Raw genomic sequence first — 123,038 nt, forward strand, 5'->3', positions numbered from 1 at the left:
AATAGCCAGGACATGGAAGCAACCTAAGTGTCCATCATCGGATGAATGGATAAAGAAGATGTGGCACATATATACAATGGAATATTACTCAGCCATAAAAAGAAATGAAATGGAGGTATTTGTAGTGAGGTGGATGGAGTTAGAGTCTGTCATACAGAGTGAAGTAAGTCAGAAAGAGAAAAACAAATACAGTATGCTAACACATATATATGGAATCTAAGGGGGAAAAAAAGGTCATGAGGAACCTAGTGGTAAGACGGGAATAAAGACACAGACCTACTAGAACTTGATTTACTGATAGTAGGAAGTGATGAATCACTACCACACCATTCAAATATAAGCATCTTCACCCCATCCACAATTGATTTACTCAGACCCTTTCATTCTCCAAGTCTCTAAATAAACTTCTATCAGCTGTGCTGACTTTTAAGGTGCCTAATTCCTGGCATTAACCCTTTTGCAATTCCTTCAGCAACCAGGTTGTCCAAGATCCCAGAACTCTTCCTGATCTCTGGAAAACTAAACCACCTCCCGCCTTTAACTACCTTAGCTTTCGATCTCAGAATTTCCTCAAAAAGATTAAGCAGAGGGGCTTCCCTGGTGGCGCAGTGGTTGGGAGTCCGCCTGCCAGTGCAGGGAACACGGGTTCGAGCCCTGGTCCGGGAGGATCCCACGTGCCGTGGAGCGGCTGGGCCCGTGCGCCACGGCTACGGAGGCTGCGCTCTGGAGCCCGCGGGCCACAGCTGCTGAGGCCCGTGCACCTAGAGCCCGTGCTCCGCAACAGGAGAAGCCCCCGCTCGCCACAGCTGGAGAGAGCCCACGCGCGGCAACGAGGACCCAACGCAGCCAAAAATAAATAAATAAATAAATAAAATTTATTTAAAAAAAAGATTAAGCAGAAAAATCTGCTCTTCTCAATTCTGCTCGTACTCCCATACGCAGTGCGGTCTATGACCGTGCTCCATATACAGTCCGTAACAGTTACTGAGCGAAAGAAAGAGAAGCTAAAACATGGAGGTGACTTACCAAGAACCTTTAGAAGGTATTCGGGAAGAGGAATCAGAGGCAGAGTGTGGAAGCCGAAGTCTGTGAGGTTCCAGAGCACAGACACGTACACACCTCCCGCCTCCTTCACCAGCATTTGCACCTCTGCCTCTTGCTCCCCTCTGAGGCTGCGAATCTCTGCAGAGCGCGCCCGGTTCCTTATTCAGGCCCGTGCCCGCTGTGGGCGGAGGTCACGGGAAGGAAGCGACTGCCGGCTGACCTGGAGCTGAACCTGAGCGCTCGGAGGCTCCGCAGCCCCTCCCTGTCCTTGGATTGTACGTTCCGCCCACGGTTCCCACAGCTGGAGCCGGTTTCAGAGGCACAGGCTTGAGAGAGCGCTATGGTGTTGAGACCATCTTGACGGTGTAAGTGACTGAACCCAGTTAAGGCCTCTGCAGAAACTTTTAAAATTTGGCAGGCGGGTGGGGTGGTCTACCCGCAGCCGCGCGAGACCAGTCTCCTAGTAAGTTTCCTTGCTTGTTAAACCTGCCACCTACCAACTGGAGTGGTCTCCTCTTTCTGTAGTCTCTCCCTGCCCTCCGTGTACGGGGCCAGTTTCAAATTTCACCGGGGAAATTTCAAGGTCGTGAACCAACAATTGGTGAGGCAGCCAGGGGACCGAAGAAATGGGCCTTGGGAAGGAGACATCCTGGGGGCGGGGAAGCCGACTTGGCCAGTGCCTTCTATGTGGGGAAGGGTGGCCCGCATGTTAGATGCTTGTGGGCCATCGAGTGAGTCAGGGGAGAGACCCCAAAACGCTGGCTGCTGTAATGCGTTTGTTTGAGGAACTGCGCAGGGCGAACCGCCGCAAACAAGGGAAATAAACGGCTGCCCCGGTGGGCAAGCCTCTAACTGTGGGCAGACGGGCTGCACCCCGACGCCCAACTGGAGGGGGAAGCTCAGGTTAGACAATTGGAAGAAGAGCTGAGGATAGAGAAGGACGTGCAGTGTCCACGGCTCTGCTAGCTTCAGGGCTGGCAGGCGAGGTGGAAGAGCCGGGTGGTAATTTGGAGGCCTTAGCGTGCGGGTCCTGTGAAGTGAGGAGGGCGCAAGCTGCCAGGAATTAAGGTCTGAGTGTTTGTAGCAAAGCGGATTGGGACGGTAAGAGGTAGAATCCCTGGAATAGTGAGGAGAGCCAAAGCAGGATGTTGCGGTGATTGACAGTGAAACGCACAAAACGCCTCGAGCGTTATAACCCCTAAAACAAAGGAAACCGAAAGCACAGCAACAGCAACGCCAGCCAGCATCCCCCAGTTCAGGAAATGTTCATGATGAGAGAATGTCCGCCCACTGAGCTTATTGATCTAGCTACCAAGTTCCAGCAAAAGGCCAGGGAAAGTATCCAGGCATGGTTCGTGGGGCTGTGCTATACAGGGGACGGTGACATTTCTCTAATGTCACTGGGCAGCAGGCAGAAAAAATGAGCAACATCACCAAACACCCTGCCTTCCGGCAGCGCCTGCTGGGTGTTAAGGTTGGGGGAGGAGGGTATTCTAGGAACTCACCCCCTCCTAGATTGGATTATTCTACCCTACAGGGAGGCTTGGCCCAATGATTGGGGGCCGGTGGGGGGGAACCTCCCTGGGCCTGTGCAACCCTGGAAATCTATAGAGGAGGTACAACAAATTCTTAGGGGTTTGGGAATGAGACAGGCCATCTACACCCCTGTCTTTGAAGGTCCTGAATTGGCCACATTCACTGCAGGAATTTAAGTCAAGATACTCCAATCCCATCCCAGTACCTGCTTTGGGATGCTGATATCCATGCCGAGCGCAGTCGTGGGAGAAGACATTTATGGTGTTGGGCAATTCATCGCTGGTCTGGGGGGAAACTGACAAATCCCCGGAACAGGTCCGGGCTGTGGGCAAGACCCAAGACGGAGGGAACTCAAAAAGCCAAAAGGCTATGCCAATCACCTGGAAAGGGTTGGGTAAAAGTAACCCGGAAGCAAAAGTGGTTTGACCTCACTGCTGCAGGGACCCCACCTGAAAAGATAGAGAGAGGCAACCCAATGTTGTTTGGTCAGCCTATGGAAAGCTTTAAAACCTGAACAACAATTCAGATCTGCCTCACCTGCCCCTGCTATCCCTGATGCCCTGCCTGCTCCCGCAGAGGCTTCGGGGATTCACGCTCTGGATATATGATACAAGCCAAGATTGCCTCCAGGTGAGGGCCCTTGGGGGCCTCATGTTGAGCTCACATTCACTGTTCCCCAGAAATAAACAAAAGGTGATGGCTCTGGTTGACATTGGAACCAAATGTACTCTAATATCATGGTAACCCTCAGAAGCAGCCATTGATGGTTATGGAGGGCAAATGGTTATGGTCAGAAAGGTCCTTTTGGCACTGCAAATCAGGTGTTCTCTTGCACTAGAATATGAGGTTTTTTTCTCTTCAGTACCAGAGAACATATTGGGCATTGTTATCCTACAAGGTCGAATTTTGCAAACCTCTATCAGTGAATTCCACATCCAGGTTAAAGTAATCAAACCAGTGTTGAGGGGAAATGCCAGCTGAGAACCAGTTAGTCTACTGCCTCCTTGAAGAGTAATAACTGTCAAACAATATAAATTGCCTAGGACACAGCATAAGGAAATAGGAGAAACTATCCAAGAACTGCACTGAGTGGGTATTGTGCGCCCTGCCCCTAGTGCTTTCAACAGCCCAGTATGGCCAGTAAAAAAGCCAGATGGCTCATGGAGGATGACCATGGACTACCAAGAATTCAGCAAGCCCCCCAAGAATTGAAGAAGTCATCCATGTGGCTGTACCCAACACTGCACCATCTTAGATACCTGGCCGCCACCTTAGGAGTGGACCATGCTGCACTAGACTTAGCAAATGCTTTTCTTGGTGTGCCCCTGGCCGCTGAGTCACCAGATCAATTTGCCTTCACATGGGAGGGGCAGCAAGGGACTTTAAGGAACTTCCCCAAGATTACCAACACAGCCCCACCAAATGGCATGGGACGGTAGCTTGAGATCTGTCCCTGTTCTCTTTCCCCACATCAGTAAAATGAGCCCATTACATTGATGCTAAAATGTTAACATGAAGACTTGCCTGTACTGCAGAACACTGCAGACTTCACTGGAACATCTGTGAGGGAGAAGATGGGCAGTGAACCCACATAAAATTCAAGGCACAGACACCACTGCAAAGTTTTTGGGAGTCATTTGTGTCAGGTAAGATGTGTCTTGTCCCAGAAGCTGTGATTGATAAGGTGCAAGCCTAAATGGCCCCTAAGAACACAAGAAGTGCAAGCTTTTGTAGGAGTTTAGGGGTTTGGGGGGACTTTTATTTCCCACCTGGCACAGTGCCTCTATCCCTTCTACTACCTGGTAAAGGAAGGGCATGGGTGAGACTGAGGATCAGAGCAGCAAGCTGCCTTTGAGAAGAGAAAAATACTTGTGAAACAGATCTGGGCATCATCTCCCAAGCAAGGCCACCATTTGGGGTAGATGTGTCTGTGAATCTGGAAGGTATGGGTTGGGCACTATGGCAGAGACAACAAAGGAGAGGGTCCCAGCTCTGGAAGGGGGCAGGAGCCTGACAAACCACCACAGGGCACCAGCTCCTGACAGCGTACACAGTGCTCCTTCAAGTAGAGCCTCTCACACAGGAACAGCGTATCATGTGTAAGGATGTCCCTTCCTAGCAAGGGGAAAGTTGAGAATATCTTCCAATGACCCACCTCTGCCATGGCTCAGACTCCCAGTTTGACTAAGAGGCATGCCTATTTGCAACAGAGGAACCTCCTGTCTGCCAGCCCACTCTCTCTAGAAATATGGGGGCTACTTGACCCTGTAGAGTATGTAGATCCTGCAAATGCCTCCACCCCTATTCCGGTGGCAGCCCCTGCGGCCTGTAGGGAGGGACTGGGGGAAATTCCCACTGATGCCCGGTATACAGATGGGTCTAGTAGGGCAAACAACTTCTGCACATGGACTGCAGTCACTATTCAGCCCAACACTGACGCCATCTGGCTGAAACAGGAATAAACTGGTGATCACTTGCGAGCCCTGACTGTTAATTCTTTGCACTGATGGCTGGGCTGTTCTAAAGGGATTAACGCTATGGTTTGCACAATGGGAAAATAAGGGGTGGATAACCATGAAGAAGCCCTTGGGGGCTGGGATATGTGGGAAGACATTTGGGTTCGCCTCCAAGGGCCTAAACTGTCCTCACTGTCTTCCACGTCCCCGTTCATAAGGTACTGACACCCACTGGCAGTCAGGAAGCTGATGTCCTAGCTTGGGTACAAGCCCTAGCAACTGACCCTTCGGTAGATACAGCAGATTGGGTGGGATGACATACTGCCAAGGATGCTGTGTTGCCCTTGAAATACATTGACTTGATTAATGCAGTAATGGCATGTCCTATGTGTTCTAAACAAGGCCCAAGGCCACTGCCAAAGGAGTCTAGGGCCGTCCACTGGAGTTCCCAACTGGTGAGGGATTGGCCAGTTGATTATATTGGCCCCCTCCCTCTGGGTGAGGGTTCTAAATATGCCTGGATCTGTGTGGACACTGTGTCTAGCCTAACCCAAGCTTTCCCCTGCCGCCGCACAATCCAGGCTGCCACTATAAGGGGTTTAGAGAAACTGAGTACAATGTATGGATACCATTATCGAATCAACAATGATTGGGGGGTCATGTTTCAAAGGTCATGATATGCAAAGGGCAAAGAACATGACATTAGATGGAGGTTTCATCCCCTCTATAACCTACAAGCAGCAGGGTTAGTAGAAAGGAAGAACAGAATATTAAAGCAGCAGATTAAATTACAGGTAAAACCACTTTGGCCAGCTGGACTAAAGCTTTAATACATTTTTTTTTTTTAATACATTTTTGAATGATCAACCAGGAGGACCTGCTGCCTCATACACCAGACTGGGGACCCCTGCTGAGGCACTCAACACTGTAAAGGTGTGGAAGTTGCTGGAAACAGCCATTGCCCTGATTCTCACCTTGGATGTGCTATGCTGCTGAGAATACCAAGCCCCATCATGACTGGGAAAGGCGCTATCTACTGGAATTTGCAATGGGATGGGTGAGTTATTAGGCACCACTGGGTGAGAGACCTACTCAGCCTCCGCTGGGATCCCGTTGTCCTGGTGCAGGCCAGACCTGTTGAAATGCACTATACCTAGAACTGAACACATACTACTGGGGGTCCTGGTCTGGCGTATCGCATCCCCATCCATCTCCTCAAGCCTGACAGTGTTGCTTCCCCTGGCCAATACGCATGGTGTGCGCAACCAGGTCAAATTCCTAAAGCCACAGCCACATTTACATCCAAGGATCAGGCCAGAGTGTAATTCTTATGGAAAGGAAAGAGGCTCCCATCCAAGTTCCTACTAACTATCTGTCTTTTTTTTTGGTTTTCAGGGAACAGTTTTTATTTATTTATAATTATTTAATTAATTACATTATTTATTTATTTGTTTGTTTATTTTTGGCTGCATTCAGTCTTCATTGCCCCGTGCAGGCTTTCTCTAGTTGCGGCAAGCAGGGGCTACTCTTCGTTGCAGTGCGCGGGCTTCTCATTGCGGTGGCTTCTCTTGTTGCAGAGCATGGGCTCTAGGCACACAGGCTTCAGTAGTTGTGGCTCACGGGCTCTAGAGCACACGCTCAGTAGCTGTGGCGCAAGGGCTTAGTTGCTCCGTGGCATGTGGGATCTTCCCGGACCAGGGCTTGAACCCGTGTCCCCTGCATTGGCAGGCGGATTGTTAACCACTGCACTACCAGGGAAGCCCCTAACTATCTGTCTTTTTGACCTTAGACTTCTGCTTCTCCTGTGGTGTTGGGTAATGGAATGGGCACCTGATGACTGGTTTGGCACTGACTGGTCATGCTGCCCAGGTATTTATTAGGTAGCCCCAGATGGGGCCCAATGGGTGTGTGGCACAAATCTTTGGCCATGGCTTCCACCTGGCTGGTTGCACTGTTGCACCCTGGGTTTTCCCTGGGCACAGGGGAGAATCCACCCCATGGTAACAGAAACTGCCCACCTCCCTCTCCTCAGGGTCAGATGGGCATGCTCTGTTTTCCACTGGTACAATCATTTGGCCACCACCTTTATTCCTTCCCTTGGCCTGGAGGGCATTATAGCACACATAGAAGCCCTTATTAATTCACCCAGTAACACTTCATTAATAGCCAGCAAAGCTTGTCCTTACTGAACACTGAAATGTCTCTAATGAGAAAAACTGTCCTCCAAAACAGAAGGGCCTTGAACATTATTACTTCGCTGCAAGGAGGCACCTGTGCCATTGTCCAAGCAGAATGTTTCGTGTTTATACCTGATGAGTCTGCCCAGGGATCATCTTTATTAAATATGAGGACACAGGTGAAGGCCCAGAGTGATCCGACCCCCAGCCTAGGGTACTTAGTAAATCAGCGGTTCCCATCATGGGGCTCTAGGTGGGAAGAACTGTTACTGGGGAATTATTATCTTAATCTGTGTTTTCTCTTGCATGTGCCTGTATCGTCACTGTGGTATCTGCCTCCAGTGCAGCCAGACCTCTGCCAAATGTGCCACCTCCATGCTAGTGAAACCCCTTGCTGATCGCTCAGGGCGCCTTGCACAAGAGGGCAGCATGTGAGATTGTAAGAGCCGGGCACAAGGGGAGGAGTGTTGAAAGAGGGCATCGAGAGGACACGACCACCAGTTGACCTGTAAGCTGAACCCAGGCAATCAAAGGCTCCTCACCCCCTCCCCTGTCCTTGGGATGTATGTCTGTCCCCCTTTTTCACAACCAGAGCCATTTTCAGGGATGCAGCCTTGAGAGAGCAATGTAGTGTTGAAACCACCTGGACAGTGTACGTGACTGAACCCAGGTAAAGCCACTGTATAAACTTTTAAGATGCTGGCGAGTGGGTGTGGAGATCTGCTCGTCCAGGGGCAGCCCAAGCCTGCTTATTAAACCTGCCACCTACCAGTCTGCAGTGGGAGGCTGCTTCCTTCTTCAGTCTTTCCTTGCCCTCCTTGTACTGGGGCCAGTTTCAGATTTCACCCGGCGAAGTTTCCAGCGTCGCAAAGCAACACCCCAGCACCTGGCCTTGGGCCTGACACAAATAGGCAGCGAATGGTGGCTGAAGGCAGGGATGGAGGGAAGGAGAAAAGGGAGGGAGAAGAGGGGCAGCAGGATGGCAGGGCACAGAACTTTGGCACTAAGACCTGCCAGGCTCCATTACTTGGGTGCAAGTTTGCCTCCACTCTAGATTTTGAGCTTAAGAACAAAGATCATTATCTAGAATCCTCTGTATACTCTTCCAGCCAAAAGGCCTAATATGGAATCAAACACAATAAAGCTTCACTAAATTGAATTTCCTCAGTGCAGCGACTCTGCTCTTTTCTTTCACTTTAGGGAGGCTGATGGGTAGGCTAGCCATAATTTTTAAAATCCACAGATTTTTGTAGATAGGTAGCTGCTAAATTCAAAATTATAATGGGTTCAGTAGCAGGAGGAGCAGCATTACTATTACTACTATTACTGTTACTACTGCTGCTATTCCTATCTCTTGTGCCCAGGAGTATTTAAAGATTCCCATGGGTAGGGCTTCCCTGGTGGCGCAGTGGTTGGGAGTCTGCCTGCCAATGCAGGGGACACGGGTTCGGGCCCTGGTCTGGGAGGATCCCACATGCCGCGGAGCAACTAGGCCCGTGAGCCACAACTACTGAGCCTGCGCGTCTGGAGCCTGTGCTCCGCAACAAGAGAGGCCGCGATAGTGAGAGGCCCGTGCACCGCGATGAAGAGTGGTCCCCGCTTGCCACAACTAGAGAAAGCCCTCACAGAAACGAAGACCCAACACAGCCAAAAATAAATAAATAAATAATAAAAATAAAGGAATTCCTTTAAAAAAAAAAAAGATTCCCATGGGTAAAGGAGACTGGAGTCTTTTAAAGGCTCAAAACTAAAGCACCAGCCTTCACCTTCTCTCTAGCACACCAGCAAGAATTGATTACCTACCTGGGGGGAATTAACAGAAGCATTATCCCATCTAGAATGGGAAAACCAGGGCCTCAGGATTCAGAGGGCTTCAAAGCTAAGCCTGCTAAGCTGCATCAGTTTAAGGAAGATTTAAATGCTCTACCCGGCTTTCTCTCTGTCAGAAATGAATCACATTGCCATGAGAAGGAAGCCCAGCAATGACAGCAAGCCCTGGCTTGAGGTCTGTTGGCATAGTCTCTCCTAGATACTTGAAATGTGAAGATGGCAACTGGGTCTCTGCAGTCAGTGCACCTTTGAGTAATTAGGAACAGGGATTAGAAAGAAGCCTTGCATTTAAAAACAGGTGGGTTTCTCTTAATTTCTAGGAAAGTTAGGAGTGCCCAGATGCTGCTGCTGATAGAATTGACTTCTATTCGCGTACTGCAGGTTGATGCTGTGTCATTTGTGCTTTATAAAAATCCAGAATCCTTAAGTGCTCTGATCAGTAACAGCCTTAGTAAACTGGAGCTGAAGGAGCTCCTCTGTCCACATATCTCACCATCTTCCACTTCCCTTCTTCTGCTCTGCACCGAGCACTCTCTGATTAAAAGGCAGTCACCTATAAAAAGCATGCAGAAGCCCAACACAGGTAATGTGTTCTTTCCCTTTGCACAATGAATGAAATCTCAAGCTTTTAACCAATCTAGCAGCAACCAGTTTTAAAGATCTTCAGCAAGCTTCCTTGGTGGTAATCAGTGCAAAAGAATTCACTGATTAGTTCAACAGACTTTTCTTGAGCATCTATGTTATGTCAGGGATTGAGCTTTCAGAGGTGCTGGACAGAGTCCATTACTAAGAGTTTACGGCAAAACGCCTCAGGCCCAAAACTCACATGCACTAAGGCCAATGTAGTCCAGACAAATGTGGGCTGTGGGGCTTCCCTGGTGGTGCAGTGGTTGAGAATCTGCCTGCCAATGCAGGGGACACGGGTTCGAGCCCTGGTCTGGGAAGATCCCACATGCCACGGAGCAACTAGACCCGTGAGCCACAACTACTGAGCCTGCGCATCTGGAGCCTGTGCTCCGCAACAAGAGAGGCCGCGATAGTGAGAGGCCCGCGCACCACGATGAAGAGTGGCCCCCGCTCGCCGCAACTAGAGAAAGCCCTTGCACAGAAACAAAGACCCAACACAGCCAAAAATAAATATAAAAAAAATTAATTAATTAAAATAAGATTTAAAAAAAACAAAAATGAGGGCTGTGGTATCTTCCCAAGGATACACTGGCAAGATTGAAAGATGTTCTTCATAGTACCTGTAATGGACTTTGAAATAAGTTTTGATAAATCTTGTGAGTATCTTGTGAAAACCCTATTTATATTGCACTATATTTTTGTCTTAACAGAATTAATTGATCATAGATAAATAGATATACATATATTTTAAATACTCTACAGTTTTTAGCCCTATTTTAGCATTTCTCCATTTGTAAACATACTGGCTACCTCAAAATGTGGAAGTAGCTCAGGCGTCTCAGAGTATAAAATAATAAAGATAGCATGAAACCAAAATGACATCATTGTTTTCTAGCCCTTAAATCATCTCAAAGTAACTACTCTTTCCTTTTAAATCTTCACTAAAGGTTTCTTATTGACTCTCTTTATAATGGCATTTCACTGTGGTTTGAAATTGTATTCTGCTGCACTTTAATCTAAATCCCTCCTGCATCAATTTCACTCCATTCTTTCTTGACCTATTGGTGTAAATAGAAACAAAGAGTCATTTACCATCTTTTATACTGGCCCTGCCTTACCTTTTTGCAGTGTATGTGGACAGAGTACTTTGCTTATCATAGATGCTGAACAAATGTTGTTCAAATTTAACCAGTCAAGTCAAGTGGATTTATACACGCACGCGCGCACACACACACATATACATATATATATAGGCTACTGAGCAAACTACTTCTTCCAAAACACTTAACGCATATTATTTTACAACATTCCTGTAAAACTTGTTTTTATTATCCCTGATTATGCAGCTGAGGAAACTGAGTCTCAGAGAGGCTAAGTAACTTGCCCTAGGTCACACAGCTAATGAATTTTAGAGTTGGAACTTATGCCCAAGTCTATCTGACCTCAAAGCCCTGTTTTTGGCTCCAGACTAGTAGGTAGCATCTCATCTTTGGTCCCGGGGCTAGATTTGGCTGCTTTTAATTGCCAGTAGACTCTACATGCACTTTCTAATGAAAACAATTCTCAACTATGAACAACTCTACAGAGAATTTGAAAAAATGAAGAGGAAATTTGAAGAGGTCAGAGCTTTGAAATTTTTCCCATCATATTTCTTGAAAGTAATTGCTCAGAAAGATAAGGTGGTACTTACTTCCGGTAAAACTGGGACAGTCCCAGAAATGCTGACTCACTTGTAATGGAACATCATTCCTGGAACCATGTTCCATGTAAAGTGGCCTGTCAGAGCTCTAGCAGACACAAGAGGGCCTCTGTGATCACAGCACCTCTTCCCCTTCACACCAGCCAGAGAGTTCATGGGACACCTTCTGTCTGCTTGATGCTCACGCGTTAGGTTTGTGTTAGAGAACCCAGCACTTCTCAGGTTGTATCCTAAACTATGTAGCTACCAGGGCATTTGTTTTCTTCAAAACAAACAAAGTTTGCTCATTTTTAATAATTTATTTTGTCTCCTTTACTATTTTTAGCATTTCATTTTTGGGGTTATTTTACCCTACTTCACTTATGTGCACGTTTCTGTTTTGTTTTGTTTTGTTTTACCAAGCCACTTGTGGAATCTTAGTTCCCCCACCAGGGGTCGAACCCAGGCCCCCAGCAGTGAAAGCGTGGAGTCTTAACCACTGGACCACCAGGGAATTCCCATTTGTGTAAGTCATTTTTATAGAGTTCTGTCCTATATCAGACAGAGCAGGAAGCAGAGCTCTGGCCACTTTCTCTGTCCAAGACCCCCTGCCCCAAAATTTCTAGTACCCCTCCCTGGCCAAGCTTTTTAAAGATTCTTTTCTACTCTATCACTTCTCATTCTTTCTTCAGTACTCAGCCTTCAATCCACTATTCCCCTTACTACAGGAAAATGATCTCACACTTGCACCTCCAAAGAGTCACGTAGCATGGATATTTCCATTCCTTATTTGTTAGATTTCTGCAGTATGGGATTCTGTTCACCATTCCCTCCTTGAAACTTTTATATCCCTTGACTTCCTTGGTATAATTTTCTTCTCTTCTCATTTTCCTCCTGTTTGGCCAATCCTCCTCATTTTTATTCATATAAAATCTTTCATATCATTCATCCTTCTTTCTCCTGCATCTTAAATATTAATCATTCCTGGGATTCTGTTTCTGCACTTTTAACCACACTCTTCCTAGGTAACCTCATCCCCAATACTTCAAATAGGTCAATTATACTGTGTCTACCAAATACTGTAATCATAATGAAAGCAAGGATCCCACTAATCTTAGCCTGAAGTACAGAAAATAATTAATAGATGTTTGTTGAATGCATTAAATACCCATCTCCAGCCCAGGTCTTCCTCCTGAGCCCCAGACAATAAATACGTATATATGTATATGTGGGCATACATATTATATACCTGCCTATTGGGCTACTCCACCTGAATGTCTTACAAGCATCTCACTTTATCTTTTTCAAAAATAGCTATTCTCTACTGGCCCCCAACCTCTTCCTTACCTTTGATTCTCTATTTTAGTAAATGGCACCATGCAAATCAGACACACTGGAGGTTGTCTTTATGACCACCTCTTCACCTACATGCCCTCCCCCCATATCTAATTATTCATTAAATCCATTTATTTTTCTCTTATAAATCGTTCAAGTCTATCTTCTCTATTCCACTTACTCACACGGCCGCAACCTTAGTTGAGGCCTTCATCCTTCTACAACTACCAGGGCCTCCCTCTCTCGCTCTCTCTCCAGTCCCAGATCACCCCAATGCACCCTCTACACTGCTGTCAGAATGTTCTGTTTCTGAAAACAAACCCAATCACGTACAGTTATACATCCAGGATCAAAAGTCCATGAATTTCCCTTTTCTCTGTCCTTAAAAGCACTGCAACAGGCACCTTTCATGAAAGATTCACTCAAGGCAAATGCAACCATACCCCATAACAGGATTCAGCCAACCTTCTCTAATAGGAATCAGAGCCCTAGGTCAAGAGCACCCTAGATTCCTATGCTTCGTTCATGCAAGGGCAGTGGTGCCTGTGCCACATTCCTAGCCAATATATTTATCTTGAATAGTACTTATTTCACTCCTTTAAAATTATTGCTAGCATCCCTCAGGCTACCTAATAAACCCTCTAGTGCTAATTGAAATGGCAGAGAGTTAAACATTTACAGTAGCTACCTGAGTAGAGTCTTTCAGATGCTAACTAACCTCCCTTGGAGTGTGTATTTCTGATTAAGGTACTTCACACATCAGTAATCTGCCCGTAGAGGTACGTTAAACTAACTAAACACACATATATGTATTACACTTTCTATGTTGAATAATTTTAAACTAAATTACAAACTATATAACATCCTGTTTTGCAGGGCCTTACAGGCGTGCCTAATTTGCCTACTGGGTAATTAAGCAGAGCTAGTACATACCCAAACCTTGGCATTCTTGTCTCAATGCTCAAGACAAGAAAAGATAGGCAACAGATGTTTTGTTAATGAATAGACCAGTGACTTTACTAATCCATTAGGTATAAGGGCAAAAGTTCTGGATGGGAACTCAGAATTCATTTCATCTATCCGGGCTTCAATCTTGCATTTCTCCGACAGAAGCTAATATTAAGCTGAACCATATGAAAATGCCGTCTTCAAAGTGGAAAAACACACAGATTTTGGCAATTTTATATGGTTCAGTCTCCCATGATGCTTCTAAACCACCTTCAGATAAACAGAGAGAAACTATTTTAAAGCATTTATAAGAATCAAATTCTATTCAAATGCTTAGTGATGAGGTCCCAGGAGGAGAAGCAGATCCTTACCTCTCAGTGTTGCTAGTGCGTCCAAACTCCTTAATATTCTTAATCATTCAATATGGGGCTGTGGTTGCCACGAAGTTGTCACAGATCAATTAAATCCTGGGCATTTCTGAGGTGACATTCAGATTAGTGGGAGGATAAAAGGAAATCAATTCTTCCTTTTCAGCCTCCACGTGCCCACTGATTTCCTGGTGTGAATCGTGAACTCTCATTTCAAACACAAAGGCAAAGATGGCCTCTCCTTTCAGGGCCACTAGTTGATTGCTGAGGTGATGCTGGAAGAATAGAAACCCCAGGGGTCTTGCCTTGCCATTAAGGGCACTGACACAAAAAGACCTCTTTATACCAGGACTTAGAAAGAGGAGAGGACAGAATTCCTATTTCACCAATCCTTGAAGTAAAATTACCTTGAGAATTTGGGCTTCAAACAGGGATAAGAGCACCAGCCTTCATTTTCTGGCCTACACGTGAAGAGAAGTAATGCTTTTTGAGGAAGCGTGTCACTGCAGAGTGGTGAGGGGGAAGAAAGATGAGTCAAGGTGAGGCAAAGTGAATTCCACCATTTAATTAGCAATCTCCCCTGACCTGCCAGACACTGCTAGTGTAATTCCTGAATGGCTGAGTCAAAGCAAAAGAGCAGGTAATTAGATAGCACGCACTAGATCACTAGAAGCATCACATTTTCAGGGTTTGCACTGAGAGCAAACTGGATATATGTGCTATGCTTTTAATATGTTTTGCTTTCCAGTTAGCAATCAGACCTGATTTGTCAGTCATCCCACCTATAATGCATAAAGCACTGGAACATGGAAAAAAAGCAAGTTCAGAAAATCAATCATGCTTATATTTATATTCACTCAAGGCTGAGTCGTTGCAAAAACTGCCGAAATATTATCTTTCTCTTTACAAAGGAACAGAAAGGAAGGGTGAGATTGCAATTCAATATAATGAATAAAACTCTGGCTGTTTGGGGAAAAGTACAATAGCTGAATATTTATGAGATTGATGATGGGAAATGCATTTCATATAGTCAGCAATTGTGGAAATATTCTACCAGTTTTAAAGAGCATAGGAACAAGTACATGTTCAAGAAATATAGAGTCATCTTTTACATATAAGGAGTTAACAGAAAATGTTTTAAAATATAGCCTTTTAATTGGATGGTAATTGGCAGAATGGGAATTTCTCATCTATCTCAAATAACCGCTTGAGTGTAACAGACTCACACAAGAGTGAAACTGAGTCCCCCCCAAAACCAAGGCCCTCTAAAACTGAGTTCCCCTGCTGAGTTTATGGTAGCCTCTTTATCCAAAACTTTATTCCCTTTCAGTCCCACTCCTGTCCCCCTCAGGATTGAAGAGTATCAAAGAAAAGGGGGGATCGATACCGAGCAGGATGCTACAGGGACCTCCCAGCTATAAAAACCCCTCTACGTCCCCCATTTTCTTTTTGTAGAAAAAGGCTTTAGTCTCCTAGGCCTTCCCCGATTTCCAAAGAGTGGACTGAAGAGGTTACTAAAGGTTAGGGAAATGAGGGAACACAGAAACAAAGGTAAAGCAGTCAAGCAAGAAAAGTAATGATAGCTTAAATAAGAGTTCAGGTATAAAACAGTCCTAGTTCATCCTCAAGGGATATGCATAACAATCTGATGCATAACTTTGAGTTATTTTGCAGAAACTGAGACCCACCGCCCACCAATACCCAGGTGACTACTTGCTGACCACAAGCAGGTAGACCCCAGACTGGCTGGAACCAGAATGTTGATGATCAAGATTTCTAAAACATCACTTCTGTTACATCACCACCAACCAATCAGAAGAAAGTCCACGAGCTGCAACCCTCACCCCAAATCTTGCCTTTTAAAAACACTTTCCAGAAAGCCATCAGGGAGTTCAGGTCTTTTGAGCACCAGCTGCCCAATCTCCTTGCTTGGCACCCTGCAATAAATGCTATACTTTCCTTCACCATAGCCCAGTGTCAGTAGATTGGCTTTGCTGCACAGTGGGCGAGGGGACCCAAGTTTGGTTCAGTAACAGAGGTAGTATATAACTTCCTTCTAGCCTTTTAAAGAGAGTAGTCTAAACTCATTCAGTTTCCTTACTTCCTCAGCTCATATTCAGTTCTCAACCAAAGAATCTGTCTTCCATTACCACCATTCCATCAAAACTAGCCTTACCAAGGCCTCCAGTGACCTCTTAATTTCCAATTCAGTGAATACTTCCTGGTAGTCATCTTAACAGACGGCCCTGTGGCTGTTGCCACTGATGACTTCTCACCTCTTCTTCAAAAGCTCTCATCCTTGGTTTCTGTGGTGCCTAGCTCTTGATTCTCCTTCTGCCTCTCTGATCATCCTGTTTCTATCTCTTTTGTGAGCTTCTCTTTATCTGCATGTGTCTTAAATATTGGTGCTCCCCACTTCAGCCTGGACATTTTCGCTGAGTGTTACTTGCTTCTAGCCTCTGGTTTTAATTGCCACTGGCAGGCTGAAGATACCTAAATCTTTACCTCTTGTTCTGATCCTATACCTGAGCCTCAGGCACAACATCTCATTTCCAGATGGACCTCTTCACCTAAATATTCACCAACACTTTATACTCAATGTGTCCAAAATGGAACTGCTTATTCTTCCAGTTTCCAACCCTGCTCTTCCTCTTGCCCTCCATGTTGCTATTCGTTGTTTGTGGGAGAGGCAGCCCCAACCATGGGCCCCAATGACTTCCACTTCCTGTTCAGGCCCTAGTGTCATCCCCTTGCCTTGAGAGTGGGCTAGTGACTTGCTTCTAACAAATGGAATATGGCGAAAAGTACTTCCACGATTAGGTGGCCAAAAAAGATAGTGACTTCCTTCTTGCTTCCTCTCTCTTCCTCTCTCCCTTATTCACTCAGAGGGAAGCCAGCCACCATGTTATGTGTTGGCCTACAGAGAAGCTCACATGATAAAGAACTGATGTCACCAACCAAGGAGTACCAGAGTCCTGCCAACAGCCATGTGACTGAGCTTGTTAGCAGATTCTCCCCAAGTTGAGCCTTGAGATGGCTCAGCTCCAAACACCTTGACTGTAACTTTGCAGAGCTGGATCCAGCTAATATACCATATACCATATGAATTCACTGTTTACTAGATGAAACAGTACATTATTTAGGAAAAAAATATATACATGTGGTAAAACCATAAAAAAAGAAGAGGGAAATTATTAACACACTATTGAGAGAAGGGGTTACATTTGGTAGAAGAATATGGAGGATAAAATTGAGGAAGGGATCATAGGAACCTCTGAGGTGTTGGTACTATTTAAGCTTAATGGTAAGAAGTGAATATTTGTTTTATTATCCTTTAATCTGTGCTTCATATGTGTGTCTGTGTATATATATAATGTACTCTTTGAATACATGATACATTTCACAGGTGCTCAATTTGGTTGTTTTCTCATGTTTTCTCATAATTAGATTGACCTTAAGCCTTTTGGGCAAGAATACTACATGAAGTAATGTTTTGTCCTTCTCAGCACATAACAGAGGGTCATGCCTTATTACTGGTGATATTAACCTTGATCAAGGTGGTGTCTGTGAAGTTTTTCCTCTCTGAAGTTACTATTATTCCCTTTGTAATTAATGGAGATGGTTTGAGACTGTGCTAAAACCCTGTTTCTCCTCAAACTTTTGCCCAATGATTTTAGCATCTATCTTACTTTGTGGCTCTTTCTATTGGGTTTGCCCAGTAATGATTTTATATTTCCTTCATTCCTTCAACATTTTTTAATTGAGATTTTTCTATAGGGAAGAGTTGTCCCTTCTCCTTACATAAAGAGTTTTTCTTTCATAAATAAATGAAATTTATTTATTTCATTATGTATTTATATCCGTATTGACTCAAGGATACTTATTTTACTCTACTGGTCATAATCCAATGTTATTGTTATATATTTTTATTGTTTGAATCATTCCATTCTTGGCCATTGGGAGTTCCACCTTAGCTCCTGTGTCCTTATGACACAATGTCATCCTTTTTTTGAATACTTCTTTTTTCTGACATCACAAGATGTTCCAGTCTCATCTTTTATTTTTTTCCTCCCCAACTTTTCCAAAGAGTTCTGGTTTCTTTCATAGGACAAGCGAATTTATAAACCGAGATTTTGCCACTAGGAGTACTCATGGCTACTAGAGTATCATTACTCCTGGGCTCTCTCAGTGGACAAAGATGGGAAATATACATATGAATACTAATCCACACATACACACATCTACATTTATTTCTACATATATCTGTGTCTATACATATATAAAATCTGTAAATTCATATTCATGAATCATACCTATGATTCCAATCCAACACCATGAGGCTCATTCCACCTTCTTCCCTTGATTTACCTCTAACTTCTTTCTCCAACAGTGAAAGACCCAGCTCTCATTTTCTACAATATATTCACTTGTTTGTTCAATACTAGTATACACATAAAGTAGTTACACAACTGCTCATCTATACCCCTATAAGAAACAGATTTACTAACTAGATAACAGTATTTGCATACAGTTCTTTTTATCTTTAGCCTCACAGCATCCAGCCAAAATATTATTTTCCAAAGCTATTTAGGTTAGTGCTTTTCTGTCCGTTCAACCTCAGTGCAGTAATGTCATCCATTTGTAATACAGTTAGGTTCATTTGTTACTGATTACATTCCATTTTGGATTTTCTCCCAGTTCCTGGTTGATTTTAATTATTAAATGGGGAGAAGGTATGTACGTGAAACATCACTACGGTTCTAAAAGTCAAACCTATAAAAAAAATACTCAGAAAAGTATCTCTACATTTTCATCCCTACTAACCTGTCCCCATTCATTCCTTCTTCCTGCACCTTTCCTACCAACCTCTGTAGATAACCAATCTCTTTAGTTTCTCGTTTATCTTTCCAGTATCTCTTTTGTATACATGTGCAGATACATGTGTATTTTTTTTATTTCCGTTCCTTCTCACATAAAGGGTATCATGCTATATATATTCTTTTGTACTTTTCCTTTTCACTTACTAGTAAATATGTCCTGTAAATCACTGCATGTCAGTTCACAGAGATCTTTCTCATTCTTTTTTTACAGTAACAGAGTACTCCATTGTCTAGGTATACTATAATTTATCCAATCACTCCCCAATGTGTTGGAATTTACTTCTTGTCAATATTTTCTAATTACAAACAATGCTGTCTTAAATAACCTTGGCATATGTATTTTGTACATATTGGAAGTACATCTTCAGGGTAGAGCCCTAGAAGTGGGATTTTCTGGGTCAAAGACCAAGCGCGTATGTAGTTCTGTTAAGTATTACCAACTTTCCCTCTAGAAGAGCTGTACTGGTGCACATTCTCACCACGTACTTACTAGTGAGTGTCTGTGTCCTCACAGCCTCACCAACAAAACATGTTGACATAGTTTTTTATTTTTGCCAGTTTGATAGTGAGAAATTATTCTTCAGTATTGTTGGTTTTTTTTTTTTGTCACGTGTTTCTGCCTGTTGTTGGACAGAGGCAGGTAGACAGAATGAGTTTTTTTTTTTTTTAATTTTATTTATTTATTTATTTATTTATTTTTGGCTGTGTTGGGTCTTCGTTTCTGTGCGAGGGCTTTCTCTAGTTGTGGCAAGCGGGGGCCACTCTTCATCACGGTGCGCGGGCCTCTCACTATCGTGGCCTCTTTTGTAGTGGAGCACAGGCTCCAGACGCGCAGGCTCAGTAATTGTGGCTCACGGGCCTAGTTGCTCCGCGGCATGTGGGATCTTCCCAGACCAGGGCTCGAACCCGTGTCCCCTTCATTGGCAGGCAGATTCTCAACCACTGCACCACCAGGGAAGCCCCTTCAGTATTGTTTTAATGTACATTTCTCTAATTATAAGTGAATCTGAACATCTTTCCATATGTTCGAATGCTCCTTATATATTTTTGTGTCTACTCATGATTTTTTCCCATTTTTCTAATAGGTTTTGGTCCTTTGTTTCTCAATTTCTACAAGTTCTCTCTCTCTCATATATACATATACCACAGACAAAGATTATATATATATGTATTTTTATATATATATAATCTTTGTCTGTGGTATATGTTACAGATATTTTCTCGTAGTTTTTCCTTTGGTTTTGTTTATGATATGTGGTTGTTGTTTTTTTTTTTTGGTCACGAAAGCTTTTTTTATTAAACTTTTATCTAGTCAGATTTCTTAATCTTTGCTTTTATTGACCCTGGATTTTGAGTCACAGTTAGAGCCCCTGTGTCTTTAATAATGTTAAAGAGGAATTTATCCATGTTTTCTTCACATACTTGTATGTTTGTATTTTTTACATTTAGATCCCTCACTCCTTTGGAGTTTCTTCTTGGGTATAATGTGAGATGTGGATCTAATTTTAACTTCTTCCAAATGATTACCCAGTTGTCCAGCACCATTAAAAAGTCCAGCTTTATCCCAATGATTGGAGATGCCATCTGATCATTTCTAAATCTGCAACAATGAAGAGGTTATGAAAACCAGCAGCAGACAAGACATTTCAAAAAATTATTTGTTACAAAAAGCAGATAGAAGAGCACTGACAGAGGAAGCCAAGCTAAGGAAGTTCATACAGGGGAAGGACATTTTATAATGATTTTTTAAAAGCCAATTCATCAAGAATACATAACAATCTTAAATGTGCATAACTGTACTGTGTCTCTTGACTGATTTTCTAATCTAACAGAATGCTGTGCCTCTCATTTAACACAAAAGTTGGGTTGGAAAATCATTTTTTATTTGTTCTTCTGAAATTGTTTTCCATTTCACCCCACAGACCTAGAGGCATAATGAGGAGCTTCCAGCCACATCTACAATAACATCTTGACATCCCCAACATACTCTAGGTCCCTGGAAAACAGCTGGATATAGTAGTCATTCAGTTCTTCCAGCTGTGAGTTTTTATCTTTTGCTTTTGGCTTTTTAAAATTTTACCAATTCACTTCCATTCTCCTAGAAAAGCTTCAGAAAATAAAAACATCAATTTGTTTTAAAGGAAGTGGTTCTGGGACAGCACTTTTTATTCTAAAAGGCCATAAAAAGCCAAGTAAGCAGGTTTGGCTACATTACATAGGCCTTCCAACTCCATGCTAGACCTGAGTACTAATCTGCTTCCCAATCAGCAAAAACATTGAGAGATGAATCATTGAATTTCATAAATACTTGGTGTTAATTACAAACTGTGTGATGAATTTTGCTGTAAGTAGGATCAGTATGACATTTTGGAAACTCTCCAGAATCCACTTTTAAGGTGTTCATGAGGTGGGTAGACTAAGTAGCGAGGGTTCATACCAAAAGATTTATCCATATCTCTGAGCTGTTAGAATTCCTGAGTCAGCCAAGTCTTCACTTCATGTTTATGAAATGTCTTTCCTCCAGGGAGTTCTTCTCACATCCATTATCTCTTTAATCATTCACCTATTCCCTTAGAGTAAGCAAAGTGGGGAAACATGGGTTATATTAGCTCTTTTACTCCCAGGAGAGACTATTGAGGTTCAGAGAGAACAAAAAATTTAGTAATTAAAATCTGTGAAGTTAAAAAAAAAAGCTGTCCTAGGAAATTTGTGGAGTAATCATGTAAATTTTATTTTTTTTAATCCCTTAAATGTATACTGAGAATAAGAGGTGAACTCTGCCTAATGAGCATCATTAGTGTTAATTCATAATTTAATGTGATAAAAGCTTTAGAGCACTGTAGCAAAAATGTTAGTCAAATTTTTCACATAATACACAAGGCTATCAGATTCTCTTCTGGTCAAGCTGCTGAAAGTCCTATTCCCTTGCCCACGTTATGAGGATTTATGAGATCAGTCTCAGTTAGGAATAAATCACTGAATCTCCTCATCTGTAAAATGAGGCCTCTGGCCTAACCCATGCCTTGTGCCCTAGGTACTTGGTGAGAATGAAAGATTTGAAAAGTTCCTTACCCCTTAGAAAAAAAAAAAATTACATATGTCTAGTCAGGCAAATTATTACAGGATGAATGCCTCATGACTTTAAGAGAAACAAGGACTTTATGACACACGATGATCTGAGTGAGAATATTAATAAAAATGAAAATATATTATACAAGTACCTGTTACTGTTTTGTGACTCCCAATATTTATTTCTGGTGGATCATGGTTATGATCTTAACCAATGAAGCTTTCATAAGTTGGTCACCATTTGAAGGTATTGATATGTTTATTATACATATGAGGGAATGGAATTAATTAACGTTTTGGGACTATTGTCTTTGCATGCATAATTTTAATTATTCCTGACAACAGCCAAAAGAAGAAAACATTATTATCCTCATTTTGCAAATTAAATGGGGATACAGATAAAATTACAAAAGATACTTACTCAGGATATCATAGGCAGTAGGTGGTAGAGCTGAGATTTGAATTCTGGTCTTTTGATTTTTAAAAACATGTTCATTCCAATACATGGAACGTTTGCCATCAATGATATGTTTCATATTAATATGAATTATTCCAATATTTTAAATTATGTAATTCACAAAATGGACATGTATCTGTATTCGTTATTTTGGAAATACTGGGCTTCTGCACAAAACGGGAGCAAACTCAACTGTTATAAGTAGAAGATGGATAAATGGCATCTCTCTCTGGAAGAGGCATCCCTGGGGAGTTCGCAACACGTAGGGACTCTCTAAAGGATGCTCCATGATTGCTCTATGACCTGGTATGTCTAGGGAAGGAGGTATTTATAAAATGTCTGACAAAAGAACAATGTTCAAGGCTAAGATTATTACTGCCATACACTATGGCATAAGTTTTCATCTTGTATTTTGTCCCAACATCCCTATGGGATGCAATACACTGATATCAGTAATAGTGGTTTGGTTCTCTGCTCCACCAATTCACACCCTGTCTGAGTACCTTAGGGTAGGGTGGTGAGGCCCCTGCAGAAATCTGGAAAAGTCCCCTTTCTCAGATGACTCAGCTATGGGAGGTGGGAGAGGTAGGGAGAACAGTATTCCCATCCCTAAATAAATTAAGTCATTAGAACAAAACACGCTTTTAAGCAAGTTATTAGAGATACAGCCTAAAAAGTTACAAGCAAGTTCCCCTTCCTCCAGCCTGATGGAGCTCCATGCCAGGGCATGTGCCTTGATAAGTATAAGACTGTTCTTCAGTCTTGACTCGCCTCTCTGGGCCAATTGGAACATAATCTCCTCAACCATCGGCAGTGACCCTTCTCAGGGACTATGAAAGCACAGGTCTCCACATTTCACTAGAAACACAGAATGGCTCTAAGTACCTGTTAGAAGATTAAAATCTCAATCTCTTTGCTCTTCGATAATTATCAACAGCTCAGTTTATTTACTAAAAAAAGAAAAACATACATACCAAAAGAAGTTTAGCCTAACCAGAAATTAAAGAAGCACAAATTTAAATCATTTTTCGCTTCAGGGAATTTCATCTAAAATAGGAATTTTTAGCTTTTCTTGAAAATCTAAAGATCTGGACTATCTTTAGTCTTTATTCCTGGATGACAACGGTTGGCAAAAGCTGAGTATCATCCTCTCCCTGAAGATAGGGCATGCCGTCTCCAGTTCTTTGCTGTCTCCAGTGAACTCTCCCTATTGTCTCACGCATCTGCCTGCTCACTTGCCTGCCCTCTGTTGGCTTTTGAGTTTGCAATCCCTGAGGAAGTACCCTCCTCTGCTCCAATCATTTGTGACCAGAGAGGTGGAGTCAGGTGACAAGAAACAGCTCCCTGTTTGTAAGAAACGATATGGTCCTGCTCCCTCAGCAGGGGCCATGGATATAGAAAACCTTCAGAAGGGAGATATGGGTGTGGCAGACATTCTGAGACTTGGCTTATCCATTACATAAGCAGGGAAAATCGTCTATTTTTATAAATTTCAACATATACCATTAAATTACATAGAGATATGGTCACAATATATTGTGAAAAAGCAGGTTTAAATAAGTAAGATAGTAACCCATTTTTCATAATAAATTTATATACAGGTATTGCTTGTGATTTGAATCTAATCCTTTTCTTGGTTTGATATGTTGGATATCAAATTTGGACAGAGTGGAGAATGGGCCTTATATCTGTTTCAAGCCCATCCCAAAACCCCAACCAATTTTCCAAAATTTAACTAGATATTCTTAAACACCTATATAGGGAGACAAGATGCTGGAGTAGAAAGACCTTGAGTTCAATTCCTCTCGTGAGAACACCAAAATCACAACTAACTGCTGAACAACCATCGACAAAAAAAGACTGGCACCTACCAAAAAAGATATTGTACATCCAAAGACATAAAGAAGAAATCCAACGAGACGGTAGGAGGGGCACACTCATGATATAAACACCTATATAATAATAACCCCAAGGATTTCTGCATAAATCTATTAGGTAAAAAGTCAACCACATAATTATTTAATGGGCTGTTTAGTGGATATATTTTCATGTAATAGGCAACAATACAGTAGAAATTAGTTTTTCTTCTGTACAACAAGCATATACTATAATGTAAACTAAAAACTACTATATATTTAAAGTTATGAAATGATTATAGATAGAACTTAAATAAGCAAACATGAAACATTTTAAAAATGATTACTTACCAAATAAGGAGGGATTTTTGGAGAGGAAGATGGAGCCACAGTTAGGTAGATAGTGATGCTACTCAGGGGTGGGTGTGGGGAGGGAGTGAGCTAGCGGAGAGCAGGTGAAACAGCACACACCTGCGGTGCACCTACGTTCAAGCCCAAGGATCTTGTGGACAGCCATCTCTTTTTGGCACTTGAGTCTCTAGAAGTGGGTGGCTATAAACCATTATCTGAAATAGCAGATAGCCAAGAACCAAAACTAGCAAACAAACAAAAACTTGCAAAAACAAATATTTTCTCTGCATAATTCCAAGTTTTCTAAAGATCCAGCCACAGGTATTTATGGCTCCCCTTCTTTCTCTTCCTTTGACCTAGAATGAACATCAGGTTGAACGAGTTTCTTGGTTGTAAGTTCTTGGTACCATCCACTTCACTAAAGCTAGCCTCCCGCACAAGATTTAGGAGTTTTGCTTTGCGTTAATCACTTCCTTGAAACCTTGGAAGTCAGCAACAATTGCGGGACCAGTTTTTTCCATACTCCATTCGTTGTTTGTGACGATACATGCCAAACCCGGTTGATAAACTTGAAGACCTTCTGAATGTCAAGACTCTTCCATACATCCTTAATCGAAGCAGTGTTGCCTGCATCACCAGACCATATATCAGCACATAAGCGCCACATAATGCATCACCATCTGTAAACAATACGCCTTGAAGGCTGCAGGGCTCTCAGAGGCTACAATAAGACATAATGCTGGGAAGCATAAAGACCACTGTGATATTATCTCTGTAATTGTCAACACTAGAAGGACATCTGGGAGCATTGTCTATTATCAAAAAAGCATTGTTTGCAAGTTTTCCATCTTTGTGTACCCTTTGATGAATAGAGACAGTTAGATCCTCATGTAATGACTGAATACTGCCTTGGTCACCCAATCTTTATGAGTTGATTATCACATAACAGACAATTCACTCAATAGTCCCTAAAAGGTACTGGGGTTTTTAAAGTGATATGCCAACGGAGGTTTTAGCTTAGAAACAAATTCACTTTAAAACAGTGTTAGCCTATTTGGGATGGTTTATGTTCTAGGACTTTTGTCTCCATTTTCTGAAATGAACGTACAAGATAGCATTTGTTTTCAAAATAGCCCAATTTCATCAACATTAAAAATTTGCTTTGCAATTCAATCACCTTTGTCAATAGTTTTCTGCCATTCATGGGCTCATCTACTTTCTTCATAGGCTTTCCAGCATTCTTAGAAGACATTTTCCTGTAATAATGTGGGGAGTCTGATGAGATAATGCACAACATGTTTAAACTGTGTAAGACAAGATTCAGTATTGCCAAAAGAAGAGCTGAGAATCTACTGCAACATTCTATTTTCTCTCCTGAATTTGTGCACAAATCAAACAGTTTTGCTGCTGTACTAATGTGGATTTGTTATAACAAGTCTTCCTTTCAGATGGTGAATTTTGGGAAAAAAATGTTATAAGTCATTTAAACAATGATTTGGATAGTGAGATTCAGATGGCAAGAATTATCCATTATAAGAAGAATATAAAAGGATAGTAACCAAGATTAATAGTAACTATCCCTGAAAGATGGGACAGAGTAATTTTAACAATTTTTGTTTATCAATGCTTCTGATCTATTGAAAATGAATATCTATCAATTTTATAGTTAAATGCGGAAAATAGATAATAGAATAAAATGCCATCTACCTGGATTAGCAGAGTACCTCACACCTGAAACACACTGTTTTGGTCCTCTAAGCAGAAAAGCACTTTAACAATATTTCCCATCCACTTTTCCTGCAAAGCTTTATTAAAAATGTAGCAAGATATTAAAATGGGACTCTGTTTTGAATCAGTTTCAGCAGAGACCACCAAGAAGCTGAGAGCCAAACAATAGATGACAAAGGAGACTCACAAAGGAGGTGTCAGAAAGCAGTTGTTTCAACCTTTAGTTGAACCCCATATATCATGGGTATTCAAAGGTTTTGTAGAAGAGGTGAGAAAGAAAACTTGCAGTGCTGTGACATTTTTCACTTGCCCCTCCCTTGGGAGGAAGAAGGATATTTCCTTCAGCTTTACCTCTCAGCTTGGAGAAAGGGGCTTTAAGGAGAACATTTCAAGAACTGGATATGTGTTTTCTGGAATGTGGAGGGCACAGGAGACTGGTGTCTGGCACCCCCTAAAGGATCCACCACCTGAGGGAGAAGACCTGGAAAGAGCCCAGGCGGCAGGGGGCTCTGGCTACTCTTGTCCCACTAGTGAGGGTACAGCACAACCTGCTAAGTATTGATAAGATGCTTCCTGATGCTGGCTTCCCCACTCTTCCCCAAAGCAGAGGAATCCGGGACAACTTAGTCACAGTGGCAGGAAGGGAGGGCGTAGTAAGGAAAGAGGGAAAGAACATTTCAAAACCTAGAAAGAAGTAAGACGCAAGACCTTGCCCTCCTTTCTCACCACAGACTTCCAGCCCAGCCTGGAAGGAGAAGAAAAGTTCAACTTCAAATGAAGTTCAGAGTTTTTATTATTTTCATGGCCTGAACATAATAAAAACTAAAAGGAGACTATTCTGGTGACCAGAAGTGAGCAGAAACATTTCATCTTCTGAGAATGATAAGAAAACCTGAGGGACCTGTCCTAAATTTCACACAAGGAGTGGGGGAAATCAACAGGCATTAAATGATGGTAGCATGGGAGCGGGAGAATAAAGTTGCTTATAATTGTACCCTATTGAGTTCCATTTGTCGCATTTACTAAAGCTCCCATATGTGTCATACTGCTACCGTTACTGTGAAGAAGTTATGGGGTACCTCACACTCTACACCAGGCATAACTTCTTAACCACAGCCCACAGGAAGTAATTTGCCCCAGCGCTGTTCCCGCAGTAGCTGTCCTCCACAGCGAAGTGTTTGTTTTTGTATTATGCTCACTGGAAATCAAGGAACTGGTCCTGCTGCCAGTGGAAGTGGTTTTCGTTCAGCCGTTCGAGCATCCTGAACAAAACGTGTGGTGCTCTTCTAACAATACGCCAGACACTCTGCAGGCACTTTGAGTACCAACCTCAATCCTAGCTTCCACTTACCATTCCTACTCTTTTCCCCATGGTTTTCTTTTATCTTTTTGTGTAGCATGCTTTTATGCAAACCACCTCAAGTTCTTTCTGTAATCTGGTAGAGCAATAAATATATTTATCACAAATAATAAAAATAATTTGCACTAAAATTAATCTTGAACATAATTTAACTTTGTTCTGGTAATTATGAAGGTGCTTTGGCATCTTGCATTGCCTGGAGGCCATCAATATGAACATCAATTATTATTGTGCTATACATGTGATTAAGCTGATAAGGAGTCTAATTAATGGTTGATCCAATGACAAAGTTTTCTCTGTATTACTAGCCTGGGGTAGGTGGGAGGTGAAGAATAATATTCTGAAATCATCTTTAATTCTTAGGTATTTCTAAGTAAACGTTCATCTATATCAAAGGCATTTAGTTTTAAAGAAACAATGCTGTTTTTGTCTAACAGTGCTATTTGTACACATGCAAGATTTTACATACAGATATAGAATATATAGATATATACGTCACTTTGACTATTACATTTATAATGTGGGCCAAGTAGGATTTCTAGTTAAAAACGCAGCTTAGGGCTTGCCTGGTGGCGCAGTGGTTGAGAATCTGCCTGCCAATGCAGGGGACACGGGTTCGAGCCCTGGTCTGGGAGGATCCCACATGCTGCGGAGCAACTGGGCCCGTGAGCCACAACTACTGAGCCTGCACGTCTGGAGCCTGTGCTCCGCAACGAGAGAGGCCGCGATGGTGAGAGGCCCACGCACCGCGATGAAGAGTGGCCCCCGCTTGCCACAACTAGAGAAGGCCCTCACGCAGAAACGAAGACCCAACACAGCCATAAATAAATAAATAAAAATTAAAAAAAAAAATGCAGCTTAATCACAAATGATTACCCAATAAAGACTTCAACAAGAAAGAGTGAAGAAATAATGTAATAAAAGTGGACAGACAGAAGGGAAAACATCAATAGAGGAGAGGTTTGAACACATTTCTAAAAGACGGAAAGAGAATAAAAGCCTGTTGAAGGATAAAATCAACGGAGGAAGCAGAGACTTAGAATTCATAGAAGGAAGAAAAGCAGCAAAAAAAACTGTTAATCTTGATGCAGAACCCCAGAGAGACAACAAATTCATGGTCAGAGGTAAGGATGAGGACCAGAAGATAGGGGGCTGAAAAGAGATTAAAATTCCTCTATCAACAACACTCTGGGAGGTGGCAGCGGGTGAGGGGAAGGGACCTTACAAGAAAGTCATGTCCCATCGGAAAGGTCGGGGAGAAAGAGCAACAGGAGGGGAACAAGTCTGCAGAGGGAGGCAGGACCGGCGCGTAAGGCAGAGAGAGAGAGAGAGAGAGAGAGAGAGAGAGAGAGAGAGAGAGAGAAATAGGTATACAGAATGAGAGGCGGAGACACAGGGTAGTGAAGGGAGTGGGGGGGATCCAGACAAGCGGTGAGTTGTTCGGATATGGATGATTAAGTTGTGATGTATTGATTTGTGGTTTTATAATCCTGTAAATTCTAAATTTGTTTATATTATACAGATGAGAACGAGAACTGCAAAATTCCTGTCTAGAAGGCATGTGCATTTTGTAACTATTTGTATCAGAAGATAACTTCCATTTGCAATCCCTATTCAGCCAGGGGGCAGTGTCTTGACTCAGTCAGCTGTGGGTGACCCTCTTCCCTTTTCCTGGGGTAGGGTAGGGGATGGGGGGAGAAGTGGGGCAAGAAATGACTCTGTCACTATATGGTGCCTTTTTAAAGGAACATTAAGGGGCTTCCCTGCTGGCGCAGTGGTTTAGAATCCGCCTGCCAATGCAGGGGACATGGGTTCGAGCCCTGGTCTGGGAAGATCCCACATGCCGCGGAGCAACTAAGCCCGTGAGCCACAATTACTGAGCCTGCGCGTCTGGAGCCTGTGCTCCGCAACAAGAGAGGCCGCGATAGTGAGAGGCCCGCGCACCGCGATGAAGAGTGGCCCCCCGCTTGCCACAACTGGAGAAAGCCCTCGCGCAGAAACAAAGACCCAACACAGCCAATAAATAAATAAATAAATAAATAATTAAAAAAAAAAAAAAAGGAACATTAAAAGTGTTTTTGTTTTGTTTTGTTTTTTGTAAGAAAGAAAGAGAGGAAGGAAGGGAGGGAGGGAGAGAGGAAGGAAGGAAAGAAGGTCCTCAGAACCATGTAAACTAAAATGTGACATGACTTGACATGAGCATCTGGAAGAGGGCTTGCTGATAAGAAATGGAAATCCATTTGCACTGGATACAAGGATCATTTGGCTTTGATTGGTACCAAAGTTGAAACATCGAGTTTTTAATCCTAACATATGACTTACTTGTCTCTACACTGGACGGTATTCACTTGGTCATAATAATGTGAATGCTGCTTGTTAATGTTTAACCTTTGAATTAATCTATAAACTGAACCTGGAAAACTTTAAAATGTTACATAACAGAAGAAAATGTTAACAATTTGACAACATAAAATTAAAAACTTTTTGCAGAGCAGACAGTTTAATGCTCTCCACCCACATGGCCATCCCGCACTGGCCTCCATGAGGCCCCCTGCCCCAGGACACCCCTTGCACTGGAGCCTGGAAAGTGCACATGAGAGCACGCCCACCATCAGCACCACCTCTCCCACCCCCAGTGCCTAGGACTCGAAGGGGCTGCCTTTCGCTTCAGGGACCTACAGGCTGACAGAAGAGAGGGTGTGCTCTGAGGGAGAAGAGACCGAGAGCGAAAAGAAGGAAGAATGATACTCCCACTCTAGAAGGTGAACAGGATGTCTGTGGAGAGTGAAAAGGGAAAAAGAGCTGTTAGATGCAGAGGGGTCAGTAGACACATGGTTCTAATAGTTTCCTCCAAGGGAAACTGTAGAGCATAATAATTAATAGCACAGTTAATAGAGCCATCCCATCCCATCTATCACTTATTAACTGGCAACCTTTCACAAGTTATGCAAGAAACTGCTCTGTGCCTCAGTTTCCATGTCTGAAAAATGGGGATAATAATCTCTATTTCATAGGTCCAGTTTAGGATAAATGACTTAATATATATTAAGTGTTTAGAACAGATCCTGGCATACAGTAAGCACTAAATAAATGTTTAATGTTATCTAACATCATTGGGAGTTATGAGATGCTGTCTTGGTAAAATTAAAAATAAAACAAAAATAACAGCTGTTTTAAATTGGAGGTGGAAGAGGAGGAGAGAAAGTATAGCTTAAGTAGACACAATACCTTTCAGCTTCTCAGAAGTTCAGGTAATAAATAATGCCTGAAGTTTACAGCTGAAGAAACAGCACCGTTTTGTATTATTTAAAGTTAGAAAGGCAACCATTAGAAACACTAAAACCAGAAATAGTTATAAGCATTTTATTATTTGTCTAATCAAGTAAAGAATTTTTCATTTAAAAAATAGAGTTATAATATATTTGGCCCAAATTAATTCTACGAAAGCTGAACTACAAAAGCCAAACAAATCAAGCTGAATCTATTCTTTTGCAAATGAATTCAGCCTGGCAGATTTATTGGGAAGTGAAAAATAATCTCTCAGCCTATGATATTTTCCTGAGTCTTTGCCACACTTTCCAGGGTTATAGCAATTCCACACCTCTTGACGGCAAGACTCAGTTCTTGGGGAGGTACAGTATTAGTGCCTTATGTCACATTTTTGAACTCTACAAAAATTATCCTGGCCCACAGCCCAATTTCATCCAGACTCATGTGACAGCTTTGCCAGATCCAGCGTGTGGGTGCAACGTATCTGCAGGGCTGAACTACTTCCTCTAGCAAATTGTTACACCGGTTATCAGTTTTCACATTTCTTGCAGGCAGGTGAGCCACGAAGTGGTGTTTCCATCAGTAATAACAAGACTGCTCCTTGGACCATTCCAGCATATCAGAGCTGCCACCTCTCTCATCTCTTCACCTACTACTCCTTCATGCAATGCTTAAAATCTGCATTCTCACTAAGGCACATCTAACAGACACATGTTAGATTAACACCTTCTGAGAGGAACTAAAACACCAAAGGTATTTAGACATACATGAATGTGGTTATTCTTCATTTCAGTAATGCAGTTGGTTCACTTTCCCTGATATGCAGCTTTCCCATAGATTTTGGAACAATTTTAACAGTTATTTAGCACTTATTATGTGCTAGGAATTGACAATCTAGTTTAACAGATAAATTAGACCCCCCAAAATGTAACAGAATATAAGTTCTATGATGAAGGTAAACACAGGGTGCTGCTGGAACAGTTAGGAGGGGGACTAACCCAGCCTGGGAAGTATAGTAGAGTGACAAGTAAGGTTTCTTGAAGGAGAGAATAGTTAAGCAAAAAAGGAGAGGAAGGGCATTCTCAGGAGAAGGTACAGGATATTATAGATAAGGAGCTGGAATAAGAGTCAGACATGTTCTGGGAAGGGTTTATTTGGGGAAGTGGGAGGTAAGAAGGAGCCAGGTCATAAAGAGAGGGCCTTTACGATATGCTAAGGAACATATATTTTTCTGGAATTCTCCAGGAGAGACATTGAAACATTTTAAGCAGGACAATAACATAATCATTTTGTTTTAGGGAGGTTACTCTGCTCTAAAGGATGGATTTCAAAAGGAGGACAGGAATATCAGTTAGAAGGTAAATCAGACACTTCCTCTGGGCCACTTCAAACCCTCTCAGTCCCACCGCTTCTTCCGGAAGCCACTGCTGGAGTATGGAGTATGTGCTACTTACCTCTCACTTTCTGCACCAGGGATTCCTGAGGCTTTGGGGTGTCAAAATCGCTACTGAGCATTCATGCCAAGTGCAGCCTGGAATTGCTGGGGACTTGATGACCATGAGACCACCCTATGTCCATGGCACCACCCTTGAAAACTGGAATGGAAGCTGAGAAATCAATGCTCAGCTTCCTCCTTTCACATAACAGATGGAAAATTTCTACACGACTGAGCAAGGGTGGTTTGTGGTGGTGGCCAGCTTGGTAAAGCAGACTGTGTTGGCTTTCCCTCCTTCTCCGTTTCTTCATTCCTACTCCCCAGGATGAACTACCCAAGTAAACCTTAACACAAGCCTTTTTTTTCAGATTCTGCTTTTGTGGAACCCAGGCTAAGACTAAAGACTACTACATAAATTCTGGAGAAAGTCATGTGTGCCTGAAATACAGCCTGGCAGTGGGAATGGAGACGAGGAAATGGACTCATTCATAAGATCTTAAGGATGTGGAATCAGCAGCATGGCTATGAGGAATGAGGAGAAGAGACAAGACTAGGCCTAGGATGATCCCAGGTGTCTGATTCAGATGGTAGGGTGGCCTTTCACAGAAAGCTGTAGAGAAAAAAGAGAAACAGTACTGGAGGGGTAAAGGAGGAAGAGACTTCAGATGTGAATATACGAAATGGGAGATGGTTTTAAATCATCCAGGGGATGATGTCCTGTGAGCAGTTTCATAAATAGATATAGATATATATATGATATAGATATAGAGATATACATAAAACAGTACAGTATGAGTCGTAAAATACAAAGAAATGAGGAACAAAGATGAACATTTGGGGAACATCTACATATAAGGGCTGGACAATGATTCTCTATATATTCAATGAAATATACTGAGATTTAGTTCAATAAGTAAGAAGAAACAAAAACCCAGATGACACAGAATCCAAAGGAGGAAAAGGTTTTTAAAAGGAGGGGATGGTTTACAAGAACAGAACCAGAGGTCCAACTGATAAGAACTGAAACGTATACATCAGATTTGACACATGGAAAGTCACAGGTGACCTTGGCAAACAAGTTTCAGCAGCAAAGTAAGTGCAAAAGCCAAATAGCAGTGGGTTACAGGGTGATAGGAAGAGCAATAAGAGAGTCAGAAAAAATAACAACATAGAATTTGCTCCTTCCCCCACCAGAGATATATAGAAAGATGACAGATAGTTGCATAGATGGATGATCTGTTCTACCTATGTGATAGACAGATCATCTGTTCATTATTTTAAAATTTAGACAATAGAGAAGAAATAACTTTTAAAAATCACTTTGTTTCATTCATAGATACTAACTACTATTATTTTGCTATGTCTCTTTCTAGACATTTTCCTAATCATATGTAATACTTCTAGCAAAAACGTGATCATATTCTATATACCATTTTATAATCTTTTTTTCATATAATAGGTCATAAACATCTTTCCATGTCCATAAATCTATATCTAAAACATCATTTTTAATGACTGTGTAGTATTCCATTGCATGAATGTATCACAATTTACATAAACAATTCCCAATTAAAGGACATAAAACATTGTTGTACTGACAATCTTGTAATACAGCTATGCATGCCTATTTACTTATGATCAATTTCTGGAAGGAGTCTGACTCTATCAAAAGATACGTTTGGTTTGTTTAAAGATTCTGATAGAACTATGCACCAAAAGTTTATAGCACAAGTGCTCCATAAAAGCACTGTTTCCACATACCTTTGAAAATAGTGCATCATTAGTTGTTTTTTTTAACATCTTTATTGGAGTATAATTGCTTTACAGTGTTGTGTTAGTTTCTGCTGTATAACAAAGTGAATCAGCTGTATGCATACGTATATCCCCATATCCCATTCCTCTAGTGTTTCCCTCCCACCCTCCTAATCCCACCCCTCTAGATGGTTGCAAAGCACTGAGCTGATCTCCCTGTGCCATGCAGCTGCTTCCCACTAGCTATCTATTTTACATTTGGTAGTGTATATATGTCAATGCTACTCTGACTTCATCCCAGCTTACACTTCCCCCTCCCTGTGTCCTCAAGTCCATTCTCTATGTCTGTGTCTTTATTCCTGTCCTGCCCCTAGGTTCATCAGAACCTTTTTTTTTTTTTAGATTCCATATATATGTTAGCATACGGTATTTGTTTTTCTCTTTCTGACTTACTTCACTCTGTATGACAGACTCTAGGTCCATCCACCTCACTACAAATAACTCAATTTCATTTCTTTTTATGGCTGAGTAGTATTCCATTGTATATATGTGCCACATCTTGTTTCTCCATTCATCTGTCTATGGACACTTAGGTTACTTCCATGTCCTGGCTATTGTAAATAGTGCTGCAAAGAACACTGTGGTACATGACTCTTTTTGAACTATGGTTTTCTCAGGGTATATGCCCAGTAGTAGGATTGCTGGGTCATATAGTAGTTCTAATTTTAGCTTTTTAAGGAACCTCCATACTGTTCTCCATAGTGGCTGTGCCAGTTTACATTCCCACTAACAATGCAAGAGGGTTCCCTTTTCTCCACACTCTCTCCAGCATTTATTGTTTGTAGATTTTTTGATGATGGCCATTCTGACTGGTGTGAGGTGATACCTCATTGTAGTTATGATTTGCATTTCTCTAATGATTAGTGATGGTGAGAATCTTTTCATGTGTTTGTTGGCAATCTATATACCTTCTTTGGAAGATATTTAGGTCTTCTATTTAGGTCTTCTGCCCGTTTTTGGAATGGGTTGTTTGCTTTTTTGATATTGAGCTGCATGAGCTGCTTGTATATTTTGGAAATTAATCCTTTGTCAGTTGCTTCATTTGCAAATATCTTCTCCCATTCTGAGGGTTGTCTTTTCGTCTTGTTTATGGTTTCTGTTGCTGTGAAAAAGGTTTTAAGCTTCATTAGCTCCCATCTGTTTATTTTTGTTTTTATTTCCATTTCTCTAGGAGGTGGGTCAAAAAGGTTCTTGCTGTGATTTATGTCATAGAGTGGTCTGCCTATGTTTTCCTCTAATAGTTTTATAGTCTCTGGCCTTACATTTGGTCTTTAATCCATTTTGAGTTTATTTTTGTGTATGGTGTTATGGAGTGTTCTAATTTCATTCTTTTCCACGTAGCTGTACAGTTTTCCCAGCACCATTTATTGAAGAGGTTGTCTTTACTCCATTGTATATTTTTGCTTCCTTTATCAAAGATAAGGTGACCGTATATGTTTGGATTTATCTCTGGGCTTTCTATCCTGTTCCATTCATATATATTTCTGTTTTTGTGCCAGTACCATACTGTCTTGACTACTGTAGCTTTGTAGTATCGTCTGAAGTCAGGAGCCTGATTCCTCCAGCTCTGTTTATCTTTCTCAAGATTGCTTTGGCTATTCGGGGTCTTTTGTGTTTCCATACAAATTGTGACATTTTTTTGTTCTAGTTCTGTGAAAAATGCCATTGGTAGTTTGATAGGGATTGCATTGAATCTGTAGATTGCTTTGGGTAGTACAGTCATTTTCACAATGTTGATTCTTCCAATCCAAGAACATGGTATATCTCTCCATCTGTTGGTATCATCTTTAATTTCTTTCATCAGTGTCTTACAGTTTTCTGCACACAGGTCTTTTGTCTCCTTAGGTAGGTTTATTCCTAGGTATTTTATTCTTTTTGTTGCAATGGTAAATGGGAGTGTTTCCTTAATTTCTCTTTCAGACTTTTCATCATTAGTGTATAGGAATGCAAGAGATTTCTGTGCATTAATTTTGTATCCTGCTACTCTATCAAATTCACTGATTAGCTCTAGTAGTTTTCTGGTAGCATCTTTAGGATCCTCTATGTATAGTATCATGTCATTTGCAAACAGTGACAATTTTACTTCTTTTCCAATTTGGATTCCTTTTATGTCTTTTTCTTCTCTGATTGCTGTGGCTAAAACTTCCAAAACTATGTTGAATAATAGCAGTGAGAGTGGGCAGCCTTGTCTTGTTCCTGATCTTAGAGGAAATGCTTTCAGTTTTTCACCATTGAGAATGATGTTGGCTGTGGGTTTGTCATATATGGCCTTTATTATGTTGCGGTAGGTTCCCTCTATGTCTACTTTCTGGACGGTTTTTGTCATAAATGGTTGTTGAATTTTGTCAAAAGCTTTTTCTGCATCTATTATCATATGGTTTTTATCCTTCAATTTGTTAATATGGTGTATCACATTGATTGATTTGCATATATTGAAGGATCCTTTCATTCCTGGGATAAACACCACTTGATCATGGTGTATGATCCTTTTAATGTGCTGTTGGATTCTGTTTGATAGTACTTTGTTGAGGATTTTCGCATCTATATTCATCAGTGATAGTGGCCTGTAGTTTTTTTTTTGTGACATCTTTGTCTGGTTTTGTATCAGGGTGATGGTGGCCTCATAGAATGAGTTTGGGAGTGCTCCTCCCTCTGATATATTTTGGAAGAGTTTGAGAAGGATAGGTGTTAGCTCTTCTCTAAATGTTTGATAGAATTTGCCTGTGAAGCCATCTGGTCCTGGGCTTTTGTTTGTTGGAAGATTTTTAATCAGTTTCAATTTCAGTGCTTGTGATTGGTCTGTTTATATTTTCTATTTCTTCCTGGTTCAGTCTCAGAAGGTTGTGCTTTTCTAAGAACTTGTCCATTTCTTCCAGGTTGTCCATTTTATTGGCATATAGTTGCTTGTAGTAATCTCTCATGATCCTTTGTATTTCTGCAGTGTCAGTTGTTACTTCTCCTTTTTCATTTCTAATTCTGTTGATTTCAGTCTTCTTTTTTTCTTGATGAGTCTAATAGTTTATCAATTTTGTTTATCTTCTCAAAGAACCAGCTTTTAGTTTTGATCTTTGCTATTGTTTCCTTCATTTCTTTTTCATTTATTTCTGATCTGATCTTTATGATTTCTTTCCTTCTGCTCACTTTGGGTATTTTTTGTTCTTCTTTCTCTAATTGCTTTAGGTGTAAGTTTAGGTTGTTTATTTGAGATGCTTCTTGTTTCTTGAGGTAGGATTGTATTGCTACGAAGTTCCCTCTTAGAACTGCTTTTGCTGCATCCCATAGGTTTTGGGTCGTCTTGTTTTCATTGTCATTTGTTTCTAGGTATTTTTAAATTTCTTTAGTGATCTCTTGGTTATTTAGTAGCGTATTGTTTAGCCTCCATGTGTTTGTATTTTTTACAGTTTTTTTTCCTGTAATTGATATCTAGTCTTAAGATGTTGTGGTTGGAAAAGATACTTGATATGATTTCAATTTTCTTTAATTTACCAAGGCTTGATTTGTGACCCAAGGTATGATCTATCCAGGAGAATGTTCCATGAGCACTTGAGAAGAAAGTGTATTCTCCTGTTTTTGGATAGAATGTCCTATAAATATCAGTTAAGTCTATCTTGTTTAATGTGTCATTTAAAGCTTGTTTTTCGTGCTTCCCTAGTGGCGCAGTGGTTAAGAATCCACCTGCCAATGCAGGGGACATGTGTTTGAGCCCTGGTCTGGGAAGATCCCACATGCCATGGAGCAACTAAGTCCATGCACCACAACTACTGAGCCTGCGCTCTACAGCCCAAGAGCCACAACTACTGAGCCCACATGCCACAACTACTGAAGCCCATACACCTAGAGCCCATGCTCTGCAACAAGAGAAGCCACTGCAGTGAGAAGCCTGCACAATGCAATGAAGAGTCGCCCCCACTCGTCGCAACTAGAGAAAGCCCGTGCGCAGCAATGAAGACCCAATGCAGCCAAAAATAAATAAATAAAATAAAAAAAGAAAAGAAATTTAAAAGAACAAAAAGCTTGTGTTTCCTTATTTATTTACATTTTGGATTATCTGTCCATTGGTGAATGTGGGGTGTTAAAGTCCCCTACTATTATTGTGTTACTGTCAATTTCCCCTTTTATGGCTGTTAGCATTTGCCTTATGTATTGAGGTGCTCCTATGTTGGATGCATAAATATTTACAACTGTTGTATCTTCTTCTTGGATTGATCCATTGGATCATTATGTAGTGTCCTTCTTTGTCTCTTGTAACAGTCTTTTTTTAAAGTCCATTTTGTCTGCTATGAGAATTGCTACTCCAGCTTTCTTTTTTTTTTTTTATAAGCTTATTTTATTTATTTTTGGCTGCACTGGGTCTACGTTGCTGTGTGCAGCCTTTCTCTAGTTGCGGCGAGCGGGGGCTACTCTTTGTTGTGGTGCGTGGGCTTCTCATTGCGGTGGCTTCTCTTGTTGCAGAGCATGGGCTCTAGGAGCATGGGCTTCAGTTGTTGTGGGTCGTAGGCTCTAGAATGCAGGCTCAGTAGTAGTGGTGCACGGGCTTAGTTGATCTGCGCATTTGGGATCTTCCCAGTCCAGGGCTTGAACCCATGTCCCCTGCATTGGCAGGCGGATTCTTAACCACTGTGCCACCAGGGATGCCCCTCCAGCTTTCTTTTGATTTCCATTTGCATGGAATATCTTTTTCCATCCCCTCACTTTCATGTGTCCCTAGGTCTGGAGTGGGTCTCTTGTTGACAGCATGTATATGGGTCTTGTTTCTGTATCCATTCAGCCAGTCTATGTCTTTTGGTTGGAGCATTTAATCCATTTACATTTAAGGTAATTATTGATATGTATGTTCCTATTACCATTTTCTTAATTGTTTTGGTTTTATTTTTGTAGGTCTTTTCCTTCTCTTATTTTTCCTACCTAGAGAAGTTTCTTTAGCATTTGTTGTAAAGCTGGTTTGGTGGTGCCGTATCCTCTTAACTTTTGCTTGTCTGTAAAGGTTTTAATTTCTCCGTCGAATCTGAATGAGATCCTTGCTGGGTAGAGGAATCTTGGTTGTAGGTTTTTCCCTTTCATCACTTTAAATATGTCCTGCCACTCCCTTCTGGCTTGCAGAGTTTCTGCTGAATTTGTTGCTTTTCCCTTGATGCTTTTAATATTTTTTCTTCGTATTTAATATTTGATAGTTTGATTAATATGTGTCTCGGCTTGTTTCTCTTTGGGTTTATCCTGTTTGGGACTCTCTGTGCTTACTGGACTTGATTGACTATTTCCTTTCCTCTGTTAGGGAAGTTTTTGACTATAATCTCTTATTTTCTCAGACCCTTTCTTTTTCTCTTCTTCTTCTGGTACCCCTACAATTCGACTGTTGGTGCGTTTAATGTTGTCCCAGAGGTCTCTGGGACTATCCTCAATTCTTTTCATTCTTTTTCTTTATTCTGCTCCCTGGCAGTTATTTCCACCATTTTATCTTCCAGCTCACTTATCCATTCTTCTGCCTCAGTTGTTCTGTTATTGGTTCCTTCTAGAGTTTTTAATTTCAGTAATTGTGTTGTTCATTATTGTTTGTTTGCTCTTTAGTTCTTCTAGTCCTTGTTAAATGTTTCTTGTATTTTCTCCATTCTGCTTCTGAGATTTTGGATCATCTTTACTATCATTACTCTGAGTTCTTTTTCAGGTAGGTTGCCTACTGCATCCTCATTTATTTGGTCTTGTAGATTTTTACCTTGCTCCTTTGTCTGTAACATATTTTTTTTGTCGTTTCATTTTTTTTGATGGGTGGTGCTGTATTCCAGTCTTACTGGTTGTTTGGCCTTAGACGTCCAGCACTGGAGTTTGCAGGCAGTTGGATAGACCTGGGTCTTGGTGCTGAGATGAGGACCTCTGGGAGGCCTCACTCTCATTGATATTCCCTGTGGTCTGAGGTTCTCTGTTGGTCCAGCGGTTTGGATTCGGAGCTCACACCACAGGAGCTCGGGCCCGACCTCCGGCCTGGGAACCAAGATCCCACAAGCTTTGTGGGGTAGTTTAAAAAAAAAAAAAAAAAGGAAGAAAGAAAGAAAAAAAAAGGAGAAGTACAATATCAAAGAATACAAAACAAAATAAAATTAGAAAGATAAAAAATATATTAGGAAGGGAAGAGATATGGGGACATATGTATAACTGATTCACTTTGTTATAAAGCAGAAACTAAAACACCATTGTAAAGCAATTATACTCTAATAAAGATGTTAAAAAAAAGAAAAAAGAATAAAAAGAAAAAATAATATATTAGGAAAAATAAAAGTATAATTGAAACAACTGCAACAAGGTAAATTAAAACCACAACAGAAAACAAAGAAAAAGAGAAAAAGGGGGGGGGGGAACAAGCCAAAAGGAGTGATCACTAACAAAGTATAAAGAATAAAATTAGAAATATAAAAGATTTATTAGGAAAAATAAAAATATAAAAGAATCAACAACAATGAATCAACAAGGTAAAACAGAACCCCATCTAAAAGAGGTAAAAAAAAAAAAAGGCTTGGCTATGGGGGCAGAGTTTAGGTGGGGGGGTGGAACTTAGGCAGGGGTGGGGTTTACGGTGGGGCGGGACCTAGGTGGGGGGAGTGGTGACGTTCAAGCATGGGGCAGGGCCTCTGCTTAGGACCTGTGTGGAAGGGAGAGGCAGCACGTGGAAAGGAGGGCCTCTGGAGTGTGGCGTTCTGGAGTTGGGAGGTAGGGCCCTGAGTGAGGGCATGTGGGTGGAGTTTAGGTCCAGAGCGTTGGAGGGGTTCTCTGAGGGTAGAGGTGGGGCCCTGGGTGGGGGTGTAGGGGTGGGGCTTGGGTTCTGCATAGCAGGAGGGAGGCTCCGAGGGCAGAGGATTAGGCCCGGGAGCCCAACAGGCTCCCTGGTGCCTAAGTGGACAGGGAAGGCACTGGCCCTGTTCTCTTCCATTCCCTCGTGGCCCTCTGCATCTCCCCCAGGGTCTCCCCATCGCCGCTGGACCCCTAACCGTGGGTGGGTCCCACTGCGTGTAAGAACTCCTCCCCTCCCCCAGCCACCCCTCAGGGGTGCTGGTCCCAGAGGTCCAGCCTTTACTTTTGCTTCCCCTTCCCTCTTTCCCTCCCACTCCCTCAGGACCCACGTGGCTGGAGGGGGCCTAGGTGGGCAGAGGATCAGGCCTGGGATCTCAGCAGGTTCCTGGGGGCCCAAGTGGGCAGGGGAAACCTGGCCATGCTCCCTTTTGATCCTCTGCCCTCCCAGTGGTTCCCCAATTTCCCCCTTTGGGCGTGGGATCCCTTCCCCTCCCCCAGCCGCCCCTCAGGGGCACCAGTCCCGTCCCACCTCCACTTCTCCTCCCCCTTCACTCCTCCCACACCCCATGTCCTACCTGGTCACTGGGGGTTCCTCCTGTCCCCTTAGGTGTCCGTGGTCCACCACCGGTGCCCAGTAGGTGCCCTAGTTGTGAGGAGGCGCGAATTCCACATCCTCATAGTACGCCATCTTGACTCCATTCCCCTCATTAGTTTTAATACAGACCTACCTTGTTATATTACACTTGGCTTTATTGTGCTTCGCAGACACTGCAGTTTTTACAAATTGAATGGTTGTGACAACCTTGCGTCCAGCAAGTCTATTTTCGCCATTTTTCCAACAGCATTTGCTCAGTTTGTGTCTCTGCGTCACATTTTGGTAATTCTTGCAACATTTCAAACATTCTCATTATTATTATTATATTTGTTATGGTGATCTGTGATCAGTGATCTTCGATGTTACTACTGTAATTGTTTTGGGGGCACCACAGTCCATGTTCATAGTGAACTTAGTCTATAAATGTTGTATGAGTTCAGACTGCTGCACTGAACAGCTGTTCCCCCACCTCTCTCCCTCTCCTCAGGCCATTATTCTCTGAAACACAAGAACATTGACATTAGGCCAGTTAATAACCCTACAATGGCCTCTAAGTATTCAAGTGAAAGGAAGAGTTGCATGTCTCTCACTTAAATCAAAAGCTAGACATGATTAAGATAAGTGAGGAAGGCATGTCAAAAACTGAGATAGGCCAAAAGCTAGGCCTCTTGAGCCAAACAGTAAAGTTGTGAATGCAAAGGAAAAATTCTTGACAGAAATTAAAAGTGCTACTCCAGTGAAAAATGGTAAGAAAGTGAAACAGCCTCACTGCTCATATGGAGAAAGCTTTAATGGTCTGGATATTACATCAAACCAGCTGCAACGTTACCCTAAGCCAAAGCCTAATCCAGAGCTGGGCCCTAACTCTCTTCAGTTCTGTGACGGCTGAGAGAAGTAAGGAAGCTGCAGAAGAATGGTCTGAAACTAGCAGAGGTTGGTTAATGAGGTTTAAGGAAAGAAGTCATCTCCACAACATAGAAGTGCAAGGTGAAGCAGCAAGTCCTGATGTAGAAGCTGCAGCAAGTTGTTCAGAAGATCTAGATAATTAGTGAAGGTGGCTCCACTAAACAACAGATTTTCAATGTAGATAAAACAGCCTTATATTGGAAGATGCCATCTAGGACTTTCATAGCTAGAGAGAAGTCAATGGCTGGCTTCCAAGCATCAAAGGACAGGCTGACTCTCTTGTTAGGGGCTAATATACCTGAAGACTTTAAGTTGAAGGCAGTGCTCATTTACCATTCCAAGAATCCTAGGGCCCTTAAGAATTATGCTGAATCAACTCTGCCTGTGCTCTATAAATGGAACAACAAAGTCTTGATGACAGCATATCTGTTTACAACATGGTTTACTGAGACCTGCTCCTCAGAAAAAAAAGATTTCTTTCAAAATATGACTGCTGGGGCTTCCTTGGTGGCTCAGTGGTTGAGAGTCTGCCTGCCAATGCAGGGGACACAGGTTCGAGCCCTGGTCCGGGAAGATCCCACATGCCACGGAGTGGCTGGGCCCGTAAACCATAATTACTGAGCCTGTGCATCTGGAGCCCGTGCTCTGCAACAAGAGAGGCCGTGATAGTGAGAGGCCCACGCACCGCGATGAAGAGTGGCCCCCGCTTGCCGCAACTAGAGAAAGCCCTCGCACAGAAACGAAGACCCAACACAGCCAAAAATAAATAAATAAATAAAAATTAAAAAAAAATATGACTGCTCATTGACGATGCACCTCGTCACCCAAGAGCTCTGATGGAGATGTACAATGAGATGAATGATGTTTTCATGCCTGCTAACACAACATCCATTCTGCAGCCCATGGATCAAGGAGTAATTTTGACTTTCAAGTCTTATTATTTAAGAAATACATTTTGTGGGCTTCCCTGGTGGCGCAGTGGTTGAGAATCTGCCTGCCAATGCAGGGGACACGGGTTCAAGCCCTGGTCTGGGAAGATCTCACATGCCGCGGAGTAACTGGGCCCGTGAGCCACAGCTACTGAGCCTGCGCGTCTGGAGACTGTGCTCCGCAACAAGAGAGGCCGCGATAGAGAGAGGCCGGTGCACCGCGATGAAGAGTGGCCCCCACTTGCCACAACTAGAGAAAGCCCTCGCACAGAAACGAAGACCCAACACAGCCATAAATAAATAAATAAATAAATAAAAATTAAATTTAAAAAAAAAGAATTTGGTCAACAACCTTTAAAAAAAAAAAAAAAGGAAATACATTTTGTAAGGCTATAGTTGCCATAGATAGTGATTCCTCTGATGGATCTGGGCAAAGTCAGTTGAAAACCTCTGGAAAGGATTCCCCATTCTAGATGCCATTAAGAACATTCATGAGTCATGGGAAGAGGACAAAATAGCAAAGTTAACAGGAGTTTGGAAAAAGCTGACTCCAACCCTCATGGATGACTTTAAAGGGTTTAAGACTTCAGTGGAGGAAATAACTGCAGATGTAGTAGAAAAAGCAAGAGAAGTAGAATTAGAAGGGGAACCATAAGATGTGACTGAATTGCTGCAATCTCATGATAAAACTTTAACGGATGAAGAGTTGCTTCTCATGGATGAGCAAAGAGAAGTGTTTTTTTGTGAGGGAATCTACTCCTGGTAAAGATGCTGTGAAGACTGTTGAAATGACAACAGAGGATTTACACAAACTTAGTTGATAAAGCAGCACAGGGTTTGAGAGGATTGACTCCAATTTTGAAACTTCTGAAGTAAAATGCCATCAAACAACATTGCATGCTGCAAAGAAATTGTTCCTTAAAGAAAGAGTCGATCGAAGGGGCAAACTTCATTGTCTTATTTTAAGAAATTGCCAGCTACCCCAGCCCTCAGCAAACAACACCCTGGATCAGTCAGCAGCCATCAACTCGAGGCAAGACTCTCCTCCAGCACAAAGATTCACTGAAGGCTCAGATGATGGTTAGCATTTTTTAGCAATAAAGTATTATTTAACTAAGGTATATACATTGTCTTTTTGTTTTAGACATAATGCTATTGCACACTTAATAGACTACAGTATAGTGTAAACCAACTTTTACACGCACTGGGAAACCAAAAAATTTATGGGACTTGCCTTATTTCAATACTCAGTTTATTGCAGTGGTCTGGAACCGAACTTGCAATATCTCCAAGGTAGACCTGTATATGTAATTTCTCACCATATACAAACAACTTATCTTTATGAAGTAAAACATGTCTATCTTGACGTTTTTGTCTTGTTTCTTTTCCCCACAGAGGTTCTGACAATATTTTCCTATATTTTATTGCTTTTATATTTCAAAACGGAACTTATTTTCAAAATGATATAAGCTGTAAATATAACTTTGTTTTCTTCCAAACGGATAGCCCATTATGCCAGTATATTCATAAATAAACCATCCTTTACATCCAAACTGAAATGACACTCTTATCATTTATTAGTTTCTCATATATATTCTGATCTTTTTTTTTCTGGATCTTCTATATTATTTATCTAATCTAGTTGTCTATACCATTCCAGTACTAAGTGGGTTTAATTATAGAAACTTTGGGAGGCAAGTCCTCCCTAACTTGCAAAAGAATTTTGGCTTGTCTCAGATGTCTACTCTCCCCTACAGACAATTAGTATTAGAATCATTTTGTAGTATTCCAAAAAAAAAAAAAAAGCAAACAAAAATAAACAAAAACCTACTTAAAAAAAACAAGTGGGACTACATCAAATTCAAAGGCTTCTGCACAGCAAAAGAAACTAACAACAAAATGAAAAGGCAACTTACTGAATGAGAGAAAATATTTGCAATCATATAGATGATAAGGGGCTAATATCCAAATATATAAAGAACTCATTCAACTCAAAGAGCCAAAACAAAAAATCCAATTTAAAAATGGGCAGAGGGCTTCCCTGGTGGCGCAGTGGTTGGGAGTCTGCCTGCCGATGCAGGGGACACGGGTTCGAGCCCTGGCCTGGGAGGATCCCACATGCCGCGGAGCGACAAAGCCCGTGAGCCACAATTACTGAGCCTGCGCGTCTGGAGCCTGTGCTCCGCAACAAGAGGCCGCGATAATGAGAGGCCCGCGCACCGCGATGAGGAGTGGCCCCCACTTGCCGCAACTGGGGGGGGGGGCCCTCGCACGGAGACGAAGACCCAACACAGCCATAAATAATAAATAAATAAATTTAAAAAAAAATAAAATAAAAAAAATAAAAATGGGCAGAAGATCTGAATAGACATTTTTAGACATACAGATGTCCAACAGGCACATGAAAAGGTGCTCGATATCACTAATCATCAGGGAATTGCAAATCTAAACCACAATGAAATACCACCTCATACCTGTTAGTATGGCTATTATCAGAAAGATAAAAGGAGACCTGGTGAGGTTGTAGAAAAGGGAATGCTTGTACACTGTTGCTGGAAATGTAAATTGGGGCTGCTGTTGTGGAAAACAGCATGAAGGTTCCTCAAAACATTAAACATAGAACTACATATGATCCATTCTGGGTATTTACCCAAAGACAGAGAAAACACTAACTTGAAAAGATATATGACCCCCATGTTCACTGCAGCATTATTTACAAAAGCCAAGACATGGAAACAAGTGTCCAGTGATTGGACGAATGGATTAAAATATGTGACACAAACACACACACACAAAATGGACTATTTATTCAGCCATTTTATTAAAAAAAGGAAATCTTGCCATTTCTGACAACATGGAGGGAACTACTTAAGGGCATTATGCTAACTTAAGTCACACAAAGACAAATACTTTATGGTCTCACTTATATGTGGTATCTTAAAAAAAACACAACACACAAACACCCCCAAAACACGAGTTCATGGACACAGAGAACAGATTGGTGGTTGCCAGAGGTGGGGAGTGTGGGGTGGAGGGTGGGCGAAATGGGTCAAAAGGTACAAACTTCCAGTATTAAATAAGTCATGGGGATGTAATGTACAGCTTGGTGACTGTAATTAGTAATACTGTATAGTATATTTGAAAGTTGCTAAGAGACTAGATCTTAAAAGTTCTTATCACAAGAAAACAAATGGGTAACAATGTGTGGTGATGAATGTTAACTAGACATATGGTAGTGATCATCTTGCAGTATATACAAATATTGAATCATATTCATAACTGAAACTAATATGTTATATGCCAATTATATCTCAATAAAAAATTTATAAATAAACAAGATTTTAAATGGAAATGCAGTGAATTTAGATATTAGAGTTATTTTAAATATTAGGTATTCCCATCTAGGAAAAAGAAGTCTCTATGATCATTCAAGATTGCTTTATGCCCTTTAATAAGGGTCTGTATTTACACAGGGTCTGTTCCTTTCTTATTAAATTTATTCCAAGGGATTTTATAAAGTCTGTCACTATTTTAAGGAGAATTTATCTGTTGCTTCAAATGCTAACTGGATATTGCCAACTTGAAGAAAAGCTTTTGATTTCTGTATTACCTATCATGTAACCAGCCAAATATTAATTCTAAGATTTTTAGGGAAGTCTTTGGAGTATACAGTCACATCATTAATAATTTCCCTATTCTTTTTTTTTGATGTATACCAATTACTTAATTTTTTTGTATTTTGAATTAGCTAAAGCTTTAAAAACCCAATAAACAGTTGTGGGGGAGGGTAAATCTATCTTTTCTAATTTAATGCAATGGTATGTGTATTTCATGTAACATGATATTTGCTGTTCTTACAAAGTATTACATTTAGATGATTTCCCTCTATTGCTATTTTATTTTGAGGATTTTTTTTCCTCTTTAAAAACTTTTATTGTGAAATATATAATACAACTTAAAATTTAAAATGAATATTATGAGAATAACAAAATAAACGCCCATGTATACACCATGCCGTATTAAGTTACCAGTACCTTAGAGTCTCCCTTTGTGCTCCTCTCTGACCACATCTCTCTCTCTAAACCCACCCTTCCAAGAGGTAACTGTTATCCAGAATTTTGTGCTAGTTATTATGCCCTTGCTTTTCCTTAAAATGTTACCAGCTATCTATCCCTAAATAACTGTCCTTCTTGTTTTTGAACTTTATATTGTTTTTGAACTTTATATAGACAGAATAATGCTGTATCTATTTTTCTGACTTGCTTTTTCACTCAGTATGTTCCTGAAATTAATGTTTTTGGACATAGATAAAATGCATTCATGTCATCACTGTATGTCATTAAATTGTATGACTATCCTGTAATTTACATATCCATTCTACTGTTGACACTGGGTTGTTTCCAATTTGGGAATACTACTATAAGCAATGCTGCTGTAGGCATTCTCACACCTGTACACCAGCAGACACACGTGTGCAATGGCTTCCCTAAGTAAGAATGGATATAGGTTTGGTCATGTACAACTTTACTACGTAATGACAAACTGACTTCTGTGCAATAAATCAATTCATCAATACGTCAATTTACCTATTCTTGCACCAAATACCATTTCGTTTATAAGTCTTGGTATCTTGGAAATCAAATGCTCTCACCTTGTGCCTCCTCACGAGTATCTTAACTTTACTGGCTATTTGCTCTACCAAGTCTATTTTATAATTAGCCAGTTTAATAAATTAAAAATTCTTATCGAGGATGGACAATCAATTTGGGGAATTTCTATCTAAGAATATACTCTGTACTGTTAGATTAATGACTTCTAATAAAGTTTTAACTTTCTGCATAAAACTCTTGCAAATCTTCTGTTGGAATTAATTCTAGTATCTTATATTTTTTGTTGCCATTGTAACTGTTACCTTTTTTTTTTTACTATAGCTTTTGATTTTTGCTGGTACATAGAAATAAAATTGATTTTTACTTGTTTCCAGAACCTTACTAAACTCTTATTAATTCTACCAATTTATCTGCATATTCTTTGTGGAGGTGGGGAGGGAAGATGGGCCTATGCAGACAATAACTCCCCTGTGAATAAGAATAAATTTTTTCCTCTTGAATTCTTTTTATTATTATTTTTTAAATATTTATTTATTTATTTGGTTGCACCAGGTCTTAGTTGCCCCATGTGGGCTCCTTTTGTTGCAGCAGACAGGTTCCTTAGTTGCGGCTCCAGGGCTACTTAGTTGTGGCATGCGAACTCTTAGTTGTGGCATGCATGTGCGATCTAGTTCCCTGACAAGGGATCGAACCTGGGCCCCATGCATTGGGAGAGCGGAGTCTTATCCACTGCGCCACCAGAGAAATCCCTCCTCTTGAATTCTTAGACTTTTTTTTTTTTTTTAAATTGTCAGTGCACTGGCTAGGACCTCCAATATAATGACATCCTTGTATTCTGATCTTGAAGGAAATGCTTTTAAAGTTTCATCATTAAGTAAGATGTGTGCTGTAGTTTTTCTTGGTGAAAGTCCTTTACTACCTTAAGGAAGTGCTTTTTTATGCATTAAATTTTTCAGATGTTTTTTATTTATTATTGAGATGATCCTATGATTTTTCCCCTTTATCTGTAAATGTGGTGAATTACATTTTGTATTTAAAAACTGATTTTGCATTGTTAAAGCAACCTTGCATTCCAGAGATAAACTCAACTTAGTAATGATGCATAATCTTATTTATGCAATGCTGAATTCACATTGCTAAGAGTATTAGCAATTTTAGAATTTTTCCATTGATAGTCTTAAATGAGATTAGACTATAATTTTCCTTTCCTTTTCTCTTTGTTCTGATATCAAGGTTATATTAAAAACTCATTAGAAAATGGAAAATGTTGGGATTTCCCTGGTGGTTCAAGTGGTTAAGAATCCACCTTACAATGCTGGGGACGTGGGTTCAATCCCTTGTCAGGGAACTAAGATCCCACATGCCACATGGCAACTAAGCCCACACTACAACTACTAGGCCCACGTGCCACAACTAGCGAGCCCGTGTGCTGCAACTACTGAGCCCGCGCACTCTGGAGCCCGCTCGCTCATCACAACTAGAGAGAAGCCCATGCGCTGCAATGAAGAGCCTGTGTGCCAGAACGAAAAATCCCGCGTGCCGCAACTAAGACCCAACGCAGCCAAAAACAAATAGGTAAATAAATATTTAAAAATAAATAAATATACGGAAAATGTTCTCTTTTCAATCTGTTCCTTGAATTTGGGGTGTACTTACCCTGAAACTATCTAGGCCAAGCATTTTCTTTGTAAGAAAGAATTTTAACTTTGGAATCTATTCTTTAATAATTATAGAACCAACCAGGATTTTTTTTTCTTACTGAGTCATTTTTTTTGTATTTTCTTCAGAATTTATCAATTTCAACTAAGTCTGCAATTTGACTGGCATAAAGTTGTTCATAATATAATATGCATGTGTCAGTGTATTATATCACATCTAACATTTTATATTTGCTCTCTCAACCTTGAAAGATGTCAACATTATTGGTCTTCTTAAAAAGCTAAATAAAACAATAAATTACTATGAAGTGAACAAGTGTATAACATAAAGGTTAAGAAATAGAATGCTGCCAGAGTACATAAGTTCCCATGTGCCCCTTCCTCATTTTCCCCCATGGAGGTTATACTATGTTGGCTTTTAGAGTAACAATTTTCTTGTTTGTCTTTAAACTTTTACCAGATAACTCTACCACCTTACACAATAAAGTATCACTTTGTCAATTTTTAAACTTTATATAAATAGAATTTTAAAAATAGTTATTTTTATATCTGTTTTCTTTCACTCAATACTCTCAAGATTTATCCAGGTCATTGCATGTTCAGGAGTTCATTCAATGCATGACTATAATACAGTATATTCATCCATTATAATGTTGATATAAATTCCTGATTTTTCATTTTCAGGCTATTATGTATAATGTAGCTATGAACATTCTTTTGTACATGGATTCTGATATTCACGTGCCTATTTTTCCTGAAATAAATATCTGGGATTGCAACTGTTTGGTTTTAAGGTATGCATATCTTAAACCTTACTGCTTAATGCCCAAGCGTTTTGTAAAATGATTATACAATTTACACTCCTACAAGCAGTGGAAGAGACTTCTCTGCTTCCCATTTGTGCTAAGCAAATATGGTGCATGTACAATTGTATCTTACTTGCATTTTCTGCATTATGAATGAGGAACATTTCTTAATAAGCTTATTAGCCATTTGGGTTTCTCACTTGTAAAATGCCTTTTTTTCTATAGAGATGTCTGCTTTTTCAGATTTTTAAGTTATTTACATATTCTGGATATGAGTCGTTTGTCAGTTGCATAAATTGCAAACATCTACTCTGTGACTTTCACTCTCTTAATGATGTCTTTTCATGATTAGAAGTTCTTAATTTAATGTAGATTTATCAATCTTTCCCACTATAATTAGCTTAAACAAAGTAACATGTTTAAGTAATCTTTTCCAACCCAACAGATTAAAAATACTCTCCTATATTACCTAGTAAAATCTTTATAGTTTTATCTTTCATATTTAGGTCTACAATTCCCTTAAAATTCATTTTTGTACAGTATGTGAAGAAATTAATTTCCTTCTCTTCTTTTTTTAATAAAGATACCCATTTTTCTCTGCACCATTTATTGAACAGACTGGCTTTTCCCCAATGTTTTAAAGTGCTACTTTTGTCTGTTTATGTATTTTCAATTATAATTCATTAATCTATTTGTGTTCAGTACACCAAAACTTCCAACACCTCAACGTCTTGATTGCTACGACTTTATAATAAACCTTGTCTCTAATAAAGCTTTGTATTTTGACTGGCTTTGTTTGAATCTATAATTCAATTTGGGGGAAACATTTTTCAAAAGTAAAGTAACCAATCCATGACTATGGTATAATATCTCTATTAAGGTCTTTAATTAACGTAAATAAAGTCCCATGGTCTTCTCTGTAAGATCTTGTACATCTTTTATTAGATTTATTCTTAAGTACTTCAGTGGTTTTTATGCTATTGTAACAGGTATCTTTTAAGAAAAAGCATTTTCAACCTGTTTGTGGCTAGTGTTAATATAATTGACATTTGTATACTGATTTTGTATCAGAATTTAACTTAGTAACTTATCTGTAGATTCTTTAGGATTTCCTATCTACACAATCATATCATCTGTGAATAACAGCAGTATTGGTTTTTCCTTTGTAATTTTTATACCATTTCTTTTTCTTACAATACTGCACTGGGAGGGACTATATTAAAATGTTGATTAAAGGTGCAGTAGGCACCCCTCTCCTTTCTGATCACAAAGAATATGTTGCCGGGCTTCCCTGGTGGCACAGTGGTTGAGAATCTGCCTGCCAATGCAGGGCACATGGGTTCGAGCCCTGGTCTGGGAAGATCCCACATGCCACGGAGCAACTAGACCCGTGAGCCACAGCTACTGAGCCTGCGCGTCTGGAGCCTGTGCTCCGCAACAAGAGAGGCCGCGACAGTGAGAGGCCCGCGCACCGCGATGAAGAGTGGCCCCCACTTGCCGCAACTAGAGAAAGCCCTCGCACAGAAACAAAGACCCAACACAGCCAAAAATAATAAATAAATAAATAAAAATTAAAAAAAAAAAAAGAATATGTTGCCAAGGTTTCATCATTAAGTATGATGTTTGTTATAGTTTTTTTGGTAGATAATCTTTTATCAGTTTAAGGATGTTCCATTCTACTCCTAATCTGCAAAAAGTTTGATCACAAGAGACAAATTTATTGGATGTTTTCCCTGCAACTACAGAGGTAATATAATTTTTCTCCCTTAACCTATTAGGAAAATATACTGATAAATTATCTAAAATTAGAATAACCTTGTGTGCCTGGCATAAACCCAACTTGGTTATGATATACTATTCTTCTTATATATTACAATATTTCATTTGTTAACATTTTGAAATATTGAATGTATTTTCACAAATAGGATTAACATTTCTTAAAATGTCCAAAGTTATCTGGAACTCATAAAATGAGATGGGAAGTTTCCTTCCTCTATTCTCTTTAAGTATTTGTGTAAGATTGGTATTAATTCTTCATTAAATATTGAATAGCATTATCCAGTGAAGCCATATGGGCCTGGTGATTTTTTTCTAGGAATAATTTAAAATGTGGATTCCATTTCTACAGTGTTTATAGGAACATTTATACGTGTTCTATTTCTTCCTATATCAGTATTAATAAGTTACATTTTTCTAGAAATATGTCTATGAGAATTGTGGTATTCTGTTGCAGTAATGAGTTCCAATTTGCTCACATCTTCCTGCATCCACACTCCTGGGTAATAGTACCTTCCCACACTGACTTTAAAGCTCCCTTTAAAGTTAAAATTAACTACCTGCTACACTTTGCCAGTGAACATCCAATACATTTCCAACTTCATGCCTTTTCTCACATCACTTCCTCTCCTTGGAAAACCCACATCTTTGGAGGCAACCATAGCTCCCTCCATCCCAATACAATGATAAAAGTTGTGTATTTTCTGCCAGAAAAACTGCATACATGCACATAAACACAAACTCTTATATAAACTATCATAGGATTCACTACCTCCATTCTGCAAAGTAGATTCCAGATTAAAGACTCCTAACTTACACATTGCCAAGTATATATAATGCTTACAAATACTAATAGAGGGAGAAATAAGCAATAAATATGCAAGCAAATATACAACAGAGCAAAGGCTGATATAAGCATTCATACTGGCCTATGAAAATTTGTCTAAAAGAACTGTTTAAAACATGAAACATAAAATATACTTGGGTTTTAAGTATTTATTTACAAAGTTCTTCCTAATACAACTGCTTTTAAAATATAGCAATAAAGGATCATTTACTATTTAAAAGTGGTACATATGTGGCATAGAAAAAAATTTATATAGTCAGTTAAACTATTATAACTGATAACTGAAAATTGTTAGGTGACAATTAAACATTTGCAGTACTCCCTAAACAGGTAGGAAATAAAAATGCATTTATTCATAGGAACTTGATTAATTTGTATTACTGACTTAAAAAAAAAAAAAAGACTACTGTGAAAGATGACATCAGGGTTTGAAAAATATTTTACAAAAGCAAATAAATGTATTTCAGTTTTACACTTAATTATGAGGCCATGATAAAAATTTGACCATACACATATCTATGTATTTTACAGCAGGTTAGCCAACTTTAGAATTATTTCATAAAGAATATAAACAATCTTTACCACAATTTCCCCATGGTCTTATCCTTCAAAATAAAATTCCACACACTATCAAACTAAATCAAGATTTGCTAGTGGCTAAAATCACCATAAGTATATTGTCCCTTAAACAGCTACAAGTATACACCAGTATCAAGTTTGTGCAAAATATACATTATTTTCTAATCTTTCTGCCCTTATCTCAATTTGCAAGCGTATTTTGAAACCATCTCCTTTAACTGTTATTCTTGTTAATAGGGGAAAATCTTTTAAAATCCACATGCTGTATCTTTATTTATTAAATAAACTGCAAAAGGAGCAGTTAAAAATAGCACATGTGGACCAAGAACCCACTATTCAGAGATCTATGCAGGTTTTTATCTAGTAAGTACTGTGGTATCACTTAATTTCTGAACAAATTGAGATACACAGATATTTATTTCCAAAAATTCATTCATGGACACTATACAAAGAGATTCACAGCAGTATTTGGCGTCAGCCAATAAAATTTATTTACTGTATCACGTGGCAAAGTTACTAATATCATGAATAACTTAAATGACTGGTCTTCAATTGGATTCAACAAAGAGAAAAATTACATCAAAATCAATATAATTTTTTACATGAATTAACAAAAAATGTAAGAGGTTAACCTTACTCTTTCAAGAAGAAAATAAAATGGCATAGTTTAGTGTTACCTTCTTTCCAGCGTTCACCAAGTGCTAACGACAAGTACCATTTAAGTCAGTTTCTTATTTGAATATGAGGTTGTTTAAAAGTTTCTACAAATTAAGATTTTTTTAAGCTTCATATCAAATGAGTTGTAGATCTACTTAAAGTATGACTTCTCCTTTCAAAGAAGGAAGGAAGGCTGACAAGGGAAGGAGATGGGATGCCCTGTAAAGACAAAATATTTTGTACTTAAAATTTTTTCTTTTAAAAATTGTAATATACAGTTTAGTATCATACATGTCATTTTTACATTTTACAAGTTATCATAATAATTAAGACATCTGAAAAATTTAACTCTTTAAATAAACAGAAACTTAAAATTAGGGGGAAGGGTGGGGAGAACACATAATTAAAACTATTTTAGCATTCTGAAAACAAGAAACAAATGGATAGACTACTACATATGAACTCAGCTGAAACAGATATATGCTTAGTGTTTCAGGTTTTTTTTAAATTATAAATTAGAAGATAAGTTTTGAGGTTAAAAAGACAAACCCTAGTGGCTTCTTCTTAACTTAATCATAAAGCAGAATTAAGAGGAGTAAAATTACTTCATGGGAAATAATTTTCTAAATTAAAAGTCATAAACTCTGAAAGAGTTTTTATATTATGTATGCAACCCATATTTATATGTCTGTATGTGTCTGTGTGTATGTATGATTTTGTTCCATATAAAAATTGAGCAAAACAGCAGTGCTTCTGATAATAGAGATTATTAATATATTAAGCTGTCTAAACTTATTGTTTCAGAGTGTCAAAGTTAAATATCATCAGATTTTTAATAACAAAGAAACACAGACATGAATACCAAACACTCAAGAGGGGGTGTAAATCAAAACAAATTATAAAGGTACTGTTTTATTTTAGCAGATATTAATGGCTAACTGTAACTAAACTTAGAGCCAGCAAGGTAGCTAGCTATAAGTTCTCATCAACTAGGTAGTAAATAAAATGAAGTGTTTAAAGAGCTAGGTTGGTAAAGTATTACCATTCAAGTGATAGCAAAGCAATGATTTAAGTAGATAGTATGATAGTTTACATTTTCCTCAGGTAAAACCTTTACGATTTGCCATATTAAAAGCATAAATTTTACATAAATGTCATAAATCTAAGATTAAGAATCAGATCGGTAATATAAATCTACTTCACAGGACAATTACTACTATTTTTTAAATAATCATTTTCATAAGTAAGAAAATCTCTAATGGGACTGATTTTTTCTGGACTTATGAGTAAATTATCTTGCAAACATATCTTTATGTGCCAATAAGCAAATAAACTCTATTAAGCCTATGTTGTTGTGAATTCAAAGCAGTTATAAAGTTGTGAATTCAAAAGTCCCCACCCACCTAATAAGTAATTCAGTGGAGAAAAATACTTTCTTTTTTCACAAACGCAAACTTCAAATAGCTAATAAGCTCACATTAAACTTCACGAGGCTTGTTTCCATTACTGGTTGGCATATCTCCTAATTCTTCACAAATGTCAAAGGTGACTTGGATAGAACTTTTTTTTGAAATTTGAAAACTCAGTATTTCCTTCTAGCATCTCTGAAAAACTAGCTCGTGAGGCAGAATGACGTATAGATCGAAACCAGGAGTTTTGAGAGCGCCCACCAGTAGAGTTTGAGCGCTGAACATAACCATGCTTAGTAAATCCAATTATAGTGCTTGTGGAAACAGAATGGGTAATCTGTTAGAACAGAAATAGGCAATTGAGAAGAGGACATGAATGTCTTAAAGATCTTTTAGGTACTTCTTATTTATGTTGTCTACATAAAATTGACAAAACCATAAATAATATATATTAATTTTCCAAAATTCTTCTATAAAATCCAATTATCTTCGTTTGAAAAGCAATAATGTTTATAATAGTTACTATAAATGCAGGAAATAAACAAGGGATAGTACTTTGGCCTTCAGAAAGCTTACAATCCGATTTTAGTAAATGAATGCTAAATTTTGTCAATTCAGTATATTTTTCATTAATCAAATTTCTTTGCAAAAATTTATATCATCAACTAAGTACAACTTCTCTCTCACTGGAAGGTTAATCTTGATTAAAAGTCTGTATAAACATACTCATATTTAGCTGTAACCTTTGATGTATATTAACTAACGACTTAACTAGCTTTATAAAAAAATAAGTTATTAAGCATTATGTGCCTTTTCTGTATAAATTTTAACAATTAAAGGTAACCATTTAAAAAACACCAAAGCACTCCCTTTGTGCACTTTGTGTATATTAACTTATTTAATCCTTACAACTACTATTTTAGATTCACTTTACAGACAGTGAAATTGAAACAGGAAGATCTCTAATAAGCTGACAAAAGTCACACAGCTAGCAAACAGCAGAACCGGGATTTGAACATGTGAGTTCCAGAGTTCCCGTTCTTAACCACTACTCAAACTGCCTTTGAGTACATAACCACATTATACGTGAGTGAGTGTGTGTGTGTGTGTGTGTGTGTATTTACTCTCTACAATAACACCATAGGTAAGTACTATTAACCTCTTTTCTCTCATCTGCAAAAATGGGGATAAGAGAGAACAGGAAACTTGCTGAAGGACATACAGCTAAGAAGTGACAGTCACTTGCTTTTCTTAACCTTAGTAGATAAGGTTAATAATTTTTACAAAGGACAGATACATCACTATTTAGTGACAGTAATAAATGTTAGAAATGCCCTTAATATTAATTAAATGACTAAAATTCTGACACTGTTGGGAATTTGGATTGCTCAGGAAACATTTAAAAACATATACATGAATTTAGAACCCATATCATCCTTTGATATTCACGGCTTCAGAGATGATATATTCATCACGGAAATAATAAAAGAAATAAAACTGAGTCTCTGCTATATTACTGGAGCCAATCTATAAATAGAACCATCGCTATTTACATCAGTAAAGTGATAGGCCAGATTGAAACATGTTTCTTTCTTAGAGATCTACATCTCAATCCCAATAAAATTTCATATCAAACTACACATTAAGTAAGTCTCTAATTCATTAAGTGAGGTTTTCTCAGTTACTTAACCCAGTAAAGAGGTCACATGCTTAGATATCTCCAAAAAATTGATGGAGATATTAATATTTCCATCTTTAAAAAGTTAACAAATCCCACACCAACTTCATAAATTTGGAGTCATTTAGCCCATTAAATCAAAATCACTTACTGCTAATGATGATGTGCTAGACAGACGACTCATTACATGTTTATCATTGCTAGAAGGACTTCTTCCCTCCACTGAACTTTGGGATGTCATAAGAGCCCTTCGTAGAGCTCTTTTTGGAGTTTTGGAGAAAGAGAATGCTCTTGTAACCTAGAGTTAAATTACAATTAATTAAAAAACCTAGACAAATCTAACTGATTAGAACAATTATATGTAAACAAAGCCAAATTCACACCAAAAGTTTTTCTATAAAAAGTATATAGCAGAATTAGAATCTCTTTGGACAAAGCAGTGAGAAAATGTAGTACATTGTAGATTACTCCATCTTGGTTTCATAGAGCACTAGTCCAGCAGGAGAAAGTGGGAGGGAAAATTTGGCATGAGAGAAGAAACCTGGGTGTTATCTGATTCTGCTACAATTTAGTTGTGAGATCTTTGATCCAAAGTCACTTAAAGCTCAATTTCTTTAATTGAAAAAGTGTAGGAGTTTATTTGAATCATCACTGCTAACGTGTTTATCTACTATACATCATACATGTTAAATGCAGAGATACAATGATGATTAAAGTATAAAGCCTCCCCTCAAAGGCAAGGAAAACAACAACCAAAAAACTTATAAACCTAGCGAGTAGACTACAGTTGCAAAATTTTACCTGTAAAATTAAAATTCTAGTTCTACTTTTAAAAAGCCCTATTACCAACATTCTTGTATAGTCCTCAACAACTTCAATACTGTAAGGTAAGTAGCAAAGCTATCTTCATCATTAGAAGTCTGAAACACACTTATGGTAAGGAATAGATCCCAGGTTTCCTGACTCTACTGTGTGCCCTTTGCTGAAAAATATCTGAGGCAATTTCTAACATGAATGTGCACATATCTATACCTAAAACACCATCAGAAGTATCATAGTAACTAGAATGGGAAGGATAACAAGTTGTTATAATTACTGTGCCAAAGAATTCACTGAGCTAAACTATTATCTCTGTAGGCCATTTCTTAGAACCAAAAACAGCTTTGTTTTATACACTACCTGATGTCTATGGCAATACTAGTTTAATATACTCTGAAAAATACATTTTGGAGATATGCTGAATAATAATTTCACTAAGACTCACCTTTTTTGAAGTCTTTTTTATTGCTCTCGATGCTCTACTCAATGTACTGTCCATATCTTTCGTATTTACTTCAAAGGATTCTGGATCAGCAGTGTAAATAAGATTCTCCTGTTGAAAATTAATATTTTTATTTTAAAATAAACAAATAAAAATAAAAATACACAACTGTTCCTAAAATCAAACCTTTAAGAACTTCTATGCACACATAGGGAGCATATATAAATGAAGCTACTCAAGATTTCTGATGTGTTTGACATCGTTTCTACTCTGAAATTTATTTAAGGCCTCAAAAAGTATATAACAGAAGGACAAAAACTGATTCAAAGAATCAGATTTTTATATTTTTTACAGTGTGTGTGTGTGTGAGTGTAGAAATATTTTCTCTTCAACATGGCAAAAGTTCTCAAATGATAAGACACTGACTCAGGGCTTTTAAAAAATATACTATGCATAATATTTGAAATGTAGGAAAGAGCTCAACTGAAGTTGCCTAATATCTGAATTTACAAACATTTCTTAGTAACAAACTTTCACAACTGGGAAGAATTTTGTGGTTTAACACAGTATAAATCAGGATATAGTTAAATGTTTGCTGCCATCTTGTGGTTAATTTTACTTTATGAAATATCTTCATTAACTGTTTATATTTCAGTTCTAGAATTAATAGCCATCCTGTGGCTAGTAATTCAATAGATTTTATTTTAAGGAAATTTTTCCATTAACCGTTTACATTTCAGAATCATGGTTATAAATTTAGAAAGGACTACATAAACCATGTAGTCAGACATTGTGATAAATGCAGGAGTAATCTCTATAATAGGCAATCACTATACTGCAGAAATCCATTTTATATATGGATATCTAGAACTATGAGAAAAAATTCTTCCTTATAATGAGCAGTTTTTTGGCTTTACAAAAAGCTGTCTGCATCTCTTTCCTCGTCAGCACTCTGTTGTACGCACTAGCTCTGTATTTCCTTCTATGAACCTTTTTGTGGAACAATCCTTTATTTACAACAACATATTCTTGGCCCACAGAAAAAACAAACAAATCAAGGACCACAGGAGGTGGTGGAATAGAAGGACGTGGAGCTCACCTCCTCCCACAAATATACCACAAATACATCTACATGTGGAATAATTCTCACAGTAAACCTGCTGAATGCCAGCAGAAGATCTCATAAAACCAAAATGCAAGAAAGATCACCACCTAACAGGGTAGGGCGTAAGAAAGAAAACAGGAATCGGGACGGGATCTGTGCCCCTGGGAGGGTGCTGTGAAAGAGGAAAGGTTCCCTCACCCTGGGAAGCCGCTTTACCAGCAGGGAAGATCAGCGGGGTGAGAAAGGGAGCTTCAGAAGTTTGGAGGAGAGTGCTGCAGCCTGTGTGCAACAAGAAGAACATAGAGAGACCTGCACAGAAGGCCCTGTTCATCTCACTGCAATCCCCAGTCTAGGACCCACATCTGCTGGTACACACAGGGGCTGAGTGCCAAAACTTGGGCTTCAGAGGACAGACCTGAGGAGAAGACTGGGATTGGCTGCATGGAGACAGCCTGAAGGGGCTGGAGTGTGGTCCACAGCTGCAAACGGGGGGCATGCGCAAGAAGGAACCCAGATCTGTCATTGACGCCCCATTGTTAATCTGCAAGCTCAAAGAGAGGGGCGGGGCCTGGAACAGCAGCCTCATTCTCAGTGTGCTCACAGAGGGTGAGGCTCTGCTTCTATGTTTTGGGAGCAAGCAAGCTTGGGTGAGCCGCCCACACATGGAGGCAGGGCTGAAACCCCAGCCTATGGCCAGCAGCCGCACAGCTTCAGAAGCAGGGTTGAAATCTGAGTGTTCCAGCAGCTGTGATATCTGCGGATTTGTGCACCTGAGACAGCTTTATAAACCCAGTGCCTGCAGAACATCAGAGTAGATTATTGGCGCTCCTGTGGCTGGGGCAGGTCTGGCGATAGCAGGTTCTGCTGGCACTCACACACAGAGGTGGGGCCGGGGTCTGGGCTGACTCAGTAGCTCCTACGGTGGGTCCAGGTGCTCGACCCAGTCCAGGTGCGCGAACAAGGCGTACCAGTGCTTGACCTCAGTGGTTCCATGTCAAAAGATCTATGCTAGTGGCTTTGTGAGCACAGCAACTGAGGGATACCCAAGCTTACTGCCTGAATTCCCATGGTTGAGGTGGGACTGAGGGGAGTGCCAAAGACTGTATACTTTGGTAAGCCAACACGACAGGTAACAGGCAAAACCAGAGAGCGACTTCCCAGTAGACAGCTTCTGCAGAGGAATAATCAGGGCCTCCTCTCCCAGCAGGGGCATTCAAGCCCCACCTACCTCACACCAGTCCAGAAACAGAGCTGGTGGCATCTACTCCAACAAATGGGGAGCAGACCCTGCCCCTGACAGAGCTGTGACAACCAAAGAGCAAAGAGGAGGCCACTCTCAACATCCAGTGCAGGCTCTGGTCATCACGGTAACAATCATACCCCCTATTAAGGGGATAACGGCTAACACACACTAAAGAAAAATGTGGCAGACATCCATAATAAAAACAGCCCTTGCACAAAAATATTACACTCACGAAGGCTACACAGGGAAACACAAAAAACAGCCCTTCAAGACCACAGCAGATAACTATTTCTCCTTAATTCAGAGTCAGAGATAGAAGTAAAATGAAGCAGAGGAAACACTCCCAATTAAAAGACCAAGAGAATTCCCCTGAAAGAACAATGAAACAGACATCTGCAGTCTAGCAGATCCCGAGTCCAAAAAGGAGGTAATGAAAATACTGAAGTAATTAAGCAAGTCTACCAATAGAAATGCAGATTACTGTAAAAAGGAACTAAAAACTATAAAAAGGAGGCAATTAAATTAGAAAACTCATTTGCCAAAACAAAAGCTGAGCTCCAGGCAATCAATAGCAAACTGGATAATGCAAAAGAACTAATAAGTGATCTGGAAGATAGAATAATGGAATCACCCAATCAGAACAGCAAACAGAAACACAAATGAAAAAAAAAAAAAGGAAAGCAATAAACGAGACCTATGGGATAATATAAAGTATCCAGATCTATGCATAATAGGGATCCCAGAAGGAAAACAAAGAGAAAAGGGGATCAAAAATTTATTTGAAGAAATTATGGCTGATAACTTCCCAAATATAAAGAAGGAAACAGATACCCAGGTACAGGAAGCACAGACGGTCCCAAACAAGATGAACCCAAACAGACCTACACCAAGACATATTATAATTAAAATGGCAAAAGTTAAAGATATAAAAAGGATTCTAAAGGCAGCAAGAGAAAAAACAAAGCGTTAATTACCCGGGAAACCCCATAAGGCTATCAGCTGATTTCTCTACAGAAACAATGAAGACCAGAAGGGAGTGGCAAGATATATTCAAAGTCTTGAAAGGGAAGAAGCTGCAACCCAGGATACTCTACCCAGCAAGATTATCACTTAGAATAGAAGGAGAGATAAAGAATTTCTCAGACAAGCAAAAACTAAAAGAATACAGCAATATTAAACCTATCCTAATAGGCGTATTGAAAGGTCTTCTCTAAATAGAAAAGAAGCAAGAATCTAGAGGAAAGAGAAATATCTCAATTGGAAAGTAAATCACTTAAGCCAGTATACAGATTAAAAAAATAAAGTTTTGTGAAAGCGATGATAACTACAATGAACATCAAAACAATAAACATGAAGATGTAAAAGAGGACATCAAAATCATAAAATGTGGGGGAGGAGAGTATGAAAAATATACAACAGATTCACAAAAACCAAAAAGAACAGAACAAAAGCATAAAACAAAAGAAAACCATCGGGGCTTCCCTGGTGGTGCAGTGGTTGAGAATCTGCCTGCCAGTGCAGGGGACACGGGTTCGAGCCCTGGTCTGGGAGGATCCCACATGCCGCGGAGCAACTGGGCCCGTGAGCCACAACTACTGAGCCTGCGCGTCTGGAGCCTGTGCTCCGCAACAAGAGAGGCCGCGATAGTGAGAGGCCCGCGCACCGCGATGAAGAGTGGGCCCCGCTTGCTGCAACTAGAGAAAGCCCTCGCACAGAAACGAAGAACCAACACAGCCAAAAATAAATAAATAAATAAATTAATAAATTAAAAAAAAAAAGAAAACCATTAAACTACAAAATGAAAAACAAAAAGGAACAAAGAAGAAATACAAAATCAACTGGAAAACAAGATTTAAAATGGCAATAAATACATATCTATCAGTAATTACCTAAAATGTCAATGGACTAAATTCTCTAATAAAAAGACACAGAGGAGGTTCAGAGGGAAATGTGGTTGCAAGAGAGTGGTCAGAGAGATGGAATATTGCTAGCTTTGAAGATAGAGGCAGGGGACCACAAACCAAGGAATGTGGATGACTTCTATGAGCTGAAAGAGGCAAAGAAATGGATTCTCCACTGAGCCTCCAAAGAGAAATGCAGCTCTGACCATACTTAGATTTTATCCTGGTGAGACCTGTGTGGGACTTCTAACCTACAGAACTGTATGGAAGGTGGATAATAGAATTGAAAATCCAAGGACCTACTGGCCATCTCATTCTTAAGATGGATGGGAGAGGATTAACCAAGATGGCGGAGTAGAAGGACGTGCTGTCACTCCCTCTTGCGAGAGCACCAGAATCACAACTGGCTGCTGGACAATCATTGACAGGAAAACCCTGGACTTCACCAAGGAGGATACCCCACGTCCAAGGACAGAGGAGAAGCCACAGTGAGACGGTAGGAGGGGCGCAATCAGAGTAAAATCAAATCCCATAACTGCTGGGTGGGTGACTCACAAACTGGCAAACACTTATACCACAGAAGTCCACCCACTGGAGTGAAGCTTCTGAGCCCCACGTCAGGCTTCCCAACCTGGGGGTCCAGCAACGGGAGGAGGAATTCCTAGAGAATCAGACTTTGAAGCCTAGTGGGAATTGATTGCAGGACTTCGACAGGACTGGGGGAAACAGAGACCCCACTCTTGGAGGGCACACACAAAGTAATGTGTGCATCGGGACCCAGGGGAAGGAGCAGTGACCCTGGGGGAGACTGAACCAGACCTACCTGCTGGTGTTGGGGGGTCTCCTGCAGAGGCAGGTGGTGGCTCTGTTTCACCGTGGGGACAAGGACACTGGCAGCGGAGGTTCTGGGAAGTATTCCTTGGTGTGAGCCCTCCCATAGTCTGCCATTAACCCCACCAAAGAGCCCAGGTAGGCTCCAGTGTTGGGTTGCCTCAGGCAAAACAACCAACAGGGAGGGAACCCAGCCCCACCCATCAACAGTCAAGTGGATTAAAGTTTTACTGAGCTCTGACTGCCACAGCAACAGTCAGCTCTACCCACCACCAGAGCCTCCCATCAAGCCTCTTAGATAGCCTCAACCACCAGAGGGCAGACAGCAGAAGCAAGAAAAACTACAATCCTGCAGCCTGTGGACCAAAAACCACAGTTACAGAAAGACAGACAAGATGAAAAGGCAGAGGGCTATGTACCAGATGAAGGAACAAGAAAAAACCCCAGAAAAACAACTAAATGAAGTGGAGATAGGCAACCTTCCAGAAAAAGAATTCAGAATAATGATAGTGAAGATGATCCAGGACCTCGGAATAAGAATGGAGGCAAAGATTGAGAAGATAAAAGAACTGATTAACAAAGACCTAGAAGAATTAAAGAACAAACAAACAGAGATGACCAATACAATAACTGAAATGAAAACTACACTAGAAGGAATCAATAGCAGAATAACTGAGGCAGAAGAACGGATAAGTGACCTGGAAGACAGAATGGTGGAATTCACTGCTGCGGAACAGACTAAAGAAAAAAGAATGAAAAGAAATGAAGACAGCCTAAGAGACCTCTGGGACAACATTAAATGCAACAACATTCGCATTATAGGGGTCCCAGAAGGAGAAGAGAGAGAGAAAGGACCAGAGAAAATATTTGAAGAGATTATAGTCGAAAGCTTCCCTAACATGGGAAAGGAAATAGCCACCCAAGTCCAGGAAGCGCAGAGAGTCCCATATAGGATAAACCCAAGGAGAAACACGCCGAGACACATAGTAATCAAAGTGGCAAAAATTAAAGACAAAGAAAAATTATTGAAAGCAGCAAGGGAAAAACGACAAATAACATACAAGGGAACTCCCATAAGGTTAACAGCTGATTTCTCAGCAGAAACTCTACAAGCCAGAAGGGAGTAGCATGATATACTTAAAGTGATGAAAGGGAAGAACCTACAACCAAGATTACTCTACCCAGCAAGGATCTCATTTAGATTTGATGGAGAAATCAAAAGCTTTACAGACAAGCAAAAGCTAAGAGAATTCAGCACCACCAAACCAGCTCTACAACAAATGCTAAAGGAACTTCTCTAAGTGGGAAACACAAGAGAAGAAAAGGACCTACAAAAACAAACCCAAAACAACTAAGAAAATGGTCATAGGAACATACATATCAATAATTACCTTAAACGTGAATGGATTAAATGCCCCAACCAAAAGACATAGACTGGCTGAATGGATACAAAAACAAGACCCATATATATGCTGTCTACAAGAGACCCACTTTAGACCTAGGGACACATACAGACTGAAAGTGAGGGGATGGAAAAAGATATTCCATGCAAATGGAAATCAAAAGAAAGCTGGAGTAGCTATACTCATATCAGATAAAATAGACTTTAAAATAAAGAATGTTACACGAGACAAGGAAGGACACTACATAATGATCAAGGGATCAATCCAAGAAGAAGATATAACAATTATAAATATATATGCACCCAACATAGGAGCACCTCAATACATAAGGCAACTGCTAACAGCTATAAAAGAGGAAATCGACAGTAACACAATAATAGTGGGGGACTTTAACACCTCACTTACACCAATGGACAGATCATCCAAAATGAAAATAAATAAGGAAACAGAAGCTTTAAATGACACAATAGACCAGATAGATTTAATTGATATATATAGGACATTCCATCCAAAAACAGCAGATTACACGTTCTTCTCAAGTGTGCACGGAACATTCTCCAGGATAGATCACATCTTGGGTCACAAATCAAGCCTCAGTAAATTTAAGAAAACTGAAAACATATTAAGCATCTTTTCTGACCACAACGCTATGAGATTAGAAATGAATTACAGGGAAAAAAATGTAAAAAAGACAAACACATGGAGGCTAAGCAATACGTTACTAAATAACCAAGAGGTCACTGAAGAAATCAAAGAGGAAATCAAAAAATACCTAGAGACAAATGACAATGAAAACACGACGACCCAAAACCTATGGGATGCAGCAAAAGCAGTTCTAAGAGGGAAGTTTATAGCTATACAAGCCTACCTAAAGAAACAAGAAAAATCTCAAGTAAACAATCTAAACTTACACCTAAAGAAACTAGAGAAAGAAGAACAAACAAAACCCAAAGTTAGCAGAAGGAAAGAAACCATAAAGATCAGAGCAGAAATAAATGAAATAGAAACAAAGAAAACAATAGCAAAGATCAATAAAACTAAAAGTTGGTTCTTTGAAAAGATAAACAAAATTGATAAGCCATTAGCCAGACTCATCAAGAAAAAGAGGGAGAGGACTCAAATCAATAAAATCAGAAATGAAAAAGGAGAAGTTACAACAGACACCGCAGAAATACAAAGCATCCTAAGAGACTACTACAAGCAACTTTATGCCAATAAAATGGACAACCTGGAAGAAATGGACAAATTTTTAGAAAGGTATAACCTTCCAAGACTGAACCAGGAAGAAACAGAAAACATGAACAAACCAATCACAAGTAATGAAATTGAAACTGTGATTAAAAATCTTCCAACAAACAAAAGTCCAGGACCAGATGGCTTCACAGGTGAATTCTATCAAACATTTAGAGAAGAGCTAACACCTATCCTTCTCAAACTCTTCCAAAAAGTTGCAGAGGGAGGAACACTCCCAAACTCATTCTATGAGGCCACCATCACCCTGATACCAAAACCAGACAAAGACACTACAAAAAAAGAAAATTACAGACCAATATCACTGATGAATATAGATGCAAAAATCCTCAACAAAATACTAGCAAACAGAATCCAACAACACATTAAAAGGATGATACACCACGATCAAGTGGGATTTATCCCAGGGATGCAAGGATTCTTCAATATACGCAAATCAATCAATGTGATACACCACATTAACAAATTGAAGAATAAAAACCATATGATCATCTCAATAGATGCAGAAAAAGCTTTTGACAAAATTCAACACCCATTTATGATAAAAACTCTCCAGAAAGTGGGCATAGAGGGAACCTACCTCAACATAATAAAGACCATATATGACAAACCCACAGCAAACATCATTCTCAATGGTGAAAAACTGAAAGCATCTCCTCTAAGATCAGGAACGAGACAAGGATGTCCACTCTCACCACTATTATTCAACATAGTTCTGGAAGTCCTAGCCACGGCAATCAGAGAAGAAAAAGAAATAAAAGGAATACAAATTGGAAAAGAAGAAGTAAAACTGTCACTGTTTGCGGATGACATGATACTATACATAGAGAATCCTAAAACTGCCACCAGAAAACTGCTAGAGCTAATTAATGAACATGGTAAAGTTGCAGGATACAAAATTAATGCACAGAAATTTCTTGCATTCCTATACACTAATGATGAAAAATCTGAAAGAGAAATGAAGGAAACACTCCCATTTACCATTGCAACAAAAAGAATAAAATACCTAGGAATAAACCTACCTAGGGAGACAAAAGACCTGTATGCAGAAAACTATAAGACACTGATGAAAGAAATTAAAGATGATACCAACAGATGGAGAGATATACCATGTTCTTGGATTGGAAGAATCAACATTGTGAAAATGACTCTACTACCCAAAGCAATCTACAGATTCAATGCAATCCCTATCAAATTACCAATGGCATTTTTTACGGAGCTAGAACAAATCATCTTAAAATTTGTATGGAGACACAAAAGACCCCGAATAGCCAAAGCAGTCTTGAGGCAAAAAAATGGAGCTGGAGGAATCAGACTCCCTGACTTCAGACTATACTACAAAGCTACAGTAATCAAGACAATATGGTACTGGCACAAAAACAGAAACATAGATCAATGGAACAAGATAGAAAGCCCAGAGATTAACCCACGCACCTATGGTCAACTAATCTATGACAAAGGAGGCAAAGATATACAATGGAGAAAAGACAGTCTCTTCAATAAGTGGTGCTGGGAAAACTGGACAGCTACATGTAAAAGAATGAAATTAGAATACTCCCTAACACCATACACAAAAATAAACTCAAAATGGATGAAAAACCTAAATTTAAGACCCGACACTATAAAACTCTTAGAGGAAAACATAGGAAGAACACTCTTTGACATAAATCACAGCAAGATCTTTTTTGATCCACCTCCTAGAGTAATGGAAGTAAAAAGAAAAATAAACAAGTGGGACCTAATGAAACTTCAAAGCTTTTGCACAGCAAAGGAAACCATAAACAAGATGAAAAGACAACCCTCAGAATGGGAGAAAATATTTGCAAATGAATCAACGGACAAAGGATTAATCTCCAAAATATATAAACAGTTCATTCAGCTCAATATTAAAGAAACAAACACCCCAATCCAAAAATGGGCAGAAGACCTAAATAGACATTTCTCCAAAGAAGACATACAGACGGCCACGAAGCACATGAAAAGATTCTCAACATCACTACTTATTAGAGAAATGCAAATCAAAACTACAATGAGGTATCACCTCACTCCTGTTAGAATGGGCATCATCAGAAAATCTACAAACAACAAATGCTGGAGAGGGTGTGGAGAAAAGGGAACCCTCTTGCACTGTTGGTGGGAATGTAAATGGATACAGCCACTATGGAGAACAATATGGAGGTTCCTTAAAAAACTAAAAATAGAATTACCATATGACCCAGCAATCCCACTACTGGGTATATACCCAGAGAAAACCGTAATTCAAAAAGACACATGCACCCGAATGTTCATTGCAGCACTATTTACAATAGCCATGTCATGGAAGCAACCTAAATGCCCATCGACAGCCGAATGGATAAAGAAGTTGTGGTACATATATACAATGGAATATTACTCAGCCATAAAAAGGAACGAAATTGAGTCATTTGTTGAGACGTGGATGGATCTAGAGACTGTCATACAGAGTGAAGTAAGTCAGAAAGAGAAAAACAAATATCGTATATTAATGCATGTATGTGGAACCTAGAAAAATGGTACAGATGAGCCGGTTTGCAGGGCAGAAGTTGAGACACAGATGTAGAGAATGGACATATGGACACCAAGGGGGGAAAACTGCGGTGGGGTGGGGATGGTGGTGTGCTGAATTGGGCGATTGGGATTGATAGGTATACACTGATGTGTATAAAATTGATGCCTAATAAGAACCTGCAGTATAAAAAAACAAACAAGACAACTAATACTAAACTTTCATTGGGTTATTTGTATGGAAATATGTTAATATAAATGTTTCAGACATTACATGAAATTTCAAAAAAAAAAAAAAAGACACAGAGTGGAAGATTGAATAAAGAAACAGGAACTTACAATATGCTGCCTACAAGGAACCCACTTTAGGGTGAAGGACACACATAGATTGAAAGTGATGAGATGGAAAAAGATACCTCATGCAAACAGAAATGACAAGAAAGTGGGTCTAGCAATACTCCTATCAGACAAAACAGACTCTAAAACTCATGTAATAAAGATAAAAAAGGACACTCTATAATGATAAAAGGGTCAATACAAAAAGAGGCTATTACACTCGTTAACATAACACTTGTTAACATATGCAATATAGGAGCACCTAAATACAAAAGGCAAATGGTAACAGACATAAAGGGAGAAATTGACAGGAATACAATAGTAAGAGACTTTAACACCTCACTCACACCAATGGACAGATCTTCCAGATATAAAAATCAGTAAGGCAACAGAGATCCTAAATGATACAATAGAACAGTTAGACTTAATTGATATTTTCAGGACATTACATCCAAAAATACCAGAATACACATTATTTTTAAGTGCACATGGAATAATCTCTAGGACGAACCACATACTAGGACAAAAAACAAGCCTGAACAAATTTAAGAGTATAGAAATTATTTCAAGCATCTTTTCTGACCACAAAGGCGTGAAACTAGAAATCAACCACAAAAAGAGAAATGAGAAAAAAATGATTACATGGAGACTAAAAAACATGCTACAAAAACCAATGGGTCGATGATGCAATCAAAGAGGAAATCAGAAGATACCTTGAAACATATGACATAAAAACACAACCATACAAAATCTATGGCATGCAGCAAAAGAAGTTCTTATAAGGAAGGAATAATAAAGATCAGAGAGAAAATAAATAAAATATAGATTAAAAAACCAATAGAAAAGAGCTGGTTCTTTGAAATGGTAAACAAAATAAACAAACCTCTCTTCAGGCTCATCAAGAACAGAGGACCCAAATAACAAAATAAGAAATGAAAGAGGAGAAATAACAACCAGTACCACAGAAATTTAAAAAAACGTAAGACAATATTATGAACAACTATATGCCAACAAATTCAACAACCTGGAAAAAATGTACAATTTTCTAGAAACATACAACCCACCAAAACTGAATGAAGAAGAAAGAAAATTTGAACAGACCATTCACTAGAAGTGAAATACAATATGTAATGAAAAAACTCCCTGCAAACCGAAGTCAGGACCAGATGGCTTCACTGGGGAATTCTACCAAACATACAAAGAAGAACTTATAAAAACCCTCCCCAAACTCTTCCACCAAAAGATTGAAAAGGGAACACTCCCAAAGGCATTCTAGAAAGCCACCATCACCCTGATACCAAAACCAAAAACAATACCACAAAAGAAAATTAAAGGCCAATATCTTTGATGAATATAAATGCAAAAATTCTCAACAAAGTATTAGCAAACCAAATCCAACAACACATAAGAACAAGATCATACACCACAATCAAGTTGGATTCATCCCAGGGTCACAAAGATGGTTCAACATACAAATATCAATCAGTGTGATACACCACGTCCACAAAAGAAAAGACAAAAAACACATGACCATCTCAATAGATGCAGGAAAAGCATCTGATAAAATTCAATGTCCGTTCATGATAAAAACTCTTACCAAAGCGGGTAAAGAGGGAACATATCACAACATAATAAAAGCTGTTTTGACAAACCCCCAGCCAAAATAATACTCAATGGTGAAAAGCTGAAAGCCTTCCCGCTAAAATCTGGAACAAGACAAGGGTGCCCACTCTCACCACTTCTATTCAACATAGGATTGGAAGTCCGAGCCACAGCAATGGACAAGAAAAAGGAATAAAAGGTATCAAAATTGGAAAAGAGGTAAAATTGTCATTACATGCAGATGACATGACACTAAATATAGAAAATCCTATAGACTCCACACAAAAATTATTAGAACTGATAAATTCAGCAAGGTAATGATACAAGATTAACATACAGAAATCTGTTGTATTTCTTTACACTAACAATGAAATATCAGAAAGTTAAAAAAAGAAAAAATCCCTTTTAAAACCATATCACACACACACAAAATATTTAGGAATAAACTTGACCAAGGAGGTGAAAGATTTATATGCTGAGAATGCTAGAAAATTGTTAAAGGAAACTGAAGAATGATTCAAAGAAATGAAATCATGCTCTTGATTGGAAGAATTAATATTGTTAAAACGGCCATACTACCCAAAGCAATCTACAGATTTAATGCAATCCCTATCAAGTTAGTCATGACATTTTTTACAGAACTAAAACAAATAGTCCTAATATTTATATGGAACCTTAAAAAGACCAGAATTACCAAAGCAATCCTGAGGAAAAATAACAAGGCTGGAGGCATAACCCTCTCAGACTTCAGAGAATACTACAAAGCTACAGTAATCAAAACAGTGTTGTACTGGCCCCCAAACAGACATATGGATCAATGGAACAGAATAGAGAGCCCAGAAATAAACCAACATACCTACAGTCAGTCAATCTTTGACAAAGGAGCCCAGAAATAAACCAACATACCTACAGTCAGTCAATCTTTGACAAAGGAGGCAAGAATATACAATGGAGAAAAGACACTCTCTTCAGCAACTGGTGCTGGGAAAGCTGGACAGCTGCATGTAAATCAATGAAGTGAGAACACACCCTCATGCCATACATAAAAATAAACTCAAAATGGTAAAGACTTAAATATAAGATGTGACAGCATAAACTCCTAGAAGAGAACATAGGCAAAACATTCTGACATAAATTGTACCAATGTTTTCTTACGTCAGTCTCGCAAGGCAATAGAAATAAAGGCAAAAATAAACAAATGGGACCTAATCAAACATAAGCTTTTGCACAGGAAAGGAAACCATATAAAGAAAAGACAACCTACGGAATGGGAGAAAATATTTGCAAACGATTCAATCGACAAGGGATTAACTTCCAAAATATACAAATAGTTCATACAACTCTATAACAAGAAAACAACCCAATCAATAACTGGGCAGAAGACCTAAGTAAACATTTCTCCAAAGAAGACATACAGATGGCCAAGAGGGACATGGAAAGATGCTCAACATCACTAATTATTAGAGAAATGAAAATCAAACCTACAATGAGGTACCCCTCACACCAGTCAGAATGGCCATCATTAAAACGTCTACAAATAACAATTCCCAGAGAGGGTGTGGAGAAAAAGGGAACCCTCCTACACTGTTGGTTGGAATGTAAATTGGTGCAGCCACTATGAAAACAGTATGGAGGTTCCTTAAAAAAACTAAAAATAGAGTTGTCGTATGACCTAGGAATCCCACTCCAGGGCATATATCCAGAGAAAACTATAATTCAAAAAGATACATGCACCCCAATGTCCACAGCAGCACAATTTACAATTGCTGAGACATGGAAGCAACCTAAACGTCCACTGACAGATGAATGGATAAAGAAGATGTGGTATATATACAAAATGGAATAGGGACTTCCCTGGTGGCGAGCCACAACTACTGAAGCCCACGCGCCTAGAGCCCGTGCTCTGCAACGAGAAGCCACCACAATGAGAAGCCTGCACACAGCAACGAAGAGTAGCCCCCACTCGCCACAACTAGCAAAAAAGCCTGTGCGCAGCAGCAAAGACCCAATGCAGCCAAAAATAAATAATTAATTAATTTAAAAAAGAAAGAAAAGTTTAAAAAAATGGACTGACTACCCTTCAGTCATGAAAAAGAATGAAAGTGTGCCATGCAGCAACATGCACGGACCTAGAGATTATCATACTAAATGAAGTAAATCACAAAGAGAAAGACAAATACCATATGATATCACTTATATGTGGAATCTAAAATATGACACAAATGAACTTATTTACGAAAAAGAAACAGACTCACAGACATAGAAAATGTAAGAACTTATGGTTACCAAAGGGGAACGGGGTTGGGAGAGGGATAAATTAGGAGTTTGGGATTAGCAGATACAAACCACTATATATAAAATGGATAAACAACAAGGTCCTACTGTATAGCACAGGAAACTATATTCAGTATCCTATAATAAACCATAATGAAAAAGAATATGTGTATATATATGTGTAACTGAATCACTTTGCTGTACACCAGAAACTAACACAACACTGTAAATCAACTATACTTCAATTAAAAAACATAAAATTTAGAAGTCTGTTAATTTTTCTAAACAGTTAGGTAAATACTTTTAATAAAGTATTTACTTTATAAGCAATAATAATTATACCTCAATGTCTTTGAAGATCAGATTTAACTATAATAAACTAAATGTTTTATTCCCACGGGAAATGTCCAAGTACTATACTGAAAAAGGTTATCTGTCTATACATTCTCCTCCATCTATGCCATTTGTGCAAAGATGAAGGGATCTATATCTATCACATGCCTCTCCCATATATATAATGAAGAAATCAAATTATCTTTTAATGGACCTAGATTTCATCCAAGATCTACTACAAGCTACCTGATTTCTGGTGAGTCATTTAACTTCAATAATTTGATTTTCTCATATATCTTCACTTTAATCTGTATAGGATAAAAATGATTATATATTCATAATGGCATTTGATTTTAAGAGATTGGACTAAGAAAACTGCACTGGCAACTTGCCTGACAGGAAAAGCAACTTGCTACAACTCACCTATTGCTCTCAATAAGATAAAAGAACAATAGAACAAAATACTCTCTTACAGATAGCCAAGTCAAAGAGCACTAAAGAAAATACATTATAAGTCCCAAAAGCTTCACTACAGCAGAGCCACAGGAGCTGTAAGGCTATGAGGCCTTATATATGAGGCCCTGTCTATAAGCTAGGGACTCAAAGAAATGTTTCATGTGTCTATATTTTTAAAAATTTCCTCCAAAACAACTTTTAATCAGTTTTCCTCAATAAACACAACACAAACTCTCCTTCATTCATAATTAACAAGTCATTAGAAACGTACATGTTTAGTCTGTACACTACCATGGAGTTTAAACTTTCATTATAATAGCGGTTTAAGAACTTACAGCATCTGCTTTACAAATGGTGTTGGCTACATGTCGACATAGCATCTTTAGCCAGTTTTCTTTTGGAAGTTCCTCTGATGTCATCTGGAAACTGAGCAGCACATTTGCCTGCTCTGTAGGTGGCCTCACAAGCAAGGCAAAAGCATTATGGCAATCTAGGGTTCCAGAATAATCACAAACATTAAATGTTACTCCTTGGAAAATGACAGACTTAACACAAGTTAAGTTCCCTCAGAGCAATGAAATTCCAAAAAATTATCTCTTCTCTACCTTTTCTGTCCCCTCTGTTTTTAAATGGACAAAGAATAGCATCATACTAAGTTGAAACACTGGAAAGAATTATAATAGTACGTACCATGTGAGGAACAAACAATGATATTGTTAAGTAAGCAGTATTTTCCATGACATTTAATATTTTCTTTGATGGAGTTTTTAAAAATTGAATTATATCATTTCTTAGAATTCTAGAATTTAAGTTTTAAATTAAAGTGACACTGTAAGAATAATTCAATAATTCAACCTGTTTAAATCAAGTTCAAATAAATAAAATACTCAAATATTAAAATTGTTACAAAATGTTTTATGATCAAGATGCTAAAACAGAACCTATTTTAAACAATGAAGTCTTCCATAATTATAATCCAAAAATATAGAGATCATTTAAGTGAATGCTCTATGAATGCTTTAATAAATCCAGAATTTGACAACTGAGTAAAGATAGCAATATAAGTTGCCATTCAAGTTTTTTTTTATTGTTTCTCATAAATTAAAAGTTTTCCATATTTGAGGATGGGATCAGTAATGGAACCAGTTTACACTGTAAAAATATATGCCTAAACAAGCAAAATATTGCCAGGCACACACATCACTAGGTACTATTTTAAAAAATGATACTGCGTCAGTAGGTATAAACTTTTCCCAATTTCAGGCCTTCAAAGAATCCTCTCTAACACTCCCAAAGTATAGAGTAAAAGCTTTCCTTAATACACATTTGAGCCCATGTTGAGTCTACCATAGTTACTTTGGGTGTACTTACTCATGCACATCTATTCCTGGTCATATCCTAAGTGTATCCCTAACAATACAGCCATTGGCAACAGGGAAGGTTACAAGCTGTGGGGCACAGGTAATAGACTACAATTGCCTTTGGATTCTGAAGGAATAAAAATAAGTTTTGGTGTGGGAATGGGCACTATTTTGACATGTAACCATTTAAAAGCTCTCTGTCCCTTAAGAGATGAAGATATCCTTCAGATTGAGATAGTATTTTCATTTGAAAAAAATTAAAAATCTCCCAGTTCCTAGAGATGTAGTTGAAGCATAAGAACAATTACTTTGCCAGAACTAACCAACAATATTTAAAGATAATTTACCAGTTTAAAAAATATATATAAGGGAATCAAACTTTCAATGAATATAAACTATTTTTATCTAGCCAATAGTTTATCCAACGACCATACCTTCTGTCTCCCGTATGTCCAGCACCTTCTTAATCTGAGAAAGAGGCATTAGATGAATATGCTTAAGAGAAGCTGGGGGTCGGGTCTGGCCATGAGGACTCCTAAAAGTGCCAATAACCTTGTGTCGTTTTCTTGCTATCTGATTATAGAAAAAAAAAAAAAAGTCACCATCAGTAACATAAAAACAAACACCAAATGCTTAAAAATAAAATGGCACTAATCCCATAAATCTATATGCAGCTTATTTAACTACCAGTCATTCCAAAATTACTATCTGATAAGAAGCATAGTTACTATGTGACAAATTCATACATGTAACTATGTAGCAGAAATGCTCATGTTTATATGAGAAGAGCTCAAAAGTCAGGAAAACAGGATACATGGAAAAGATCCCAGAGGTGTGAAAGAACTTAGAAGCACGGTGAGAAGTAACAGCATCAAAGGATGAAGGAACCTTCAGTAAAAGGCCTTGAATTCGGAAAGGGGAATCATTGCTCTGGGATTGCTGCCTTGGGTTCAAAAGATAATTGATTTCAGTGTAAGAGCAGAATACACAATTATCTCAGATGCTGTGCAAGGCACTGAGGATAAAGGAGTGAATAATACAGAAATGGTTCTGGCCCTCATGATACCTACATACTACTGAAAAATAGGAAAATTAAAGTAACTAAATAATACATTAAAAACTGATACAAATTATAAAGTCAAGGTGCTATGTTAAGATATAACTTTACCTAAACTGGGAACTCATGCAGAGGAAGACATAGGTAAAGTAATGCTGGAGAAGACAGGAGCAAAACCAGAAAGGACCCTGGGACTCACTACGTATTTGAGTTCTGTGAATTTTATAAGGTCTTTAAATTTATTGTTTTCATTTCCATGAAATCCTAGTATATTATTTTGCCTTTTTAAAAGAACATTTCTTTGGGGGTTATAATCATCAACTGAAAGACATTAACACAAAATGATTTAGATTAAGCTACTTAATGAATTGAGATTGACTGGTCATCATCATGAATATGACAAAGTAAGGCTGAAAAATGTACTGTTGATAGCTTGTGTTGGCTAATGAGAAAAGATCAAAAGGCAGTCAGTATCATATTCACATTGATGCAGAAATATGACACAGATCTATGATACATATCAAATATTAAAAGCCCATTTTCATTAATATATGAAAAAAGCAGATTCTTTAAATAATTATTTCCACTGTACTATTTGAATATACTTTTAATTTAGTTAAGCAAAATAAATAATTTTAAGGTTCATTTTTAAAAAGGAAAGACAATGACAAGTGCTAATATTGATGATACAAATGCTAGTCCATCAAGGTAAAAACTCAAAGTACAGATACATCACCTGTCATGTTTAAGTGAAGTCAGTTTAGATCTTATCTATTTTAAATGCTTCTAACTTTTACCATTCTCTTCATTCCAAATTTGCTCAAAGTTTTGTTTTTTTTTAAACAAACAAGCTAAAGAATAAGAGTTTATAAATCTAAAAGTCCAAATTATAAATCTGGAGTCCAAATTTAATGTTAGCAATAGAAATGTTACAGTTAATGTGATTCTGACATGCAGACTAAGAGAGAGTAGAACAAAAAGTCACTGAATTCAGGAAGATGAAGGAAGTGAGAAGCCAGGGTATCAGACAACAGACTTGGAGGCTACAAGGAATGATCAATGGCAGGAATTAAAATGGAAGGTAAGTCAATGAGCCAGTTGTAGAAGACTTCACAAAACTTGAAGGGGATGTAAAATAAAAAAATTTAAAGTAAGCCTCAACTATCTAAGGATTAAGAGGATAAAGACCAGAATGGATTAGCAAAGGAAGTACAGATAACCTCACCTATTAGATGAATGGAGCCAGCTGACCTATGAACAGTCAACAGGAAAAACTTACAAAAGCTTAAATGAAAGCAAATAAACAGACCTACTAAGCAGCTACATGGTACTCAGTGAACATGATACTGCAGATTCAAATAAAATATGATCAAAAATTGACTCTACCTAGCCCCTGTTCTCAAAAGCAGAGCAGGCTAAAGCTCTCATTATGGGGAGACAAGTAGTTCAGAATTATCTGCCTCATGATTTTTTATAACTTTCTCAGTTCAAGGTAAGGTCAATTGTATACAGTATTTTCACTGCCTTTACTTTTGTGTTTTGTGACAGTACTGACCAAATGAAAATACCATTTTTCACTAACCTCATGACAAAACTCTTTAACACAAGTAAATTTTTGGTGAGATTTTATTGCACCTGTAACTGTACTTGGCTTGTTCTCTAAGATTCCCTTGTATTTATACTTTAAAAACTAATGTGCAGGAGACCTTCAAGATGGCGGAGGAGTAAGACCCAGAGATCACCTTCTTCCCCACAAATACATCAGAAATACATCTACGTGTGGAACAACTCCTACAGAACATCTACTGAATGCTGCCAGAAGACCTCAGACTTACCAAAAGGCAAGAAACTCCCCACGTACCTGGGTAGGGCAAAAGAAAAAAGAAAAAACAGAGACAAAAGAATAGGGACGGGACCTGCACCAGTGGGAGGGAGCTGTGAAGGAGGAAAAGTTTCCACACATTAGGAAGCCCGTTCACTGGTGGAGACAGGGGGGTGCGGGGGGGAAGCTTCAGCGCCATGGAGGAGAGTGCAGCAACAGGGGTGCAGAGGGCAAAGCGGAGAGATTCCCACATAGAGGATTGGTGCCAACAAGCACTCACCAGCCCGAGAGGCTTGTCTGCTCACCCGCCAGGGTGGGCGGGGGCTGGGAGCTGAGGCTCGGGCTTCGGAGGTCGGATCCCAGGGAGAGGACTGGGGTTGGCTGCGTGAACACAGCCCAAAGGGGCTAGTGCGCCACAATTAGCCGGGAGGGAGTCCGGGAAAAAGTCTGGAACTGCCGAAGAGGCAAGAGATCATTGTTTTGGGGTGCATGAGGAGAGGGGATTCAGAGCACCGCCTAAATGAGCTCCAGAGACAGGCGCAAGCCGCTGCTATCAGCGCAGACCCCAGAGATGGGCATGAAATGCTAAGGCTACTGCTGCAGCCACCAAGAAGCCTGTGTGCAAGCACAGGTCACTATCCACACCTCCCCTCCCGGGAGCCTGTGCAGCCCGCCACTGCCAGGCTCCCGTGATCCAGGGACAACTTCCCCGGGAGAACACACGGCGCACCTCAGGCTGGTGCAACACCACATGGGCCTCTGCCGCCGCAGGCTCGCCCCACATCCGTACCCCTCCCTCTCTCCGGCCTGAGTGAGCCAGAGCCCGCGAATCAGCTGCTCCTTTAACCCCGTCCTGTCTGGGTGGGAACAGATGTGCTCAGGCAACCTACACGCAGAGGCGGGGCCAAATCCAAAGCTGAACCCCAGGAGCTGTGGGAACACACAAGAGAAAGGAAATCTCTCCCAGCAGCTTCAGGAGCAGCAGACTAAATCTCCACAGTCAACTTGATGTACGCTGCATACATGGAATACCTGAATAGACAACGGATCATCCCAAATTGAGGAGGTAGACTTTGGGAGCAACTGTAGGCTTGGGGTTTGCTTTCTGCATCTCATTTGTGTCTGGTCTTATGTTTATCTTAGTTTAGTATTTATAGAGTTTATTATCATTGGTAGATTTGTTTATTGCTTTGGTTGCTCTCTTTCTTTTCTTTTTTTTTTTAATATATAGATTTTTCTTCCCTTTTCTCTTTTTGTGAATGTGTATGTGTATACTTCTTTGTGTGATTCTGTCTGTATAGCATTGCTTTTACCATTTGTCCTAAGGCTCTGTCTGTCTGCTTTTTTTTTTTTTAGTATAGTTTTTGATGCTTGTTATCATTGGTGGATTTGTTCTTTGCTTTGGTCGCTCTCTTCTTTCTTTCTTTTCTTTTTTTTAATTACTTCCTTTTTTTATTTTTAATAACATTTTTATTTTTTATATTAATAACTTTATTTTATTTATTTTTCTTTCTTTCTTTACGTCTTTTTTTCCTCCCTTTTCTTCTGAGCCATATGGCTAACAGGGTCTTGGTGCTCCAGCCAGGTGTCAGGCCTGTGCCTCTGACGTGGGAGAGCCGAGTTCAGGACACTGGTCCACCAGAGACCTCTCGGCTCCACGTGATATCAAACGGTGAAAGCTCTCCCAGAGATCTCCATCTCAACGCTAAGGTCCAGCTCCACTCAACGACCAGCAAGCTACAGGGCTGGACACCCTATGCCAAACAACTAGCAAGACAGGAACACAACGCTACCCATGAGCAGAGAGGCTGCCTAAAATCATAAGGTCACAGACACCACAAAACACACCACTGGATGTGGTCATCATGTCCACCAGAAAGACAAGATCCAGCCTCATCCACCAGAACACAGGCACCAGTCCCCTCCACCAGGAAGCCTACAAAACCCACTGAACCAACTTTAGCTACTGGGGGCAGACACCAAAAACAATGCGAACTACGACCCTGCAGCCTGTGAAAAGGAAACCCCAAACACAGTAAGTTAAGAAAAATGAGAAGACAGAGAAACACACAGCAGATGAAGGAGCAAGGTAAAAACCCACCAGACCAAACAAATGAAGAGGAAATAGGCAGTGTACCCGAAAAAGAATTCAGAGTAATGATAGTAAAGATGATCCAAAATCTTGGAAATAGAATGGAGGAAATACAAGAAGTGTTTAACATGGAAATAGAAGAACTAAAGAGCAAACAAACAATGATGAATGGTAATAGGAACATACATATCGATAACTACCTTAAATGTAAATGGATTAAATGTTCCAACCAAAAGACACAGACTGGCTGAATGGATACAAAAACAAGACCTGTATATATGCTGTCTACAAGAGACTCACTTCAGACCTAGGGACACATACAGACTGAAAGTGAGGGGAAGGAAAAAGATATTCCATGCAAAAGAAAGCTGGAGTAGCAATTCTCGTATCAGACAAAATAGACTTTAAAACAAAGACTATTACAAGAGACAAAGAAGTACACTACATAATGATCAAGCGATCAATCCAAGAAGATATAACAATTGTAAATATTTATGCACCCAACATAGGAGCACCCCAATGCATAAGGCAAATGCTAACAGTCATAAAAGGAGAAATCGACAGTAACACATTCATAGTAGGGGACTTTAACACCCCACTTTCACCAATGGACAGATCATCCAAAATGAAAATAAATAAGGAAACACATGCTTTAAATGACACATTAAACAAGGTGGACTTAATTGATATTTATAGGACATTCCATCCAAAACAACAGAATACACTTTCTTCTCAAGTGCTTATAGAACATTTCCCAGGATAGATCATATCTTGGGTCACAAATAAAGCCTTGGTAAATTTAAGAAAATTGAAATCGTATCAAGTATCTTTTCCAACCACAACACTATCAGACTAGATATCAATTACAGAAAAAAATCTGTAAAAAATACAAACACATGGAGGCTGAACAGTACACTAGTAAAGAACCAAGAGATCACTGAAGAAATCAAAGAGGAAATCAAAAAATACCTAGAAACAAATGACAGTGAAAACAAGATGACCCAAAACCCATGGGATGCAGCAAAAGCAGTTCTAAGAGGGAACTTTATAGCAATACAATCCTACCTCAAGAAACAAGAAACATCTCAAATAAAGAACCTAACCTTACACCTAAAGCAATTAGAGAAAGAAGAACCAAAAAACCCCTAAGTTAGCAGAAGGAAAGAAATCATAAAGATCAGATCAGAAATAAATGAAAAAGAAATGAAGGAAACAATAGCAAAGATCAATAAAACTAAAAGCTGGTTCTTTGAGAAAATAAACCAAATTGATAAACCATTAGCCAGACTCATCAAGAAAAAAAAGGGAGGGCTTCCCTGGTGGCACAGTGGTTGAGAGTCTGCCTGCCAATGCAGCGGACACAGGTTCGTGCCCCGGTCTGGGAATATCCCACATGCCACGGAGCGGCTAGGCCCGTGAGCCACAACTACTGAGCCTGCGTGTCTGGAGCCTGTGCTCCACAACGGGAGAGGCCGCGACAGTGAGAGGTCCACGCACCGCGATGAAGAGTGGCCCCCGCTCGCCACAACTGGAGCAAGCCCTCGCACAGAAACGAAGACCCAACGCAGCCAAAAATAAATAAATAAATAAATTTTTAATAAAAGGGAGAAGACTCAAATCAATAGAATTAGAAATGAAATAGGAAAAGTAACAACTGACAATGCAGAAAATACAAAGGATTATGAGCGATTACTGCAAGCAACTATATTCCAAGAAAATGGACAACCTGGAAGAAATGGACAAATTCTTAGAAACGCACAACCTTCTGAGACTGAACCAGGAAGAAACAGAAAATATGAACAGACCAATCATAAGCACTGAAATTGAAACTATGATTAAAAATATTCCAACAAACAAAAGCCCAGGATCAGATGGCTTCACAGGTGAATTCTATCAAACATTTAGAGAAGAGCTAACACCTATCCCTCTCAAACTCTTCCAAAATACAGCAGAGGGAGGAACACACCCAAATTCATTTTACGAGGCCACCATCACCATGATACCAAAACTAGACAAAGATGTCACAAAGAAAGAAAACTACAGGCCAATATCACTGATGAACACAGATGCAAAATTTCTTAACAAAATACTAGCAAACAGAATCCAACAGCACATTAAAAGGATCATACACCATGATCAAGTGGGGTTTATCCCAGGAATGCAAGGATTCTTCATTACACACAAATGCCCATTGACAGATGAATGGATGAAGAAGATGGAATATTACTCAGCCATAAAAAGGAACAAAATTGGGTCATTTGTAGAGACGTGGATGGATCTAGAGACTGTCATACAGAGTGAAGTAAGTCAGAAAGAGAGAAATATTGTATATTAATGCATATATGTGGAGCCTAGAAAAATGGTACAGATGAACCAATTTGCAGGGCAGAAATAGAGACACAAATGTAGAGAACAAACGTTATGGACAACAAGGGGGAAAGTGGTGGTGTGATGAACTGGGAGATTGGGATTGACATATATACACTAATATGTATAAAATGGATAACTAATAAGAACCTGCTATATAAAAAAATAAATAAAATTGAAAAATTAAAAATAATAACCCAAAAAACCCAGAAAAACAAAGAGTCGTGTACCACATGTTCATTTCAGCTCTGTTTATAATAGCCAGGACATGGAAGCAACCTAAGTGTCTGTCCATCAACAGATGAATGGATAAAGAAGATGTGGCACATATATACAATGGAATATTACTCAGCCATAAAAAGAAACAAAACTGAGTTATTTGTAGTGAGGTGGATGGACCTAGAGTCTGTCATACAGAGTGAAGTTAAGTCAGAAAGAGAAAAACAAATACCATATGGTAACACATATATATGGAATACAAAAAAAAAAAGGTTCTGAAGAACCTAGGGGCAGGACAGGAATAAAGATGCAGACGTAGAGAATGGACTTGAGGACATGGGGAGGGTGAAGGGTAAACTGGGACGAAGTGAAAGAGTGGCATGGACATATATACACTACCAAATGTAAAACTGACAGCTAGTGGGAAGAAGCCACATAGCATAGGGAGATCAGCTTGGTGCTTTGTGACCACCTAGTGGGGTGGGATAGGGATGGTGGGAGGGAAATGCAAGCGGGAGGAGATATCGGGATATATGTATATGTACGGCTGATTCATTTTGTTATAAAGCAGAAACTAACACACCATTGTAAATCAATTATACTCCAATAAAGATGTTAAAAAAAAAAAAAACTAATGTGCATGATACAAGAGGGTAGCACTAGATAAGAAGTGAAGTAGAAAGGAATAAAAGGAAGAAGTATAAATTTTAAAGAAAAAGGCAACTCATCAAATCACTTCAATGAATGCAACAAAAAGTTACCCAATAACACAAATGTCAAATGAGTCTCCTGGTTAATGACTTTATCGTTAGAAGACAGAATGTGTTCTATCTTCTGAGATGAAGGAAAATACATTCCTTTATATCCCCCAATTAGACTGTTTAGTTGATTAAAAATACACGAATAAAAGAACGAAAGAAAAGGGTTGAAAAAGCACATAAATATAATTCAATCTGCCTGTAGGAGTAATATGGGGAAAAAATTTAATTTGGATAGATAAGAATTTTAGAATTAGAATCATTGCACCGCATCTGATAAACTGACAATTAACTCACTCTAAAACCTGCAGATTTAAGGAAGAAATCAGGGGATTATAAATTCATTATATTAAATAATCAAGTTATCTTCTTCTTCAACAAAATACTGATTTCTTTGCTGGAAAAATCTACTTAAATTTCAAAAAGAACTCATAATTATTTTGTAAATCTTGAAGAAATATACAGAGATACAAGAAGTTCCTAAAATTCTTCACCGAAGCATTTATTTGCATGGAAATAAACTAAATTTTCATTGTGACTTGGATTTGAAGTCATGAAAAATCATCACATTTCTTAATATTAGGCCTTCTCCTAAAAGCATTCAATTAATAGTATTAAATCAACAACCAGTCTCATCAAAAAAATGTGATTAAGTTCACTTTACTTTAAGCTTATTTACTTTAATCACTTAATTAAAGTTATTGTAATTAAATCAAGGTTTGGTTTTAAACATTCAGTGAAGTCACACAAAACAGCAATGTTATTATACTGTATTAAGGACAACTTTACCTCTAGGCAGTCATTGAAGAGGAAGAGGGTTACTTGTTCTCCTCTGTCACAGGGGTGCTCACCTAGAGAAACTGTTTCAACTCGCTGAACTAAGCTTCGGTGAGAAGATAAAAGATTAGCCTGGATAGATTGAAAATATTAATAAAAGAGATTACTTTATAGCAAATAATTTTTAAAAGTTAAAATTTAAAAGAAAGTTGTGTTGAGATTCTGTTTATATTATAACTGCAGAATTGAAATACAGTTGAGCCTTTAACAACACAGGTTTGAACTGTGCTGGTCCACTTATACACAGTTTTTTTTTTCAGTAAATAAGTACTACAGTACTACACGATCCACAGTTGGTTGAATCCATGAATACAGAACCACAGAAACAAAGAGCCAACTATAAAGTTATATGCAGATTTTCTACTGCACTGGTGGGGCAAGTGCCCTTAACTCCCAGTTGTTCAAGGGTCAACTGTTAACAAGAAAAAGAAAATAAGTTGACAATCATCAAAAATGAATACCTACTGGACATCCATCTACTTCATAAACAACATCGAAAATTTGCTTTTGAGCTTCTGTCTTTCTCTTATCCTCATTAATATGGCTGAAAAATTAATAAGGTTACTTTTAGAACAACAGACTATAAAAACTGTACATACATACATCTCGTGTCACAAACAAAAATCCTTCCATGTGAGTCTATCTTAATTTTGATACTTGTATCTGTTAAAATATTCCCTAAAAGTATCCCACTACATTAAAAAACATTTCATACAACCCTTCAGAAAAGTATATTTTGCTTTAGTCCTTACTATATTCTGTCTTTTTTTTAAACTATACTCACTATATACTTCCTAAAATACGTTACACTGGTATAAACTTCAGGTTAACATAATCTAACTGTAAGTTCAGGTAAGGTTTTATGCAAATCATTCCTAAGTCATATGCTAATCATCTCACTGAAATAAAAATTAAGACTACTGGACAAGATGGAATAAGGAGGAAAAAAATATACTCTGCCTGAAACAACTAAAAAAAAAAAACCATCAAAGTATAAAGAAACAGGGTTCTCAAGTCACTGGAAGTCAATTCCTGTGAGACAGGAAACAGTGCAAGGCCAATTATATCTTGTCTACGAAAGATATACTTTACACACAAAGACATAAATAGACTGAAAGTAAAATGATGAAAAAGAGCACAATATATTCTCAAGTGTACATGGAACATTCCCCAGGATAAGCCATAAAATAGGCCTCAAAAAGTTTGAAAGGACTGAAATAATACAAAGTATATTTTCCATAAACAATGAAGTGAAATCAGAAATTGATAACAAAAGGAAACTTTGAAAATTCACAAATATGTGGGAATTAGCCAAAACACTCCTACACAACCAATGGATCAAGAAGTAATCACAAGGGAAATTAGAAAATACTTTCAGATAAACAAAAACACAAAATTTATGGAATATGACTAAAGCAATGGTTAAAGGGAAATTTATAGCTATAAAAGTGTACAATTAGGGGCTTCCCTGGTGGCACAGTGGTTGAGAATCTGCCTGCCAATGCAGGGGACACGGGTTGGAGCCCTGGTCCAGGAAGATCCCACATGCTGCAGAGCAACTAAGCCTGTGCGCCACAACTTCTGAGCCTGTGCTCTAGAGCCCACGTGCCAAGACTACTGAAGCCTGCACGTCTAGAGCCTGTGCTCCACAACAGGAGAAGCTACCACAATGAGAAGCCCGCGCACCGCAATGAAGAGTAGCCCCCGCTCGCCACAACTAGAGAAAGCCCACGCACAGCAACGAAGACCCAGTGCAGCCAAAAATAAATAAATAAATAAATTTAAAGAAGTGGAAAAAAAAGAAGTGTACAATTAAAAAAATGATCTCCAATCAGTATCCTAACCTTCTACTGTAAGACACTGGGGGGCGGGGGGGAAGAGCAAGCTAAATCTAAAGCAAGCAGGAAAAAAGGAAATCATAAAGATCAGAGTGAAAATGAATGAAATAGAGAATATAAAAATAATAGAAAAAAATCAACAAAACTAAAAGCTTTTTTCTTTTATGAAAATATGTTAACACTCACTGCTTAATTCGTAGTTCATAGAAAGGATCAAGGAAAATAATGTGTGAGTATGTTAAACCACAAAGTGTTGAAAAACACTATCATCCTGATCCCAAAATAACAAAGCAAAAGCATGAAGGCTGGCTGATTAACATATAATATATAAACATAAGTAAAAGCCAAAATATGTATAATGCTTTCAGCAGCAACAGAAGCTGGTATTCATTAATTTGAGCATTATACTACTGCTGGATCCTTTCACTAGAGCTAGTAACGTTTCTCTCTAGGAGCTCCTTTGCAAGTATTTTTAAGAAACGCTATTTCACATAGAAGCACCTCATGGAATCTCAGAAATCATTTAAATCTATTGAATATGCTTATATGTAAAGCTCAAAGAGGTGAAATGCCCTCGCCCTTCATGAAGCAAAACAATGAACAGCAACAGAGTTTTCAATTCTGATCATATTAGTCTGGAAAAAATCATTTCTGATCAGTGCTATGTCTCCAAGTTAAACCTACAGTAAACAGCTTAAATTTAACAATCAAGTTCCCTAGTAAATTTCTTTGAGTGTATACTTTTAATACATCTCCAACAAACCGTATCAATTTAATTCCATAGAATTCAAAGTAAGAAACAAAAAGTCAAAGCTAATGTGAAAAAAGTATTATAAACTTCTTCTTTTCATCATGGTCAAATTCCCAATTTCCATTTGGGTAGTTTATAAGAATATGAAGACAAAAACAAGCTAAGACTGGAGGTATATGAAGAAAATGTCTACTACTGTATTTATAACATTTTCAAATTTCTAAACCATTGTTACTCTCTGCATAATAGTTCAATACCAGGCTTCCCTGGTGGCGCAGTGGTTGGGAGTCTGCCTGCCAACACAGGGGACACGGGTTTGAGCCCCAGTCTGGGAGGATCCCACATGCCACAGAGCAACTAGGCCCGTGAGCCACAATTACTGAGCCTGCGCGTCTGGAGCCTGTGCTCCGCAACAAGAGAGGCCGCGATGGTGAGAGGCCCGCGCACCGCGATGAAGGGTGGCCCCCACTTGCCGCAGCTGGAGAAAGCCCTCGCGCAGAAACGAAGACCCAACACAGCCATAAGTAAATAAATAAATAAATAAATAAATAAATAAATAAATAATAGTTCAATACCTTCAGAAATATGTTTTTAATTATTGTATGCTTAACAATACTTCTAACATTTTAATGTGTGACTACACTACTATAAAATAATTTAGATACTATTACAGAATTTTGCTATTGATATTTTTCTCACCATTTATGATTCTAATTGTTCTACCAATTCCATTCTAAATCTAAGGAGCAATAAAAAATTGAAATAATGTACTTACGTCATTACCTCCTTTAGTGATCCAATAGCTTTTTCTAGAGTGCTTTTGTCAGGATTTTCTTCAGCTGTATGCTTCTTAAGATCTGTAATGATAAAATGTTTTCTCTATGATTAAAAAAAATTCAGTGGTTTTCCAACTATGACTTAAAAATGCTGTCCACTTTGATAGATACAGGTTGATTAATTTTTAAAAAATAATATCTAACTTTTACTTTTAAAAATGTTTTATGCAGTGTTTCCTTTTAAGAGCTCTCCTCTTAAATGTATTAAAGTTTCCATGTTTTTTCGTTGACTAAATTTCCAGAATATGTAACAGATTTTCTTACACTATTTCAATTCCCTTCTAGTAAAGCTTGAGGACTCCCATATTCTTCAAACTCTCTCCATAGTGCTGAAGGAAAACACATGATTCTCAATTAGCTAAGAAATCATTATATATGCTATATTTCATAGCGGGGTCCATGGCTCCATCACAGAGAGCAGTTGGTGTCCTCAAGAGATGGTTTTGTTTAGTTTGTAGGTTCATGAGATGCTTACACTTTGACTCTTCTTATCCAAGTTGCTTATAATGTTCCATCTAACCGTTTGTTCCCTAATACCAGGCCCACCTAATCTTTTAAGTGGAATGATAGAAGAAAGGCTTAGAAATCAAGTTCATTTTAGTCATGACAACATTTGATGGGATTCCTATAAGTACTTAATGAAACAATAATGAAGATAAATTAAAAAAATACCCTGCTTTGTAAAGTTAAAAGTTCATGTATTCATATATTCTTCTTATAATCTGTAAAACAGGATAGCTTTTAAAGACTGGGGAAATCATCTCATATGCTAGTAATTCTGAACTACAATAGATAACCTCAAAGAGAATAAAAATGATCAATTTTTGTAGTTACAACCATAACTCATAGCTTAACCAATATACTTTAAAGACAATAATAGATTAAACAGTCACAAATTTAGCCTCCTTATCTGCTACACACACTACTGTAGTTAAGGTTTGGGGACTAAAATGCTTTATTATACTTATTCCTATTTGTAATTTAATTTTCATACTTAAATTTAAAAAATATAAAAATTGACTGTCCTGGGCTTCCCTGGTGGCGCAGTGGTTGAGAATCTGCCTGCCAATGCAGGGGACATGGGTTCGAGCCCTGGTCTGGGAAGATCCCACATGCCACGGAGCAACTAGGCCCATGAGCCACAATTACTGAGCCTGTGCATCTGGAGCCTGTGCTCCGCAACAAGAGAGGCCGCGATAGTGAGAGGCCCGCGCACCGCGATGAAGAGTGACCCCCACTTGCCGCAACTAGAGAAAGCCCTCGCACAGAAACGAAGACCCAACACAGCCATAAATAAATAAATAAACAAATAAATTAAAAAATTAAAAAAAAAAAATTGACTGTCCTAGAACTATTCACTACTTTAGTCAGGCAAATATAAAAGCATATAAATATGCCTTTCTTTTCATGCAGCCATAATTTCTTCATATTTATTCATAAAAATTGACTGCTATAAAAATCTCTTTCATTGATATCTGTAGTTTAAGTTTTAGAATAAATGGATGTATGTTTCAAGAGTGTTCTGCACAATGTAAGAAAAAAAAAGCATAAAATGAAGCATAAAGAACTTTTACTAAGATTCAGAAAAAGACTAAATAACTTGAGACATATTAATCATCTCTGATCTTGTGATTTTGTGGGTGAATTTCGTGTGGATGTAAACTGTGAAATCAGTGATGCACCATGAAATATAAGAAGACTTTTAGTAGAGAGACAAAGAGAACAATACTAGTCAATATAACTGACATCACAACAAATAAAGCATTTTAAGCCAGAGTGAATTTCTGTAGCACCAGTGATTATTCAGATTATCCATAAAGATATTTCCTATGTAAAAGATATAAGCTTTAAAGCTGAAACCTAAGAGCATTTTGAAAATAAGAAATTTTTCAAATTTTTTAGAACAAAACAATTCCATAGAAACATCCAAAATTGTCTGGAAACAGATCAGACAAGTACCATTTAAAAGTAATGCAACACTGGGTAACCTCTGTACTGGTCGGATGAGAAGTTCAACAAGGCTTTGCCGTCCACATTCTGGTTTAGCTTGGTTTATCTGAAAGGAATTAATTTATTCAATAATTACTTAAAAGGTTTTCTCCAAAGATTAGACATTACATTTATTAGATTACACTTTTATCATTTGTGCCCTGATAAGAACTAAGAGGAGAAGTAGGGTGGCAGTTGTTCTCTGGCAGATTACTGTGGCTAAATAATCCCCCAAGGCCTGAAATGGCCTGCTGGCAAGCCAAGGACTAACACCTTAAACAGAGAGTGAATTCTCTAAGCATTCGTATACATTTCATTTGAGTTTCTCTTACCTCTACACCATTCAAAAGAAAAAAAACAAATTTAAAATATTAATTATGCTGATACCATTTGGATAAACAAAGTAAGGCACTGGTAAGAAAATAAAATCATTAAAAGCAAAACAAAACTCATCGGAAAATTTTTAGAGGTGTTTGAGAACTAAAACGTGCATAAATTTAAAAAGAAAAAAAAAACAAAAAACCACAGACAACACTCATATTCATTCAGCTGCCTCTTGGATCCTGCTTGTAGCATGTCAAAACTTGAGAAGCCAAACATCACTGCCACTCTCAGGTAAAGCTAAAGTTAACAGATAACATTAAGGTGTTCTTACATGGATACATTTTTACTAAAAGTATAATTTTAATGAACTCCTTAGATTTTTATTTGAAAGAAATGTACATTACCTTCAGAAAAGCATGAAATCTTGGTTTCTGTTTTTCACATTTAATAATTGTTTCCTTGCTCATTTCAAAGAAGTTCACAAAGGGAGGGTACGTTTTTACCAAATCTTTTGACTAGCAACAATTAAAAAAAAACAACACATTAATTGGTAATGGATGTTACCCTTAGTCAATGAAACTTAAAGTTGAATAATCAATAGTCAAAATCTGACATACTGGACCCAAAATAAAAGTTTAAAATAAGTTTCTTCTCAAGTTAAGTACAGGAATTTATTTTATAAACTTTTCACTAACTACTGAGTTAACTGCTAAACAAAATGCATCAATTGGTACCCAGAGCCTAAAGCCTGAAAAGCAAATAAAGACTCAAAAAGAAAAAGAAGTATATTAAAGCTTATAGTATTGATATAAACATGACAAAGTTTTAAAACTTCTATAAATTCAGAGTATAGTAATTATAGTTGATCTATGCAGAATCCAAGAACATGCTATTATCTACTGAAGGATCCAAACCACCATTAAAAGACCAACTGTACTGGGTAAAATGAAAACAAAAAAAAGGAAAATGTCTTGACTAATTGAGACTAACAGGTATCAAAAAGATATGGGACAATAATTTGCATATTTGGAATTCTCAACCAACCAGAAAAAAAAACATCTAAGGGATATAGGGAAAAGATTAAAGTTAGGAGACCTCGGAAAACAAAAATAAATGGGCAAGAATCCAAGGCAGTGAAACTTATAAGTCATATCCAAAGAGACTGACAGAAATTTATAAATCCTATTCACAGCACCTCATCCAAAATTAATATACTTTATTTGATAAACTATGTTGTTCTTAGAGACGAAACAGTTCATTAGAAACTTTTATGCAGACACAAAGACAGTAAAAACTGCTATCAACTAAGGAAAGAAATGACTAAAACTCGATTACTGAAAAATTTAAAAAAATCATTAATCTGTGGCTATTTATAAGAGGCAAATAACATGATATATAGTAAAATGTTTGTAGCACAATACAACAATTAGTGTTCCTAATGATGACCTTAAGCTATCAAGAAAGTGTTAGACTGTATATAGAAGGCATGTTTCAGAAGACAAGAACACTTCTAATATATTTTACAAACACAACTATGTCAAAGTGTTTAAAAAGCTCTCACATTTAAACAGGTAACTTTCATTCCCTGCCAGTCCTTGTTGAGATGATACTTTAATCTGAAAACTTAAAAAAGAAATAAAATACTTACATATTTAAGAAAGATATCACCAATACTTTTGCTCTCATCCCAATTAACAATAAGGTCTTCAAGATCATCCTGAAAAAACACAAAATGGGACTAGGAGATTGATTTTGACAATCCCTTTAACATCTTTTAATATTTAAGATATTCATTTGAAAGATGCACTTTACAATGTATCTTAATTTGATGTGTATAACAATTAATAACATTCTTTCTCCTCAATAAGAAATTAACTTTTTGACTATGAGGAAAATATCCTTTGAAAAATAATTAGGAAAATATAAAGAATGTCAAGTCAATAAGACTTAAGTCTAGGGACTTCCCTGGGTGGCGCAGTGGTTAAGAATCCACCTGCCAATGCAGGGGACAAGGGCTCAAGCCCTGATCCGGGAAGATCCCACATGCCGTGGAGCAACTAAGCCCGTGAGCCGCAACTACTGAGCCCGCGCACCACAACTACTGAAGCCCACGCACCTAGGGCCCATGCTCCGCAACAAGAGAAGCCACCGCAATGAGAAGCCCGTGCACTGCAACGAAGAGTAGCCCCCACTTGCCGCAACTAGGAAAAAGCCCGTGAGCAGCAGCAAAGACCCAACGCAGGCAAAAACAAAAAAATAAAAATAAATAAATTTATTAAAAAAAAAAAAGACTAAGTCTAACTTCCCAGTATGATGTGGTAGTTCAGTATCTTTTCTAATTATTAACTATAAAGCTGATGGTGTGATTAATTATAGAATTAATTAATTATAGAAAACTACTTTTGATCTTGCTGCTGAAGCATCAGCCATTAGAAACTGTAATCTATAACGGGGTCAGCAAACTTTACTTAAAGGGACAGAAGGTAAGTATTTTAAGGCTTGCAGGCCACAAGGTTTCTGTCACACATCCTCAACTCTGTCCTTGTAGAGTGGAAGGAGCCATAGATAATACATAAATGATTGTGTGTGGCTGTGTATCAATAAAACTTTCCTTATCAAAACAAGCAAAACTTTACCAAAATCCTAAATTGGCTGGATTTGGTCCACTGACTATAGTTTGCTAATCCCTGGCCTATAAAATTTCTCAATCATCATCCTAAAATACTACATATTTGCAAAAATTTAGAAGACACTTAAAAGCTTTCTAGGATAATAAAATAAAACACAAATCAGATGATAAAATGAGATGCCAAGAAATGACACGCCCTAATTGAAATCCTAAAAGTGACTTTAAAGTAGAAATTAATCAATAAACTTATACAAGAGCTTTTCAAAGTGTTACATGCAGACCCCCCCCAAACACACATTTTTAGTGGGATCCATGAGATTAAACTATTTTTATTACAATACTAAGGCATTATTTGACTTTTTTATTCTAATTCTCTCATAAGGATACAACAGAGTTTTCTAGAGGCTATACATATGATGTGTGATACTGCAACAGAATGAATTAAGAAGTAGGCAGGAGAAATAGTCTTCTATTAAGCCAGACAGAAAAAAAAAACCATAAACCAACATCACTCCTCACTATTTCTGTTTTGGAAATTAGTTATTTTTCAAAAAGAACATGTTATTTATGCTATCATATAATGAGTCATTATTACTTTAAATTTATTAATGTATGTTTTTAAAACTGGATATCCACACAAAAAAAGATGAACTTAAACCCTCACCTCAGCCAAAAATGAACTCAAGATCAGTTCTAGACCTAATTGTAAGAGTTAAAACAATACAACCTCTAGAAGAAAATATAGGAGAAAATCTTCAAAACCTTGGGTTAGGAAAAAATTTCTTAGATATGACACCAAAAGCACATTACATTTTAAAAAATGGATAAACAGGACTTCATCAAAATTAAAACTTTTGGTACTTCAAAAGACACCACTAAATAAATGAAATGACAAGCAACAACAGGCTGGGAGGAAATACCTGCAAAACACATAGCTGATAAAGGACTTGTATCTATAGTTTACAGAGAACTCTTACAACTCAGTAAGACAACAAACAACCCAACCAAAAAATGGGCACCAGATCTAAGCACACATTTCACAAAGGTAATATATGAATGGCTAACAAGCACATGAAAAGATGCTCAACATCATTAATCATTAGGGAAATGTAAATCAAAATCACTTCACATCCCAGAATGGCTATAAAAGAAAAAGGATAAGTATTGGCAAGAACGTGTAGAAATCTGAACTCTTATACATTACTGGTGAGAATATAAAATGATGTAAAAACCTGGCAGTTTCTCAAAAATTTTAAATATAAGACTACCAATATGACCTAGCAATTCTACTACTCCTAAGTATCTACGGAAGAGAATGAAAGCATGCTCAAACGAAGATTTGCACATAATGCTCGTATCAGCATTATTCCTAACAGCCAAAAACTGAAAACAACCTAAATTTCCATCAGTTGGTGAATGGATAAAGAAATGTAGCATAGCTGTATAATAGACTATTATCTGGCCACACACAGGAACAAACTACTAACGTACTAAATCATAGATGAAATTCAAGAATATGCTAAGTGAAAGAAGCCAGACATAAGATACCACATATTATATATTCACATTTATATGAAGTGTCTAGAAAAGGCAAATTCATAAGAAAGTAGATTAGTGGTTGCCTGGACCCGGGGCTAGGAATTGGGATTAACTACAAATGGGTATGAAGGATCTTAATGGGGAAGGTGAAATGCTCTAAAATGGATTTATGGTGGTGGTTGCATGACTTGGTAAAGTTATTAAAATCATTGAATCGTATATTTCAAAAAGGTTGAATTTAAAGATGTAAAATGTACCTCAATACAGCTGTTAAAAAAACTGAGGCATTTTTAAAAATACTATTCAATTTTTGTTTTAATTTCAAAAACAGTTAATACCAATAGATAAAACCCATATAAACATAAGTTCCTCAGTCATTTTTAAGAATGAAAAGGGACCCTGAGACCAAATAATTTAAGAACCACTACCCTATATTCTGCAGATTCAGAAACGCCAAAAGGAAAAAAATTTACTTCCAATAGCATAAAGGTGAACTCAAGCAAGAATAATTTAACAGCTCACAGAGTCAAGAACTAAGATTTAACTGTTTAAAATTGCACTTGAAAGAAACAAAAGAAGAAAAAGATTATAAATAAGACTAATCTTGGAACAATATAATGTAGTGAATTCTGGCACTGACCAGTTCGTTTTAAATACTGGTTCTAGAGCCTGTTAGTTTTGTGCTGTTAGGCAAGTTACTTAACCTTAAAGTGCTTCAATTTTCTATTATGAAAACTGAGGATAGTAATGACTATCTCATAAAGGATTAAATTAGTTAATACTTGTATAGCACTTAGAAGAAACCCTAACCCTAACCCTATAGTAGTGCTCAATAAGCTATTAACTATATTTTCCTATGTATTTAATATAAATAAGGGAGATATTTGGAAAACTGTGACGCAAAAAAAAAAAAAAACTTATAGCTCTGCCAATATAATCTAGTGGTACATTTTTAAAGTGTAAAAAATTACAGGATGACTGCATATACTTATATAAGAATATTGTTATCAGAAAGCAAAATAATCTCTAGGGGATCTGAAAAATAGTCTACTGTTTCTGGTTAACCTTTAAATCCTCGTGCTTGTTGATTAAATAAAGATCTCTGCCCTAATCAACTGTTAGCTCAGGGACTAAGTAAAGAAACTAAGGCTTAGAGACATTAATTTGTCCCAAATCACACAGTTGTGAACCAGTATTCATACTCAGGCTTGTCTGACTCCTGATTCTACGTCATTCTACTTGATCTGTACCACAGTTCTCCCCATCAGAAACGGGGAGTCAGGTGGGCAGGCGAGCCCCAAAGAGCATTATTCATAGTGCCACCATTTCTTACAATGTTTCTGTAGGAATATGCTTGACTCAGTTTCGTACAGACCCTGGGACATGTCTCCTCCTTGTCCATTACACAATTCTCCATCGGATGCTCCCAAAGTTACCTCCTGACCATAAGAAAGGGGAACTCTATAGTTCTAAGACATAGAGCATAGCTCCCAAAGCATATTGCAAAAGTAGAGGAAGTTGTAAGCAGATGGGATTAAGAAAGCTAAGTTCCTTCCTTCTCTTCTTCCTCGCTAAGATTTCTTCTGTCCTGTTACCATCTATTTTTATACAAGATGGGTTTCTCTTTTGCTTAGCTCACAATACACCAAATTAACAGATTTCCCGGTATACACCTGTTCCTGAAACAAGTACAAGGTACCTTAGGACTTACACTAAATTAGCAAATAACAAAGCATAAACACAGAAAGAAAACCTTCTCCCTCCAACCCTTTCCTTTCTCTTTTGTTTCATCATAGTTCCATACAAAAGCAGGCATTTGCACATCAAGGACCAATGGTGATTAGCCCTGAAAAGGAAAAATTCACACATAGGAAAAGAGGTGTTCATAACAATCTCAAAAATTCTCAACTTAATCTAAATATTAGCATGCTAAAAGTTGGAGGCAAATTAAGAATAAGGCTAAAGGTATCCACATGATATCTAGGATGACAAAATACACTAAGTTCCAGTCCTGATTTGGACATTTAAAAGTAGCATGACCAATGTTCAGCAAATATTTACTGATAGAAATCTAAGTGCCAGACAATGGTTGTAAACACAGTGGGTAAAAAATGATTCTAGTCCTTCACAAAACATCTAAACATTAGTTTACTTGCCTTCTGAATTTAGTTTATTGGTAATATGAATTGCTATTGTCATTTATTGAATGCTCAGTGTTAGGCACTATGCTTAGTGACTTATAAAAATGTAAAAATTGAGAATAAAAATTTCACAACCACCCATGATTCATATACTATACCCATTTTACAGATAAGAAAACTGAAGCAATTAAAGTTACCTTACTTCAAACCCAAATCTACTTTATTCCACAGTCCATCTCTGAAACCACTATGGAATGCTGTAAAATACAGATACCAGTGCTTCCCAGGAATACCATACCAATAAGATGATATGAAAAACTGTACAAACCTAAGCCACATTTACACGGTTTATTCATTTACATATTAAAAGAATAAATCTACAGCATGATAATCAAGAAGCAATACAGCATTAGTAATAGTCAGGACATGGAAAGAAACTAAGTGTCCATAAATGAATTAATGGATAAAGAAAATGTGGTATATACAATGAAATATTATTCAGCCATGAAAAGAAGGTTATCCTGCCATCTGTGACAACATGGATGGACCCTGAGGGCATTATGCTACGTGAGATAAGTCAGAGAAAACAAATACTATATGATCTCACTTACATGTGGAATCTTTAAAAAAAAAAACGTCATAGATACAGAGAACAGATTGGTAGTTGCCAGAGGCAGGGGGAGGAGGGTGGGTGAAATGCGTAAACGTGGTCAAAAGGTGCAAACTTCCAGTTATAAGAAAAATAAGTCCTTAGGCTGTAATGTAGAGCATGGTGACTATAGTTAACAATACTGTTTTGTATATCTGAAAGTTGCTGAGAGTAGATCTTAAAAGTTCTCATCACAAAGGAAAAAAAAAAAAAAAACTATGTGTGGTGGCAGATGTTAACTAAACTTATTGTGGTGACCATTTTGCAATACATACATATATCAATCCATTATGTTGTACACCTAAAACTAATACAATGTTATATGTCAATTTTATCTCATCAGAAGGGGGAGGCAAGACAACATTAGGGTTTAGGAGAACAGACTTAGAAGTTAGACAAAAAAGGGTTCGAGTTCAGTGTCCAGAATTTATTATATGACTGACTTCAGAAAAGGTATTTAATCTCTGTATGTAGCAGTTTCACATCTGTAAAATGTGGACAATTATAATATCAACTTCTTGGTAATGTTCAATAGATGTGGCAGTACTTGATAAATGGTGGGCTACATTCAAAAGAGAAAAAAAATGTTATGCAACAAAATTTTAGGAGTATTTGGGTTATGGGATTATAGGTTTTTTCTACTCCTTTTTCCTTTTCTCCTTTATTTTACAAATAAATGTTTGACAGCACACATTGGCATCATTGTAGAAAAAAACACAGGTTTTAAAATTTTAAATGTAGGACAAACCTGAAATCAGCTAAAAAACAACTACTAGTTGAAATACTGGTAATCCAAGTTTATAAAAGAAGCTTAAAAAATTATGTTACACATTAGAAAACTAAAGGGTGACCATCGTTTTCAAAGCTCCAGTGACTCACTAGTGAATGAAACAAAAAAGCAGCCTCACAGATATAGAGAACAAACTAGTGGTTACCGGTGGGAAGATGGAAGCGAGGAGGGCAATATAAGGGTAGTGTGGAAAAAGAGGGTTATTATGGGATTATATGAAATTATGTATATGAAACTTTTGAAAGCACTATAGAATTTAGAGACTCTTTCATCTAGTTAAAAAAAAAAATATTTTTTTCTTTTTTAAAAAAAAGCTCCAGTCAATCAGAGAACATGATTTTCTGAATTGAGATTATGATCCTATACACATAAAAAGTATGTCACATTTTATATTGGACGGGAACTTGCACACCCAGACTGGCTAAATGACTAACACAAAGTGATCCACAAATTAGTAGTAAAACACCAAGATGAAAACCTGCTTTCCTTTCCACTCTACCTTTATGCCTCTCAGTGTTTCTTACGGAAAAAAAAAAACCATTCCAAGAAAATTTTACTCTTCAAATATCCAGAATCCTAACTGCAAATAAGGAGAAACTAGCCTGAGATTCTATAGCTTTTTAAGAAAAGAAAGCCTCCTTCAAAATTACTTGTAAATCTAGAAATAAGTGAAATATGGTCAAGGATTTTGATAAAATACAAAATACAAGCATTTGATAAATTGCATTTTTATTAACTTCTAGATCTTTTATATTTTTGTCCACAATGTGCAGTAAAATCAAAAGTAAGTTAATGTATTTGTTTGAAAACATTCTGTAATTCAGATTGATCTTTTTATTATAATATAGAATAAACATTTAGGGAAAAGTTTTCAATCAGCAATAATAGCACGCCTCAGATAAATCTCATTGGCTATGATATTGCCACTGCACAAAGCTGGAATAAACATTAATGTGGGTTGTTTTGAGAGGAAAACTGATAAATTTTGCTCAGGCATCACATAGGAAAAATAAGAGGAAATAATGCTAAACTACTTTTAAGGGTTCAGCTAAACCTGTCCCAAAATTACTTTACTATGAGAGATTGATACCTGGAATTCATGGACCCTTCATCAAGGGAAAATCATTAAAAAGAGGATAGCATTGTCTTACACGGTTTTGGCATGTATCTGACCATACAGATAGAAATGAATGAAATGATCTCGAGTCCCTTCCAACTTCACAGTTTTTCAAACAAACCAAAGCAAACCAAAAACACACAACTTAAGATGAACAACAGCAGGAAAATAAGAAAAATAGTACTAGCAAACACATGTCTCTATAGAAAAGACTTCATAAGGTCTAAATTCCTTATTTTCAAATTAATCAAAATCAAAAAACAGGCAAACAGCAAATATGAATAAGGCACTGGAGCAAAGGGACAAAAGAAATTTTAAATACAAAACTTATTTAGCTGGTCAGAAGTACCTGAAAAATCATAGTAAATATACACAACGTAAAAAGAATTACCACATTAACATATACAAATTTACCTTTATCTTAGTGTGCACATCAAAGATATCTGGAATACTACCAAAAATAGTCTTAATCTCTTCTGGTGCAAGGATAGGCCCACCTCGTTGTCCTTCCTCTTCTAATGGCACTTGAAATAACTAAAAGGTAAAAAAGATTAGTTTAGGTAGATTGTGGAAAAAGAAAAAAAAAATTAAAAATCTAACATACAGACAGTGATAAAGGAGAGCTATGATGTTAATGGAAATTAAAAAAAAGTTGAAAAAAAAATACTTCTCCTTAAATTTGAGACCTTTTCTCATAACATTTTCTAGTCTGTTTTATCCTATTTATTTATTCATCTGTGTGTATATACAATCTTGTAATAAAATTACATTAGAATCTAATAAAAGTTTATTACAGTTCTACAAATCATTAAAATTGTTAGTATGATTCAGAGTAATTTCTACTTTTTTATTCAAGTAACTAAGGAACAAAGCAATAAGCAGTCATACACTTAATATAAGTACTAAATGTTTTTAAATGGTAGCAAAAAAAACTTGGTTTAGGGGGAAAAGACTGGATGTGAAGCTAGAAGACCTGTTTATAACCATGTTGATCTGAGGTGGAGCTGAGGCAGTGATGGGGAGCGGCTGCAAATACAGATCATTGTTAGCAGAGAGGTCTGACTGCACAGAGACCACAATAAATCAATTGCTTGCAGACTCGTATCAAAACCCTATCAGGAGTGGAAAGTGAAAACAAGCTCAGGGCTCCCACTGATTCTGCATTATGGTGCGTTGTATAATTTTTTCATTATATATTACAATGTAATAATAATAGAAATAAAGTGCACAATAATGTAATGCCCTTGAATCATCCAGAAACCATCCCCCGCACCCCCACCATACCTGGAATAATTGTCTTCCACGAAACCGGCCCCTGGTACCAAAAAGGTTGGGGACTACCTGTATTATATGATTCCATTTTACGACATTTTCAAAAACCACAAAATTGTAAAAATGGAGAAGAGATCAGTGGTTACCAGGAGGTGGAAGGAGAAAAGGGTGTGACATAAAGGAATAGTACCAGGAGTTTTTTGGGGGATGGAAATATTCTGTATCCTGATTGTAGTAGTGCTTAAACAAATTTTCACATGTGTTAAAATTCACGGAAATGTACATCAAAGAGTCAATTTTACTATATAATTAATAAAATTTGACTTAAATTTTAAAATGTTCATTGACTATTCAAAGTAAAAATAATAATGTATTATTGTGTTCTTAACATATGTAGAAGTAAAATGAATGACAACAGCACAACGGGCAGGAGGGGATTGAAGGAAGCAAGGAAGGGGGGGAAGAAAGTACATTCTAAATAGTAAGAAACTTCATTAAGATTATGAATTGTTCCTATTTTTAAGAACGACTACAATTCTACAACAGTTTATCCCCCCCTTAAAAAAAAAAATATATACACACACACACACACACACACACACACACACACACATATATATACACACACACACACACACATATATATATATATTCAGGCTTTCCATTTCTGTAAGTATGGTGAAAGCTACCTGCTGAAAACAAAATACTGAAGAAAAACCTCTTTCTAAATACAGCGATAAGTTGACAAGAAAGTGAGTTACCTTCAGAGGCCAAAATCTAAGTGAAAGTAGAAAGTTGAGTACTAAATCAACTTTTGCCCCAAAGACATTTGCCTAAACTGATGAAAGTTGAGCTTCACCTATAAAAGCCTCAGTGGGAACAGAAGACCGACACAAAACCTAGTTTCCAACATACTAACAACTTCCAGTAAAATTAAAAGTGTGTTTAGGGCTTCCCTGGTGGCGCAGTGGTTGGGAATCCACCTGCCAATGCAGGGGACACGGGTTCGTGCCCCGGTCCGGGAAGATCACACATGCCGCGGAGCGGCTAGGCCCGTGAGCCACAACTACTGAGCCTGCGCGTCTGGAGCCTGTGCTCCGCAACAAGAGAGGCCGCGACGGTGACAGGCCCGCGCACCGCGATGAAGAGTGGCCCCCGCTTGCCACAGCTAGAGAAAGCCCTCGCACAGAAACGAAGACCCAACACAGCCATAAATAAATAAATAATTTAAAAAAAAAAAGGTACCTAAGTATTATTTGGAATACATCAACAAGCTTCTGGATAGTCACTTAATTTGGGGGCTAAGTTAAAATTAAGCTATTCCAAATCCAAACTAAAAAAAAAAAAAAAAAGACACATTAGTCCTAAAATAGAAAGCTTAGGGCTTCCCTGGTGGCACAGTGGTTGGGAATCTGCCTGCCAGTGCAGGAGACACGGGTTCGAGCCCTGGTCTGGGAAGATACCACATGCCGCGGAGCAACTAGGCCCGTGAGCCACAACTACTGAGCCTGTGCGTCTGGAGCCTATGCTCCGCAACAAGAGAGGCCGCGATAGTGAGAGGCCTGTGCACCGCGATGAAGAGTGGCCCCCGCTTGCCGCAACTAGAGAAAGCCCTCGCACAGAAACGAAGACCCAACACAGCCAAAAATAAATAAATAATAATTTAAAAAAAAAAAAAAAAAGCTTAAAGAGAACACTATCATGAATTTAGACCACAATCTTTTAAGTAAACTTAGGTGAGTTTATACTAAGCACAGTGGTATAAAAGTCTGTCTACAGTGTAATAATTACAAGTGCTTTTAAAAAAGAAGTTTTAGTGAATTTAATTGATATGCAAATTAAAATTCTGAAACTCCAGTGCCTTTACCATGGCCTGAAAGGATTTACATTTCTAGGTAATAAATGCTACCGAAGTACATGAACAGTATATGCCAAAAGGATTTTCTGCTACTCAACCCCATTTTGGCTGACTATAAAAACTTCAACAAGAAACTCATCTAGGATGATTTCCCTTGAGGAAGAAGAGCAGAGCTGACTTAAAACAAGTGAAGTTTAATATAGCAGAGGGCCTCATAAAACCCTGACTACTGCTAAACAAATTAACTGTGAAGAATAATCTCTCTGTGAATACCAAGAAAGAAGTCTTTTCATTTCTTATTCATGCATTTTATCAATGGTACAAGCAACTAAAGGCCATTATATTGGACCTTAATGAGATATATTAAGATTTCAAATAGAGATGAGTTAAAAATTAAACCCAAATCAGAAACTCCCTATCATTTTTCTATTCAAAGTCAAGCTTGGTGGTATCAACCTTATTTTCCTGACAAACTATCTCCTTCATTACCACAACCAAAGTTATTCCTTCTTTCTACAGATTCCAAATAATGTCCTATTATTGTGTCTTTCAGAACCTTGAATTTTGATTTATTCCTTAATATCTTCTTCAATCTCAACCTACAAGGATTCATTAGAATTGTTTTTCTTCAGAAATAACTTCATAGTACATTTTAATATTAGTAAGCAATGAGTCAACATATGACTACTGCGTAATTTAAGAAAACTCGACACAGTAAAGGATTACTAAAAAAAATTACTGACAGCCATATTGTTATGCTTCATTGCTAATTGCTTTTCCATATATATATAGTACTAAATAAAGCAGTGACTCTAGAATACACATTATCAGAAAAAGCTACCACTTCCAAATATGAATGTAGTACCTTGACATGGAAGCTGCTAAATTCTGAATTAAACTCAGTCCCCTCTAAGATTGTCTATTGAGGATCCTTCTCTCTTTAAAGTCACTATTAAAAAAAGATGCTATTTCTGCATGAATAAAGCGCTAATCTTACAGTTATGCCATTTCCCTAAGAGCAGTTTTTGTCATACATTTTCATTTTTAATATCTATGTTCAAATTCTATGCTTATATAATTTTCTTATAAAAAATAATACCACTTAGATTTTTTTACTTATAAACACTGGAACAGAGATCATTTTTCCAAACTCTTACCTGAATAATTGTGGCCAATATATTTACGTAATTACTTTCAGTCTGATAGAGCTCTCTTGCAACTTGCCACCTGGCTGACTGCTTTGAAGGAACTGGAGTAGAATTTTTAGATGACTTAGTACAAGATTTTGGTGTTTCTAAAAGGTAAAAAGGAGGAAAGATTTAAAATGGAAGTCAGATGTAAGTACCAAACACTGTACAAATTTAACAGAAAAAAAGGGAAAGATATCTACTCTTATAAATATACCACCATACACATTCTCATTAAAGTAGAATTTCCTCCTAGAATAAGGCCAGAAAAAAATAATGGTCATGTACTCTTCAAAAATATCGAGGTCATTAAAAACAAAGATTGATTTAAAAAAAGAACTGTTCCAGATTAAGAAGAGACTAGAGAAAGATAACACAACAACCTGTGATCGTGGATTGGATCCTAAGCCAGAAAAAACTTTTTTCTTTTGCTTAAAAGCACATTAGGACATTAGTGGAATAACTGGTAAAATTTAAAGGTCTATAGAGTAGATCATAGTATTAAATATTAATTTCCTAATTACAATACTTATACTGTACTTATGTAAGAAATGTTCCTGTATTTTGGGAAATACACAATTAAGTATTTAGAGGTAGAGGCACATCATATCTCCAACTTACTCTCAAAACAGCACAGATATAAAAAATACACGTGTATGTAAAAAAAGAGAGAGAGAGAGAGAGAGAATGAATGAATGAATGAATACTAAAGCAAATATGGCAGAATATTTCCATTTAGGAAATCTGAGAGTATAGGAATCTTTACAGCAATATATAAAGATATTTAAGTTAAAAAAGGAGGAAAAGGTTGTTACGATTACACAGTCACAGTAATGGAAAACTTTTCATATATATATATGGAGAAAGACTCCCTTAAAAAAAAAAAAAAAAACCCCCCAACAACATTAACTAAATTCTCTGTTAAAGTATCTTAACATAAGTCTAACCCAAATTGGAGGGAGGATGCATTAGTATATTTTATATGTATCTCAAGAAAAAATTCTTAATGAAATTTCATAAAAGCTTAAAATAAATTTTCTTACTATCAATATGGTTAGAATACTTAAACATTATATACAGAATCTCCTAATAGCAAGTTTCTCAATAGGAAAAGGAATGTATACCACATAATAGAATGACATGAAAGAAGACAATATATAGTCCCAGCATATCAAATTTACTCAATGATAAGTAATCTTAAGCATTAATTTAAACAATCATGCATACTGTGGAGTTCTGAATGTTTTAAAAAAACAAAAAACAAAAAAACAGGCTTCAAAGAATTTCCCACTTGCCATATATTATTTTGGGCTACACTCACCAGACCCAGGAGCCTCTGCCATTACGGTATACTTTAGGGGGAAAAAAACTGACATAACACTGATCTAATTTAATTATTGTGTCTAAGCAGTGATCTACAAACTGGGTATTCTATTATTCAGAATACCTAATATATAGCAGTTGTCATGTCTGTTTTCTTTAGTGGTTCATTTCCTTCTGTCCCCTCAACTTCATATTCAAGCTTCAGTCCTGCATGTTCATCTCTTACCATCTCATGCCCATTATGTCCACCATGATTATAGAACCAGTAAATTCTTAGATCTACATATCTAATCATAATCCCCCGCCCAAGCACCTGGCCCAGCTTTTCCAAATGCCTACTGGACATTTCTACCTCAATTTAACCTGGATTTTCTCTCAAACTACACTCCTTCCTCCAAAATATAAACTTTCTATTTTTGCTAAGGTAGAATTTCTTCCATTTAATACTTTGCCATCTTCTCCTCTTCCTCCCTCTCTATCACTCCATTCTATCAATATTTCCCCAGTGCTTCTTACTTTTCTTTCCAAACATCATCAACCCTGGTTTAGGGCCTTATTACCTTGTGGCCCAAGTCTCTAGAGATTACTTCATGGTCAGGCTCTCTCAAAACTGCCTTACTTCTAGTCATTCTTCAGAATAATCCACTACAAATTACTTACTCAATGAATCACTCTGCTGCTCAAGTTTCTAAAGTTCCTTGCTGATGACAATATACAGATCAGACATGCCAGTCTGATTTCAAAGTTCTCTAATATTAGGCCCCAATTAACCTTTCTAATTTGACTCTTACTCCTCCATACTCCAAGCAAACTGACCTAGTCACTATTCCCTAAAAACTCATTTTGTACGCTGTTACCTGTATTCTTGCTCCTCTTATAATCTCAAATCCACCTCAGTCTTCTGGGCCTACCTTAAATTGACTTTCAATTCCTTCCATGAATATTTAGTGAGTACCTACTCTATACTAGGCACTGGGAATAAAGCAGAGAAGCTAGACAAAGTTCTTGTTCTCTTCCAGCTTACATTCTGGTGAAGCAAGTAAAATAAAGGAGTAAACAAACAATTTCTAACAGTGATAACTACTACTGAAGACAACAACCAGGTAACGGGTTGGTAGGAAGGAGTAGTGGGACAGAGACTTAACTTTAAAGAGAACCCCGATAAGATTTCTTTAAGACAGGGAGAGCAAATATAAAGTTCCTGAGGTATGGTTGTAGTAGAAAAATCCGAAGAATAATAAAGATATTATGACTGACACCCAGAGAGGATTAGTGGAGGACAAAAGCACATGAGGTTAGAAGTAGGTGAAGAAAGATTACATAGGAACCTGAAAGCTACGGTAATACAAAGCCATTGAATGACTTCATGCAGAGGAACGGCATGAACTAATTTATACGTTTTTAGAGACTGGTTAGTCTGCATGTAGAAAGGCAAAAATGAGTACAGGGAGACCACCTTGGGGACCACTGCAATTGTCTAAGAGAGACCATTTTTACAGAAAAGGTTGATAAAGGAAGGGTAACAAAGGAACAGAGTTGGAGTGGCAGAGAGAATCAAGAGTTCTAATTTGATTATGTTAAGTTTAGGATGTGTATTAGACATGAACAAGGAGGTGTCAAGTATATAGTTGGACAGGGAAAACCTCAAATTTGGGAGTCAACAGCATATAGAAAAGCCATGGAATTAAATGAGATCATTTAGGAAGAATTCAATGGAGAAGAAACGACTCAGGAATAATATTCCACATTTAGAGTTGGAGAGAGAATTTAGGTCAAGGAGAACGTGAAACGAGTTATACACAAAAGCCAAAATTTAAAAATGTGCCCAGGAAGAAGTAGCTGCTAATGTGTTGAATGCTGCTGATTACACAAAAACTGTCAGCACCCCCAGCAAGAGCAATGAAATTCAACTGGAATGAATTGAAAGGAAAATAAAAGGCAAGGAAATGAGACAATGGATCAAGGTGATTCCTTCAAGAGTACTTATATGAAAGGGAAGAGGGAGATGGGATAGTAAGTGGAAAGTATTACAGAGTCCAGGGAAGGTTTTCATTGTTTCATAAATTAGAAAACACAACAAATTTGTGTGCACACTAAAAAAAAACAGAGGGGAAAAACTGAAGATCAAGGGAGAAGAGCTAATTATAGGTGGCTTCCTGTATCAGCTGAGAACAAAGTCAATTCACCTTCCTCTGACTTCACTGTACCTATTTTCTCCATTATCTATGTGACATCTTCTATGATTCCTGTGTGTTAAGAGTCTGCTCTTTGAACAGTTCTATCACTTTCTAGCTGTGTGACCCCAGACAAGTTTTACTTCTCTAACCTCAATCTAGTCATCTGTAAAACAGGGACAATAAAACCTATCTTATAAATACACAAAATACATAAACAGTTAGTATATAGCAAGCAACTATTAAATATAAGCATTTTCATGTGCCTTTTCTCCTCAGACAGAACAAAGGTCATTAAAAACAGAGACCTTCTGGGACTTCCCTGGTGGCTAAGTGGTTAAGAATCCGCCTGCCAATGCAGGGGAGACAGGTTCAAGCCCTGGTCCGGGAAGATCCCACATGCCGCGGAGCAACTAAGCCTGTGCGTCACAACTACTGAGCCTGCGCTCTAGAACCCGACAGCCACAACTACTGAAGCCCCCATGCCTAGAGCCCCTGATCCGCAACAAGAGAAGCCACCGCAAGGAGAAGCCTGCACACCGAAACGAACAGTAGCCCCGCTCGCCGCAACTAAAGAAAGCTCGCGTGCAGCAACGAAGACCCAACGCAGCCAAAAATAAATAAATTAATTAATGTAAAACAAAGAGCCTTCCATACTCACTGTAGTAGGGATTTATCTATATTCTAATAATTATTCTATTCCACTAAATTTAGAGACCAATTTTTTTAAATGTGAATTACCTCCGTAGTTAATGCTAGATTCTGGTGTGTTGGAGATATCTAGGAGTGACCCTATAGAAAGGGAATGTTCAGCTGACGGGCGCTTACGGGGAGGGAAAGGTGACATGTCTGTCTCTCTTGAAAGCTGAGCAAGTGTCTCTTTTAAACGACGTCTTTTGCGATTGCTGTTTGGGGTATTTAGAGAAAGCAGTGATACTGATTTCTTGAGCTCAGGTGTATTAGCCTGCAATCAAAAGCACAAAAGCTCAATTTTACTTCCGTGGTTCTTTACTGAGACAGGAACAAAAGAAAAATATATTTACGAGTCTGACAAAATCGGGATTTCGCACAATAATTGTACATCTATATACTCTTCCATGTAATTCAGAAGCTTCATGAAACATAATAATCAAAGGACCATTGTAATTGTCTAACCCCTAACACCTAATGCTTTTTCTCCATAGCACTATTACTATTACATATTCGGCTGTAAGCTTCCCTACTGTCTACTCCCCATTAGGCCATAAACTCCAGGAAGACAGAGACCATTCATATTTCATTCACCATATCTCTGGCATTTAGCACAATGCTTGGACATAGTGCTCTCCAATATTTGTCAAATACCACTTGATTTTAGGAGTTCTCTTCTGAAATCTAAGGCATATTTTTTAAACTTTGTCAGGAACCTTACATTGAGAATAAGAGAGTCCAAAGAGAACACAACAGAGTACATATTTAGATTTTATAGAAACACAATAAATCCACACCTTCACTTTCAAATATTCCATTCAAAATTATTAAATCTCGAACTGAAGTAAATTTTCCTTAAAGCCTGTTTCTATACCTTTATGTCACATTTTGGTGAATGATACTACTTTTCACCAAGATCCAGCATGAAGGCTGGATTTTTCCTTGCCTATATTCCTTCTACTACAGTCATTTTTAAAATGCCATCTCTCCCCTTAATATTCTTCAGTGGTTCCAATACTTCCAGGCCAAATCCAAACCCTTTAACATATTAAAAACTTGATTCTGCCTATCTAGTCTGCTTTATCTGTTGGCCTTCTTTCCCACATTCTTTTCCAAAGCCATACTAAACTACTTGCTATTTTAATGTACTTTCAAGTTTTCACACCCTCTCCCACCTGCTATCTAACATGAATGTCCTTACCAGGTTAGCCTAGGAAGCTGGCTCAATATTTATTTGCTCTTTCAATCCTGCCTGAGTCTCTCAGAGTGAAGCTAGTTAGAATACATACATTACTCAATTAATTATAGCACATTTCATTCAGCACTATAACTGTTTGCACATCTCTCTTTCCTTTAAGGTTCTAAGTTTTTGAAGATAGGGATGTTACTGTGCATAATGGTATTACCAAGAATTTGCACAGAATGAAATGTATTAGATTAAAATAAGATCCAGTACATTAAATCTACATAGACTATTACTCAATATCCAACTGTTTAATTATTCTGAAACCCCTAAATATGACAAATAAGATGACCTGTGTGCTAATTATACTGTGCTCTTTTGGGATAAAAAAGTGTCATCTTTATACAATCAACTTCACAGAACAAATGACAAAAGGGACAAAAAGCATACCTTTTCATATAAATACATAGTTTCTCCAGCTCGGGCATCCATCTGAATGCTTCCCCAGAACCACTAGGAGGAAGAACATTTTAATTAAGAATTTATCTCATCAGAAAAGCTATCAATATTACCAATGTGTTTTAAAAACCAATCTCATTCTAGAATTACTTGCCTCTTGCTTGACAACATAAAGTTTCTTTGAAGGTTCAAATGGAAGTTCTTTTACTATATTCTCTTCAACTATAAGGTGAGTGCATCTTTCATCTCCAACAGGTAAATAGTTTCCTCCTAAAGGGGAAAGCATACAAGCATACATAAGCCCAACTATTTAGCCCCAGGCCCAAATTTTTAAAGAGGCATATTCACCAGGAAGTGATCAGCAGCAGTAAGGAATAAAATACATATAACTTTTAAATTATGCTAAATTCTACCTTGCATTTCAGTCATTTCTTCCATATTGGTTTTCTCTTCATCTGAAAATCCCAGGAAACTTAAAATGCAATCTTGAAATGGAGGAACTTTAAATTCATTTCTAAACTCATCAAATGATGCACAGAAATCCCTAAAAACAAAATACACTCTTCTAAAACCAGCTTAACGGAAATTCAATAAGTTAGGCAGATTAATTTATAAATCTACGGTAATTCTCAAGGTTTTAGCATAACCTATTTATTGAAAATATTTTACATTTGGTCCTGAAATGTTCATGAAAACCTCAGTTAAAAAAAAAATTGACGTGTCCTCAGTCATCCCAGAAGTTAACGTCTCACAAAGTTTAATCACGGGTAATCTTTACAAGAAGCAAATCTCTACTCTGTACATGAAATTTTATATGCATTCCAGGAGTTCTATAGTTTCATAAAATCTTAAGTAATAATGAAGTACAACAGCAAGGAATTATGAGATTGTAAAGTTTAACAAGGTTACGAAATGCAATCACCACTTAAAATGTAACCAGACAAACAGAAAATAAGAAAAAATACAGCACAACCCAAACATCCAGATGCATTAAGCTATTACCTGATAATTTTAGAATGTTCTTAATGGTTATTAAATTATTTCACAAAGTGAAGTTCAAAGATATCATAGATGTCTTGCCATTTTCAATTATTTATAAACAAAACTTTGCTCCTCCTAGACTTTATTCCCTAAGCTTCACAAAGACTGAATTAATTTTTTACATACTAATCTATGAATTTTGGGCATGTGGGTTTATCTTCATGACACAACGTGACTGATTCACATAATTAACTACTGAATTTCTGAACACTTACTGTTCATTCCGCCTTTCCCAAGCTTTATATATCCATTCTGGTTTCATAATTGGAGTACCCAGGCTCACAGCTATCTAAAAACATAAACATGTTTATCATTAATTATATGGTGAATTTTTACCTTAAATAACTGCATTCATGCAAGTTATAAGCAATTATATACATACATCTTTTGCACAGTCTTAGATCATTGTTCATCTGCTTTGTAACAAAATATAAATAAAAATTAACAGAAAAAACTATCTTTCCATCATACAATTTAGGTTAAAATAACTTTGAAACAAGTTCCATGATGTCCAAACTGTTTCACCGTATTTTAAATAAATACATCTGTGAAGTTAATTAAGTTCACCTTTATTACATTTCTATTTCTCTTTGTGTTTACCTCCTTGGAAGTACTAACCCCCAAGACAGCAGTAAGAGTAAGAGAAAATTTCTGATTAAGTCACTAAAACCTTAGATATGAATTGTATACCTCCCAGGAATTCAACAATACCCTAAAATTACCATTTGCTACATAAATACACTGATGGAGGGTGGGAACAAAGTGATAAACTCTTCCTAACATATTCAAGTGCAATCTTAAGCTAAGACTTTAATCCCAATAAAAGTATTTTCTCCTGTTCTTTTATAATTTTCACAAGTTAAATCTTGGAACCATTTTATAAGAACAAAGTTCTGCTCTTAGATAAGAGAGAAATATCTGCCCTCATCACCTTCTGACCTCCTTATTCACCACTGCTCATAGTAATCTTTGCTAATATTACTCATCTGCCTAAACTGTTATCCACCTACCAACCTCCACAATCCCAATCATCTTTCAAGACCTAACTCAAGTTCCACTGCCTCCTTCAAACCTCAGGGGCCACACTCCTGTGATTTAAAATTTTTACTATATGTGCATATAGCAAAAATTGAATTTCTGATCCTCAATAAATTATGGGGGAAATAGACAGGATAAGAGCACTATTATTAAATCCATCCTCAAACAGTGCTATATTGAAATACACAAAAATACCGAAGTTTACATACCCTGAATTTTTCTCCTTGTGTACAATTTGCCACCAAATGTGTAACTTTTGAATTAAAGTCTTTTCGAATAACTCCACCCATGTGATGAACCAATGTCACCAATCTGACCTCAAAAGAAAATGTAAACATTGACTTTATGATTAATTTGAACAAAATTTTAAACTATGTTTATAATTCATTTAGCATTTACTGAATACTTTCTATTTATAAGGTACATATGAGATTTTTATAAAGATAAATTTTATGTCAAAAAAATTAAAGGTTCATTTGCCTTATTGGCACAGGCAAAATTATACAGAGATAAGCTAGTAAAGATGATCACACAAAACTAAGTTAATTAACAACTGGCTTTCACACAAGTAAAAAAGCAAATATATTACTTTTTGGAGGGGGGTAAAGTAGAAAAGAATAGCTTTATTGCTTTGCCAAGCAAAGGGGGACACATCGGGCTCATGCCTGGAAAAACTGTGTCCCCAGTACATTATTTTTTTAAAACCAGGTTGCCATCACACCAAGATTCCTCTCACAAAATTAGAGTACTACCCCATTAGCTCCAACATAAAAAATTTTATGGATCAAAGAAAGAAGTTTCTATGAATTCTCTAGAGCAATGAGAATGCTTTAAGGCTGGACCTGCATAACAAAAAATCACAATGCGTAAACAAAAACTTCAAATAATGTGGCTGATGTGATACTTAACAAAAAGACAGTTTAAACAGATTAGATAGTCATGAAATTTTTCTAATTCACATACCAGCTATCCTAGACAAAATATGTGTTTCTTTACAAGGCTCTTCAGAGTTACTTCTTCACAAAGTTTAAGACCTAGTATATTCATAGTAATTTCTCCTTCAATATTTTAAAAATAAAACCATGATATAACTACCAAAAAAAAAGCTAATTTAAATTTATTTTGCTAGAAAAAAATATTCTTTGAATAGAATGTTTTAAAATACTTACTAGTTCTTCTTTCTTCCTGAATCCAGTAAAACATAGTACTAGATTCATCATGCTTGTACAATAGAGTGGGCGACATGAAAATGGCAAAGGCTGAAGGATACAACAATTTTAAATCTGTGAGTTTCTTTACAGTAAAAATAGAACACATCTTTCTCAAGCTAAACATATTTCCCTCTCTTGCCAATTAACTTTCCCAATCCAAAGATATACTTGCATCTTTCAATATGCAACAAATAGCAAAAAACCAGTTTCACAATAAAAATTTCCCATGATTCCCATATCGTATTCGATACACATCATCTAAACACACTTTACTACTGGCAAATAAAACATAAATATTCATACCCAAACCTTTATTTCCAAAATGTACTTTGACACATATGAAGTATTATAAGGAAAGATTTCCATACACTACTGTAAGTGCTTCAAATTAAAGTTAAAAGAGGTCAAAAATATTTTCTAATAAATACTAATAATACATATACTTGAACCAAATATGATTCCAATTTATGAGCTAAAAAATGGAGATAGTAAATAATTTAACAAATGGGGGGCTTCCCTGGTGGCGCAGTGGTTAAGAATCTGCCTGCCAATGCAGGGGACATGGGTTCTAGCCCTGGTCTGAAAAGATCCCACATGCCGCGGAGCAACTAAGCCCGTGAGCCACAACTACTGAGCCTGCGCGTCTGGAGCCTGTGCTCCGCAACGGGAGAGGCCGCGACAGTGAGAGGCCCGCGCACCGCGATGAAGAGTGGCCCCCGCTTGCCGCAACCAGAGAAAGTCCTCACAAAGAAAAGAAGACCCAACATAGCCGAAAATAAATAAATTAATTAAAAAAAAAAAAAAAGGAAAAAACTCAACTATAAAAAAAAAATAATAATTTAACAAATGGTTTTATCTATCTATCTATACATGAAAGAGAATGGTTAAAAATATATATTTAATTCCCACTATTATGCAGGAATGTTCTTTTCCATAATTTTGGCCTTTAAAAAGTTTATGTGGTTTCTGAAAGCAACACTTCTGAATCAAAACAGAATTAAAGATTATCATGTGCTCATTACTAGTATCTATAACAAAAGAAGCACAAAGACCCAAGCAATTTAAAGTTAAGGCAAACTTAAGAATGCCAAAACAGAGCAATAAAAAACAAAGAATAGGTATTAATTCTACTGCAACTCTTGCACTGAAATGCTGTTTAAAAACAAAAAGCTAAAGTAGGACTTCCCTGGTGGTGCAGTGGTTAAGAATCCTCCTGCCAACGCAGGGGACATGGGTTCAAGCCCTGGTCTGGGAAGATCCCACATGCCGCAAAGCAACTAAGCCCATGCACCACAACTACTGAGCCTGCACTCTAGAGCTGGCGAGCCACAACTACTGAGCCCACGTGCCACAACTACTGAAGCCCGCGCGCCTAGAGCCTGTGCTCCGCAACGAGAAGCCACCACAATGAGAAGCCCACGTGCCGCAATGAAGAGTAGCCCCCGCTCACTGCAAATAGAAACAGCCTGCACGCAGCAACGAAGACCCAACACAGCCATGAATGAATGAATGAATGAATAAATAAATAAATAAATAGCTAAAGTAATTTCCCTAATTTTAAATCATGCAGAAACTGATAAAAATGGAACTGTGGTACCTGTTCTGTGTGGAGGAAAATTAAAGTTTATGTATATGTACACATCTTTAGAACTCAAGTTTAAGCAAACTACTACTTCCCAAGATACTGCAGGTATTGAGACTAAATATATGTAAATAATATTGTTTAGAATTAAAGGACTATATTAGAGTAGCCACTACTATTCCTAACCTAAATATTCATATTCTCAACAATTAATGAAATTTTTCTGCATAAAAATTCTTTAATAAAAATTTAACCTTGAGAAGTTATAATAAGCATATATTCTTTCTTACCTCTCCTTTTTGTGCACAGTTTAATACAACTGGTGGTCCAATAACTCTACAGTCAGTCTTGTATAACTCATTAAAGACAGAATCCTGGAAGTCCGTGACTATGAATACATTTTCAAATTCTGGAGAATCCAAACTTTTAAGTTCTTCAACTGATTCCATCTTTACAAATGGCACTTTAATTTCCTTGATTTTTTTCATGGAGTTATTAGAAACAAAATTTATATATTATAAAATTAATTCATGTGTCTCTGTAAATAAGACCTAAAAATCAATTCAATATCAACATTTTTATTTTTATATTTGTAGAAGTTGTGAATCATACAATAAGCATTATACTTAATAGTTAACAGTCATATGTCATATTTCTTTACTTATGTTTTTATATAAACATATCTCAATCCATATTAAGATCTTAAATTTTGAAGATTATTATAAAGGCATAAGCTTCTGACATGACTTGGTAGTCATTATAAAACATCTAGTATGCATATAAAGATGATGAATTTTTTAAGTACACGTATTTTGATAGTAAGATGCATTAGAAAGATATCAACTATTGCTCTTTATTCTGATCAAGAAAATGATGCCATGCATATAGTTCTTCCTGCACAAGTTGTTTTCAGAAAAATAGAAAAAAATACTATGACACGCAACATCTACAAAAAGGATGGAGTTAACTTAATCATTTCAGTATATACAAGGGAAGTAAGAGAAAGATATGAAATATGTAGGCAGTTGCAGCATGGCAAACACAGGATATAAAAAGGCAAGTTAGTGTTTAACACTTCATACTGTAGATCTATGAAAAAGAATGAAGATATTTCGGTATCTATATGACTCCCGTTTTTAAAGAACAGAACCATTTAAAAGAAAATTCAAATGGGTCAGTAAATTATTTGGGATTTATTTGCTAGGCTGATGTGAAGGGCTGAATTGTGTATATCCAAAACTCATGCTGAAGTCCTAACACCCTATACCTCAGAATGTGACTATCTGGAGATATGGTCTTTCAACATGTAATTAAGGTTAAATGAAGTCATAAGGGTGGATCCTAGTCAGATTGGATTAGTGGTGGATTGGTGTCCTTATAAGAGGAGGAAATTTGGACACACAAAAGAGATAGCAGAGATGTGCATGCACAGAAGGCTGTGTGAAGATATATCAAGAAGGTGACGGCCATCTACAAGCCAAGGAGAGAGGCCTCAAGAGAAATCAAACCTGCTGACACCTTGATCTTGGACTTTTAGCCTCCAGGAAAGTGAGAAAATAAATTTCTGTTGTTTAAGTTGCCCAGTCTGTGGTATTTTGTCATGGAGGCCCTCACAATCTAGTATAACTGGTATAGAAAGTTAGATATATTTCACATGCTGAGGTAAATTCCCTGATGACTGTCAATTATTGTGATTTGTAATTCTGGAAATAAAGCAAGAATTTAGAATAAATATAAAATTATTGAGAAAAAAGAAGCTAAAGAGTTTAAAGTGTCATCTTCATAAATACATAAATGGAATGCCATTTAAATCTAACAATGCCAAATTACTTTATAAGGATTTCATTATTTATGAAACATTGTATTTTTGGGTTTCAGAAACACCCAAATTTTAAAATAAATGGAATAGTTTCTATTAATCTAGCTTCAGAGTGCTGAGAGTATAACTTGTGCCTAATTTAGCTCCAATCACCGTAAGTGGACTCTACGAATACAATCAAAGGAAGTGCAGCATGCCACATGCAATGAAATGCTTGACCTACCATATTAACAATACTTTTTATTAATTTTTCATCCGATTTTCCAGGACAACTTTCTTTTATCTTTATAACAGGGACTTCCATTATTTTAATAGTCTGTGGAAAAGAGACTTAAGTATGAGATTAAGAAAACTATAAATTTATTTATACACGGATGGAAGAAAAATAGTTTAAAAAAAAAAAAAAACTAAAAACTAAATTCCCATACCTTTAAGGCTTTTATAAGTTCTTCTTGTTTTCCAGCTTCTTGAACCAGTATTACTCTTGTTTCAATCTGAGGCATTTCTTCTATTAAAATTAAAAATGTTTAAGTAAAATATTTTTATTCACTAACATCAAAATCAGTAGTTCCTAACCCCTTTTTTGGCTGTATCTGGAATGTTTTCCATGTTTGAGATCATAACATTCCCTGAAATTAAAATGACTTAATCCCCAGCTTATTTTAAAACTTTGATCATGTATCATTTTAGAAGAAGAGAAACATATTGTATTGTAGCAAAGTATTCAAACATCAGCACTCCTCCTAACCAAAGAAAGCATTCGCCCACTTGCACAGTCATCCTCTTCAACAGCACATGCAACTTTAGGAAAGATCCATTTATACAGTGAAAAGGAAAGAAGTGGCTCTTCTCCTGACCAGTCATAACTGACTATATTCTAGCTAACAATGTTGCAGCTAGATTGCCCTCACTTACAGAAAAAGCAATATCCAACAAGATGCTTTCACCTTCAAAGCTGGGAAGCATTTATCCAAACAATAATAAAAAATCTAGTGTAAAGAGTTTCTGTTAACAAATTTTTACTGAATACCTGGTACCCTAGCTTAACAGTATTACAGTTAAATCATAAGAAAGTCACTAGTCAGTAAGTTTAGGATTAAAATAGTGATTTGATATTTTAAAGCAGATAACATGTTTACCTTCAACATATGAAGTAGATCCAATAAATAAGTTTTCCTTAGAAGTTTCGGTAACTTTAGAATCAAAAATGGAAGAGTCTGCCAAGCTTGTACTCCCAGTAGTGGGTGTTAATGCACTATTTTCAGCCATTATTTGTACTCTTCTGCAATGGCTGAAAAAAACAAAATTTGAATAAAACTACATGAAACAAACAATTACTGGGCAAAGACAAGCGTTATACCTAGAACTTATAAAAAGTATCATTACCCTTTTTTTTTTAAATACTGAACCAAAGTCACTCAACTTCTCTGAGCCTCAGTTTGCTCTTCTGTAAAATAAAGATACTAATAATTGGGCTTCCCTGGTGGCGCAGTGGTTGAGAGTCTGCCTGCCAATGCAGGGGACACGGGATCGAGTCCTGGTCTGGGAAGATCCCACATGCCGCGGAGCAACTAGGCCCGTGAGCCACAATTACTGAGCCTGCGCGTCTGGAGCCTGTGCTCCGCAACAAGAGAGACCGCGATAGTGAGAGGCCCACGCACCGCGATGAAGAGTGGCCCCCGCTTGCCACAACTGGAGAAAGCCCTTGCACAGAAACGAAGACCCAACACAGCCATACATAAATAAATAAAAATTTTTTAAAAAAAAGATACTAATAATTGACTCATAGGGATACAGTAAAAGTAACAATGTACCAAAAGTACTCAGATATTACCTGACAGTCAAAAAGTACTCAGAAGGTACTCACAAATACTATGCTACCTCCCCACTCCCTACCTTTGCCCTCAACCAAACTATTTCTCTTCCTGTATTCATTTATAATACCATCATCCCCCAAATAATCCCAGTCAAAAACACGATCCAGCCATACTCTTTCATCTGCCTCATTCGCCCTGCCCCAAAGCATCTCTGTATCTCTGGGACCCAGCCCCCCTTTTTGTGGCCAATGCCACAGTGGCCACTTGGTCAAATACAACAGTTCCAAACAACTTTATCATCAGTTTCTTCAGAGGTCACTTTCCACATGGTTTTCAGGGTATGCTCCTAAAAACAAATGTGACTATGTTATTTCGCTACTTAGAACTTCCATGAGCACTGCTCCCTCCCTATACGATCAAGTTCAAATTCACCATCCACTTTACACTTTAGTCCTAGCCTACCTATTTAGCCTCATCTCCTGTATTTCCCCCAGTCCACATCGACTGTATGCTCCAGCTACAAAGCATTTCCCAGCATTTTTCAAATACAGATCACAATTTACTCCACACCTACTTGTATTTAATAGTGCTCAATTCTCCACCTATCATGTCTTTCAACCCCTGACCCACCACTCTTGACTTATCCTCTGTAGATTTCTCCAAACCTCTCATGTATAACTGGACTGCTCCCTTACCTGTATTTTTATATTACTTTACAAATGTCTAAAAGATTTCACGAGACAATTAACACGTGTCAGTAAGACTCTGGACTATGAAAGAAAATCTTTGTTTGTTTTTAAATTTCCAGGACTTAAAAAGAGTTGAAAAGTTAAGCAAGCAGGGAATAAAGAAAAAGTTGAATAGATCTTCATCAATTTAAATTGGGGTTTTTACATAAGTTTATTATCTTGAAGTAAATTTCCAGAATATTGGGCAAATATAAAGAGGAAGCCCAATCTTATCTGGAGGTCTATGCCTGATCTAATTTACCCTTTCCTACTTTTTCGGAATAATAAAATATACAAATAACTTCCACCAGATTTTTAGCAAAGTAATAGTTTCAGGTATCATTAGCATCATTTCGGCATGGTGATGTCAAATAGTGTGAATATGTACACACTAATAACAACAGACCTAAGCCCAATTATTAGGTGCACACTTCAAAGACAAGCAACTCAGCTTCCTGTCTCAGCTCTGCACTTAGTAGGGTAAGCCTCAGCTTCCACATCAGGAAAAGAAATAATAGTACAACTCAAATCCAACTGTGATAAAAACTGAATAGATGATGTCTCTAAATGAGTGATGATTATTCATTCTCATACATACTCAAAATGTGGACGTTTCTCATTGTCTTACCAAACATCCACGGCAATCATTATTCTAAGGCTCTCCAAAGGAGTGCTCCAATAGTTGTTAATAAGAGCCTTTACTTAGAATCAATGATAAATTTTATCCAGCCCTTATTTTTTTTGTTAAGTCTCACACTTAAATGTTCCCAGTGAAAAAGAAAGGCTCTATCTAAACAGGCTTTCATTTAAAGTCCCCTTAAAAGAATGTTAAAAAGAAAAACCAAGAGATGAATTAACCTGCCTTAAGGAATGTAGGAGGAGGGAGACTTTAATAAATCAAAAACACCATGAGTTCACATTTTTCACCTATGTCTCTCTGTTTAAAGACCATCAAAACAGGTAAGTGATTGGGACTTCCCTGGTGGTCCAGGGTCTAAGACTCTGAGCTCCCAATGCAGGGGGCCCAGGTTCGATCCCTGGTCAGGGAACTAGATCCCATATGCTGCACCTAAGAGTTCGCATGCCGCAACTAAAGATCCCACGTGGCCCCAACGAATATAATGTATGCCACAACTAAGATCCCACGCAGCCAAAAAAAAAAAAAAAAAAAAGGTAGGTGATTAAAAATTAAAATTGACTGATGACACTGTATATGATCAATTTATTGCCAAAACAGTTTTAAAATTTAGAAAATAGCTGCATGCTAAACTCATCACATATCAACAGTCTGATTACAAACTGAAATACACTAATCACTTTTTCACATTTATGTATTCTGTAAGCTTTTATAACAAACACAAAAGGATCAGTGTTCATAAACCCATACAGATTACTTCTCATCTGAGAACATCCTCAAGGAGCTTCTAACTAAATACAACTCATGCCTTTTTTCATCACAAAGATAAATTTTGCCATTTAAATAAGTTTCCTTTCACTTATTTTTTTAGGCAATCATCTTTCAGGGTGGAGGAGCTAAATGCCTTCCTGGATATGTTGGTGGTGTTACAATAACATTGTTAACGTTACATAACACTGTGACTAACAATATTTATTTAACGCTTAATATGCGGCATTATTCTAAACCTTTAGACATTGTTCTAAACCTTTTACTTGTATTCATTTAATCTTTGCAACAATCCTAAGAGGCAGGTACTATTATCACACTCCTCTTACAGGTAAAGAAACCTAGAGCGGAGAGATTAATTCCCCCCAGGTCACAGTGTTAGTGGCAAAACAAGGGTTCAAATCCGGTCTGATTCCACAGGCTGCGCTTTTACCCATTAAGCCATACCCATCTGTACGCGGGGTGGGGCGCCGGAACGAGCTGGCGTTTTACCTTAAATACTAAAAACTAAAGAGAAGACGCCAAGAAGAATCCAAGGGTGAAACCACTAAGTAATCTGAGATAAGCCCCCAAAGGGCGCAGTTGCCGGCCCCCAGAGCCGCAGAGCCCACTGCGGTTTGCCAAGACCCCCTTCCCGACAACTCCTCACTTTGCCCAGAAACTCCTTCGGAAGAAATATTCAACCAGGTGAGCGGTGACGACGCACAGCAGCCAGGCGGACCTCGGGCTCCCACTCCGCATCCCGGCCCCGCTGTTGGGAACGCGGCGGTGTGGTTCCCAGAGCCGGGAAGCCAAGGCTGGGAGCTCCGGAATTCGCGGTCACCGGGGCGGGGCCGTGGGACACAAGCAGAGCGGCCCACTGCTCCAGGGACGCCGGCCCACTCCCACCTCCGCCACCCGCACCCACAGAGCCCTCACCACTCTCAAAAGACGCCCTGGAAGTTCCACCTTTTCAAGAACCGACCCTTCTCACTTTTACCGCCATTCCTCGCCGCTGGCGGCCGCAGCCAATTCAAAAAGTGACCCGCAGAGGGGCGGTGATTGGCCGCTGCTCTCCGCCCACCTCCCCGCAGGTGCCAACCGATTGGTTGTGCGTGTGTTTCAAATAAACCCAACGGCTCCGACGTCAGAACGTCCCGAATTTGTAGAGAAGTGCCCGGATGTGACCAGGAGGTGGTAGTAATGGCTCCTGGGCTTCTGTGGGAGTAGCAGGTGTGTCTGTGACTACCGCTTATTTACTCAGTAAACATCCCGTTTCCTAAGGAAAGTTTGAGTGGATTCTCCGTCCCCTCGGCTTTTTTCTTTTTTTTTTTTCCCCGCCACAAAAATCCTTGAAACGTAATCAGTGCCTTGACAGATGAATTTTTCCCCAGTGATTCCTGTGAGCTGTAAGATTTTTCTGCCTGAGCTTTAGGAATTTAAAGTTGGGTTAAGGGGTTTGGGGTTTGGTGGTTGTGTTGGCGCGGCGGGGCCCAGGACACGGGAACTCGGAGTCTCTCCAGATGGACTTCAAATCAGCAGCCTCTTATTTAAATCCTGACGTATGTAAAGCACTGTGCTCTGGTCTAGGGAATTTCACGGATGATTAGAATAAATTCTTAGGGTTTCTAAGCCTTTTTTTTTTTTTTAATATAAGCTTGCATTTGAACAAATGTAAAAATACGTCACGAAATTCTAGACTCTCCTGGAGCCAAAGTAAATTGTTAGCTGCTGCACCCGCCCCTCCCCCCCTTCCCCGAGGTCTTTTGCTGCTTTCCTCTGAAGTCTAGCCAAGAATTTATCGGTTTTCCTATAATTACGATTGCTATCATGAAAATCTTTTATTTTCTTCGTTTTCTAAATATAATATCCTGTCACACAACCTCTTAAAAAGACGCCTCCCGAAGGTGAGTTTTGCATAGTTCCCACCTAATCGCTGGTTTAAATAAAGGAAGAAAGGAGAATCCGCTGCTGAAACCTTAAATTTCAACAAGAGGAGGAGAACTTGTACTTTGGAATGCAACACTTCTGAACGTCTCAAACAGGTCGTCAGGATTTGGAATTTTTCCTAACTTTGTCGGGCCACCTTAGAATGCCTGAAAAGTTTGTAATACATTCCACAAAATGAGTGAAGCAGTCTGGTAATTATTGGTTTCCCTGTTGATAATTGAAGAATATTTACAGTCTGCCCTTCATTTAATGCCATGATAACCGTTAGGGCGAAAGCAAAGAAAAACAGTAATTGAAATTTCACTTTGGAATGTGCTTGCGTACTTAAACTAGGGTGTGCCCAGCATTCCAAAAGGTCTCCTCACTGAAAATAAGTTAAGCCAGTGAAGAAAGCAACCTGTTTCCTCTGTGCCTTGCTCCGTTAGGCTTTGCACCCAAATCTATTGATTGCCTACACGGTATCACCACACAAATTGTATGCTAGCCTAACAAAAGCTATACTTGATTCCTTTTAAGGGTTATATGGCAGTTTGACCAGCAAATAAACGGGCAATACAGTCTTCTAACATTTCCTAACCATGTGACATCCTTTTCCATTTCCTAGGCAAGTAACCTCAAGCAAATAATTTAACCTCTCTATGCCTCAGTTTGAGTTTTTATAAAAGGGCATGATAGTACTTACCTCAGAGTATTGTTGTGAGGATTAAAAGTTAATACATGTAATTCAAACATATTCTAGCATATAATAAACATTCAGTAGATGTTAGCTGTTAATATTACTACGACTTTGCTGCTGCTACTATTACCACTACTGTTACCTCAGCCGAGGCCCTATACTTGCCTGATGGGACTGATGGTCCTCTACACCGCCTTCTCACCCCTGACCACAGGAGCATTGGCAGCAGTGTGTCTGTTCCCTTTGCCCCACCCATCCCCAGCCACAAATCCCGCCACCCTCCAGACCAAGCTTGGTGCAGCGAGGACCTCCATTGCATTCTTTTCCTACCAGAGAGAGGACAGTCCTTCTACACCAAACCTAATCTCTCTTCTCTTTTAAGGGAAAGCCTGCAATGTTCAAGATGTCTCCTCTTGTCTCGAAGATATGGCCTTCTTGCTGCTGCCCTTGGCCAGGCTTCTGTCCCCTTCCAAGGCAAGTCCCAGCCAAGATTCTTTATGCCAAATGCAAGCCTCTTCCTTCAGGTGCCTTCACTGGAAATGTAGTTATTGAATTCATATGTCA

At 38.1% G+C, this 123,038-nt stretch overlaps 1 protein-coding gene across 9 annotated transcripts; it reads right to left on the minus strand.

The window, feature by feature from the left end:
- Positions 1 to 53,258: 53,258 nt before the first annotated feature.
- On the minus strand, positions 53,259 to 120,933 carry ECT2 (epithelial cell transforming 2). Of its 9 annotated transcripts, none has more exons than XM_082393936.1 (26): positions 120,788 to 120,933; positions 117,059 to 117,210; positions 116,348 to 116,427; positions 116,143 to 116,235; positions 114,391 to 114,573; positions 112,477 to 112,566; positions 111,517 to 111,624; positions 110,485 to 110,558; positions 109,642 to 109,772; positions 109,383 to 109,498; positions 109,220 to 109,282; positions 107,725 to 107,860; positions 103,370 to 103,506; positions 99,497 to 99,616; positions 91,866 to 91,934; positions 90,622 to 90,732; positions 89,864 to 89,960; positions 87,844 to 87,925; positions 84,945 to 85,023; positions 84,432 to 84,551; positions 75,762 to 75,900; positions 74,302 to 74,456; positions 58,712 to 58,819; positions 57,599 to 57,745; positions 55,838 to 56,106; positions 53,259 to 54,579 (listed from the first exon to the last, which is right to left on the minus strand). In XM_082393936.1, exons 2-25 carry the CDS (start codon positions 117,186 to 117,188, stop codon positions 55,900 to 55,902), a joined length of 2,775 nt encoding a protein of 924 aa, XP_082250062.1. In that variant the 5' UTR covers positions 117,189 to 117,210; positions 120,788 to 120,933; the 3' UTR covers positions 53,259 to 54,579; positions 55,838 to 55,899. The 9 variants fall into 9 exon arrangements, with proteins under 9 accessions (XP_082250062.1, XP_082250061.1, XP_082250063.1 ...); XM_082393935.1 differs by having other exon boundaries at positions 107,638 to 107,860; XM_082393937.1 differs by lacking the exon at positions 116,143 to 116,235 and having other exon boundaries at positions 107,638 to 107,860.
- Between the last annotated feature and the right edge of the window lie 2,105 nt (positions 120,934 to 123,038).

The sequence above is a fragment of the Balaenoptera borealis genome (genome assembly GCF_965194805.1).
Source record: "Balaenoptera borealis genome assembly, chromosome: 5".
NCBI classification, from domain to species: Eukaryota; Metazoa; Chordata; class Mammalia; order Artiodactyla; family Balaenopteridae; genus Balaenoptera; species Balaenoptera borealis.

Excerpts from the sequence above, each read along its gene's own strand:
- ECT2 (XM_082393935.1), bottom strand. The coding sequence starts at position 117,188 with ATGGCTGAAAATAGTGCATTAACACCCACTACTGGGAGTACAAGCTTG. Across the intron at positions 85,024-87,843 it reads TCACTAAAGGAGGTAATGAC|CCATATTAATGAGGATAAGA; the intron begins GTAAGTACATTA and ends TTAATTTTTCAG. Across the intron at positions 75,901-84,431 it reads TCTTCAATGACTGCCTAGAG|ATAGCAAGAAAACGACACAA; the intron begins GTAAAGTTGTCC and ends TTCTATAATCAG.